At 52.1% G+C, this 140,026-nt stretch overlaps 23 protein-coding genes across 23 annotated transcripts; 12 read left to right on the top strand and 11 right to left on the bottom strand.

The window, feature by feature from the left end:
• Positions 1–14,692: 14,692 nt before the first annotated feature.
• On the top strand, positions 14,693–16,917 carry MIND_00906400 (MYND-type domain-containing protein; the record flags this gene model as incomplete). Its single annotated transcript, XM_037365705.1, has 4 exons — positions 14,693–14,761; positions 14,813–16,138; positions 16,195–16,339; positions 16,385–16,917. The coding sequence occupies exons 1-4, from the start codon at positions 14,702–14,704 to the stop codon at positions 16,915–16,917; spliced, it is 2,064 nt and encodes a 687-aa protein (XP_037217117.1). The 5' UTR covers positions 14,693–14,701.
• A 5,989-nt stretch (positions 16,918–22,906) lies between these two features.
• On the bottom strand, positions 22,907–23,407 carry MIND_00906300 (uncharacterized protein; the record flags this gene model as incomplete). The annotated part of the gene is made up of 2 exons (XM_037365704.1): positions 22,907–23,124; positions 23,173–23,407. 2 exons carry the CDS (start codon positions 23,405–23,407, stop codon positions 22,907–22,909), a joined length of 453 nt encoding a protein of 150 aa, XP_037217116.1.
• A 288-nt stretch (positions 23,408–23,695) lies between these two features.
• Positions 23,696–25,052, bottom strand: MIND_00906200 (uncharacterized protein; the record flags this gene model as incomplete). Its single annotated transcript, XM_037365703.1, has 2 exons — positions 23,696–24,630; positions 24,686–25,052. 2 exons carry the CDS (start codon positions 25,050–25,052, stop codon positions 23,696–23,698), a joined length of 1,302 nt encoding a protein of 433 aa, XP_037217115.1.
• Positions 25,053–25,613: 561 nt separating this feature from the next.
• Positions 25,614–26,047, top strand: MIND_00906100 (uncharacterized protein; the record flags this gene model as incomplete). The annotated part of the gene is made up of 2 exons (XM_037365702.1): positions 25,614–25,644; positions 25,698–26,047. 2 exons carry the CDS (start codon positions 25,614–25,616, stop codon positions 26,045–26,047), a joined length of 381 nt encoding a protein of 126 aa, XP_037217114.1.
• Positions 26,048–42,476: 16,429 nt separating this feature from the next.
• Positions 42,477–42,890, bottom strand: MIND_00906000 (uncharacterized protein; the record flags this gene model as incomplete). The annotated part of the gene is made up of 1 exon (XM_037365701.1): positions 42,477–42,890. One exon carries the CDS (start codon positions 42,888–42,890, stop codon positions 42,477–42,479), a length of 414 nt encoding a protein of 137 aa, XP_037217113.1.
• A 1,868-nt stretch (positions 42,891–44,758) lies between these two features.
• MIND_00905900 (Reverse transcriptase-RNase H-integrase) lies at positions 44,759–49,549 on the top strand (the record flags this gene model as incomplete). Its single annotated transcript, XM_037365700.1, has 16 exons — positions 44,759–45,150; positions 45,202–45,250; positions 45,297–45,365; positions 45,412–45,480; positions 45,531–45,796; positions 45,844–46,324; positions 46,372–46,588; positions 46,634–46,639; positions 46,739–46,772; positions 46,823–47,225; positions 47,274–47,447; positions 47,493–47,630; positions 47,681–47,900; positions 47,951–48,297; positions 48,348–48,423; positions 49,308–49,549. The coding sequence occupies 16 exons, from the start codon at positions 44,759–44,761 to the stop codon at positions 49,547–49,549; spliced, it is 3,183 nt and encodes a 1,060-aa protein (XP_037217112.1).
• Positions 49,550–61,909: 12,360 nt separating this feature from the next.
• Positions 61,910–64,431, bottom strand: MIND_00905800 (Glycoside hydrolase family 76 protein; the record flags this gene model as incomplete). The annotated part of the gene is made up of 11 exons (XM_037365699.1): positions 64,333–64,431; positions 64,174–64,282; positions 63,958–64,118; positions 63,833–63,846; positions 63,614–63,786; positions 63,537–63,562; positions 63,447–63,490; positions 63,391–63,402; positions 63,021–63,340; positions 62,859–62,968; positions 61,910–62,815 (listed from the first exon to the last, which is right to left on the bottom strand). Exons 1-11 carry the CDS (start codon positions 64,420–64,422, stop codon positions 61,910–61,912), a joined length of 1,965 nt encoding a protein of 654 aa, XP_037217111.1. The 5' UTR covers positions 64,423–64,431.
• Positions 64,432–65,893: 1,462 nt separating this feature from the next.
• On the top strand, positions 65,894–66,423 carry MIND_00905700 (uncharacterized protein; the record flags this gene model as incomplete). The annotated part of the gene is made up of 2 exons (XM_037365698.1): positions 65,894–66,139; positions 66,187–66,423. The coding sequence occupies 2 exons, from the start codon at positions 65,894–65,896 to the stop codon at positions 66,421–66,423; spliced, it is 483 nt and encodes a 160-aa protein (XP_037217110.1).
• A 5,444-nt stretch (positions 66,424–71,867) lies between these two features.
• MIND_00905600 (uncharacterized protein) lies at positions 71,868–72,746 on the bottom strand (the record flags this gene model as incomplete). Its single annotated transcript, XM_037365697.1, has 4 exons — positions 71,868–72,383; positions 72,435–72,479; positions 72,521–72,639; positions 72,689–72,746. 4 exons carry the CDS (start codon positions 72,744–72,746, stop codon positions 71,868–71,870), a joined length of 738 nt encoding a protein of 245 aa, XP_037217109.1.
• A 4,884-nt stretch (positions 72,747–77,630) lies between these two features.
• Positions 77,631–79,079, bottom strand: MIND_00905500 (uncharacterized protein; the record flags this gene model as incomplete). The annotated part of the gene is made up of 2 exons (XM_037365696.1): positions 77,631–78,175; positions 78,239–79,079. The coding sequence occupies 2 exons, from the start codon at positions 79,077–79,079 to the stop codon at positions 77,631–77,633; spliced, it is 1,386 nt and encodes a 461-aa protein (XP_037217108.1).
• A 1,214-nt stretch (positions 79,080–80,293) lies between these two features.
• MIND_00905400 (uncharacterized protein) lies at positions 80,294–80,698 on the top strand (the record flags this gene model as incomplete). The annotated part of the gene is made up of 4 exons (XM_037365695.1): positions 80,294–80,371; positions 80,422–80,459; positions 80,506–80,584; positions 80,639–80,698. 4 exons carry the CDS (start codon positions 80,294–80,296, stop codon positions 80,696–80,698), a joined length of 255 nt encoding a protein of 84 aa, XP_037217107.1.
• Positions 80,699–86,970: 6,272 nt separating this feature from the next.
• Positions 86,971–87,501, bottom strand: MIND_00905300 (uncharacterized protein; the record flags this gene model as incomplete). The annotated part of the gene is made up of 1 exon (XM_037365694.1): positions 86,971–87,501. The coding sequence occupies one exon, from the start codon at positions 87,499–87,501 to the stop codon at positions 86,971–86,973; it is 531 nt and encodes a 176-aa protein (XP_037217106.1).
• Positions 87,502–90,006: 2,505 nt separating this feature from the next.
• MIND_00905200 (F-box domain-containing protein) lies at positions 90,007–91,557 on the bottom strand (the record flags this gene model as incomplete). The annotated part of the gene is made up of 1 exon (XM_037365693.1): positions 90,007–91,557. The coding sequence occupies one exon, from the start codon at positions 91,555–91,557 to the stop codon at positions 90,007–90,009; it is 1,551 nt and encodes a 516-aa protein (XP_037217105.1).
• A 3,496-nt stretch (positions 91,558–95,053) lies between these two features.
• On the bottom strand, positions 95,054–96,990 carry MIND_00905100 (F-box domain-containing protein; the record flags this gene model as incomplete). Its single annotated transcript, XM_037365692.1, has 2 exons — positions 96,796–96,990; positions 95,054–96,743 (listed from the first exon to the last, which is right to left on the bottom strand). The coding sequence occupies exons 1-2, from the start codon at positions 96,843–96,845 to the stop codon at positions 95,054–95,056; spliced, it is 1,740 nt and encodes a 579-aa protein (XP_037217104.1). The 5' UTR covers positions 96,846–96,990.
• A 3,449-nt stretch (positions 96,991–100,439) lies between these two features.
• Positions 100,440–100,884, top strand: MIND_00905000 (uncharacterized protein; the record flags this gene model as incomplete). Its single annotated transcript, XM_037365691.1, has 3 exons — positions 100,440–100,522; positions 100,561–100,595; positions 100,652–100,884. The coding sequence occupies 3 exons, from the start codon at positions 100,440–100,442 to the stop codon at positions 100,882–100,884; spliced, it is 351 nt and encodes a 116-aa protein (XP_037217103.1).
• Positions 100,885–104,416: 3,532 nt separating this feature from the next.
• On the top strand, positions 104,417–105,003 carry MIND_00904900 (uncharacterized protein; the record flags this gene model as incomplete). Its single annotated transcript, XM_037365690.1, has 2 exons — positions 104,417–104,443; positions 104,494–105,003. 2 exons carry the CDS (start codon positions 104,417–104,419, stop codon positions 105,001–105,003), a joined length of 537 nt encoding a protein of 178 aa, XP_037217102.1.
• Positions 105,004–108,276: 3,273 nt separating this feature from the next.
• On the bottom strand, positions 108,277–110,134 carry MIND_00904800 (Pheromone receptor; the record flags this gene model as incomplete). The annotated part of the gene is made up of 4 exons (XM_037365689.1): positions 108,277–109,601; positions 109,649–109,715; positions 109,763–109,875; positions 109,924–110,134. The coding sequence occupies 4 exons, from the start codon at positions 110,132–110,134 to the stop codon at positions 108,277–108,279; spliced, it is 1,716 nt and encodes a 571-aa protein (XP_037217101.1).
• A 189-nt stretch (positions 110,135–110,323) lies between these two features.
• Positions 110,324–111,035, top strand: MIND_00904700 (uncharacterized protein; the record flags this gene model as incomplete). Its single annotated transcript, XM_037365688.1, has 4 exons — positions 110,324–110,397; positions 110,449–110,689; positions 110,735–110,785; positions 110,834–111,035. The coding sequence occupies exons 1-4, from the start codon at positions 110,385–110,387 to the stop codon at positions 111,033–111,035; spliced, it is 507 nt and encodes a 168-aa protein (XP_037217100.1). The 5' UTR covers positions 110,324–110,384.
• A 2,128-nt stretch (positions 111,036–113,163) lies between these two features.
• MIND_00904600 (uncharacterized protein) lies at positions 113,164–115,802 on the top strand (the record flags this gene model as incomplete). The annotated part of the gene is made up of 12 exons (XM_037365687.1): positions 113,164–113,185; positions 113,233–113,327; positions 113,378–113,515; positions 113,570–113,959; positions 114,008–114,134; positions 114,184–114,348; positions 114,392–114,775; positions 114,822–114,868; positions 114,919–115,210; positions 115,261–115,348; positions 115,395–115,547; positions 115,598–115,802. The coding sequence occupies 12 exons, from the start codon at positions 113,164–113,166 to the stop codon at positions 115,800–115,802; spliced, it is 2,106 nt and encodes a 701-aa protein (XP_037217099.1).
• Positions 115,803–119,332: 3,530 nt separating this feature from the next.
• Positions 119,333–120,766, top strand: MIND_00904500 (uncharacterized protein; the record flags this gene model as incomplete). The annotated part of the gene is made up of 2 exons (XM_037365686.1): positions 119,333–120,155; positions 120,207–120,766. 2 exons carry the CDS (start codon positions 119,333–119,335, stop codon positions 120,764–120,766), a joined length of 1,383 nt encoding a protein of 460 aa, XP_037217098.1.
• A 5,192-nt stretch (positions 120,767–125,958) lies between these two features.
• MIND_00904400 (uncharacterized protein) lies at positions 125,959–127,447 on the top strand (the record flags this gene model as incomplete). Its single annotated transcript, XM_037365685.1, has 2 exons — positions 125,959–126,820; positions 126,879–127,447. 2 exons carry the CDS (start codon positions 125,959–125,961, stop codon positions 127,445–127,447), a joined length of 1,431 nt encoding a protein of 476 aa, XP_037217097.1.
• A 3,860-nt stretch (positions 127,448–131,307) lies between these two features.
• MIND_00904300 (uncharacterized protein) lies at positions 131,308–131,951 on the top strand (the record flags this gene model as incomplete). The annotated part of the gene is made up of 3 exons (XM_037365684.1): positions 131,308–131,694; positions 131,738–131,856; positions 131,921–131,951. 3 exons carry the CDS (start codon positions 131,308–131,310, stop codon positions 131,949–131,951), a joined length of 537 nt encoding a protein of 178 aa, XP_037217096.1.
• Positions 131,952–133,561: 1,610 nt separating this feature from the next.
• MIND_00904200 (uncharacterized protein) lies at positions 133,562–134,141 on the bottom strand (the record flags this gene model as incomplete). Its single annotated transcript, XM_037365683.1, has 3 exons — positions 133,562–133,709; positions 133,763–133,903; positions 133,951–134,141. The coding sequence occupies 3 exons, from the start codon at positions 134,139–134,141 to the stop codon at positions 133,562–133,564; spliced, it is 480 nt and encodes a 159-aa protein (XP_037217095.1).
• Between the last annotated feature and the right edge of the window lie 5,885 nt (positions 134,142–140,026).

Here is a 140,026-nt window from a genome sequence, read left to right as displayed (position 1 = left end):
TGGAATTGAAGCAAGCAGAGGTGAACGGACAATATCAGAGCGTGCTTGAAATTGTGGTCAAGATAACCAGCTCTCCCTCCCAGGTATGCACTTGTCACTCACTTTTTGGCTATTAAACTCTTATTGGCTATCCCATAGCTCCAACAGGGCAAAATACTCCTACAGGACGCCTTAACTCGTATTCCGTTATCCAACTCCGCTTTATTCGACCAGTTGCTTGCATCTCCCCTTCTACAAACGGTTCTAGGGATATCAGCTCAAGATATGGTTGTCAGCCGAGAGCATGCAGAGAGTCTGGATGAACGTAACCGGCCGAATATGCCCTCTGGATCCGGGAGAAAGCAGACCTCGGCCAAACCTAGGAAGAAATCTCGCGCTAAGAGGGTAGCTGAGATAAAAAACCTGACACCCCGTCAGAAGGCGCATAGAAAGAGTTAGTAGTACTGCAACTAGCTTGAATCCACGGTCGTTTGCTGTCTCCACCCTCTTGTGTGACGTGCCCTAGTCACCTGATCTGATCAAGTAAGAACCTACCGTCCATAAACAACGCGTCGCGTCGCGTCTACGCGTGTTGTTTGTTGACGGTCACACTGGTATAAAAGGCTCACTTTGATTGTTTTGTCTCTTTCCTTACTACCACCAGGTGTGCCGTATCTAGTGCGAGAAAGCATGCTAGCTCTGAGAGCTGAACTGGGTCTTTCGGGGACGACAGTTTTGGATGGTCCTCAACACCCTTGGGCCCTCTGGCCTCGGCCTTGGCCCCAAGATATGTACCTGCGTTCCTTCGTAGTCCACCTATGAATGAAGCTCTGTTGGTTGTGACCACTTGTGATCGTGCTTTTTTGGTTTCCTCTCACCTTGTCTTCTCCAACCTCCCTGTTGTCTCCCCCCCACGCGGAATACTACCCCTTCAAAAAGATCAAACCCTTCCCACCCTGCCTCCAAGACCCACCTGTTTGCCTGCCGAAGCCCTAACCTTGGTTTAGTGACTGAAGGCTCGATAAGGTGCATCTTTATCTCTGTCAATACTGGATGGATTCCTTAGATATTTTCAGGGTGGCTCTGACCGCCTTCCCTCTTCCAAACGCTCCCGCTCGCACTTGATTCGACCGCGCCGTTGTGGAGAACGAAGCGGTCGAAGGTTGCCTGTTTTGGCAAGTCTGTCCACCCAGTCTATGTCGGTCAATCCTTGACCGAATCCTTAGCTTTTGGAGGATTAACAAGTATCCCACCCCACCTTCAAAACGCTCCCGCTCGCACCTGATTCGACCGCACCGTTGTGGAGAACGAAGCGGTCGAAGGTTGCCTGTTTTGGCAGGTCTGTCCACCCAGTCTATGTCGGTCAATCCTTGACCGAATCCTTAGCTTTTGGAGGATTAACAAGTATCCCACCCCACCTTCAAAACGCTCCTGCTCGCACCTGATTCGGCTGCGCCGTTGTGGAGAACTGAGTGGGCAAAGGGGGCTTGTTTTGAGTAAAGGTTTGATTTGCTCAATCTCCCTCCCGTGACGGTTGAGGTAGTGCCTGTAGGGCAGAATCTATGCTACTGCAGTATAAATTACCTTTGGCCTCTAGGTGCTAAGTAGAGATACCCTCCAAAGATGTTCCATTTGCGCCTTGAGGCACCATGTGACGACTGGTCACTGACACTTTCTCCGTACCCTCACTATGCCTGGTCGGTTCTTCTGCTGGGGTGGCCCACCTCAAGTAGACTCTCGTCAACACTTGGCTGAACATGTCTGGAGTCTAGATCAACGCTTGCTAGGATCCTTCTTTGGAGAGATATACTTTCAAGTGGTGCCTTTAAGGCGGCAACAAATCCCAGATTATGGAGCAGATGCTATCTCAACCCTTCTGGGTATGTTGAAATGTCCTCAGACCTGTATCTTATTGACAATTCTCAGATTGATTTTGTGTTGGAATACTTCACTCGTGTCTTTTCCATTGATTTGGAGGCTTTTCCCGCGGAACACCTGCCCACTCTCCTTGACCAATTCTTGCTTTACCAAGAATACCGGTTTAACCAAGCTGGGGATAGCATCCAGCAACGCACAGATGCTGAGAGCTTTCTTATGGGAGTTAAACGCAAGATTCAGTCCATCAAACCCGTCCTAAAGGCTTATTTTGTGAGTGATGCTTTCTCCAACATCTGAAATCCTGCTTACATGGTCCTAGGACGCACCTGCACGCCAATACTCACTGCTCGAAGCGATTTTGCTCCCTTATGGCCACAACTACCTATACGACTTCTCTGGAAACACGGCCGATGATTTGTCCGACTTGACCTCGTTGGATGAGTCGGATGTTGAGCCCGCATCAGCGCCACCCATGTCAGCACCACCCGAGATAGACCTCCCTCAGCTACAGGAAGAACTTCGCATATGGGAGGATACGCACAAGTTACGCAAACCCGTATTTGACCAGGAACTTAGCCTTGCCGAGGTCTGCGCTAATATTCAAGCTGTCTTCTTTCCAGTATTTCCTGTCTCAAGGGCTCAATCTGTTGAACTTATTCTTCTTAGATGTTGCCTTGGACTGTTGACCGTGCAGAGGACCTTAATCGCTCAATTGGCCAAGTAGTGGATGACCTTGTAGCTCTGCGGAAAATCAAGCCTAGCCAATATCGCACCTCAAGCTGGCGTAAGGAGCTAAAGGTATAGGATCCTCTTCATTAGGTCTTTTCTGACCGAATCTAGGAGTCAGGCCTTCAACACGAACTTGAACGATTGTGCGATCCAGGAAACCTGATTGAATTCAGCAACCATCATCTTCTGATTCCTTCTTTTCGGAAATATAACTGGAAATTAGCTTTTATGCTATTACTTGACCAATGGCTTCCCCCGGTCGCAGTCTCAGAGCCTGTTTTGTCTTCAGTACCGATTATCTCCTCTCCGAATAAGACTGATGCTGATTTGCTTCCCAGATTACGCCACCTTCAACTATTGACCCCATGTACCCTCACTTTCCTCAAGATTTTTTCCAATTTTGGAGGCGATACACCCGAGATGCATGTCTGGAGCTTCAATCCAATGGCTGCTTTTGCTTTTTATTCCCGCGCTGCATTTACAGTCAACTGGAGACAGTGGATTGCTCCTCATCTCCATACCCTCAAAGCTCAGCAACCGCTTTTCGCCGTAAATCTTCCCAATAGTCTAGTTAACTACTTACGGTTTTTAGAAACTTTCTCACTGGGATCCTTCCGCCGTTTACAATCATTTAATGGATTTTTTGGTTGTCGCTCGGCCAACCCGCAGTCCTGGGGCCTCAACAACCCTAGACAAAGCAATCAATGCTGATGCAGCCTCATTCGTCGACGCGCTAGATCCGCGACTTCAAACGATACTCAAGGAAACCCTCTGGCAGCGTGAAATTATTCAACGCACATGCAATGCGCTTCTTGATAAGGCGCACCAAGAGGATCAGTCTTCGATACCCCTTCCACCTCTACCTCCACCTCCACTTTTATCGAGTACCATCTCGGCCGACAGCGTTAGTGACGACTTGGCTATCTTATCGTCACGTAAGCGTGCCGCCGGCTCTGCAACAACAACTAGTCCTCCACGGAAAAAGCGAACACAGAATAAGAACAAAAACCGTCGCATGTCAAAGAAAATCCTTTCCAAAGAGGTACAAGACCAACAGAACCAGAGTGTCGAGATGGACGACAGTGATACTCCCACATACGAGCCCTCATGGTGGACAGACCGGTCCTGCGGCCAATGCGAAGCAATAGGTGATGAAGCTCAGCAGTGCGTTTTACTTGTCGAAGTCACTCGCAACCCCGACGTGGCCAAATACAAAGATTATGCTGTCACTCATGCAAAAGGGAAGGATAGACTGCAACCCCGGGCTTTAAAGGTGGGCCTTCACCAAGAGCTTGGTCTCGACTGACGGTTTTAAAAGGGAAAATCTAAAAGTAGTCGGGCCAAGAAGCCACTCAAGCAACGTTTTATATCGCCGGAGGAGCTAGGTCTGCGGTATTTTGACAAACGGCCAGGGGTTCGAGAAAGATGTGGACGTGATGTGGTGCGCTTCTTTGTCCGTGAACATGGCAAGCGAATATTAGTATGTAGTTTTTTCTTCTTGTTCTTACATACTAACTGCGGCCATTTCAGGTGGGAGGTGTAAGCTTCGACACCTTCTCCGACGATGTACTTCAAATACTTCAAGATAGCCACCGCCTTGTCCAGGTTAGATCTGTTCGCCGAAGAGATGCTCTAGCTCGTTGGTCTCATATTGGCACTATGACCGGATTTGGAACGCGACAAGGTAGTGGTGGAAGCAAAGGTGACATCTACAATCCTTATGCTTGCCACTCCGGGCAGACGGTAGAGGATCTACTTGCAGTCATGCGGCAGGGATTGGTATGACAAAGGGTTTTGACTTGTACGATTCAACTGAACTGCTGTTTCAGACTTTAGATCTACTGGTTGAGGGAAGTCGCCTAATATTCTCTGGGGCTGCCCGACAGTATCGCAACCTCTGCAATGATGCCGAACTGACACAAATGGGCCGCTATGGACTTACAGGATATCATTGCAGCAACTTTGTCAGTTGCGTCCACCGCGATCGTGACGTAGATTCTGATACCACTTGTCTTCATCCCTGCTTCCAACTGGCAAAGGAAAACTGTGGGCCACACGACTTTAATTTTGCTTATGTGGAGTTTGGTATAGCAATCAATACACGAACGAACACTCTATGGTTTGTGGAGTCCTTTATGTTCTATCGTTAGATTAACTTTCTCTCAGGCTCTTCGATGGACGTGATTGGCATGCTACTATCATGCCTAGTGTACAGGCTATGAATGCAGGTGCGCGTTCAGAAGGTGACCATGCATCCAACAACCGTCGCAACGTAAACCGTGCGCGCACCTGTAGAGCAGCCCGTGATAACTTTGGTGCCCGGCGTAATGCCGTGTAGTATAGATAAATTTCATTCAACTAGCTAATTTGATTGTGCCTTCTCAACCCACTGCTGCATTAAATCCATCTCAGACCGGATGAAGGGTAGTTTACCCTTCTTTTCCAACTCTTTGACAAGCCACTCATTGCGGATGAGGATCATTTCATCGAGAAAGAAGTTGTATCTGTGTTAAACTTAGATTAGAGTCTACAGTGAGTTGCAGACTTAACGAACCTGGAAACTGGCATCTCTCTTGTAATGGCCTGGAAGGCTCCAAACCATACATTTACCTGTTCTGCAACAGATGAGTTGAATGTCCATACTTCCTTCCCCTCTCTTATAGTGCGCAATTCCGAGAACAGAGACGGTATGTTGTTTGTGTTGCAAAAGGGTTCATCGTGATTCTTATTAGCATGAAAGACATCGACAACCAGCCGAGTATCTTGAAAGAAAGTGTCCCCTTGGGCCTGCAGATGCTTGAGTAGCTGACAAGCCTTGTCGTAAAAGATATGAGTCGGAAGTAGCCAAGGTTGTGGGAAGACACGTTTGAGAAAGTCCTAATGCGATATTTTAGCTATGCTCCAAGAATTCTAAAATCAAATACCTTGGCAGATGCAGGGCCTTCAGCTGAGAAGAAGGTTGCACGAGCGGTAATGATCCCACAGCACATGACGAACAGCTGTTCATTGTGGGTCCAACGACGTGCAACACGTAACTTAGGCCGCTGAGTGTGAGTGGTGGTTTCAACGAGAGAAGGATCGTTGGCAGAAATGAGAGATAACAAAGCTTCTCGGGTATGTTTTCTCTTGTTGCGTGGAATGTTATCTTTTCCCAGACGGCGACTAAGATCACGAAAGGCCGCGTCAGCCTTGTCACGCAATTCGACTTCGAGACTTCGATGGGTCGGAATTTCGCATGTAATGAAATCGGAGGAAGCTATATGGCCACACCCGGTGACATGGCAGAGAAGGGCATTGCTACGGTGGATGCTGCAGTGGTGGTCTTTCACTGAGGCTAAAGGGTTCTGGCAATTGGCTTCAGCACAACAAGGATGGCCAAGTGTGACGCCATCTGTTGTTCCCGCATGGATAAAGGCTAATATAAGGTTAATATATTCCCTAGATGAGAATGAAAAATCGTACAAAGTTGGTCATCTGGACCTATGGAAAACTTGAAACAATCAAGGCAAGCATGAAGATATTGAGGTTGTCCATTTCCCGCCATAAGTGCATTGTAGAAATCAAGGCCCTTGTCGAAGCGGTGTTCTTGAATTCCATGATGAGGCAGGATAAGTGAAGAAGAATACCGAGCACTGCGTTGCAGAAGTGCATGCATAAAAAACCCGTCAAGGATAGCACTTGGTTGGAGTTCGGGCTTTAGATGGGAATTGATATTCATAACATCCGTATGGCCAAGATTTGCGTTGTATAGCCGTGCTAGATTGGTCGTTGAAGTACTGGCTAAGGTGAGACGATGTTAATGGTAAGATGGATATAGCATACTGGGATAGGCAGATTTGTAACCGAAAATATTCACAGAGACGGTCTTCAATGAAAGACGTATCCTGTGCTTGAATAAATGGACGTAATTCCCGGTAATATACACGCTCTGCTGTACTGCTTGTGGCCTTTGAGACCGCATAAGCATAGTGATAACGTGTACAACATTCTAAATAAAATATTTTAGCCATGAAGGATGGTTTTCTGGTGAACCCACTTCGGCAATATAGAGATACTTCGTACGCAGGAAGAATTCCCCGTCGGAGAGTAAACAGGCGGCAAAAGCTCTTGACCGGATGAGTAAGCCGAGCTTGCTGGCATTCAGGGTCTGGGCAGAGCTCATAGGGAGCATAGAGCATCTCAGCACCTAGCAGAGGTATAAGATTGTAGGTCTCCTTATTTGGTTATTTATACCAAGGCCAAGTTGTTCGCCGTATAGTCTAAAGACCGCATCAACCTGTTCTTCAGGGAGTAGTGGTGTAGTCCAGGATGGAATATGTGCAGCCAGAACATGCCAGAGAGTTTGTATGTCTTCTGCTTGAATCTGAAGGACTACTGGCTGCAAGGCAAGCAGCAACAAAGAAGCTATATCGGTAGGCAAGTGAGCAGGGACAGAACCAGTGTTAGCTGAAAGCAGGTGCTCCCATAGCCGAGTAAGAACGGACACTACAAGCAAAATAGCCTGAAGCTCTGTCTGCTGTGTGGCCAAAGAGCTTGCAAGAGTTATGAGGTGGTTCATAAAAAACGCTGCTTATAGTCACGCTCCGTTCCAAGCCAGAATATCCCTGACGAGAAACCTTAAAAAAACCTGGAGTGTAAGATAAGATGATACTGAAGGATAATATTATTTGGAACCACAGGCATGTACCTTGAAGACACTGGGGGTCTTTTATCAAGAAACCTTGAGGAACCTTGAGAACATGCCTACAGGCATTTCCCTTCAGTTCCTGCAGTCTAAAATATTTATTCCTGAAGTCTCATCTACCTAGATACCCAAAGGGAAGTGAGGCTACTCCCCGGAGGCACAAAATATTAACAACTTGAGGGACAACCTTGCACAACCTCCAGTAACAAACTCCACAAACCCCCAGGGCATAAGTCATGTGCCTCCAGGTATCATATGGTGTCACTGTACCGTCTCGTCTTGAGACGAAACCTTGTACAGAAGCGGGATCATTCTGCGAATTTCCTCGTCTTTTCATCATCCACACATACGCCCGCCCAGTTAGCTTGCTGGCACTGCTGAATGTCGTCGTCCGCTCTTATAACATCAGGGCCTCGCCATGGTCCTTCTCTTCCATTCGAGATTTGGGGCGCTATCTTCGAATGTGTCTTCCTGGCTGCTCAGATTTCTGAGGATGACTGGCGCCGGGGGCTCATTCGCATGGACACAGTCTCCCGGGGCTCCTTATTTAAGGCGAGCATGACTGCGCACTATGCCCTGCGCATTGTCTGCCGTGCCTGGAATACTGTGGTCCTCTCAACCGGGGGGCTGTGGACAACAATTGCTGTCTACATGGAATCCACAGAAGATCAACCGGTTTACTTCCAGACGCCTGGAACTGCGCAAATAGCCGTACTGCGTCATCTGGAGCTGTCCAATGGCCATCCGCTGCGGGTCATGCTCTGGGGCAGCCATGACTGGCGCGGGATATTTCATCCTCGACACTCACGACACCTTAGTTCAAGTACGACACATACTATTTTCAGTAATTGATGGACAGAAAATAATGAAAATTTACCCAACTGCGACACTTGAAGGCGTTGATGGCCAAGTCCGACACTCCTGTTTGGGGGGATTTGCAAGGCAATGTGACACGCGGCAGATCATAAATTAGGACGGCAAGCTCCGCGCAGCGGGCCCCCGTGGCGAACGGCAGCCCGCGGCAGCTTCAACTGCCTCAAGTCGTCAAGCTTGACCGCCTGGACTTGGAGTGCCTCGAGCTGACTCTGGAGCTGCCTGAAAGCATCATGGATGTCATCTTGTGCAGTTAGTTCTTGCTCCTTTATTTTCCGGGTCAGCACTTCAACACAATGCTCGAGATTTTCCATTCGTTGGAGCATTCCCTCGGTCTGGCCATTGAGGATAGTCGTGGGCTCACTTCCTTGTCCGTCTGACGTCTTGAATATGCGCAGTTGCTTATGCAACTCATCGACTGTATCCTGAAGCCTCGAGTGGGAGTCTTCGAGATGTCCCAACACTGCTGTTGTCTCTGCATCTACAGTTATCGGTGTGTTCGTTCTACCACCTTCCCATTGTCTTATGGCATTCCAGAGCGACTTTAACTCGCCTCGGACGCTCCCAAGATCATCGCGCATGTCGTTGTTGTTCACCCTGCGCATCTCAAACTGCTTCTCACTATGCTTCCCCTTCATACAGCCTTTGATATTGTCCGCAAGCGGTGGCTTCCGTTTGTCTTCGGCAATGCCAACCGCGCGATTTCGCCGTTTTTCGTGTTCTTCTATCCAATTCAACCATTCCTGCAGATCTTCCATTGCATCTCGCATCCGTGCATGTGAATCTTCAAGAAATCCCAGTGCGGCATTGGTGCTGTCATCTAAGCCTCTCGGTATGCAGAATCCTTCATTTTGAAGCCGCTTAACCGTTATCCAGAGCGACTTCAGCTCATCGCGGACGCTTCCGAAGGACTCCTTCAATTCCTCAATCTCTCGGCCGGTCCGGTCTTGATGATCTTCGTCCCATGCAGTCGATTCTTCCATACCTCCAGCACTTATCGCTTCACGGGCCAGCGCAGTCTTCGGCAGCATAATTCGTCCTTCTCCCAGCTCATCTTGGGTCAAATCCGGCCCAATTCGATTTTCGTAAGCCCAGCATGATATCGTCTCATCTTCCTGGCCGTTTTCCGGTGAGTACACGTCGACAGGATCCTCGCCTTCCGCCTGGAACCATATGCGGACCTTCGCAAGACGCTGCGGCAACTGGCCGCCACCGTTCTCCCAGTCAAATCCAATGCTAGTTTGTGCGTGTGACTGTTGCTCCTTCGGAAGGCTCGTTTTACCAATGTGTCCGCTGGCAATGAAAGGTCTTGTTCTTGCTGGCACATTAACGGTGTGTCCCATTCTTTCGTGCTCACGAGCGCTAAGTCCTGGCTGCTGGCTCTTCTGTTTCTTAGTATGGTGCTCAACCTTCGCAGCTTCACTCCTCCGATCACCGGGTGACCTTGGATTAACATTGACTGGTTCTCGCTGTTGTTCTCGGTACACCGGTGGCTTCTCCTCTGTGTCATTGACATTGATATTCGTCATTGGCAGTGCTGGACCCACTCCCCAAACATCATGAAGCCTGGAACGTGATCTTGCTCGTCTGTGGTGCGTCGGTACCACCGGGGTGTAGTTGCGAGTCGTGCCCGGAGGTGGTCTGAACGCTGACTCACTGCTGCTTGCGTCTTTTCCGCTGACTTTAACATCCATTCGAAGCTGCCTGCGATCTTCATCCTTCGGCTTTGATTCGTAAAACTCCGCTGGGGAGATCTCTTTGTTAATGTTCGTGATATCCAGTAAGTCTCCCATTGCTGCCAGCCGCTCAGCAACCTGAATTACTTCCTCCAACGAATATGGATCTTCTCGTCGCCTGTCTGGTGGTGCGACATGGACACCGAGCTCTTCTTGGACAAATCGACTGACTTGTTGGTCTTGTAACCCCTGACGGACTTGGTTGGCAGATGCTGCAGGCAGCGTACACAGGTATTGCTGACACGCTTCACGATTCGTCAAAACTGACGGTGCCCTTTGTAGTTTCTTTGCCAAAACCTGGAACTGTCGGCTGAACCGTCGTAGACGCCCTTCCTCCTTGAGCGTCACTCCGGCATATTCAATACACAACTCTCTCAAGTCCTCCAGCTGGCCATTGCGTCGCCGTGTTAATTCGGGGTATAATTCTTGAACCTCCGCTTCAAAGGCATTGTATGGATAGGCCGGTGCGTAAGTCTGTAGTTCACGCCAAAACTCGCGTTTCCGTGTTGGCAAATAACTAGTCATCAAGACCTTCCGCTCTTGGTGTCCGGCAAGGCTGCCGAGTTCGAAAATTGTTCCCATATTCTCTAGGAAATCGGCAAGATCATCAATCGAATCCGATTTGAATGTTGGCCGATGAGACTCCCAGGGTCTCGGAATGCGGAATGGTGGCATTAGCATGGGAGTTCGCGTGTTGGAACCAGGCCCTGTGTGGACTGGCGCCTGTTTCGGACGGGGTATTCGGGAGTGGCCTGCCATAAATATGGAGATAGAATTGTCCTGCAACCCTTCAGAAAATAATAATTTATCAGAGGCAAAGAGTTTGGAATATTTTTCTGATATTTCATTCAAATATTTTTCTGGATGTTTTTGGGGTCTTTGTGGGTTTTCCAATTTTTGTGTATGTTTTTCAGAATATTTCAAGAGAAATTCAGAGAGGTTGAAAAGTGAGTAGGGAGGATGACTGCCAGAGTCTTGGGGTTGAAAAGTGTTGGAGAGGGTGTATGGAGGAGGTTTCAACTTGTGATCATCATTATTGTTCTTGTGGATGAGCCCCTCGCGGTGGGCTCCATATGAAACGCAGGAAATGCGAGCAATGCTGAATGCGGAAACAACTCCACAAACAAACAAAACACACAAATCATGGTTGATGTGTTCGGGGCTCCATGGAAAGTATATCCATGCTGCAACCCATAAGAGCAACATGAGGGTGATGACAAAGTTGGATAAGAAGTGTGGGTGTAGGTGTGGTTGTGGTAATGATGGGATCAATGATGGTGTTGATGGTGGATGGTATGAAGAAGGTGGTGGTGGTGGGGTTGTTGAGTTGGGTGGAGAGGAAGGGGGTGTGGATGTAGAGGAGAGCAGGTATGACACACAGAGTATGCCTCTTGTAGCCAAACATACTCCCAACAACAAACCACTCCAAAATGAACATAACCCAAAACCAACACTAAAACCCAAAACAGTAGTGGTCACAGTCACAGTCACATCTGATATGTTTTTGATATTTGATATGTTTTCTCTTGTTTTTGTTGCATTTTCTGTTATTGTGCACAGCCAAACCACCAGCATCAAGAGCATCAACTGCCACACCAAGAATGGCATAAACAGCTCCAACATGGGTCGCTCAATCCAAAGAGGGCGACGTTCCATGAAGGTAAGTGCATCTGTGCATAGTGGAGTCTTCATCTAATCACATAGACCACAGGTTTAGTATGTCCAAGTGTTGACGGAAAGTCTCTGTCTTCATATGTTGTCCCAATATATCGTTTGTTGCCAAGTCCAAGGTCCGAGATCACTTATCTAATCGTTATCTTATCGTTATCTTATCGCGTTGTTGCCATCAGAGAGGTGAGCCAAATCTAACCCAAAGGTGGGGCTACGATTCACTGTCTTCTAGGTACAAAAGCTGCTAATTATATACCTTTTCCCCTTGCTTACATCAGCAGGGTCCTCGGCCTCCGCAGCGCTCCCCGCACCCTCGAATCTGGGGTTGTCCGCACTGCCCAACAGTGCCTCCACTTTCTGAAACATGCCCTGCCGCAGCCACCTTGTTTCATCTTCGTGTTTGAGGGTTTGCACCCCAGAACCCCGTTTTTGAGGGCTCGTCCCTCTTTCCTTCGCATTTGAGGGCGCTCTGTACTTGCCAGTGTGTCTAGTCGCGCCCAGTCGCGTCTCGGATCACTCCTCCGTGATCGGCCATCATCGGCTGATCGGACTTCAGCGACCATCCAATGTCATCCATTGAGGTGTTTCCAGCACAATTCCACGCGTGAACGCGTGCCCCGCTTGTCAAGCCTGTGGAGCCCGATATGCAGGTGATTCTGGACAACATCAATTGGTGGAAGCTGGACTCCCTCGCATGTACCAGCAAGCCAATACTTTTCCGTTACTTGGCAGACCCCGGGAGGGTATTTAATTCCGTTGAGCTCTTTACACTTGTCAGTCTCCGCCTCCTCGGGCAAACAACCCACCAAGATCCAGTCATCCGCACAGGCCTCAGGCTGGAGGCGCTTAAGGTCGATGGCCGCGACGAATACTGGCATCTCCTGCTGGAGGCACTGGCGCCGCCCGCTCTCCAGTCACTCACCATATACAACAATTGTACCTTCCGGAGAGACCCCCAAGTTGTCGGCCACCACCTTGCACAGCACTATGCAAGCGTAACAAGGCTTGCGCTGCACTACATCACTGATGCATCCGAGTCGCCAAAGAGCCTCGCCTGTCTGCTCGGCAACCTCCCCGCCCTCGCCGTGCTGGACCTCAAAGAACGATCCCACCTAGTATACCCTCGGCATGACTACCAGCTGCTTGCCCAAGTAATGAACCTAGTCCCGCGTCTAAAGCACAGCACAGCGCCCAGCGAGTTGGTTTTTGCGCGTCTAAAGGAGATCACATACGGGCTGGACGATTTGCTGCTGTCGTCGGCTCAACATGGCAGCGGCCCGACATACGTACAGCGCCAACTGCTATTGGACACTATTACGTCCTTCGTCCAGTACTGGGGCAACGTGCCCCCTATCGAATCCGCCGGCGTTGCCCAGAGGACGTTTACCGTCCATGGTCTCCAACTGCGCAAACAGCTCGCGAAGCATTCTGTGTTCTTGCAACAGCGCCGCAAGGCGGAGCAGGGTCGGCTGGTGGTGGAAGTTGGGCTTACTTGATTGAACTTGTACAGGTCAATAAAATTGCGTACCATTACCGGTATAACTTGAAAAAATGTCGTGATTTGTTCTAAAGCATGTGGTGACGGTACTTAGTGGTCTCACTTTTGCCCCCTTCAACGAGAATCAGGAAATACGAGCGCAACTCCTTGACGACCAACACCACAGAACTGGGGATGTCATACTGCCACCCAACTCGCAACGTGTCGAAATGGACCCTCAAACTATTGTAACGGCTCTGATCAAGTAGATCAAGTCAAACGAATCCCTTCCACGACAATGTTCCCTCGTCCCCTTTAAGCTCTCTGGACTTCCATATTCCCCGCGTTGGATGGCCGTTTAGCATCGACACCTTGATGCAGGACCCCCGGTAATAGGTGGGTATGCCGTTACGAAGAAAAGAATAGTGCATGACTATACAAGAGCAATGCAAAGGTCAATGGAAGAGATGCAGTGGCAGCAGCGCACATTTTCGACACCACCGTGCGGAGTTTGTCGCACCGCCTGCGTGGCAGCGTGAAAGGAAAGGATGGAGGAGCCACTGTGTTATCCGGAAGAAGAGCTGGGTATGTGTCTGGATATGCCATTAAAAAAGGTAGAGTGAATTCACACACTAGTATGCTGGCGAATCGCGATTTCCGCGATGAAATGGTCTTGGGATTAGCCAGCAAGGCTTTGCTAGCAGCGCAAGAGCATTAGGATGTCTAAACGACAAAAATAGACAGCGACGATAAGTTAAGCGAAAGAAAAGGTGAGCGCCACGCACCAAAAACCCCGAATAGTCTCTTCATCCTGCATCAAATGCGCGTGTGGGGTGTGGGGCTCAATGTCGGGCCCTGACCGAAGCGCAATTCGTCTGTCCGCGCGAAAGCTCTTTCAGATGCAGATTTCTGCCATTTCCCGGTGACAACGTTGTGGTTTTGAGGTGGATAGGTCCATCTCCGGGATCTTGTAGTTGCTCAATGGTCCGAAGACTCGTCTTGCATTGGGTATTAGACAAAGCAAGGATGTTGGGAGGCTCCCCAAAGTAGACATGCGTTGTTGTGGTGGAAGAAGAATTCGGGAGGAAGGACTGGTAGAAGAATTGAGATAAGGCAAGCGCCTATGTCATTGAGAATCGACACACTCTGCGGTCTGCAAACTTCGAAATGAGATGATCTAAAAAATCTGCTTAGAAGCTGTTTAAGGCACTGCGTAGACGCACCATCTCTCCGTGCGAATCCGGCCCCAAATGTCAGCACATGTGCCAAGATCCAGTGGAGTGATAATAGCAGCGGTATGATGTCCGTCCTTTTGCTGCCCTCGCGTTGAGGAGGAGTGTGGCAGTTTATGGCGGCAAAGACAAGGGTTATGGGTATCTGGAGTAGAAGAAAGTCAGCCCAGACCTCCACGATAAAATGTGGTTTCGCGCACCAGTCACCATTATCCAGAGCTCTACACAAGGAACGCATTCACTCCCGAGAACAGTTTGACAGCGTTCAATCCACCCTATTCCTTCACCATTTCTCGTTCAGCAGTGCCACAGCTCTCGAGATGCAGGCGAGGGACAACGTCGTGTGCGTATTTGCGCCCGTTAAACGTTTGTAGTAGTGGGCCGTAAGAGAAAAGGAAGAAGTGGCTGTGCACACTTCTCAATTCGATCCACCACATGGATAATGCATCCACTCGTTCACCAGCAAATACAGCGCCTCCACAAGCTGCCAAGCACGCTCAGAGTACACTAGCTTTCATGCCTCTCAAAGCTGTGATGGCTCACAATCAAGTAGGAAATTGCACTCGCCGCCACCCGTCCTGACTGCTCCGACTTTGAATACCGGAAGTTCACCCATCGCTTTGTGACCGTGAACGACGACGGCATTCGGGCTGCTCTTTCCGCCGTTTTCTTTGCCGTTCTGGATCCTACACGTATACCACCTGCCGCCGAGCTCGAGACACTTTCGCAGACTACGAAGGCTTGCATCGGAAGGGCATTAATAGTTCTACACAGCCTGTTTGTGTCAACCACAGAGAAAGAGCTCCCTGGCGAAATAGTTGAACTTTGTCCCCTCGTCATCGAATGGGTGGAGTTCATCCACAAGTTCCACGACCATCTGGCGGCAGACGACATGCTCGGAAGGATAATCAACTTGAAGAGTGACCTCTCTCGTTCGCAGCTGCTCGTTTCCTTCCTGCGATTTGGTCGTCTGGTGGAAAGCAAATGGATGAAGGATAACCTAACCGATCACAGTGACGAGCAGACCAACGAGCTTTGGACGACACCTACCTTCCTCTCTCTCCTTGTCAGTGCCTGGTCGCAAGGTGTCCGAGCCACGCCCTATGCCGACATCGATTTCGTCCTTAGCTGCATACTCCTGTCTCCACAATCCATTGACTCGACGAAACTTGACATCCTCATCGGCGCTGCTGGTGGCACGGTGGACAGTCTTGTTTGCCTCATCAAGGCCCACATAGAGTTCACATGGGACAATTTCCCACTTATCCGCACCCACCCGCCCACTCTTGTGATTTTCCTGTCTCATCCTTTGCTGTTGCTCGTCCGTGCAAACAACGTGATGATGGAACGCGACCCGCTCCGCCGAGATATTGGAGACAATCTCTTCGCACATGGGTTTATGTCACACGTCCTGCGAATACTGAGCACCGTTATGGACTTACAACGGGAAAGCGACTCTCAATTGTCATCATTCAAGTCTGCTCCCGCATTTCAGACACTCTGCTCAGTGGTCGACGTAACGAATATCATCATATCTACCGGTCCTCGTGCGCTGCGTCTAGCACTCCGCCTCGACGCTCTTCCTCGTATGCTCGAAACCGCGCGTTTCCTCCCGGATGAGCTGCTGTTAGGAAGTTTGACGAGATTGCTCAGCAGTCAAGTACCCCTCGGGCTGCTGTACCGATCCACGCTCCCCCTCATCAGCGCATCACTGGATGCGATTGAAAAGTCCAGTCTGCTAAAGATCTTGAATAATCCAGCCTCGCCACTGGCTCCAATCTATGCTACTTTAAAAGAATGGGCTTCGCGTCAAGAGGAAATCCTCGTCAAAAGTCGCCAGCGACTGCTGGAGCAAGCTGCCGCTTGTGATCACCCCCCTGTGAGCTTGACTGAACCTTCTTTTTACCTCTTGGCTCACTAGTCCTCAACCAACAGTGCAACCGCATCGGTCGACGGGCAAACTTCAAACGATGCTCGGGCTGTTATTTACGCCGGTACTGCTCCAAGATATGCCAAAAGAGTGACTGGCGCGACGGCAACCACCGTTCAACATGTGCAGCCTCAAGAGTGGAATACACCAGTTAGTCTTTACCCTCTAGTTCACGTTCTCACCACCACATTGCAGATTTGCACAATATGTTCTCGCGCGCCCAACTTGCGTTTTTCCGCGTCACGTTGCACACCTTCTACCGCGACAACCTACCCGAGTTTCACTGCTTTGGGGGCTTTAGCCGTGTTGAAACCGTGAAGACACTCTCCCGTGCGGGTGCCGACCCGCGACCTGTTATGCTGACGATAGTAAACTACCGGGAGGGTTTGCCCAAGATCAACCAAATTATAATCAAACCCGCGACCGAGTTAAGCGATGCTCTGCGGGACGAGCTGCTCCGCGACATCCCCACGCTTGACGACTGGATCGACCGCGCGCGGCGGAGTAACGGGCGGATGGTGCTCCACATCATGATCGTCCCAGTCGGGATTTACAAGTACACCATCGTCGTCCCGTTGCGGATGACTATGTCTTTTTTGGAGGATGCGGCGCTCCGAGCAGCACGGGCTGTGGGCCCATTAACCAAGGAAGCAGATTCTCTGAAGCTAGTGAAAATATTTGGGGGGAGCTCGCCGCCTCGGGGGACACTGGCAGTCATTCACCAGTAGAGACGTCCCGACCGAATCTGACCGATTGATTGCTATACTAGTACTTAGTGCACAGAAATATTAATTTTGATCTTGGATCGTTGCCAGTGTTCTCACTTTTGCCCCCCTTCAACGACACTCAGGAAATACGAGCGGCGCCCCTCCTTCAAGTTGGCACCAAACACCACAGAACTGGGGATGTCGGACTGCGATATCCTCTCTTTTAAGTTTTTGCCAACTCGCGAGGTGTCAAAATGGACCCTCAATAATAATAATGGCTCTGATCGAATAGTGATGTAGTAGACTCGGATCTCATACCATGAACCCGTTAAGTCAACCAAATCCCTCCCAGGAGTCGGACGTCGACAATGTTCCCTCATCCCCTTCAAGCTCTCTGGCCTCCCATATTCCCCGCGTCGGATGGCCGTTTGGCATCGAGACCTTGAGGCCCAGCCTTCTCTCAAGATGCTTCAAGTCGCGGAGATCGCCGGGTGGAATCCCATACGGCGCAAACTCGACGATGAAGCGGGCGAGCTTCATCTCGCTCCGCGCGCCAGCGACAAGCGCGTTGGCAGCGCGCATGGCCAGCCCGTCCAAGAAGGGCCGGATGTTGACGGGGCCCGACGCGGAGCTGGGGATAGCGAGGGTGAAGGATTCAAGCGCGGTCAGAATGTGGAGTTGTCCGAGCTCCGCAGCGCATTTCCGCGCCTCGTCAGTGTTCATGTCGAATAATGTCACCGTTAAGGATCTGACCTGCTGCACCACGAGTGAGCTCAGCAGACTGCTGAACGCATCATAGCTTCTCGGTGTCCCCAGAGTGAGAGAAGTCACTTGCGCGGCAGAGCGCCGGATGCAGCGGTCAACTGCGAAGTCGATGCTGATATGCTCGAGCTCGGAAATATGGAGTGTTGTCAAGGCGGGTAAGAGGAGATGGTGGAGGAGGGACGTGCTAGAATCTCCGAACAACGACAAGGTCGACAGGCGGGGCATGTGTAGTATAGATGCTACTATCTCCATCTCTTGGTGGAGTGGCGGGAGTGACAGCTCCTCTAGGGCTGTCAGCCCAGCGAGGAGAGAAAATGTATCGCTGTGTGTTGCCGGACGCAGGAGCGTGAGTTTCCGCAAGTGATGTGCGGGGAATGAAAGCGGTAATGCCAAGCTGGGACTGCTGATAGAAAGCTCCTCAAGTAACGGGGCATTCAGGGTGCTCGTCTGCTTCTATGGGACTCCAAGCATCGAAAGCAAACTTTTTCAACCGAGGGAAGTCGATGGCGCCTGAGTCGGCGGGCCAGTCATAGGGCCATTTGGTGCTTGACAGAGATGCATGTTCCCATTGTGAAGCGGAATCAAATATGGACCGAGGGAGCGTATATCCGGTTTTCTCGCGTGCGACTGGAAGTCCTTGTGTGCGTTGTAGGAAGTGCTTGGAAAGCCGATCGCGGCGCTCGCCAATGAAGTAGGAGGGATGCGTCCACAAGTGTGGGTCCGCGATGGCAGTGCGCCGCCATCGTTGGCAGACCGCGGTAATTTGCAACAGTGTGTGGTGGATTTCGAGGGAAGGCGTAGACGACACCGCTGCCGCGAATATGTGGCAGAGGATTTCGGCAGGGAGTGTGTTGATAGGGTAAATCACGGTGTTTAGATCGTCCTGCAGCAGTTCGAGACGATCTTCGAGCAGTTGTAGCTGGGTTTTGAGCTCGTCAATTGCCTTCTCGACCCGTTCTGCCTCTTCTCTGAGCTCCAAGATGGCGGCGCTGTTGAGCGGAGGGTCGTGTAGGCGACGGCCACGAAGGAGAGAGAGAGCATGGGCAGCATTGTTGTAGTAGTCCTCGTACATGTAGGAGTGAAAAACTTGAAGATCGTCGCGCGTCACACATCACTCTCTCTTTCTTGACCATCTCGATCCTGCTCAGAATGCTATACATACACCCTGTGCATGCACCACCAGACCAACGCTCACGCAGGTGACCGAATCGCTTCGGCTGACACCAGGGCAGGGGAAAAGTCAATGTCAATGTGTGTATTTTTTCCCTCGTTCTCCTGCCTTCTGGCTTCTCTTGCTCAATTATGTCTCCCCCACAAGCCGCCACCGCCGTCCCTCCAAACTGCGCATCATTGACAACCACACTAGTTCCCAGCGATAGGGAAACAGAGGAACATCGGCTAAGAGTGTGTTTTCTCCAATGTTTTCGATCTTGGTGCTCATTTAGCCCTTCAAGTTGTGCCAAACAGCCTCTTCATGCAGCAATCCAATCCAATCCTCTATTGCCAAGCATGCACTGCTCGTAAACTGGCGTTTCGAAATAGGCGCTGCTGGCCGGACTGGGAGGGTGGTTGCTCTCCGGACTGTTATTCAGATGGATGCAGGCGCGTCAACTTATTATCGTTGTCCCTCTGTTCCATATTCACTTGTCTTGGTTTCTAGATAGCCAGACCAGCTCCGCATTTCAAGCCATCGTGAAATGACCGCTGCGTTGGGGCGGTACGAAGCTTTTGCGGGATGGCTAGTGGTGGTTTTGGAACATTCGGGGTGCTTCTTCGCTGGTTCGAATTCGCGCCACGCAACAACTGGAAGGTGCTTTTCGTAGCCACTCCGAATTGCCGCTGTTGCCATTCTTGTTCGTTTCGGGTTAGCAAACGAGTCTCCAGACATTCCTTTGTAATCCCTGAATCCTAGTGACTTCTGTGGAACGTCAGAGTCGGGAAGGCATCAGGTATCACATATGATATCGATCATGCACTATACACTCTTGTATTCGCACTTCCACCATCTATGCCTGACCTTCCCGTCGAGCTCGTTGAGCGCATAATCAGTGCTATTCCAGAGACCGAGTGGGGAACGCTCAAGCTATGCTCCCTCGCTGCACCCAGTTTCCTTCCAATCTGCCAAAAACGCCTCTTCGCTCGCCTCTTCGTTTCCTCTCGGCCGACTATCAACGGAAGAGACTCCAAGTGGCGCGTCTTCTCCGAACTTACAGCGCTCTGGGCCCACGCACCCCATCTGGCAGCGTATACGCGGACGATAACCGTGCTGCTCAACGACTTGCAGGCGGAGTCGGAGCTCACTGCGGCCCGCATGGCGTTTGAGAAGCTCGCGCGCTTACGGGAGGTCGCGTTCACCGATGACCCCTTCGATCCATTCCGCCCGATCGTGATGCCGGTCGGTGCTCAGGCTCTCGTCCGTGCAGACATGGTCCGCCTATTCTTGGATGCCCATCGTAGCTTGCGAAGGGGAAAGCTGGAGCGCTTTGGGGTCTCTGCCCGTCAAACACCAGGCCTGCATCACGTAACCCACTATGAGCTATCGCCAGACCTTGTCGGTCTGGCTTTCAGCGCTGCGAATACGTGCCTCTTCCGCGGCATTCGTCTCCATGATGAACAACAGCCGACAAATGCGGTTCCTCTCACCGGCCTCGCACTGCAAGGCCTATCGGTCTTGGCGAGTCCAGCTATTCTGCAGCTCATTTCGCGCCATCCGGAGCTCGAAGCGCCTTGCCGCTCTCTCCACAGCCTCACGATCAAGGCCATTGGCAAGCAGGAAGACATCGCTCTCTGCCAAACCGCTGCAGAGACTCTGGAGTATCTCGAGTTCTCCTTCACCAGTAGGCCTGCTAAATTCTAAATCATTAGTCATTAATCGCCTTTACCACCAGAACACTCGTTACAACGCGCGATAGTCCTTCCCGCCTCCCTTCCCCTCCTCACGGAGCTGTATTTGCACCTCGGCACGCTCCGCGCCCGGACGAAGCACCTCCCGCGGCCCTTCATCGATATCATTGCGCCGAGCACAGCACCCGCGTTGGCCCGAGTCACCTTTGCGTTCATCCTCCCTTCGAAGCATAGCACGGAGTGGCCCGCGGACCCTTTTGACCGGGCATCGCTCGCCGCGCTGGACGCCGCGCTCGGCGCGCACCCGCGCGTGCTCTGCTTTACGTGGCACTTCGATCACGAGGTGCAGGAAGGCGCCCACGGTCTGCCGGAGCATGCCCGCCATGTCGTAGAAAAGGCGATGCGTGCGTTGCCTCGCGCAACCGCTAGGGGCATCTTGCGTCTCAGGACTTGTTTGTTCAAAGGGCCTAGATGAAAAACCGTCGGTACTGTCACCTGGTATTGAATCATCGACCTCCGGCGTACTTGGGACCCAGATTGGATCCCGAAGACATCCTCCAGTCGTACCACCTTTGGCGTCGCTTTTCTTGCCGCTTGTATTCGCAACAATGTGAAAAGGAGTTGTCCGGCCTGCATGCATGAATTGGAACCCAACAGAAGTTCCAGCGTCTGTTCTTTCTGACGCGTCGGCGTCGCTCAGGTGGTTCTCGACACTCTCCAAGTTTCATCGATTACAGTGTCTATCCATGCGGGCAGCCTGCTCATCCACAACTGCTCCTTGACCAAACATCCTAGCGTAATATCAGCATTGCATACCTCATACTAGTACATAATCGCATAGGCACATACTTATACTAGCACTGTTTCGTACTACATAGCTGGCGGATACGTGTGGATATGAAAGAGTACAAGACGGTCAACGTAGACAATCGCAGCTTGTTCGCTAGGCAAAATAGCGTAACTCGACTAGTCGAACGCCAAAGCAGTCATACAAGCTGCGTTGGAGCTCTTCCAGGACCGTCTGGCTGCGGTCAGTTGAGAGAAGAAGGGAAAGAACAGAAACAGACTGGGAGTCGCAGGCGCAAGAGGGCTTGCGAGTAAAATGTCTTGGCATAGGATTTTGCTTCACTTTCTTTATGTAATCCACGTTGCTTGAGTCAAGTTTTGCTTCGGGCTCAATTTGAGCGTAGAGCAGAGACGCCAGTCTTCAAAAGAGGCGGTGCGAGGTTCCGGTTATAGTACATAGTCTCGCTCGTCTTGTAGACCAGTATTGAGGAGCGAAAAGTGCATTTGGTCGTTTGCGAGCTACCTGCAAGAACGAGCCCGCCGCCGACCTTTCCACGGATAACCCAGCTTGAGACTAATGTTTCGCCATAGGGCGGTGCCAGGGCAGATGTAGATCGGGTCGCGGGAATCATATCTGTCGAGAATGAAGACCGAAAACTCGACCTCCTTGACAGTGGGACGTTGGGATGATGAAAAGCGGAGTTCGCGTGAGGAGAAGCTCGGAAAGCTTTGTAGTTGTTGTTTTGTGATATGGGGAAGAAGAAGGGAAGGGAAGGGAGTACACCGACTCCGTTGATGGCCTGTGGCGGGGGTATTCCATGAGTTGATTATGGGCACGACGGGCGGAGGGGGAATCATCCTGGGCCAGACTTGTAAAATCTGTTTTCTTCGTATGCCACGGTAAGGCGAGAGTTACTGGTGGTCCGAATCTTCCCACTTGTACTGCAGCGGGAATCCAAGGGACGAAAATCAAGGCAGAAGAAAGGCGATTCTAGCCTTCTAGGAATTGGAATCAACCGATGCCAGGAGAAACAAGACAGGGTAGTTACCGGGAGGACCCAGCATAGTCAGAGCGCGACAATGCATGATAGCGACAACACAGGAGCTATGTAGATGGCGTCGTTTTCCCCTAACTAGAGCATTTCAAAATCTCGTAGACAGAGCAAAACATGGGCTGATAATCTGCGTAGCATGTATACGACCACCGAAAAGCAATTTCTGTGGCCATACGGTGACCAGGCCGGGTGAAAATTGAGCTTGAAGCCTCAAACGACATTCACAGCGATACCGCGGTCCCCCGGTGTCCAACGCAGCTGATATTCAAGGTGTGGACCGGACAATAGGCGGGTTAGCTGAGTGTGGCGGGCATTTTCTCGGGCCTGCGAGTCTGCGACTGTGTCAAAAAGAGTAAGAGATGCAGCGAGAGACACATACTGCGGCAGTATACATGAAAGCATAAGGTACAGCAACGTTCCCCGCCAGCGAGATGGGAGGCATGTGTTCCTTGCCAGCTACAAGCCGCCACATAAGTATGACTCCAGTATCCAGACGCTGGACGCTGGGCATGTGGATTGCCGAGTGGAAGTTGTTCGGTTGGGGAAAAGGAGATTCGGATTCAGAATGAGCCCAACCAATGCCACACCCTCAAGACACCAATTTCTCCCGGCACCAGCCAAAAACGCATTCGAAGACAACGGCTTGTGATGCAGTGGGACGGAGCAATGGAGCATGACTTGAGGAGGAGGAAGTTAAGAGTTCGCCCCGAGGTGTTGTGAGGGGCCAAAATCTCATTGTCCACTGCGCTGTGGGCCGGTACAGGTTTAGCGTGGCAGACTGGGCAGAGGTGAGCTAAACGAGGCAGAGGGGAGGAAGACGACGCACTGATGATAGTGCCCAATATTGGTGGTGCTTTGGCCTGGCTCTTTGCTCCTCTCTCCAATTCCGAGTCAATGGCGAAGTCACTCTCCCCGCGGCAGCTCTCCACCACTGGGTTCATCGGGGTCGGACTCGCCCCTCTAGTGCGTTGGGGTTGATTGTGGTCTGGAACGATTTGCATTGAAGTCCGACTTGTCATTTGTGGCGAAAAGAGGCAGAACCGAGGCGTCGTAGGACCCATCGAGATGAGCGATAGATCTCCCAAGTATTTCCAACGCTATTCGGCTGCATTGTTTTCGATAGGGTAAGAAGACAGTGGTGGTTGAAGACAACCAGTGTTGTGGCGTCACTCCGATCAAAACTTCGTCTTGACCAACGAAGCTTGGCCAGAAGATATTCAATGGCCACTGGTATACTGACTTACATCCTCTCACTGAACACACCTTAGTACGCACGGGCTCCAGATGAATGGATGGATGTGTTTTCTAATGGTCCTACTGATATTATATTCTTCAAGTTGATCTACATACTACAAGTGGGGAATGTAGGTACTCCAACTAATATCCACATAAAGCGATGGCTCAACAGTGCGCAACGTGATTAGTGGGATGAGTAACGTGATGAGACGACTGGGAACATAAAGCAGCAGCGACCACTTGATAAATGTCGGCAACCAGTAGTCTGGATAGTCTCTGGAGCTCCGCATGTCACAGTAGAGTAGCGCGACAGCCGCCAGAGGAATCACCGCGAGCAACAGCGCGGCGCCACGCCAGAGCCACATTTCAATAGTGGAAGCGAAGGCGGCGTTCCAGGCCGCGCAATGAATAGCACCGAATAGGCCCGCAATGAGCAACTCCTGGAAGAGACACCGCTCTTCCATTTGGAAGGACGCATCGTTCCATGCTGCATACCAAAAGGTGGGCACGCCATATCCCAGTGTCGGGTCGAATGGATCCCCGCCCTGGCGAAAGGGAATGCCGAGGATGCGGAGGAACTTGGTGCCGATGGTACTGGTCGGGCTGGACACTTGGGCCGTGTTGCCGCTAATGGACGCAGAGTCTACGGACTTGTATTGTGGTTCGATGACGATTGGCTCAGTGACGTCCAGCGGTTTGTCCCACCACAGCACCCAGGTGAAAACGTTGAGCACTGTGAATGCGAGCGTCGCGACCTCGAGCTGGGCCAATGGCAGGCGCTGCACCAGCCGCGTCAGGGACTGGAGGATAAACCAGAGGCCTTGGCAGAATGCAATGGTTTTGGTGTAAATGTCGCCCTTGCTTTTGTCGCGGATGGCATTCCGGGAGATCCGACGAAGGGCATCCAGGCTGTGACTCGTGCCACCAATCGCCCAAAACGGTATCTGCCGACCGATGAGCTGCTGCCAAGAGACGAGCGGGTGGCCGTCGTTGTCGACGAAGCCACCCATGCAGATGAAAAACCCATGTGTTATCGAAACATTGAGGACTTGACATTGACCAAACGTGAGTCGTTATAAATAGAGAAAATAGCTTGCACTCACCCGAAGCAAATCTCATTGCCATCGCCCGCTGTCTCAGCGCCAGCCCAACGATCAGCTCCGGTGCGAGCACGCCTGCCAGCATCAGTTTGAGACGGGCCCGGAAAGCATTTGTCCCATAGAAACATTGCCAGCGCAGCCGGACCCAAATGCAGCTGTTGTCGGGTGGTTCAGGGATAACGGGTCGTTTTGGGACATTTGGGTGGACCGAAACCCAGACACAGGCAAAGACGGTCACCAAGCAGCCCCAGATGATGTCGTATAAAGTCCTACAATTGTGGATGTCGTTGCAGCCAGCTTCTGCAGGCGAGGCGTTTGCCAGCGTGTCGTTTCTCGGCGCGAGCGATGTGAGTGCGAGGAGAAAAAGCATGTAGCTGTCCAGTGAGAGACCGATCTCGTACTAGTACCAGAACCTGGACATGCTGTACCAATTAGTAGCTCACAAGAATTCAAGATGTCAGGCGCGAGCTTAGGGGCTGGAATTAATTGCCAGAAAGGTCAGAGTCGGAGTAATAGCCTTGGCCCTTGGCATAGCTCAAGAGGAGAACGACACGCATAGTGGTTAGCGCCAAACGACGATGGATGTGACAGTCATGCGTGTCTTGTTTCTTCTTAACCACGAGCATCGATGATGACTGCAACACACGCTATGGCCCCGACTGTCATGGTCAGAAAGGATGGCTGCACCCGCGAGAGTGGTGGAAGTTGGCGGTAGAACGCAGAGCTGCCCGACTGGTGCGTCAAGCGACTGTTCTCTCTTGCCGCCCTTCGCTAACCGACCCTTCTTCCTCTAGATTGGCAATCAGCGTCAATTTTTCGAGAAACCCCTTCTATGATACACCCAGCCAGTCATTCTTCTCGTCTGGTCGTCGTCAGCGCGTGTCTATTTGGCGACATCTGAATCCAGTTTTTCAAGCGCCCTTGTGCATGCATGCAATGGTGGATAATAAAGAGTTCCCAGAGTGCGTCTGCCTTGTTCACTGCTTGAATGTGTGTCCTCACACCCATTTTTAAGATAGTGTTCGTTCTAACGTCATGCTTGGATCCTTCAAACTCTACTGGACAATCCACATTCCATTCTCGCTCATGTTTGGACCAGGAAGGTCGGAAAGGTGGTTGGGTAGAGTCGGGGAAGACGAATCGGGCTCCCGAAGCAAATCATTTGCAAGCCTCAAAACAAGCGCTTCCCCACCTTACGGCCAAACGAAACAGCCACGCCCCTCACCAATCACCGCATCTTTCCCCTCCGCCTTCGCAGTCTTCATCTCATATCCCGTGCCAGCGCCAGCATTCGCCATCTACACCGTCAAGGACGCCCATCCTTCCCAAAATGGCCAGATCACGTGCCACGCAAATCCACGATAAATCGCGACAAGCGGGACGTATATTGCCCTTTCGACCGTACCTGGGACCGAATCTCATTGGCCTCCCTCCGCTTAACTTTTCTTGACCGGGCTTTGGGGTGGAAGTGTTGGGCATGGTTTCGTCGAAGTTATGAGCGCGTGGATGTAGTTTATTGTCATGCTGGAGGCACGGCATTCGCGTCGACATTGTGATTGTAGTAAAGTGCACATTCCAGTTGATATTCAAGTCATGTTAACTTTTAACCACCTCGTTATCGCACTCTTGAGTTGACAGATTGCGTTAAGTTATGTCCGGTAACATCATAGATGGTGGTACAACGCTGGACTTACTTGAGCTGGGTGGGGTATCCACGTTTAACAAGTGGTGGGTCGCTGCAATTTGCTCCAGCGAAAACAAACAAGTTCCTTTCTCTAGGATAGAAATGGAAGTCAGTAAGATCATTCGAAAAACGACAAGTGGGATTCACCGTACTGGTCAAAAGGCAATGTGTAAGGAGCGAATACCGCGTCTTTGGAGAGGGCCTTGTGCTACGGCTTCACATGCAGCAGTGTAGTCGTGCGAGAAGGGATATAGTAGGAGCCAGAGTGTCCCTATTCATTGCGCCAAAGCTCAGCCAGCAAAAGAGATCTGTATCCAAGGATACACGATGCTTCTCATGGCCAAGGCAGCGGATGATGTACTGGTGCTCAATACGGATGCGCGTGGTTGCTAGCTGGTCGAATGTGGCGTAAACTTCGTGGATCGATATACTAGTACTTGAGTTGGTGAATGCAGCTCAGGCTTACGGCGAGGATAGGTGAGGTTGCTTTCATATGTACACGCTGGGGAGAATGGAGTAAGACAGAGACATATTGGAATTCATGCCACGCACCTTGGTACCATACCACCTCGCCTCCTGAACTTTTCCCTCCAGAGATGGTGGCATGGGCGTCGACGCGCAGGCTGATGCGAGTGTTTTCATGAGTGGAAAGTGTTCCAGGAGCCATATTATGAGTGGTAGAAACTGCAATCATCGAGAGTGGTGGTAGAGAATAAGGAGTGTTGATCGCTTGTCAACGCTACTTGCTCTTGACCACCATTCCATGTTGAAGAGAATGGGAGATCGCCGTCCGACCATGTGGTGGCGTGCTTCAGTACATATAGGCTGGATCAAAAGCTTCGTACCTCAGTCGTTCTTCCTTTATAGCGACTGAGGTACGGTGCACTCTCATCCTTACAATATATATATATTGACCAATGTACAGTATACTCTTCTACAGGTATAATAGAGTCGTTCTTCCTTTATAGCGACTGAGTATACTCTTCTACAGATTAAGAGTCTGAATGGCTTCGTCGACCCCGAGTGTCCCGAGCTTTGAAGAAAAAGACCGGCTTGCAGGAGCAGCCAATTGGACAGCATACCGTGGTCGCGTTTGGGTTGCCATTCGCGCCAAAGGATGGCTTGGTGTTATAACCGGCAAGACAATACCCGCAGGCGCAACAATCGACACAGACTTGGTTCCCGCGCAGGAGAGAGCATCTGTGAAAGAGGTCGATGACGAGGAGTACGAGAAAAGAGATGGTTGGATTGCGGCGCTCATCTATGGCAACATCGTGTCGCCGACATCGCATGGTATCAAGGAGACGATGACCGCAGTGGTGATGTGGAAGCACTTAACCACCAAGTTCCGAAGCACCCACGAGCTCACGAAATCGGCACGCGAGAACGAGTTACTTTCACTAAAGTTTACCATTGGCGGCGACTTCGAGCAACACGTTGCAAACCTCCAAACCCTTTCGGAAGCGGCGAACGACGCCGGATGCGACATCTCCTCAGAACGATTAGCAACCATTCTCGTTCGCTCAATTCCGACCGACGGAATCTGGAGTCCGGTGATCCTGCTCGCAAATGGCCAAACCAACTTCGAGGAAGTCCGCAATATGCTGCTCGTCTTCTGGACCAGCGTCGTCAAGCCTAAACAAGCCCCTTCTGTCACCAACGCTCTCGCAACATCCACCCCACTCCCAGATGCAGTAACCACGGCTATTACGGACGCGCTCACAAAAGCACTGGCCGCCACCAGTATATCCAAGGCCAAGAACATCCCTGTCTGCGGCAACTGCGGGCGCCGTGGTCATATCACAGACCGATGTTACAGCCCTGGAGGCAGGCTCGAGCATGAAGCCCCCGAGTGGTTTAAGCTGAAGAACAAAGCAAAGACAACCGCACTCGCAACGTTCGCCCTCTCCGAATACAGCACGTCTTCAGGTATGAAGCCTGGCATACCACCAACAACCCCTAATGACAAGCCCAGACGCATCGGGCGGAATCCTTCCATTCTGAGTGCGCTGGGAGGGGGGTTGGACAAGGGTATATACGGTCATGCTTCGTGTACGATTCTCGCAACAACAAGTACTGCTTCCTCCCAATCATACCCAACATACATCGACAGTGGTGCAACCGACAACTGCTTTGCCAACCGTGCAGACTTCGAAACATACTCGGAACTGTCTGAGAAAGGGTCAACGGCGGACAATGATTTCATCATTGCTGGGATTGGTACCGTACGATTACCTGTCCGGGTACAAGGGGGCGGCATTCATAATGTTCTGCTGCATGCCAAACACACACCGTCCTTCAGTATGAACCTCATCTCGCTACCCCAGTTGGACAAGCAGGGTTTTATTGGGAAATGGGGGAGTGGCTCCATTGACGTCGTGGATCGGAAGTCAGGCAAGACAGTACTGAGTGGCCGCCTAGCCCAAAAATCGGCAGATCGACAACTATATGAAGTCGATGTCATACCCCGAAACCCATCAACCACCATCCATGCTACGACAACACGCTCATCCTTAAATAAACCAACCGATGACTACACATGGCACCGACGATTTGGGCATGCTGACCAACGGGCTGTTCAAGCACTTGCGCGATCAGGCCTTGTCGACGGATTGGAACAGCGCGGGACTAGCAACCACTCAATATGCGAGCCATGCAAAATTGGGAAAGCAACCCGTCGGCCATTCGACGATGAGGTTGAGCATGAACGGCTACCCCTTGACCGTGTCCATATTGATTTGTTCGGACCAGCGCGAACGCGGAGTTGGGGTGGTGCGCTATATATGATGGTCATGGCAGACGGTGGCTCTGGGTGTAAATTCCCCGAGTTCCTGAGTAACAAGTCCAGTGAGACAGTGCTGGGAGTGTTTCGTGCATGGCATGTGGAGGCGGAGCGTCAGACAGGCCGCAAACTCAAAGTCATTCGTTGCGACCCCGGGAGCGAATTCATCAACCACAACTTCCGCACTTATTGCCAAAAACATGGGATTCGCATCGAGAAGACACCGAAGGCATCCTCTGCGGCCAACGGTCATGTTGAGCGGTCAAACCGGACAATCATTGAGGGAGCGCGAACTCAATTAATCGACGCCAACATGGCACAGGCATGGTGGGCAGAGGCTGCAGCTGCCCATGCATATGTGCGTATGTTCATTCCGACATCCTGTCACCCAGGGCAAATCCCGTTCCAAATCTGGTTCAACAAAGAGTCCAAACCCAACGTCTCACACCTGCGAGTATGGGGATCGAAATGCTATGTCACGGACCTGGACCATCGAGCGGGGAAACTAGGAGACCAGGCATGGATTGGTCGGATGGTGGGCTATATGGGGCGACGAGGGTATCGGGTCTATGACCCTGAACGCCGACTAGGGAATGGCACGGGTATACCCACGGGTATCCGAGGGCCTACCCGCACCCGTACCCGCACAGCCACAGTACTCATACCCGCGGGTACGGGTATGGGTTTACCCATGGGTTGGGCAGGCACGGAGGAAGCCATGTCAGAGACAGCTTAGTTATTTGTCCGGAAGGTGGGATAAAAATGCTGCGCAAGAGCAGAATCGAACACAGAGCATCTTAAACACCACAATGGAACAAACCCAGCTGAGTCATCAAGCCACGGGTATGGCCAGCGCTGACCCGCACCCGTACCCGCGCGGGTAAAACCCGCGTACCCGCGCGGGTATGGCCTACCCGTGCCATTGCCTAACGCCGACGGGTATTTGAAGTTCGTGATGTGGAATTCGACGAAGTACCGCTGGTGCCCCGCCCTACGGCGGATGACGAGAACACTATGGGACCCATATCAGAGAGCGACAAGAATGTATTCTCTGAAGCAACGGACGGTTCTGATACCGCTGACACCGCCAATACCCCTGACATTCCCGAGCCTCCATCATCTCCAGTCGAGCCGGTAGTCCAACACCGACTGACAATTAAAATCCCTGCTCGGCCTCCTCCTGAACCACCAGCAGATCAGGAACGACTTGTAATCCGAATCCCTGCCCGGCCTCCTCCACCTGCACCATGGCGATCTAGCCGCACTCATCATGCAACACAGAAGCAGGTTGAGAGCGCAGAAGCAGCCGACCGCGAGTTAGCAGCGCGACTTGCCGGTGAGGACTGGACACACGACCGCAAACGGCCCACCGTAAATAGTGTCGACATCCGGGACCCTCACTCGTTGGTCGCATGTCTGGCTGCCTGCCTACCTGTGGCTATATTGGCCAGTGCCGCAAAAGGGGCTTAACCGCCCCATTCCGGGGAACTATCGCGAGGCTATGCAAGATGCAGAATTCTGGATGCCAGCGATGATCAAGGAGATGGGCACGATGGAGCGCAAACAGGTATGGTATGGCGCTCGAAACGGGGAAAAAATACCCCCAGGAGAGAAACCTGTATCCGCGGACTTACCTGTCACAATCCGAGAACTTTTGTCATTTTATATGACAATGTCTTGGAAGACTGAGTCCCGAGAACTTGAACCTTCCGACAACTTGGCATTCCGAGACATGGGAGTGACTCCAGACAACTTGTCTTCCGACAACTCAGCAATGTTGAAGATGTGATGCCCAATATTAATTGCAATATATTATTAAAACAATCAGGGAGGAATCTACCTCAGGCTAGTCTTCATGTGCAGTGTACTAGTAGCACTCAGATTGGGCAACAAATAACTAGCATAATGCATAATTATCCACATTACCTTTAGTAATAAATTAGTATAAAATTTATCTGTACAATCTATTGACAGACTGATATTTATATCACAACTAGACAGGGGCCCTAGGGCTGGGGCTATGCCCCAGCTTTGAATATTACTGGAACAAAGTGAATTTTCAATGAAAAAAAATCCCACTAATTATAGAGCTAGTCTTCACTGTAGTACTGTAGTAATTAGACCACAAGTTCACATAATGTGTAATTGGGCCAAGAAAACATAGTGTTAAAATTCAGCTACAATGATAAGAAAATTTCTCAGCTCTCTCAGGCATGGAAGAACTTAAAATTGATGAACCTATGGTCTAATTACTACAGTAGTAGCACTTAGATTTGGCAACAAATCAATGGTAATGCATAATTATCCACATTACCTTTAGTAATCATAAATTAGTATAAGACATTTATGGACTGGTATTTCCATTGCAATTAATACATAATTTTCCATGCTACCAGTATAAAATGTTTACAACTTAAAACAATTTATACTAATATTTCTTTTTGTGTAGTCACCCACTTTAAGCACCTGTAACTCCCTGTATCCTTCATGAACACCCTCCCATTCATCTGGTAGATTTCCCCTCTATAGTATTGGACCTAGCAACTTTTTTCTTCTTCAAGTTCTGCTTCTTCTTCCCTTCAACTGCCAAATGCACTCTTCCAAAAAAGGCAAATCACCAATAAATGCCAGAAAATCTAAGAATGCAAAAGGTTTTTTAAGCTGGAAACATTGTATGCTGGTAGCAGGGATAATGATGTATTGTTCTGGGTCATTAGAGCCAAATCCACCAAGAAATGCTAAGTATGCTATTCATTTATTGTCAGATCCATCAGAATAGTAGCAGACTATACTTGCTATTCATGAATGTGTCTTTGATCGATGTATAAGTATACTTCCTTAATAAAACTTATATTTCTTGTACAAACTTATCTTATGATGTACTGTACTCCTAGTTTGCAGAGAATGACACAATGCCATTAATAGTGCTGAGTTGTCGGGAGCGATGAGTTGTCGGGATTGACAAGTTCTCGGGAGTGACAAGTTGTCGGTGAATGACATAGCAAGACTCCGGGGCAAAAATAGCCCACATTTCTCGCAAATGTCAAAGGGGTGCAGAGTTTCTCCTCGGAGACCAGTCTTTCTTCTCGGGGTATTTTTTCCCCGTTTCGAGCGCCATAGTATGGCGCCTCGAGAAGCCACCTCCCGGAGCCCAAATTATCGACGGCATGTGGGCGTTTGACCTGAAAGTCGATGGGAACGGGCGCCGTCATTGGGCCCAAGGCGAGATGGGTGCTGCGCGGGGACCGAATGGTGGCGGGTGTGGATTATGGTGAAACATTTGCAATGGTGGCGCGGATGGAGTCTGTACGGATGGTGATGGCCATTGCTGCAGTGCTGGGTATGTCAACACGTCAGTGGGACTTTAAGGGTGCATACCTTAATGGTGTGCAGGAGCGTCCGGTGTGGATGCGTCAGCCACCCGGATTCGAGAAGCCGGGGGAGCCGGGTCTGGCATGTCGTCTTCAAAAGGCCCTATACGGATCACCAGATGCAGGTCACATCTGGTACAAAACACTCAAGAAGACGTACGACGAGTTGGGCTTCCACGAATCAAAAGCTGACCCATGCATCCGAACTCGAAAACGTGGCGAGGAGCTGGTCATCACAACTACCCATACCGACGACGTGTTTGCGGCTGCATCGAGCGATGAGGTTGTGGAGGGAGTGCGTGAGGAATTTCGATCTAAGTGGGAGTTAGATGCCGTTGACGAACGCGAAGTCTTGCTGGGAATTACCGTCCAGAAACAAGCCAACGGCAGCCTCTGGATAACGCAAGAAGCGTACCTGGAGAAAGTCCTCCGCCTATTCAACCTCTGGGAAATCCACCCCGTTGGCACGCCCCTGCGCCCGGGCACCCAGATCCGTGTCCGCACAGAACCAATGAGCGATGACGAGATTGAAACGATGAAGGATAAGCCATATCGGCGCCTCTTAGGCGCCATCCTATGGGCGGCTTCGGGGACTCGGCCCGACTTGTCGTTTGCGTGCGGCGCTCTTGCGCGAGCCCAGGAAAACCCCGGCCCAGAGCACTGGGAGATGCTTGTCGGCCTATGTCGGTACATCAAGGGGACCCTCGACTACGGAATCTTGCTGAAACGGCCCTCCAAGGATGAGCAGGATATGCCGGGCATGGGGCTGCGGCCACTAGGGTATGTTGACTCTGACTGGGCAGGCTGCGTGGATACACGGAGGTCGACGGGTGGTTATGTGTTCATGATGGCTGGAGCACCAGTCTCGTGGGCTTCGAAACGTCAACCACTGGTTGCCTTGTCGTCAACAGAAGCTGAACTAATCGCCACTGGACGTGGGGGCACAACAGGCCGCGTGGATGGACAACTTCTTGAAGGAAGTGTTCCTGGAGCAGCCTGGACCAATTAGCATCAAGGTCGACAACCTCGGCGCCATTGCACTGACCAAGACTACCAAAGGGCACAATCTTTCCAAGCACATTGACATGCGCCACTTGTTCATTCGCGAGATGGTTGAAGAGCGTAGGATCGTGGTCAGCCCAGTCCGATCAAGAGACAATGTCGCCGACTTGATGACGAAGGCTCTCGACAAGCAGACACACTGGCGTTTCTGTTCGATGCTCAATCTTGACTGGAAGCGTCGCGCACGCCAGGGGGAGTGTTGAAGAGAACGGGAGATCGCCGTCCGACCATGTGGTGGCGTGCTTCAGTACATATAGGCTGGATCAAAAGCTAACGGGAGATCGCCGTCCGACCATGTGGTGGCGTGCTTCAGTACATATAGGCTGGATCAAAAGCTTCGTACCTCAGTCGTTCTTCCTTTATAGCGACTGAGGTACGGTGCACTCTCATCCTTACAATATATATATATTGACCAATGTACAGTATACTCTTCTACAGGTATAATAGAGTCGTTCTTCCTTTATAGCGACTGAGTATACTCTTCTACATTCCAAACCTCCACAATTACAACACCCATCTTCTTGCCATTCAATCCCATGGTGCCTTCGCTCGCCCCAGAGCTGATAGACGCTATCATCGCTCACGTAGACAACACGAGCACACTCAAGAGTTGCTGTCTCGTTGCGGATGTGTTTCGCCATCCCGCCCAGCGTAAACTGTGGCGCCACGTTACAATCAAGTACGCACAGGCGCCTGCAAATGGCTCATGTGAAGACGACGTTGCCACCCATCTCATTGAATTCCCCCATATTTCCCGCTATGTCATCTCCCTCGCTTTGATCACGACAACTGGCACAGACAGCAAGCAGTGGGAGCCCATATCCCGCCGACTGGCATTGCTGTTCCAGCGACTCTCAAATGTGGCCATCCTGAAGATTTCAGCTGGCTATCATTTTGCGTGGAACTCGCAGCGCAGCTCGTTGATAGTATTCACCACATCAATTGAGCGCTTTATCCATAATCAAGCAGCCACTAGAACTTTGTGCAGGCTTGAAGTCGGCAACTTCTCAGGAATTTCGGCTTCCTTCTTAGAGCGCATCGTCACGGCCTGCCCGACGGTTTCTATGCATGGCGTCCGACTTGCGCTGCAAGATCGTGATGAGAGGGGCTTGGGATACCAGGTAGTACAAAGATTAAACGGTACGCCATTGGCCTCCAGACTTTCCCGACTCAAAGCTGCGATATTCGAAATCAGCCATCCCGCAGCACACCAATTTATTATTCCCTACGTCAAATCCCTCCGCACCCTCGTCCTGACGAGTGGTGGTAGTCCCAGCTGGCAAAGCCACCTGCTCCGAGTCATATCATCCCAGTTACACGACCTTTGCTCTGCTGCAAGCGCAACATTGGTACATCTATCTATAGGGCTTCCTGGTAGGCATCGAGTACCTGTCCCGAGCCATTGGCTGACAAACTCCAAAGAGCAGAGATACGACAATGAAATCCCATTCTTTCACCTTCCGCATCTCTCACACCTGCGGTACTTTCAAATCGACTTCGACAACCTGTTGAGCAACGATGATCAAGAACCACAGATACCTACAATGTCGCTGACACCACCCCCACGACTGCTGGCGCTGCTCTCGACTTTGTCGGTCGATGGTGCATTCCCTTCGCTTGCTCGGTTATGTCTTCGGCCCGACATGTACTCAACTTATGGCTTGGACTCCTCCGAATGGCACGGTATGGAATTTTGCCAGCCTGAGCACGGGGCTTTCCGAGGTGCTGCGTTGGATGCCCTTGTTGCAGATTACCTCGCTGCAAACCCCTCGGGCGCCTCGACTCTCTGTGTTCCTCGTTTCTACTACTACAACTATCGTATGTGGATCTACCCGGAGCCTGAGGATTTGCGACATGGCGACGGTAAAACAACGCTGCCTGCGGATTCGCCAGTCCACTCGCGGATCTTTGCGGCGTATTGTGACGCTATGCGTGCTGTTTTACCCAAGGCGACCGCCAGGGGTCTCAAATTTGTCGACTATCATGCTGGTGCAGAGTGGAGGGAAGATGAGGTGGAGGTATTCGCATATTAGGAGGAGCGGAATAGTCGAAATAGTGTATGGTAAGATTATTAGGATCCAACACATGTGTGATAACGAACAACATGGTAGCTTAGGATAGAATTCTGGGATACGATTCAGCAAGAGGCTTGGAGTCGAAAGATGTCAGTGACGACAACGGAGTTGCAACACAGGACAAATCTGGCGGTGGTCTGGCAGCGAATGCCAGTACCAGTAGCGATAATGCTACGACCAGCCTCGTAAATGGGGACAAAGAAGGAGACAGACAGGGTGACGGCAATGACATATGACGCTAGGTGCGGAAATATGTCGAAATGCGCGGCAGCCACGGCGGGGGGAGCAGCGCCCATCGACGCCGCGCTGCCAGTGGTTGTCCACGAAGAATTTCGCCTGGAGTTGGCGCTGAGCGGGGTAGCGGAAAACATCGGCAGTAAGAGCACATGACTTGAGCGATGCTCTTTCATCGACGTAGGCTACGATCAGCTCGATGGGCTCGCGAGGGAGACATGGTAGCATGAAGACTGGAAGTGGTTAAGACGAAGAAAGTTTTGATCGTAATGACGTAACATGTTTTGCTTGTCTTCGACCTCCATCCCTTTCTCTCCTCCGAATGCAATACGGTGACCGACACCCGAAATTCAACTGAGAGCAGTGTCTCATGACGAAGAATGCTTGTCTGGCTAACGTTGGGTTAACAGGCTGCGGCTTGGGTTGAGCCGCTCGCCACGAAACACCTCAAATTCGTCATCTGAGTCCGGCTTTCGGGTGAGCATTAACAGCCGACATCATGACTGCATGTTAACTTCGACTTTGACTAGACGAGCCTACAAGTTGAAAGTAATCGAGTCGAGCTGGGGCGAAAAGGGCCGGCTGGCGACCGTGGCTGTCCGAATCAACGTGGAGGAAATTTCCCGGTGAGAAGGAAAAGCAGTCAACGATGACCACCCGCTCTTGTCAGTGTCTAGCCCGTTGTGCGGTGCGTTTTCTCAATCCCCTCCCGCTCTGTAATGTAATACTCATTCACCTGCCTGCAGCTCCCGCCAATGAAGATCTTCGTCAGCGATGAACCCACTTTTTCGTCGACCATCTCCTACATCGGCGCCACATAGAACACCAAATCTCCCATACCCTCATCCTCGACGTTCCGCTACACCAACGACCATGCTCCAACAACATTACGCCTTCATCCCCCCCGATCCTGTCCACCATCTATCCTACACTAATTCCGAAGCTCACTCGAAGCTGGCTTCTCGTCGTCCTCCCTACATGGTCATGCCACGTCGTCAGCTGTTTCGCACTTTCCATCTCATCCATGGCCTTTCGTATTGTCATTTGCGCCCATCATGCCGACCCGGACGGCATTGCCCGTTTGCCTCACCTCATGTCAAGTTTTCGAGCTTTGCTGGTAGCATGATTACCAGGTCATCCAAAGGAGCTGTTGCCTGAACACCCATATGTTTACACCAAAATATCACCATCTTAACCCACCAGCAACTTAGACTCGAGCTTTTCACGGCAGCTTTGTCGTTTGCAGCTTACAACTGTCGAGGAAACACAATCATCGCCTATGCGGCTGATGATGGTCGTTCGATGACCTTCTTACTCTCGTCCGTGGCCTCCACCGGCGTGGAATCATCCCTGCATCGACCCAATCGCATTCTGGAAAGTATTCGCGTAGTGTTACGCGTCCCGTGATCGTGACACTTTCCTTCGGCGATTCTGTCTTCCTCCTCATACACCGCCGAATCGACATCCGCTATGCCACTTTCCACTTACACAACGTACAATCCGTATGCACCTTTGATATCAACAACGTTGGACGCTCGAGGAGCACAGAAACGCTCCGGATGTCATTTTGAGCTTCGAGCTCGATTCTCGGGGGACCTTGCCACCATTTGATCACTGCAAGTGCTCCATGGTGGTTGTATACATGCGATGGAAATTCTCGGCAGCTTTCCCAGCTCTTCTGCGAGGCTTTGACCTGCTCGAGGGGAATCGCCGCCATGTAACTCCTCTGTTGCCACTGTCAGCTGTTCTAAGTGTCTTTTTCGCGTTGGGTCCTTTGGTAACTGCTTTTTCCCGTTTCTCTTGGCTCCCGTTGATATCAATTTGCAGAATATCACTACTTCTTGCTCAAGACATGGTCTCGACTCTCCAGCTTCAGTCCCACCTAATCCTTGGGGCCTACCGATACCTGTAGCGTCTTCGTGGTGCCTCAAAACAGCATATTCGATAATTCAAGTCTGGCCCAGGAATCCCCTCCCACCCGTTGTATCATGCAAATTAGTGTCTACCGCCAGCCGCGCCTGCCGCCATAGGACCTCGACACCCCCTTTTCCGAGTCATCCTTCCTCGCATTCGAAAACCATAACCGCAACTCTTTCATCCCTGAAACGCCACTTTTCATCGTCTTCCGCAGTCACGAATGTCACGTCACGCTGCCGAGGGGCGCGACTTCCGAGTCCCCATCGGCGATAGATACGACTCTATTGACCCGACCTACATATGCGATGGGACCATATCATTTCAAAACATTAGTTTCAAGCCGGGTTACCTGTGGAAAGCTCCTCGTTGGGCTAATTTTCGAGCCTGGCTCATAAACAACCAAATGTCCTTTCGCTTGTCAATGCGAGTCCAGAACGACGAGACTGCACTTCTAGCTGTCTACCGCTATTATGAAATGCCACATCACTCTTCTGGGAGCAATGGAAGGATGGAATCTCTGCTCAGCACCCGGAAGACAACCAAAGGCATTTCCTTGACTCCGCCTCACAGCGGCAATGTCCTCTACTACGAATGAAGCTTCCTCACTGAATTATACTCCGGGTTTAAGTTAGGATGCGTCCGTCCATGTATTCCCGCTTTGCACCCGAACCCGAAGATATTTACAAGTACATAAAAAGTAGCGTCGTTTTCAATCTTCTGTGCTAATTGACCCTATTCGATGATGATACTTATACGGCTATGTTAGCTCATTGCAGATGGTATGTACATTGTCCTTCCTGCCTGTAGCTGTAAGTACTGATTCTCTCCGTTACATGTGCTCTGAGTCGATCACTGGTGAATGGCCAAATACTTTCTCGGAAGTTTGCTGGCCTGGAATCTGTGTGAGACTTGATGCAAGTAATCGTCGGTCTGGCTCCAAGTCCCCCCACCGGCACCCAACTCTCGGGCAACTCTCCAAGCGGCGTCTCCCAGGAACGACATGTTCGTCCGAAGCGGAAATATCAACGTGTGGGTATCCATTCCCTGAGGAAACATCATTACATGGAGGACCATTCGCCCATTGCTTCGCCGCGCTCGATCAATCCAGTCATCCAACGTTGGGATGTCTTGCAGGAGTTGACTGCGGAGGACAGGCAGCAAAGTAGAATCGTGGAAGAGGACGAGATCGTTCGGGTGTGGATTTGGAACCCCGTTTTCATATCTGGCAATAAAAATTTCGACTGGGCGAGGGTCTAAGTTGTCGTCGGCCCGTTTTTGGGCCGCGTCCACACGGACGGAGATACCATCATGATAGCAGTAAAATTCGGTTATATTTTGCATATAGAGGGTGTGTAATGAGAGGCGGAGGAAAGCAAGCTGGAACTTGGTAAATGTGGAGCGTATTCCTGTACGGTAACAATGAGTTGAGTAAGGAAAATTGCAAAGCCTTTCCATACTTACTTGTGTATTGATCCTTCGCGGAGGCACATGTCAGTCGATGGTTTCCCTGGCGCCAATCGGTCCTTTGGCACATTCGAGAGCAATACAGGCGGGAAGAACAGCCGGCGCATTTCTGGAAATTGGCAGTTTTATCGATGCGACTACACTATGCGGCGGCATCATCATGACCGTCGGACACCGAATGTCACTGAACTCACGGGTGGGTTGTCGCATGCGCAAAGTTGGGCGCTAGCGCCGTCTTGTCTTAACTTGAGCAGGAGTAGGCCTTGATGATGTACGTCTTGTTTGAACCGAACCCAGCGCGGGGAGATTTGTGATTGTTTGTCATTCAAGACCTTGACACTTTCGCTGGCAGTAGGGGAGTTTTCAATCGTGTGGATTAAAGTAGCGAGAAGAGGAAGAATTGGTGGGTGTAGGACGCATGAGTGCAGAGACCAGAGTAATGTACTCAGGTTACTGAATAGCTCTTCGTCTGGTAGAAACTTGGCAGTTTCGAAAATCCTTAGAAGCAGATCCGGGTTATGACGCAAGATCTTGCGCACAGCACGGACACCACTGTCGAGGGTGAGCGTCGTTAGGGTGATAGCACCATGAACTAGTTGGCGCCAATCGGAATGAACCAGATGCTGAGGTTGCGAGGCCGCGTTCTGCGGGTCAACTGCCGTGGTTAATACTTGGCATATCTGCCGAAACATACCGTGTTTCAGGAGAGTATCTGCCACCGTAGTGTCCAGCGGTTCTTCACTTGTGATGAGCTGATTTGCGATCAAGATAACCACCGCTGGATACTTTAAAAGCGGTTCCACGTAGCGCCCATGACGGTTACGGTTTGGGAGAGGAACCGACTCCAGCTTTGTTAAATGCTTTTTCAGTAGAATGAGCAAACTATCAATAGTTCCGCCAGCAGCATCGATCATCTCGTCAAGCTGAAATCGAGAGAGAGAGCGCGGCATGAAGAATACGCATTGGCCGAGTAAATTGAAATCAACCTTATAGGGATCGAGGGAATCGGAGAGGGCTTGAGCCCATGCATGAACCAACAGCGTAAAGAATCCGGAGGTGGCCCAAAATACATCGGATGGTGTCTGTGCATTTGCAACGCCAGAATAGCCCCCCTACGGTCCACTTGTCCTCAAGCTTGCGGCAAAGCTGCATGAAGAAGACGAGGAATTTCGGCCGAGAAATTGCAATTCCCCCCCTGCTATCGACGGCCACCAATTTGAGGAGATGATGAAACCGATGGATAAACGCCACCCATTGTACGATGAAGGGAAGGATATCGATAGTCTCGTTTGGTAGCGGATCTTCACGTTCAGCTAGCGATTCCAGCAGATTGAGACTCCTCGTCACGCGGTAAACGTAGTTCTTCGTTGTCGGCAGAGAGGCGGCCTCGAGTTCGGAAGCTTGAGGTATGCGCGTAGGGTCTAGAGTGACGAAGAGTACGGGGAGCAAGCGAGAGCGCAGAGCTCTATCTCCAGTGGTCCATACTCGTATGAACTTTTCGTATTCGGCTATGGAACAGTCATGACGGCTTGCTGTGAGCGCGATTTCCTATCGGACTGTCATTCGGACACAAGAAAGCATGATATATGGTGTACCCGATATGGACGTGAAAGCCCATCAAGGCGTTGCAGGTGAAGAGTTGTGAGGGGATGCGGCATTCTGGTGAGAATCAACCCTGCTGGACGGCTGTCACATAGGCACCTGCTTACGGTCACACGGTCACGCTGGTTTCTTATCCTCAAGCAACTCACACTCCGTTCAGCAGTGAGCAATCACTCGTGTAGTCACTCTGTTTTACATCAACTCTGGCCCACTGCTCACTGTGTTCAATCGATGAGAAGGTGCTGTCTTGTTCCCGCTTGAGCGAAAACCCTACAAGATAGTAAATTTTCAGTCGTAGAAGCGACCAGTGCGACTCGCCATTTTATTAATAACCCTGAGATGGAGATAGAATATCTTCGGTTTCATGGCCGCAGCCAGGAGAATGCATTTCAGCGTAAAGGAGGAGCTGTCGGCGCTGAAGCCCAGTTTCTTCATCGACACCGCTGGAGCAACAGAGGAATTTGTGGAGTCGAGGAAAGGGTTAGTTTTCCACCCGTTTGAAACGCATCCATTGAGGCGGCGTCCAAATATAAGAATTCAGACCCAACGATACACTTCCGCTGGTCTGCTGGACGCATATCAACGAGCAAAAGGCGCATTTGCTCTTTGACGAGCCAACCGCAAGAACGAGCCCAACGACGACCTTTGTGCGAATAAGACGGATTGAAACTAATGTTGTGCGATGAGGAGGTGTAATTGTATACGGAGGTCAAGTCGAGGGAGCCATATGCGAGTGTGGAAGGACACATGAATATCGCCCGCCTTGACGGCGTCACGTGACGTAAAGACGGAGTGGAACCCAAGTAAGGCGGAGCTCCAGTAGCATGGCGGTGGTTGATTTGTAGTGGAGGAGGAAGCCAGGAACTACGCCTTGGAACAGGGGAGCATTGATGTCCTGTGGCGCGGCAGCAGATAGCACGATACGACGGGCGGAAGGGTCATCGTGCTGGGCTAGACTTGTCGGTCTTGTTTTCTCCTAGTGCCACGGAGACACAAGGAGACTTGGTGCGCCGAACCCCTTCGGCTCGGCGGTACTGAAGTGGGAAGCCGAGGGCCCACTGAACGAGATCCTTGGAATTGACATCAGCCTGGGCCAGGAGAGACTGCGAAAGTGACTTACAAAGAGGAATAGTGCAGTAAATGGGCCCACAATACATAGCTGGCAGCGACAAGACGGGAGCTTGCTGGCGCGGTCTCCCCCGAAGGTCGAGTAGGTCAAAGCCTCGCAGAGAGAGCAGAGCAACGGCGGAGAATTTTCCAGGAACGTATACGACCATAGAGGGGCACTTTCAGTGGCCATACAATCATTGCGCCTCGAGAAATTCGAGTTCGAAGCCCAAAATGACATCCACAACGAGAGCATGGTCCCCCATTTTCGAATGTGGTTGATATCTGAGTTGTGGACTGGCTGATGATTGGATAAACGAAAGGTCGCACAGCGGATGTGGATTCGGTGGTGCAGGAGGCAGAGGACGAAGTCGTCAGGCTGAGCGTGTCACGATCACGAGACGCGTGACAAAACGTGAAAGACATTTTCTCCGCTGGGACTGTGTCAACAGGAGACAGAGATGCAGGGGGAGATACACATACGAGTGAATTAGACTCAATACTCAAGGGAAAGCAGCGCCAGCCAGTAGGTGGGATGTGTCTTCCTTGACGAAAACGAGCCGCCGCAAACGATGACAGTGCCGGCCAGTTTCGCAAGCTGAGTTTGCTGATGGGTTGGATTGAGAATCGCTTGGTCGGAAGAATAATGAGCGCTACCAGCAGCGTCAGCCCGACCACGAGCAACCGGCCCATTGCGCATGCAGTAATCAAGTAGATGCGGAACGCATGCTGGCTCGCACCAACGCCCGAAACCCAATCTTGCGTTTGTACCGACGCCACCAAAAGCGAAGACATATTCTCCCCTTCGCAATAGGGTCTGGGGCGGGATACAGTCGGGGGTATAGCTGAGCGTTAAGACACAAGGTGGATGAGGCGGAAATGTTGGCGGTGGGATGATATGGGGAAGCATGGGTTATGGGACCAATGGTTGTTGGTCTCGAAGACGACGACGACTGCTTGATCATGAGCGGACTCCGGTTCTTCAAGTCGATATGGCTCCTGTTCTCCGGTTTGCGGCGCGGGGAGGTGGGGAGAATTATAAGCCCAAGGCCGGCAATGTACTCGATCCATTGACAGGGAGCTGCGCAGAAATGAGCCAGACATTGCAGACTGGTTGGTGCTGACGAGAGCGCTAGCTTACTCTGCCATCCCCTGCATACGACTGCCTTTCTCGACAGAACAGCGAACACCTATGGTGTTGAGTTCGGCTGTGGTCACCTTCCTCCTGACAATGCCCTTAACTGCAGAAGAATCGGTAAGAGTGTGCAAGGCAGAGGAGATTGAGACGCACTAATGGTCGACGGTGTCTGGGGGGCTGGCGGTCTTCTTTCGGCCACTTTTCCTTCCGAATCCCCCACTGGTTCGAACAGTCGCTGACCCCGTCCCACCGTCGCCCATCCGACGTGTCCACAGTCGCATTGCGTTCGGAGGCAGAAAGAGATGGGGGCGGGAGCCAAGCTGGGTTGATGCGCCACTCGGATCAAAAATTCGTCTCGACGAGATCGGACGAGAAAGAAATTCTTAAATCTTGTGCTCTGGATGCCATCCTAAGGTTCATTGGGTTGCATACAACTAAATTTACTGCAGAAATGATAATGATGATACTTAGACTTTCTGGGACCGTCCCGGCGTTCATAGTAGCCCTTAATCAAATCTCCACCTCATTTTCCCGCCACTCCGCGCCAGCATGATAGTCGAGAATCTTGAGGCCCCGGTCGGAATGCACCATCGACCAGCAAAGTGGAGAGCAGCGCCACGAGTCTGAGGGGCGGCGTCAACCAGATTGTAGGCATTCGGCGTTCGCGGTCAATGTCGCTAGAAAGATTTTCAAAGTTGACCTGAAGGTAATGCAGGTGTGGGAGGTGGGGAAGATGGTAGTCGTATTTCTGTTCTTTATCGTAACATCGTCAGCATATGGCCCAGACCAAGTGTTCGCTGCCTACCAGGAAGCACCATCGACAGACATGTCAATGTTGCGCTAGCAGCATAACAGAGGTCGTGTAGCTGGGAAGTTATGAGCGACTGATTTTGCCCGAGGCCGCTGGGACCAGTACCACCGGTGAGGACGAGGGTGCGCAGGTACTTGATGTGGGGAAGAATAAACTGATGTACTGCTGGATGGTTGATTTCGAACATCGAAGCTTTGAGTCGGCACAGTCGGGAGGCCAGTGGCGTCTATTCTGTCTACTATACCCAAGCTCATCTCGTCACTAAGCGCAAGTCGACGGAGACCATGGATGGACACCGTCGGGCAGGCAGTGAGGATGCGCTCCAGGAAAGAGGCCGGGATTTGGGAGAAGTCGCTGACTTCGAGCTGGCGCAGAGTTCGAGTGGCGGCTTGGCCGCGAATGAATCGGTCGATTGATGTGGTGAATAACGAGCTGCGCGGCGAGTCCCACGCAAGAAAGCCAGCCGATATCGTTAAGACCGCCACATTGGAGAGGATATTGACTAGCAAGGCTAGTCGGTGGGATATGGGCTCCCACTGCCCACTGTCGACGCTGGTTAGTGCTGTCCAAAGATACGATACACCGAAATATATTTTGGATATATCGTCGATACGGTCAATATGATATGGCTCCGGAGGCTGCCCGCGATATAGATAAATGGTGATATGAGTACGATATGATATCAATAGATTACGATACGCCGCCAGCGTATCGCGATATATCGTGATACTGTGGTCGGTAGATCCGTTGATTCACCGACCAAATTTGGAAATGTCATGATGACAGGTGTCACTTTTTTTCTTCCTCTCCCACCACTGCGGCAAGGACCATGGCTTCTCCGGCAGATCCAGTGGCAGACGACCTTCAAAAGCTGGCAGATGCGATCGAAGCACTGCCTGCCGCATTCCGAGCTGGTCGCCGCGATGGCCCAGTAGCCAAGTATCTCACACCGAAGCTGTCCGGGAACGAGGACGATCCGGAGCCCGAGTATCCCACAGGACCCGACGGAATCTACGCAACCTTCAACAAGCCATGGGAGCGTGTATTCCAGGTCAGAGCAGGTCAGGAGCCGTCGGAGCGGTTGCAGCTAGTGTCACGGGGGAAATATGGGTTGTCGCTGGCACATGCATGGGCGAAGCACTATGCTGGAATCGCTTCCGAAGACGAGAAGGTGCTGATTCAGCTTCGCATCCAACAGCTGGTTACCCTTGTCGAAAGCGCGTGAGTACCAGGACATCCCGAGATCTCTTGCTCACCTGTTCTGCCCCGCAGCTTGAAGGAAGACGGGGAAGGAAAGGCTAAGGGCGGAAAAAATGTTGCGGTGCGTGCTTGTCTCCCCACCTCTCCTTTTACTGATGTTCCGTTAGAAAGGATCGAAGCGAAAACGGGTCGCGACAGACTCGGATAATGGTTCAGACTTGATGGAGATTGACGAGGTGGGTGTTTTTGCGACTGTTGCTGTTGCTCTCATCGCTCGTATAGCCTGCGGAGATGTCAGACCCGAAGACGGCGAAAAAGAAGGCAAAGAGTCACGACAAAGTGCCTGCGACGGTGCGTGAAGTCTCTAACAGAATGTAGATCCCATTTAACTGTCCTGCCAGCCCACTGAACGTCAGCATCGTTTCAAGAAGGGGGAGAAGGAAGCGAGGGAAAAGGCAGCTCGCAAGAAGCAACGGGAGTCGTCTCAGAGCTCGGAAAGCTCTTCCGAGAGTGGTGGAGAGGACGACGAAGACGAAGGACCAGCGAGATTGAGTGCGAAGGCAAAATGGGCGCTGTCTCAATTCAAGAAGCCCCGCGCGACGGACAAAACGGTGAAGGGAACTACAGAGAAGGCTGCGATATGGAAGGCTAACTGTCGCCACTGCAAGTGAGTCGTTGTTCGTGCTACACTATACCCAAATAACCTCTGGACAGTAAATTCCGAACAACTACACGAACTCCCGGTCTCAACGACTTCGACAAAGAAACGCTCAAGCTTGGTGTCGCCAGCAACTTCATTTCCCATGCAGAAAACTGTCGCAACCGACCCGAAGATCAATCCTTCGAGCGATACAAGGCAGAGATGGAACGAGCAACGCAGGGGTTACCGCCGTTGCCTGCTAGCGAATCGCTGACACCGCTCGAAAGACAGCAAGCCGCGATGGGTCAATTTGTCCAGCGTGGCATCGAAAACCCAGCCAAAACAATAACCAACCGCTCCTATCGCCAACACCTCGTCGAAGCAATCGTCGAAGATGACTTGTCATTCTGTGTCGCTGAAGGAGGTGGCACCCTACGACTTCTCAACCATATTGTCCCTCGACATATTACTCCGTCCCTCTCTCACCAAACCGTGCGACGAGACATCGATATACTGCATCGTGAAGTAGACAAGAAGTTGACGCGGATACTACAGGTAGGCTCGTTCTCTCTTGTCATACAATGCGTGCTGATATCCAACAGACAAATGGATCGAAATTCAGTATTGCGAGCGACATTGTAACAACAAAAAACATGGTCCACTCCTTCTGCGGGACGGTCGTTTTCTTCATCGATGACGAGTGGAAACTTCGCGACTATCCCCTCGATCTAATTCCGCTCGATGCGGACCACACTGGCCATGGTGTTTCGAAGTTAATCTACAAGAAACTCAAAAGGCGGAGTATCGCTGGACGACTCAGTACGGATGATTCATTTTCTTCAATCTAAGCTGACACGGGGATAGTGGCAAGTGCGGCCGACAATGCGTCTAATAACGGGCCGCTGAATCGTTACCTCTCGCGAAAGTGCGCGAAAGCGATTGGGCAACAACCGCGGAACATCCAAATAGGGTGTGCAGCACATGTTACGAACCTCATTGCCCAGTACGTCGTCATCATGAGGTTGCGTGGGTTTCTTCATAATACGGTTCCAGAAAGATAACCAGCTCGCTTGGCCTCACTCCTGCGGCTGAGGAAGTCGATCTCTATGAGCAGAACCGCAAGTTTCCTTTGGTCTACACGCCAGAGACGGATCCACTCGTTGCTGAAGACACGGCCCTGATGAAGGCAGAAGCGAAATCGGAGGGCAAAAAGGGTGCGAACAAGACTGCAGCTGTGTCCAACGAGTCTGGTTCCGGCTCCGACATCGAGATCGATGCACCTGACCAATACTCGGACACGTCGAACAGTGGCGACAGCGATAGCGAGACAGATGACGAATGGGCCGATGTCGATGAAGCATCAGATGACGGCCTTACCACCAAGAAAACAACGAAAACAGCGACCAAGGGAGGAAAGCGCAAGTCGAAGAAGAAAGTCTGGACGCCGGTGACCAAGGTCCGTTCTCTCTCCATTCTCAGAGGCGCTATACTGACTCCTCAGCAGGTGCACGCTGTTTGCGTCCACATCTTACGCTCTCCGCAGCGACGCAAGATTGCTCGAAAACTCATTCGGCGCAAGGTTCCTAAGAAGGATCGACATCTGGTTTTCATGCGTGGGATGCCGATCCGATGGAACACTACACTGGCCGAGCTCAATCGGGCATTTACCTTGCAATTGGTATGTTCTATCTCATGGCACTGCCAAGTCTAACGGGGCGTTCAGGGCTTTGATGCATTCGTCGATAAATTGGCCGATGGGCTGCAGGGAAAGGCTCGCACGGCCGCGTTGGCCAAAAAACGAAATTGGGAGATGTCGGGAGATGATTGGACATTTGTCAAGAAGCTCATCGCAGCCTTGGGGGTACGTACTCACTGTTATCAGCGCTGTATGGAGGCTAAGACTCGGGGCAGGTCCTCGAGTTGGTGACTTTGGAGTTCTCGAAGAAGAATGTGCCGACGATTTCGAAAGTCCTTCCACTCTACAAGTTAATGGAGACGAAATTAACAGCAATGGCAACGGAATACGAGTCCGCGCCTCACGGTATGGCCAATGCATTAAGGGCTGGTGCACAAATCGCCACGAAGTACATCGAGAAGGCACTGATTGGCGACTACGCATTACTCGGAGCAGGTATGTGTTCTGAGCTCAGTCCGTGAGCAGCAAGTTCAAAATTCCTTCAGTCCTTCATCCTGCAATTCGACTTGCCCATTTTCAGAGCAACGTATGGGACGCAACAATCGCCGTTCGAGCAAAGCAGCTTCTAGTGAATATAGCAAAGGAATACGCAACTAGCAGCAGCTCTGGGCAGCCGGACGCTGCTACGAGTGATAGCACCTCGACGACAACTTCTTCAGCGAGCAAACCAGTCGGGGTCTTCGCCATGGCCATGGCCCTCAATCGAGGCTCTACGAACAGCAGCTCCACCAGCTCGACGAAACGCGTGGATGGCACCTACGAGATCGACTTGTACCTTGGCAACATCTCGCCGGTCGACGATGGCTTTGACGATCCTTTGACTTGGTGGAAGGTGTGTGATTTGAAGTGCGAAACTCAAATTTCAGCTGATTTCCTTGGCAGAATATTGCGGGAACACTCAAAATATTGTCCCAGGCCGCGCGTGACATCTTGGCCATTCCTGGCATGAGTGTTCCATGTGAGCAACTATTTTCAAGCGTCAAGAAGACACTCACAGACGAGCGCACGTCAATGACCCCGGAAACCGCATCCATCGACATAATCTGTAAGGAGTGGTTGAAGTCGGGTCTTGCTGATGGAGTTAACTACATCGAGAGTATCCACACCAAGAAAAACTAGTAAATATATTTTCGATATATCTGAAATATATTTTATCGTATGCGCTCACACCCGATATGATACAGTACAAATATGATATGCTTAAAGCCTTCGAGATATGATACCAATATGAGTACGATACGCAAAATCGCGTATCGTATCCGTATTTGGACAGCACTAACGCTGGTCGTGGTGGACAAAGCGAGGTGAGGCCATGTAATTAGATGGGCAGCGGCGTCATCTGGAAGTGGGCCGTCAGAGGCTGCATTTGTGCACTCGATTGTAACATGACGCCACAGTTTGCGCTGGGCGGGGCGCCGAAACACATCGGCAACAAGACTGCACTTCTTGAGCGCGCTCGTATCATCTACATAAGCGATGATAGCGTCTATTAGCTCTGGGGCGAGCGAAGGCGCTATTAAAACGACCGGCGAGAGCATGGATTATGTGGTTCTAGTGGTTTAGAAGTTTAGAAACGGTGGCCATGTGCAAGTGGTGTTGATCGGGGCGATCAACGCAGACAACGCTCTTTGGCTTCTACCACCCTTCATGATTCAAGCTTCTGCTATTCATATGGCCACGGAAACATCGTCTTGTCGTGGCACTCCGCTGGAAGACGCGCATATAATGATCTCGAGGGAGAAACTGAGGAGGCGGGCAAGCATTTGGGGTGGATTATGAGACCAACGTGCGTGGCTTTGGCTCGTTTCTTCTATAACCATAGCCTCATGGACATTGCTTCAGCGTCTAAAGCCACCTTTCTTCATGCCCTGCGCCGTTTCTTATCGTGCCACATCCTCACCAGCTCGTTCGGAATCATACTCGAGCTCATCCTTATGCGACGCTCCTGCTGTGCCGTCACCCATGAAGCTTCTGGACGGGATGAAATCCCCGCAACGAAACAGACGCAAAAGCGACAGCAGCAGAATTTTGAGCCTCGGCTCAATTCTCCCTCCACACCTAACGTGCCAACCTATCTCCTCTAATAAGAGGTGGGGCAGGGATGCTGTGCCCCCTCTAAGTAGAAGGCGTTGAGCTAGCCGGCCCTGCACGGCTTAATGTCAGCTTATTTGTTGAGATATCAGAGAAATATCATACTGTGATTGATGCAAATCTTGACGGATCGTCTGTGACCTCCACCATCATCGGACCTCGTCCACTGCCGTCGCCCATCAAGGCCATCAAGGCCATCATTCTCCCGCGAAAAACTTACAAGTCCGTTGTCAGTTAAGGATATCATGTCAGTTAAGGATAGTATTTCTTTTTTGAAGAACAAGTACAGGGATACAGGGCTATAAGTCGTCCGTGGCCCGCAAGAGTCCTTCCATCTGCTCTATAATAATGTCCTCGTCATCTTCATCACTAATATCCTCATCATCCTCATCCTCAGCAGCTCCCACTGGCGGTTCACGGATTGCGGTTGGGACATCACGGTCCCGGTTAATGCTCCTCCCTGGCAGCAAGGTCCCTGTAAAGCCTGGACGCCTGCTGAGCTTGTGGAGCCGCCACATATGGAGGTCGTTGAAACGTGCTTGCTCCTGCCTTGCAACTGCAACTTGGTGTGCTAGTGCAGTATTGCCCTCATCAATCAGTCGTTGCTCATGGTGCCGAAGGAAAGCATCTTCATCGACGATGTAGGTGACCAGCCGACGGATCTCGATATTCAACCGCCTTATTTCCTCCTCTGCCCGCAGCAGCTTGAAGTAGGCATCCATCGCTGCCCGTCCTTTTGGTTGAGCCCAAAGCTCATTACGGATATCCGCCCGGCCATCCCGAAGAAGGTCGAAGTCGGCGATGAACGCATAGTTCACCACTTCTTCCCAGGACAGCTGCTTTTTGGGAGGGGACCGGGCCCGGGCTGCGGCATTATACCGTTCAAGTGAGGCCCGAACAGCTTTTGACCGACGTTGAAGGGCCTTGGCAATGTGCATCCGAAGTTTATAACCTGAGTAAGACAGTCAGAACGGAACCGATCCATTTCTTTTACTCACCTGTGCCCGCCATATGACATTTATTCAGCTCAAACATTCTTGCAACAACCAGCCCCTCTAGCTCATCCAACGCTCGATGGAACTGCCGCATGGTCACGAGCTTTGCAGCCTCCTCCCACTCTGGATCACCACTATGCCATCGACGGTCGATATCGAGCTTCCGCTCGAGCGCGTGTACGTTGTCCAAATATTTCGCTAGCTTCTCCCCCGCCTGACGTCGCTGAGTCTCTATCTTGCGTGTTTCGGCAGCGTCATCTGTGTAACTGTGGCTGCTTGTTGAGGGCATTAACTGATTCAAGTCGTTGACCTTGTCTCTGTACTGTTTTTTAGATGGAAAAATCAATGAATCTGGCACTTACTGTTGGTTGTAGAAGGTGACAAGGGCCTGGTAATACTCCATTTTCAACGTTTCCTCTGGCGGCTCCCTCGACAGCCCCAGTAAGAACTTCGCCTTCTTGAACCAGCCAGTCATTGAGGACTTCTCGGTTCAGCACCCCCATCGCCTTGAGGCTCTCGTCAAGAGCGGACTCTGTCTGCTTGATTCTTAATGCTTCTTCGTATTTGTTGGTCAAAAGGTTAGCTATTGCATGGATGAGTTAAGAGCAGGTTATCCCAGACATCTTACTCACCTAGGCCGCCATACGCGTCTGCTACGTTGGCATGTTCTATATACCCCACAATGGCTTGATGCCGATGGAACCTTGAAGCGTATCTGGTAGTCGAAGCGAGCGCGTTCGATTTTGAGAACCATCCTTCGCAATTCTCCAGAGATTCCAATCCAAAACCCTTTCTGTATCGGGGGAGATGCTTGATTTGACACCGCCGGGAGTGGCCGGGACCATGGAATGCACCCAGCAAACATTGGAATCCTTTTTGGCGGGCTAATGGGCCCAGGGCGGGGTGTTTTGCGAACGGCAACGCCCGAATGTACAACCGATGTCGTAGGCCAGCCCAAATCGTCCCAAGACTCGCAGCAGTCGATGCACAATTGCGAATCCATACTTCTGCCTGGGGTGTGGGTGTCAGTTAAGGATTGTGTCAGTTAAGGAAATTTACAACGTACATTTCTCCGCTCTTGATCATGTCCACGATTGTGCCGCAGAATCCATGCCTGCATAGCGCAGGCATGATTCCAGTCTCGTCGTACATGGCGAGGGCGTGACTGGTGACCTCTTCCCGAAGATTCTTCCACCGCTCATCACAACCCGTGCCAACGTCCTCTTCAATGGACTCCATCCCGTCCTCCTCTGGAAACTCCCCTCGGACAAATGCAATACCATCCTTCGCCCAGATATCGACCTCATCCGGGGTAATGTAGAAGTCGCCCGGCGCAGGCCTGTCGTCAAACCGCTCTATCGAGTCTCCTGGGATACTCTTCCCATCCTCGTCGTAGGTTGTGGCGGCGCGTCGTTTGAACCGTTTGAGGGAGTTGTTGCCGTCGATTGTGAGCAGGATCGGTATCTCCAGCTCCTCTTCCCCCTCCAGTTTGTAGAGGCAGGCAGGACAAGCATTTTGAAGTTGCCAATCCTTGGAATCCCTCCCAAGTGCCACCTTAACTCGTTTCCTCACATTCTCCCGTATTGCGAGATAGACGTCTAGAGCCCAGCGGAATTGAGAGCCCAGATGAGATGGTGGGGCCACACCACGCAAGTCGGAGAGCGTTCGGACAAAAGCTTCGACTCCCAGTCGCGGGCAACGAAGTGACAGTCGACGAAAGACTTCTAGAGTTCGTATTGTGAAGACGATGTTGCATTGTTGAAGCGACGAAGTTATCAGGCCTTGCCGGGCGCATGACGCAGCGAGGGTGCCTTGGTTTGCGACGATCGGTATGTTCTTCCGCTCAGTAGCTGGAGAGTATGAGGGAAAAGGTCAAACGAATGGATAAAAAGACTCACAGAATAAATCCACCACCACAGTGTCCATCAATCCCTCTATTTCCACACCCTCTGGATACTCAAACAGAGTACCCAGACCATCTTCCGCATTATCGCGGGCCCACTCTGAATACTTGTCCGTTAGTCCCTCCAGTTCGCGTCGCAACGCGTCGATCATCAGCTGCGTGCGGTTGCGTCTGCTCCTATACGGGCGACGTCGAGGTCGGTTGAAGAGAGAGCTGGGTAGTTGTGAGGGGAAGTCGGCAATTAGACAGTGAATGCTTACCGATTGTGTTCTCGTATTCCTTCTAGCAATTCATCTTCTACATCCTCGATGTCTCCCAGACCCTCAGTCGTCCCTTCCCCCGCATGGCTGATGTCCAAGAGGACATGACCAGTGAGAATATTGTCGTCCAAATCCATGGGCATGTCCACCCATTGGCGTTGTTCTTCCAGTTGTTGCTGGGCAGACAGCGCTGTAGGGTAGTAAGAAACGGCGGCGGGAGAAGAAGGTGAGCGTAGAACTTACCAGCTCGCCGTTCTTTCTCTTTTTCCAGCTCGCGCTGGTCGCGAAGCATCAGCTGGGTTTGTGAGAGCGTTTCTGTTGTCGATTTGGCGGTGGAGCTACGCTTCCAGCGACTACCGCTGCTGGCAACCCGGACGTGGCTGGAGTTCTGGCCACCGAGGACGACCTGTTCACCGAGGACAACCTTCTTGGCCCGTTTGCCTGCCATCGCAAATGCAAGCAGGCGAGGAGTAACGTCCACGTGAACGTGACGGTGTCACGTCAACAAACGCTCTCAAGACCATTCAAGACCATCGACTCGTAAGTCATTTCATGCTCATGCGGAAGCGGCGTGCCACCAGCGTCCCTTGAAGACTCAAACCTGGGACTCTGGACCACGCTGGCGGCACCCGCTTCCGTCCTAACCGGCCAAACAACCCATGCTGAGCTTTTTTACAGCTTCTGCGATGCTCTGGGTCCCGGTCTCACGAACGGTGAGACATTGTCCTTCCCCTACAGGGAGAAACTAACTCCTTGCAGACGCGAAGCGGGGCAGTCTTCGCCTCCTTCTTACGTGCCTCCACCTTCTCGGTCACTCCTGCCCTCCTGGCTGCGGTGGCAAAGGAATCGGATATGCAACTGGACCAGGAGGAGGAGGAGGACGATTCACAGGCCAGCACCCCTCCCCCAGCACTGGACCACCCTAACGGCCTGCAGCATATCGCCACGGACTCAACGCAGTCCTCAGAGGGGCTCGATTTGTTGGACGATGTCGAGCCAGCCAAGAAGAGGATCAAGCACGACGTCACCCAGGGGCCCCGGCTGACGGGGTCTCACCGACGAAGATCCAGCAAACGTGCCAGCACAATTGCAAAGGACGGACACGCGATTCGACCAAGCATGTCGCACAAATATGTCAAGCCCTCCCCCCACCCATTGCAACTGCCCTGAAAAGCGAGACCCTACCGGCAGCTCATGGCGGCTACGCGGCAACCGTCGAGCACGCCACTGAGTCCTACGGCAGCAAGAAGCGGAGGACGTTGGAGGAACTCCTGGGCCGAGGCTTTGAGTTGGTTCGTTGGAACGGGGAGTAAGTTTTCTCCAACTCTCCTCTTTGACTCTGCAGCCAACTCTTACACAGAGACCCGCGGCCTTTGGTGGATGCAGATGGCCGCGTTTTTGCGGTCCTGGCCGGCCAGCCTGCCGACGAAAGCTACCGCGCTGCTGCCGCTCAAGCTTATGAGTCGATGGCTGCTGCTCGGCATGCAGCAAAGCTGCCTGCATTCATGCGCAAACACCGGCGGGGTCTTTTTGCGGCCATTAATGTTGGCATATCCTACGGGCAAGGACAAACCGGGCCCGCCTGGCTTCAAAACGACTATGAAGATGTGACGGACCCCCTGCTGGCAAATGAGCATATATCGCGGCTAGCCGCTTTTGCCAGCGGTAAGTCCCCATGCTGCAGCCTTCGCCACCGAGCTAAACATCTCTAGCATCGTTGGCACTATGGGCTCCTCGCCTACATCGATATTATGTGGAATGCAATCAAAAACTGGACGCACGGCTTCATCTTCGACGGCCGTTTGCTAAGAGCGTCTTTTCCGGAGCTGCGTTTAACTTCGGACCGAACGTTTGGACATTCCGACATCGGGATGTCTTGAATCTTCCCTTCGGTTGGTGTGCCATCCAAGCCCTTGGCCGGTTCGACCCGACCAAGGGAGGTCATCTCGTGCTGTGGGATCTCAGGCTGGTCGTCGAGTTCCCCGCTGGCTCGCTGATACTCATTCCCTCAGCAACGTTGTCTCATTCCAACATCCCCGTACAGGAAGGAGAATCTCGGGCGTCCTTCACCCAATTCACAGCGGGAGGCATCTTTAGATACGTTGACAACGGCTTCAGAACGGAGAAACAGCTAGAAGAGGAGGATTCTATTGGTTTTCAGTCAATGCTAGCAGCAAAAGATGAACGGTGGCAGTTGGGCCTTGACTTGTGGAGCACAATGGAGGAGCTTTGTAGCCATACTGTATGACATATCTGAATAGTAAATCAACTTGGGACGGTAAAAAGTGTTAGGTCGCCTAAATATCCTTAACTGACATCAAATATATCCTTAACTGACATGTTTTCTGGGTCGTTGTACTGGCACAGGAAATTGTAGATCGGGTCTATAATTGCATGGACGTGTAGCATAGGCTTTGAATATTCTCTACTCAGTAAAATCTTGGCTCTCATAAGCTTGGTGAATGGCATAAACCATAGAAAAGTGATCACAGTACATTAATCAAGCAATGCTTGAGAATCTGCCACAACCAGTGCCATTGGAGGCTTGGTACATTGCATAGACATTGATAGTAGCTATATGAACCACATAAAACAACCTTCAACACCCCATGAACATCCCAATTTTTAAGATACATACGTGAGGAGTATAGACTACCATGATTGAGTGTAACACTGGACATGGTATATCGGTAGACAGTGACAACGCCACTCTTCAAAAATCTCCACAATTGCTGTGATATACTCCAAGAGCATATGTGCAGCTGGATCGGAGACAATATTGAGCACTTCGTGTTGGGGGTAGATCTTTTATTGTATCGGAGTTGCTTGAGGCCACACATACCATTTGTTCATCAAATGGCCCGAAACTTGACACAGTGCTGCAGCAGCGCCATACAGCCTAGGAGCCGGCTCGGCTGGCGGCCTCTTCAGCTGGATGCTGCGATTAAGTCAACATATATATTTGGTGATCTTGCGAGTTTCGTGCGCAGCTCTACATCGCACCGGCCGATAACGCTAGAAACCTGTCGGCAAGCAAATAGCAGTGGTCAATCGCGCTTAAGAGTCTGAACAGAAAAATGAAAGGCATTTTGTCATTCCGACCCGTTAATATTGAGCTTTAAGCAAATTTTATTGCACTTGGCGCTCCAGATATATCCTAAGTACCTTCAGAAATATTTTCAGATTTTTCCTGCCTCTGTGGGCGACAAAGTAGCGCCTCCCCAGAACGACGTGACCTTGCTGTGACCGACCGTTTTCTGCTTGATCTCGACCTCCATGCCGCCGAATGGCCAGCCAGAGGCGTCCTCGTCCAGAGGTCGTCCTCGACTTGATCCTGACGAGGCTCTGGAAAGGCAGAACGCCGCCAAACGTCGCTGGAGGGAGGAACACGCGGACTTGCAGGGTCTGTTGGCGAAGGAAGGTATGCGAATGTGAGTGACCCTCCGCGCTACAATTTGGCGCTGACCTTGGTATCCGTAGGCAGCGAGCGTTCCCCAAGGCCATTGGAGGAGAAATTTTGGCGGCTGCTAGGGGCGAAAGAGGCCGAATACCGACGCGACTACCGTGCAAGAAAGAAAGCGGGGGAGGAGATGACGAGGGGTCGTAGGCCGAGAGCACGAGCCGCTCCCCAGGAAGAAGACTCACCTGCACCATTACCTCCCCCTTCCACCCCCATTCCCCCCGCCCAAGCCGCGCGTAACGCGTTCCTCAGCAGCCGCAGCCAAAACATCGAAGACACTCTTGACGCCTCACTCCTCCACCCCCATTCCGCCCAGCCTCCCTCCCCCGGTAACGCGTTCCTCAGCAGCCGCAGCCAAAACATCGAAGACACTCCCGACGCCTCACTCCTCCACCCCCATTCCGCCCAGCCTCCCTCCCCCGCCGAAGCCTCAAGCAACGCGTTCCGGCAAATCGAAATCTTTCTGGTCCGGCGTCTCTCTCTTCCTCCCGGCTGGACACCAAAACCACACGCGCGATATAGAGGGTATTGAGCTGGAGCCGCAGGATGGGGAGGCTTCCGAATTGGCGCCACGGGAGAGGACTCCGTTGTTCCTACCGGAGGAAGATGACGAAGATGCAGAAATAGATCAGCTTGCGGACAGCGACGATGACCAGCCACGTACGCTGATGGATATACATCACGACGAAGAACTGCCGCCCATCGAATTCTTCTGGGCTGACGACCCACCGGGAGGCGACCGCGAAATTCAGGGCCCAAAACCAAGCGACAAGGCAGTGGAAGATGCCTGCAATCAGACTCAGAACCGGTAGGTCGTTTCTCTCTTATCCAGCGAACGAATATCTTACGACCGACAGCCCTGTGGAAGTCTTACGTGGCAATACCCCAGACGACGACGACAACTACATCATTCCCCCCCGGACACCGATATCGCTGCTTCCGTTGCAGTGCCGGGAGGAGGTCTGCTTAGAATGTTGGGACAAGGAGGGCTATTGCACTGCATGCAAGAAAGGACCGCAGATGGGGCAAAAGGCTACTGGGTTTGTCAACGGCATCAAGGTTCATGGGGACTCCGCCAATCCACCAGGAATACCTGTGGATTCACCGGACTACCTGACGGCGGAGGGTCAATTGGCTCAAGACAAGGAGCTGAGGAGTTCAATGTGGTATGCGATGGACAGGGCTCAATGGGTGGCTATGCGGAAGGTGCGAAGAGATCTCGAGCCTTGCTGGGACGAATATAGAGGGATTCTTGGGCTCACAGAAGAGGCCCCTGACCCGGTCGAATACGACGACTTGCCGTTCCGCTGGGAGTATCCCTATTGGCAGTACAACCCGAAGTCTGGAAGATATGAAGTAACTGCCATTCATCTAATCGACCCAGAAGTAGGCAGTATTAAAAAGCCTGTAGACCCAAATCTCCTAGACTCTGACTAGTAGTATCTTAGACTCGTAGCATCTTAGACTCGTAGCATCATTAATGTACATATCTAAACGACTTAGTCAAATTTGTTATATTATCCTTAACTGACATGTCAGCACTATCCTTAACTGACATGTCGGCACTATCCTTAACGGACATCTCTGCACGTGTGAGTGACATGGGTGTGGGTGACATGAGTGTGACGGCATCTCTCAACTCCCATGGCCTTCCACCTTAACGCCCTCGCTGGCGCCTTGCCGGCGGCGGATTCTATTTTCGAAACCCTGCCACCGGCACAAAAGGCCCAGTACATCCGTCTTCGCCGCTCCGCCGCCGCGACATACGAGCCTTCCAGCGCTGGCACCGACAACCCCAACGGTATATTCTATGTTGTTTTCGAGGGCCGAAAGCGAGGCATCTTCGCAGTCTGGTGAGTGATGACTGGCTCCATACTGGCTTGACTGACCAGCCATAACAGGGAAGACGCTCACAAGGTCACCAGCGGCTGGTCAGCCAACAACCACCACAAGGTTCGCGGCTTGGAGGCCGCCATTACCGCCCTCACCGACTATGTGTGGAAGATCGGGGCGCGGGACTCCGTCCCTCAGCCGGCCCAGAGTGAAGAGCCAGCTTTGCCTACGCTTGTGCCCAACGATGACGATGTAGCGCCATCGACTCCCGCAAAAAAGCAAGGCCCCACCCGCTTTCAAGAGCAGTCAACCCGCTGCATCAGGCAGTGGGGTCAGATCTGCCCGTCCAGCTGCTGCTCGCCCGCCCTCACCCACGTCAATCGATCATCACTATTATCTTGTAACCAGCAAGACCTCCGCCGCGTTCTTCATCAACCGGTAAGTAAATCCGGATGGGTACGGCAGTAACTCATGTACTCCTTAGAGACGACGCGGCTCGCTACGCGTCTCAGTTGAGAGAAGAGAACGACTTGACGGGCTTCAACAAGTCTACGTCCTTGACTTCGGCCTTGGAAAAGCTGGCAAGAAAAGCAAGGATGTTGGGAGATCAGGCAATGAATTAAATATTGTTGTTTTTGTCTACGTATATGAAGAAGGCAGTCGGCATTGGCTCTTGTCTTGGTGTGTGTCAGTTAAGGACTTAATTAAAACAAGCAAAAAGAAAGTGGCCACTGTGAGGTTCGAACAAAAGACCTTCTGCACCAGCGCTTGGCACGTGACCTTCATCACCCGTCACCACATCAACCTTCTCTCTCCCATGTCCCATCCTTCGCACTTCTCCATACGAAACCCGGGCCGAAAGCCTCAGGATATTCGTGCACGTGGGAAGGGCTCTGTCTCGCGGACCAACACCTCTCAAAACTCCACTCTCACTCACGACGAGAAAGCCAAGAAGAAGAAGGCCTTCAACGAAGAAATCGAAGCACACTTGGACTACCGGGCGGAGGAGGCTGAAAGGATCGCGACCAAGTACGGGAAGTCGCGGGAGGACGTCTTGGGCTTGCTCATGGCCAAGTCGACCTTCAAAGCTGAGAGAAAGCCCCAGCTGTGGAATGCTCTTTTGCATGACCGGTCACGGCAAGCTGCTGCTGAAGGTACGGTGCCTTCATATTCAATTTCTTTATTGCTCAACTCTCTCTAGGGCTGAAGAAGGACCTCGGCGTCCTCCGACGAGAACTCCGGGAGGACATCGACAACCATGTCATTCAATATGAGGACATGTCCGACACAGAGAAGGAACGCCTGCTCGACCAGCTGGAAGAAAAGCGCGAGAACGAGCGGACCGGGATTCGTGGGACAAACAGGTCTTTGCAAGGAGATGGGAGAGAGACATTGCAAGGTTTTGTAACCAACGTAAGTATACTTATTCTCCGCGTTTCCTAAGCTAATGTCTTTGCAGGGTAAAAGCCTCTACCGCCGTACAGGTATTCGAATGGTCATCATAGCGTCTGGCGGCAGTCCCAACGACAAAGCGAAGCCCTTGATCTTTGGCTCGGGGGATGCCCTCGACTTCATCGTGCAGTATCTGAACATGGTACCGGGCACACTCATCAATGGGTTCGAGAGGTGGTGCATTGAGCAGGAGGAAAGGGGGACGAAGAAGACCGGTATCGAGTTCATTCGTCAAGAAATTTCGCGACTTATGGCGGAAAAACTTAGTTGAGTCTCATTCTTTTCCTAATTACGAGCTAATTTCCGACAGAGGAGCTGACGAACAAGACCATGGACATGTCGTGGGTCAATTACGACGTCGACATTCGCGAAAAACGAAGGGATAGAGCTGGTCGGCGTCCCTGACGGCATGGATTTCCGACAAAGGCCTGCTCTTTGGCCTGCCGAAACTGCTCGGCGCTTCCATCGACTGCTCACTGAGGGGACAATACGGCTTGCTCGCATGGATGAAGAAGAGCATGACGATCTGGTCCATGAACACGACGTCAGGCGGGGAAAGAGTGCCACTGGCACCTTGAAGACGAGGAAGCCTCGGGCCGACAAGGGTGTCAAAAGGGGGAAGAAGCAACCCACTGAGTTGGAGGAAACGATCACTCCGGACCCGTTGGAGACGAGCTCAGAGGAGAGGGTGGGTGGGGTGGCAACAGCGCAGACGGAGCACGAAGCTACACCGTCCAACAGGGAACATATTCCAACAGAACGGACCCCGCTGTTTACCGCCCAACAGACCGAAGGCTACAACAACCCCGCCAGCGCTCCAAATCTGGTGGCTCACTACAACAATACGGAGGAGCCCTTTGTTGCTCATTACGACGACAACAATGGTCTCAACATGCCCCCTCTTCCTCCACCAGGCTTACTAACAGGCCAAAACCTCTGGCCAAATGAGGAGCCTCTAGACCTCCAATTCCAGTGGCAATATCAGTTCCAACCGGCACAGCTCGCATCTCCCCCTGGTCTCACCCCCTCGTCCTCTTCCCTTCATCAACCAGACGAACACGGTACCGATGATTGGCAGCAAGCGGCCATTGGAAGGGGAAGAGGGTGGACCAGCAGCCAAAAAGCCAAGGAAGAGAAGGAGTGACGCTGGTAAAAAGAGAAATCCTGTTGAAGAGAACAATGGACAGAGCTCAATGGGCAATCCAAATCCAACACAGTATTAGTCGTATGCATATATGTACCTACTTGTTCTTCAAAAAAGAAATACTATCCTTAACTGACATGATATCCTTAACTGACAACGGACTTGTAAGTTTTTCGCGGGAGAATGATGGCCTTGATGGCCTTGATGGGCGACGGCAGTGGACGAGGTCCGATGATGGTGGAGGTCACAGACGATCCGTCAAGATTTGCATCAATCACAGTATGATATTTCTCTGATATCTCAACAAATAAGCTGACATTAAGCCGTGCAGGGCCGGCTAGCTCAACGCCTTCTACTTAGAGGGGGCACAGCATCCCTGCCCCACCTCTTATTAGAGGAGATAGGTTGGCACGTTAGGTGTCCCTCCACCACCTGTCCGCCGCCCTTGACCCGAACAATCCACGCAGCAATCAGTCGACACTGGAATCATTGACTACATACTTCTTTTGCCCAGTCAGAGCCAAGTGTACAACCGGCTGCTACCAAATCCTCATTTCTGCATCTTATCCACGACTTTTGGTTCTCCGTTTCGTGCTGGCAAGAATGCCCGACCCACCTCGGTTCTCTCTACACTATTTTTCTATGTCGCCCCCCTCCTTCAACTATCGACTCACCCTGCATATTTATATTTTCGCCTTGACCAAATCCACATAAACATAATGTTTCACCTCCTGCATTTGGAACGGGCAGGTGTTGCCAGACTCGTTTCGGGGGCCGACACCATAAATTCCAGCATCTCGCACTCGCCACCCATGTACAACTCCGTAATGTCGACAAACACGTATAGTTGACCGTCGCCAAAACGTATCGTGTGCCTAGTGGTGGCCTTGTGAATGGGTGATGACTACGGCTGTCTTGCGCCAATCTCCCCGCTCTATACGTACGCTTCAGTCTAGATGATGCACAAAGTGTTATTTCGTCTAGATCGCACGTTTCATGCAGGAATAGAGTAGAAAAAATTACTCATACTCCATCTCGTCTTCCCTCCACTCTCCGTCGGCGAGAAAATTATCAGACCCGATGCAATCGATTTGGGAAGTACCCCTCGAATAGCCGTCTTTGGGCTGGCCACTCGGCTCAAACCTCCGTCTTGACCACATCCCACACCCACCATCGCCATTGACATCCTGGCTCTGCAAATTCTGCCCCACAGCTAGAGTGCAACACTGGTAAATCTGTCGATTGAGCTTCCTGAGTAGGGAATCACGGCGTGTCAGTCATGGTGCTACAACGTCTCCCTCTTGAACTATGGCACAACAGCTGTCCGATATTCCGGCAACGCCTCTTCATAGCCCCCCACATTCGTGCCTGGCCGACTGTTCATCCGGTCATACAACATGCGCACCAGCTCCTCCGTTGTCGGTTGCTCCGTGACGGCTTGAATTGCCGGGTCCGAGGCTTGTCGTCGTTTGGGGGACAAGGGCGATAAGGACCGGCCGGTGTCTGCGCTCAACACAGATGGCGAGTCGGAGCTCGAGTGCGTCTCTGCACCAATGAGCGTTGGCGGTGGCAACGCCCAAGACTCGCTGCTCGGGGATGGTGAAGGCGCTCTTCGGACCGGGTTCAAACTGCCGCCAACTTGAACGGGTAGAACTGGGTCGTGGACCTGATATGGCGAGATATGAGGGCTACCGCCGAATTGTTGGTGAGGCGACGACGCCACCGTGACGTTGGTGGACTGCGGCTGCTCATCGGGAAGCTGGCCAGTATACCCCGCCAGGAAGTCAAAATGACGGTCCCTCATGTCGAGCGCAGAGTTGGGTGATTGCGGCGATGGCGTCTTCAGCCGGCTATGGCCCCGCTTCCGTCCCCAGCAGAACGCCAAACCCGCCAGCAAGGCAAGCGCAACAAGACCACCGACAACGCCCCCAACAACCCCGCCGATAGATGTCTTGGTCTTGTGCGTCGGGCCAGGCGACGACGGGAGTGTTGGCGATGAACCGGGGGCATTGGACGAGAAGGAAAAGCCGCTCGAGCTCAGGGACAGCGGCGTTGGCGGCAGAATGGGGTCGTCGAGTGCGATGGAGCTGATCAGTGCTTGGATAGCGTTGACTTGTGCCCCCGCGTTGAACGTCGTGCCGGCCGGACCCAGCCACGACTGACCATAGATGTCGCCTCCGCTTTTCTTCGCCAAATCAACTGCAGCGTTGTACTGTGTGGACGTCAGTGACGAATATGAAACGGGAGCTTCTCACTTGAACAGCAAGATATGACGCAATGTATGGTCTCAGAGACGGGCTCGTCGCGTTTCGTCTGTAGGCAGCCACCAACCCGCGTGGAAGAGTACCGTCGCCTGTCTTGTTGACTAAGAAACAGAGATTGAGTCGAGTTTCATTCAAAGAAGAGGAAAGACTCACCTCCCGTTTGGATGATTCCCGTCGCATCTTGCCATCCGGTCGTCGCAAGAGAGGCCGACACAATGTCGTCGATCATCTTGCTGTAAGTTGCATTCTTGGAGAGAGTGTAAAGGACGGCCAAGCCCTCAATCATGAAGCCGGAGTTGTAGGGCTGGAGTCCCGCGGAGCCCAACGCGCAGCTGTCGTTGGCGCGGGCCGATATCAGGTCTTGCACGACATTTTGGACGTTGTAAAGGTGCGAATGGATGAACGTCATCGACTGGAGGGCCGCCGACAGGTACAGAGGGTCCGCGGTCGCTTCTGCGAGCAACGCAGAAAGGCTGGATGGGACATGAGTGAGACAGTCGACGACCGAAGCGGGGGAACAGACACAAGGAAACTCCTGCGTGATTTTAGCATGAAAACCACATTTTCACAATGACGCACCCAGTTGCTAGACCAACGATGTCCGGATTCTGCTGATCCTTGCTCTAAACCTTCTCAGACCGAATGCTTGTAGACTTGTTGAACGCGTACCCAGAAAGTCCCGCCAGCCATAGTAACTGTCCTCGTCCGTCAATCGCTGCGAATCGCTCCAAAAGAAAGACACGCACTGCCTTGACATGATGCGGTCAAATTGAAGCTCTTGGACGGAATTTTTCCCGCATCGAGCGCTGTTTGCGTGAGGGTGTACGGGACTGCTGCCCACCATGTTTGGATCGCATATTGGAGGAACGTTGAGACATTGTAGGTCTTGTACGCGATGATAGCTCCATGCCCGAAGTTCCTGGCGAGAGGTCAGTACTGTGAGAAATCTGAATAGCATTACTTACAAGCCATCATTAATCTAGGGTTCAGTCCTGCCGTCAGCAGCGATTAGCGGGCTAGCGTGGAACTCTGGAAGACAGAGATTGCGTATCAGTTGAGGGCCGAGAGCAGCTCGGTGTCTACGCACCACATAAAACCCAGTGAAATTCGCCGCCCCAAACTGCTGCTGGAGCAGCGTCTTTGCCGAGCCGTAGTATCCTCCGAGATTGGCCGCGTACTGTGACTGGTTGGTGAGCTGATCGAACTCCGCAAGCTGGGAGTAGAATGCGCCGGAGATGGAGTAGGTGTTGCCTGGATGGAAGATATCAAGGAGATGAAGGGTGTTGCGATGGAGACAACGCCTTACTCGGGTCAGGGAACATGGAGTTGGTGGTGTCCAGTTGCCCGATGGCTTGCGAGATAGCGGCCTGAGCGAGGCTGACTCGATCCTTCAGCGAGGTATTGATATTGGGCTTCTATGGAGGTGGTCAATGGCGACAGGGAAGAAGAATTGTCGAGCACGAACCCGCCATGATGAGGGTGCTTGTGCCAGTGGTTGCGGGTCGGAGAGCACCTGTGCGACTGCAGCAGCGAGAATGAGAGGAAGGGACAACATGGGTGCTGCCGAGGTCTGCTTCCGTATTGTTTTTTCGTTTTAATAAGAGTAACAGGTGGCCGTAATCGTGCGATGGGAATGGGCAAAGTGGATAATTTTGAATGATGGTCGTCTGCCTAATAGGCGCCAGAGCCCGGTTAAGGCTGGTGGAAAGCCACCCCGACTATTAGTTCATAGATGAACTTCATACGAGCCTAGGTGCATTCGAGAGCAACGCAGTTCTTGTTGTTGCAGAAGTGGGGCTCGTCAGGCTTCAGCCGCCAAGAAATCCATCGACAGTGGCGCCAATCTCGGAAGGCCGCAGACAAGGTGCACGTCGGCAAATGTGCCACTGTCATTGGCTTCGTGCTATCGAGTTATCAAGGGCTGTAATATGGGCAACGCGAAGTCGCGCATAATCACCTGTTGTTTGGTCTTGTTTGTTTTCCACGCTTCCGCCGGTCCACTCCTTGGATCTTCACTCTTCAGCACAGGCACGGCAAGATTTCCCTCGCAAACGACGCATGCCCCGATGACTGTAAAGCCTTCATCGTGCGCGACCTAACTGCTCCGCGACAGGTGCGTGTCTGCCCGTCTTTCTCCCCCAAAGTAACAGGAAAATCCCTTCAGCTCCACCGCCTTCAAGTCTTGCGGTTCCCCTACCACCCTCCGACCCGCACTTGCCGAAAGAACATATACAAAACCATGCGGCGTTTGCTGTCGAAGACCGTCTAGAGAGGCTCTCCAAGGAAACAGGTATGGATGGCTGAATGGTGTGTCGGTTCTTCACGAGCCTGCCTCCCCATAACATGCCCTCCTCAGCTCTCTTTTTTTCTTTTTGTTACACCGCTCCCGCTGAAACACGCCATCCATCCACTTCCGACGCTCAGCTTCCGACGGCCAGCCCACCTGTCGGACCGCCAACTTCCATACCTTCCACAGCTCTTCGAAAACATCCGTCAATCGTCAGATAGTCCTCCATCTACCTGTCTTCTAGAATGTCCTCCGCCACACCACGATCTAGTCCAAGCTTTTGAATTTTGTGCTGTAGACGTCATCATCACCGGCGAAGATACGGCAGCTCGCTGGACAAGTCGTTTGTGGTTCTACCAAGGCTGCTTCGGCATCATTGTGGGCGGATTCTTGCATAGCGTTGCCGCTACAGGACAGTATTCTGGCACGCAATGAATCATCGACATTTGTCGGGCTTGGGGGCCAAACTCCTGCGACGGAATCGGTTTTGGAGCTTGGAGATCTAGAGCAGGATGAAGCGAATGCACATCTGTTGCGCCATGGGTCCTAACACCTCCGGCACACTCTGCCACAACTTCCACTGACCATACCCAGCTGTGTCTTTCCCCCGAGTCAGAACTCTCTACCGTCCCAGACGCAATCACCAACGGGTTTTTTCGAGTGTGTTTTCAGATGGCGCTGAGCGAAATGGGCGTCTTTCTCGGCCATCTACACCCATAATTCAAGCCATGCTACTTCAATGTCTCATTCGCTATATCAAGCTGTAGGAGAGGGGCGACTGGCTTTGGTTGGGCTCCTTATGGGTCTGAATTTCCCCTCGACCATTGTTTCCCAACCCAACGACTACCACTCGAAGCTATCGGCAATCCACATACTCCCTGCACATGTTGTCGTCATGATAATGTGGCGGCCTGAAGCTGGCCCATGCCGACTGTCTGGCTGGCGAAGAGCGCTGCTGGACCTTATGCTTATGTATATTGCACTGGTATGTGTCTCTTGCTGCATTCCCTACTGTTTTTGACACAATCGCAGTCTCGAGAAAATGTCCTCACGTCGTGTCACACGTCCCGTGACCGTTACACGCCGCATTCCGACTGCTCTTGTCTTGCGCTGTGGGCGCCGCAGAATACAAATCCTTTGCACCACCCTCTGCTTACCCACCCATTGTCATGTCCACACCTTCAATATCAGCCGCGTTGGCCGCCGATGGACCGCGCTATGGCTGTGAATGTCGTTTACGGCTTCGAGCTCGATTTTCTCTCGCCATGATCATTATATGACCACCGTAATTGCCCCTCGGTGGTTCCATAGGTGCCACGAAAATTATCAGCCCCTACTTTGCTTCCTCCGCCAGACTTCAACGTTCAACCTGGTCGATTTCGGGGCCATAGCCACCATGCAACAATAGTGTCGCCACTGTCAGGTGTCGTGGAGCTCTCTATTGCCATTGATTATCCTAGTAGGTATACTTGCTAGGTGACAAGCTCTTAACCTCCTGCCTCAGCCCCGCCTGCGGCCCACCAGCAATATTCGCGCCTCCGTGGGCACGTCAAGAAAGGCTTAGACAGCATATTCGACAAATCTGGCCCAGAATTCTCCCTTCTGCCCATCGTATCATGCAATATCTCGGCTCGACACTAGCCCTTGGTCTTCGGAGCCGTAGTCTATTATTGCCCATTGGCTATAAACGGCGAGTTCCACAAGTCGCTTATATGGTTCAATCTTGCTAATGGCCATCTTGTAGGAGCCCGAACAAGACGCTGTCCTCGAGAATTGACTTCCGCTTCTACGACGCCCAGTCTACATATCTTCTTGATTTATCGGCTTGTACTCTTCATCTACATGTATTTTTGACAATGTCCGTTTACCTGCTGCTAGCTATAATGTGGAAGGTTAAGAGAGAGGAAGAAGTTCTGCTGAATATGACTGACACCTAGCTCCGTGTTGACGAACTTGAAGAGAAGCGCCCCGTAGACAACCTTAAGACCTCGAGGGAGAGTAAGAAGCATATCATGGAAAGCCGGGATCGTTGAAGGTATTGATGAAAAGCACGTGCTTTCAAGTCTTGATTCTAACTTTCGTCTTCCGCTGATTTGGTGGTTCTTTCGAGTCCTATGTGGGCTCCTAGGTGAGCAGGAACTGTCCCCCCCAGGACGATTTAGAATAATCTCTCTATAGTGCACTCCCTCCACCCCCCAGCGGTGACTCGGAACTTGAAGCCGACGAATATGTTCGGCACTGGGATCGCAAGCTTAAAGTTGCCGGTGCTCGTCTCGACCTCACTGTCGTTGACGCCATCAGGTGGCAGCACGAATGTATTCCAGCCCAAATCAAAAGAACACAGGCGTCTCTCGAGGCAGAACTGAAGCAAGCCAAGCAGCGCGCCAAGGACAAAATATTCCTACTCGAAAAACGCCGAAGAGAGCTGGGCGAGCTCATTCGCAAGCATCCAAGCGCTTTCTCTGCTGTTCGTCGATTACCTCCCTCCCGTCATCGTCCGCATCTTCTCCTACACACTAGACACGTTGCGCAAGAATTCGACGGAATACCGTCACGGTGATGACAATTTTCGCATCTCGAGGACCAAATACGTCTGGGGTCGTACCGCTACTCTTCGGATGCTCACCCACATTTGTTCCAAGTGGCGTCAAGTCGCTGTCGAGAATGCCCAATTCTGGACGATGGTGTCGCTGGATTGCGACGATTACCTGTCCGATCCAGAAAACTTTGCTCGAAAATATCCGCTTGCACAGATAAAGACGCAACTTGCTCGTTCCAAACAGGCCTCCCTCGATATATCGCTCAAATTTGGCCACATTTCCGAGGCAAGCAGCTCGACGCATTGGAAATCCCTTCTGGAGTTGGTCGCGCCAACCAGCAGTCGCTGGCGATCGTTATCTCTCTCCTGGGGTAGAATTGGAAGCGATGAAGATCTACAAAACCTTTTGCAGCCTTTTTACTTGCGGGAACCTTCAAGTGTCGAGAAACTTGAGTCGCTCGATATCGCAGGCTACATCGCCGCAGCCAATGAGACCCTGAACCGGCTTTCACGTGCACCGCGTTTGAGAAGGGTCTGTCTGCACTCGTGGAATGCATCAATACTCCCTGTATCGTGGCAACAACTCTCAGATCTTCGTTTGAAGTCTCCACTCGACGACCTTTTGGGGATTATACGATTGGCTAAAAACCTACAGCACTGTTGGTTGACTGTGGTGGACTCGCGAACGGCTTCCGCTACCAAAGACGACGATGCAATCGGCTCACACAAAGCCTTGAGATATGTTACTTATCTTTTCAAAATGCGACGATTTTATATTCAATCGAGCAAGACCGTTGACAGGCTGTTGACGACCATTGACATGCCCTTCCTCGAGTATCTTGTCGTCGATGCGCCGTTTCATGGCGTGTTAGGCTTCCTCTCGCGCTCGAGATGCAACTGTCTCCTTGGCTTACGTGTACTAGTATCGCCAGCTCCTGATCAACTACACCTTGTCCTCACTGTTATCCGTTTCCAAGCGCAACTGGCCCATCTGGACGTGACGAGCACCGATGCCTGCCACCACTCCGGCGAATGTCTCTCTTTCATCCGGCAACTTGAGCTCTCGTCCCCGCCCAAGTCTGATGACGCGTGCCCGCGCCTGGAAACTCTCCGCCTACGGCTAGGTGTCCCTACCAAAACGCAGAGCACCGCGATTGCCGAACTCCTGGGCAGTAGAACACAAACGGCGCTGAAAAAGTATTGGCAAACCGCACATCCACTCCGTGCAGCGGACATCGGTGAGGTGGGTCGTGTTAGTCTGCCCGATGAGTTGTCTGCCATGAAGAAGGAGATGATGTTGAATTATACTGTTACTGCCCCGAAGAAATCCCCGAGCTCCCACCTCAAAACCATATCCGAGTTGTGCTGGTCTCGCATTCCTGAAATGGATGGGCCGCATTGTATCGCAGAGAGCTTGTAAGCAGTGTAAGGTAGAATTCATCGAAGGCCATAAGTAGATAAGCCATACGAGAATTCATTTACGAAACCTTAGCACAGAGAGATTTCAATGAGCCACAGCGCCAACCTTTTGAATTCTGAGAATCGAGCTCCTGGAAATCAAGCTCAGCGCCAGTTGGGCTATGCAAAATCGAGGGAGACATCGTCAAGAGACGGATTTTTGACGCTGCAAGATGGAGCGATGAAGAGGAAACAGGGCAGCAAGGGCGAATGAAGTCAAGGGGGGGGAGATATAGTTTATTTGTTGATTACATGGAAGATACCGACTGGAGCAGGACATCTCGTTCGGAGTTAGTGTGGACGACCAGAAGTAGTGTTGAAACTCTCACCTGCGCAATGATCCTACTAGTATCTCTTCTGCAGCAGAAGTTCTGCTCAATGCTCATCCCCTTCCCACTGGACCTCAAAGACACGAACGCTTCACACACCCGTGCATAATCGAGGAGTCGGAGGCCTGGTCGACTCGGATGTCCCAGATTGACTCGGAGTCGAGAATGCGGCCCGGACTATTGCTTTCGGATTGCTGGAGTGCGCAACAAACGCGCCTTCGTTTATATTCGTCTCAAATAACGACAGTGGCTTCAAAGAGGTTGATGGTTGTGGTTGAGTGTGTGAGGTGTTAAATCTACGACTTGAAGACGGAGGCTGGTGCTCTGGGCTTCAAACGAGGTCGGTGTCCACACAAGCGGTTGCTGGATAAACACACCTTTTTGGAGCTTTTTGGGCTTTCCCCCTTTCCCAATCTTCCATTTTCATCCTCTACCGGCTCTTTCGTTACATGCGCCGGCGTCCGAGGCTCGTGCAGAGCGGACAGGAAGTTGTGGGTATTGTATGATTATCCCAGTGAATTCAGAATAAACTTTGAAACGGAGTAACTGTCTCGACTGGTCGTCCGTTTGGTGCACGTTTCGGCAAGCAGCTGCGAGAGCAGTCTGGAGAGCACAAGGATGGACTACTAAATCAGGTCAGAAGAGAGCAAGGAGAACAAGGAACTACGCACATCGACAGTGACACGACACCCAAACCTCCCCTTCGAGCTGGTTGCAGACGGTCTTTGCGCCTTTCTTGATGATGCCGGGCCAGTGTTACGGATGACTGCATCGAGGGGGTGGTGTGCTGGCGAGCATGCTTTTCTGAGTCGGAGATTGGAGATCGAGATGGTCAAAGGATGTGACACCGATGTGACGCTTGATGATCTTTGTTGACAGAAGCCATTATCATGTCCAGCTTCAAAGGGGACGCGGAGCAAGCTCACAGTGAAATCCCCAACCCTGACAACTTGAACAACTGTGGACTATTGACTACTTATAGGCTCGCAAATCCTACTTCGCCGTCGCTAGAGTGGACGCCGCTCTCAGAAAGTATGGTCCCCACAGTCCAGAGCGAGAAGTACTACGGCGGCTCGGACTCCCCAGACGGTGGGGCGACCATTCTTTCGGTTGGCGGGGGGCCGCCTGGGAGGTTGGGGGGGACTACAACCGTCGTCATCCGGTACACGCGCAATAAAATGGTGGAAGACTGCGCTGAGAACAATGCACTCGACGACGAACTTGGCGATCCTCTTGATACGAGCATCACTGACTATGTGCGACTAGGACTTGCTGCTTCTGCTCTGGGCTCTGAGTTACACACAGATCCTCACGACCAGCGTCAGCGACCTCCGATCCGAACGGCGAATCATCTTCGTCTTCGAGACGCGGCCCGACGGGCAGTTTCGCGTTGACCTGTCAGCTGATGAGCCGATGGGCTCAGAGCACACTTGCCCCGAGTTTCCTACCGTCTCTCTCTCTTCCCTGCGATGGACGCATAAACGACTTGGCCTCCACACTCTGTATCTCGTCACGCGCGACAGCAGTGACGACGACAAGCAGGTATTCAAAGAGATCGGAGAGGACGGCCCTCCCGTCGATTTCCAATTCTTCGCTTCTTTGTCTCATCACGATTCCCTGCTCTCTCCAACACATATTGTTCTCGACAATGACGGGCGTGTCCGTGGACACCTCTCGGAATACCACCCCGCCTCGTCACTCAAGACGGTTCTGGCATCTAGCGCCTCGCGAGGGCTGTCGTGGACCACCAAGTTGGCCTGGTGCTGCGACATCGCTGCCGGGCTTGCAGCCCTCCATTTGCACAAGGTCGTGTGGGGCGACATGAAGACAGGCAACGTTATCCTATGCAAGGACGGGCGCTGCCGCCTGATTGACTACTTCCCGGAGGGCTCGACGGCAGCTTGGTACCGTCAGGACGAGAGCCAGTGCTGCCCATCAGTCGCGGACGACGTTGCTGCGCTTGGCCTCGTGCTGTGGTGTGTCGCGATGGATATGGGCGCGGTTCCGTGGGAGGGCGAAGACCTTCCTGAGGAGTTGCAGTTGCAGTGGGACAACGCTGTTCCTCTTGACTTCCAGCAGCTTGTCGCTTCCGCCCTCGCGAGGAAGCCGGAGGGCGGCCCGCTCGCGGACACCATGCATGTGTCACTCAGCGCGATGCTTCAAGTTTCAGTCTGTTGAGACCAGTAGTTTAATAAGTTGTGGGTAAGGTGTCCACTTATTGTAGAATAGTTATAGCCGTTCCACTTTCCGCAATAGTTCAGTGCTAAATATGTATGCCTCAGAGATTGTGGAGGCTCGTTCCTCATCAATTGGGACTTAATTTATACAACTGTTAGTATCTTCGTAATTTCCTCGTTGATCGAAATGCCATCACATCTTGCCTTCTACTACAAGAAACAGAGAGCCGTACGTCGTGTAAAAGTTCGCGCGATAATAAACTGCCTCAGCGCAAAGCCAAATATCAGCTCCGGCGCGAATAGCGCAACCAGCATGACCTTGAAACGGCGGCGCAGGGGCACATTGACGTCTACTACCCTCCACTTCAGAGACGCCCAAAAGCCAGCATCCTTTGGCGGTGGTGGTGGCCGTGGCGGCGGGACATTGGGGTGAACAGATACCCAGATGCATGCGAAGATGGTTGAAAGGCAGCCCCAGACGATGGAGAACAGGGTACGAGTGTCGCAGTTGCAGTTTGGGGAAGCAGTCATGGCACGAGGAGTGCGCGTTACGGCGGTGAGGGTAAGAAGCAAGAGTATGCTGAAGTCAGACAGACGGCATGCAAGGAGGCGACGGTATGATGATGATTTAACGAATTCATTGTCTAGTGTGGCAAGCGGCTTGCGGCAATACAAGAGAGGTGGGGAGAAACAAAATAGGAGATAGACAAGAACGCGTCGTAAACACTGAGGATGAAACGTCAGGTAATTGAAGACAGGGAAAAGTTGAAAACACACTTGTCTTCTTCCTCCCAGTCCCATGGAGAATGCCCTCTCACTCCTCTGACATCGCCCTAAATTCCCTGTCCACTTAAGTAGCGCACTGCACTAATCCCAAAGACAAAACGGACGGTGGCCAGTCTCATCGGCAAGATGAACGCGCCAAAACCCAAGTAGCCGTATCGAGCCACGGGCGCAGGGGTGTAGTAAGGGAGATGAATATCTGCGGAAGACAATTAGAAAAGGCCAGAAAGCAAGTGTAAACGGCGCACCTCGATACCAGCTCCGCTTAGCCTTCGCTTCACCCGCTCTGTCGCATGGTCTTTGCATCGTCCACCAGCTCGAGCATTCGTTTGCCGTGAAACATCGATGGAGCTGGAGGTTGTAACCAGCGGGGTAGTTGCTTGGAATTGGGGTGGATGGCGGAAAGAGGCAAGAGTGGCGACGCGTGACAAGATAATCCTCTCTTAGCGTTGACCCAACAAGTTCGACGGCGACAAGACGAACCACTGATTCACCATCGCTCCAAGTACTAAAGTGCGCTATATTCGCACTTACTACCTACATAGCGCCTCACGCCCAGAGCTGCAAATCAAATGCTTAATGCGCGCTACCAGGGTGCCGACGAAGCCACCGCGTTTTTACGTCGATTGTGCCGACTGACACCCGACTTTCTTGACAGTCCTACCAAGTCTCAGCTCAGAGCAGAGGCAGAACAACTCAAACAACTCATTGACGAGCTGAAGACAAAGCTACAAACCCTTGAAGACCGCCTCGCCGAGGTCCAGCACGACTTATCCGGTCTCGTTTACCCAATCAACACACTCCCCGCCGAGACTCTATGCCAAATTTTTGCAGCAGCTACCCTATCCTCCGCGCGTTGGGGTCCTTCTCGTGTTGAAACTACTGGCATACGCTTGACAATTACCGCTGTTTGTCGGTATTGGCGCAACATCGCGATCGCAGACCCACACTTGTGGACGCAGACATACTACTGGGTCCGCGGCAACAAACGCGACTTACTATTCGAGCACTTCCTGCCGCGGGCACACGGCTTACCAATGAATGTCGCCCTGCTCACGGACCTCAACTTGGCTCCCCGTTTCGTATTTGATTCTGTTGAGCACTGGAAGGAAGCTGACCTGTTGAGCGAGGATTGGCCAATTAACTGGGAGCGTGGTGTTGCTGCAACTAATACCAGAATCAATTGTCCTCACCTGACCAAACTTAGCTTCCACGGAGAGGAACGTGCGATTGAGCACAACGATTTGTTGCTGAATGTTCCCTCTCTCCGTGAGCTGTCTCTCGGAACCTCAACCGGTTTAGTCCATCGACTCTCGTTTCCTACACATCAATTGCAGAAATTGACTCTTCATGAACCCACCGATTATCTTGAGCTTCTCCTCCTGCTCAAACAACTGGCCGGCTTGGAAGAGCTCTCTATCACTGTTTCATCCGACGAGGAAATCATGGAAGATGAGGACTGGGGCTCGGACCCGCCCGTGCGATTGCCCCGCCTGTCTACATTGTCGCTGGGCGAGGGCTACATCCTGAAATTCCTCGACCTGCCTGCCGTGAGAACGCTGAATCTCTCCCTCTGGAATAGTGAAGAGGATGTAGAAGCTTTGGAACTCTTCATAACCCGATCTTCACCAACCATAACCTCCCTGTCCTTGGAGCCAACGAGCTACGATGCTTACCGCACTGGCCTGTCTCCTATGCTCAGCTCGGTCAAACATCTGGCCGTAACCCTGTTTGATATGCACCCCGATGAGGCAAAGCAATGTTCGGCGGACCTTGCGCGCCTCGATTACCTCCCCAACCTCGAGTCGATATCATTTACTGACAATATACTTCGGTATAGCAGCATCCGGCCGTTCCTCGAGGGAATTGCTATGAGATCTGCAAACACGCTGTTTAACAGTGTCCCGCTAAAACTCACTAGTCTGGTTCACAAGTCGTGGGTACTAAACGAGGTTCCGGCCAAGGACATACGTGACGTGGCCTACCTGCAGAGAACCTTACGGTCGATACTCGCGAAGCAGGACAAGCCAGGATGCGAAGATTAGATCGAATAGAATGTCTACAAAGCCAAATGGTATCGTTAATTAACGGCTAAATCCCAAGTAAACATACAGTCAACAGAGCGAACCGTTTGGATTGGGCGGATAGATGAAACTCTCGTAGGGAATTGAGAATGTAGGATTGAGTTTAGCAGCAAACCTGCTATCGGTATTTGTCCATGGGTGATTTCACCCCTCTTTGGGCTGCAGAAAGAGTGGTATTCCTAGGGGTAGATGAGCAAGACGGACAACGACTGATTCCAGTCTCAAATTCGCTCCTCCTTTTGGCCCTGTCGCCTTCCGGTATGATGTCCTGGCTGTGGGCGAAAAACGAGGGCAAAGAGCCAGCTCAGAGGTGCTCCGCTCTCGGGGAGCCACCCACACCTCTGCTTGATCAACAGAGTTGGGTCCCACCGCTGTCGACAAACGACGCCCATGTTGTCCAAATAGACTCCGTCGTAAACACGCAAAACGACGGCCATCCGTATCCAATGGCGGGGCAGAAATAATTGGGTAGTCGCAGGATAGTATGGGGGAGGTAGAGATACGGTCGATACGGTCGATATGGCCGTATGCCGCGAGTACCCCGCGATACTCCGTTGTCGTCTTTCGTGATGCCTCTCACGTGACTTCCATTTTGGGACGGCGACATGTGGATGGCAGAACGGGAGGTCTGGATGTGGGAGGAAGTATCCCGGCTTTGACATTGTTCGAACGTTTGAGAGTTCATTTAAGCCGTTGGAAGAGCATTGGCAGTCGGCATCGCGGGTCTTGTAAGTACAACGGGAAACGCCGCAGGAAGCGAAGATGGGGGAAAGTGTGTTTTGAGCCCGGGGACAATGTCGTGAAGGGACTCGAGGGAGACGAGGTCGTGGAGTGGGTAGAAACGGAGCTGAAGACTGGAGAGTATCAGGACGATAAGTTGCCAGTGTGGGTGGGCTAGAACACGGCATGTGGCTCAGAGAAGTGGATAAAGCCGTCTCCTAGTACACCATGTGGTTGTGGTCGTCAGAGTGCTTGTCCTCGATATTCGCGGCAATTATATTGCCTACAGGTCCGTCAAGAAGATTTGAGAAGCGTGCGGCGGGGACCCCGGTTTTCAGACCTGCGGCAAATGTACTTAGAATTTGAAACGTTACAAAGCAGAGCTCGGAATTGACGCACTTGAACGTTCCTTGAACCCAGATGCTCCATCCTCCGCACCACCACTGTTGACCCCCATTCTCCCTCGTTTTCTCTGCCATGATCATCGTCGTCGAGGATGTTTCTGGAGGAGAAGAGTGGCGGTTCAACGGGCAAGCCTGAGCCAACGCGCACAGAACAAGGCAAGTACCTGAGTGCCGTTAGCTCTGAAAAAAGGTGGCAGCGACGCTTGCGCACGGCGTTGAGGTCGGAGTCGTCCTGCTGGTGATGGAGGAAAAGGAAAGAAGATCGGCAGACTCACGTGAGTCGGCCCGATCGTCGTTGCTTCTCCGCGACGACGATAGCGCTGTAGCCTGTCTGTCCTACATCCCTGCCTGCAGGTACTCTCCTCCTCGACAGGCACCACCGCTGCTGCTTCTGGACCCAAGAGCAGAACGCGTGATGGTAATTTGCTCCAGAACCTTGGCCTGTTCAGGGCCAGGCCGGCCCTGGCCGGGCAGTCTTCAAAGGTATTTCAGGACTAATCTCGTGCCCAGATCTTCTAGGCCGGCACTACGTGCCGGACGTGATGCGGGGACATTCCATCACGCATCAGCGGTGGAAATCACTCCTAGGAGCTTTGCCCATCATGATTTCCATCTTTTGTGCCCCGGCAACGTCAAACTTTTTGTTCCGGCTCCACAGGAGCCGCCGCGAGCGAAGCTTGCCCGCCGCTCTGTGAACGGCTGGGAACGAGACTACTTGAATGACAGCTTACAGAACCTCCAGAAATCACCACCCTCCACCACCTTAGCTCTGAAAAAAGGTGGCAGCGACGCTTGCGCACGGCGTTGAGGTCGGAGTCGTCCTGCTGGTGATGGAGGAAAAGGAAAGAAGATCGGCAGACTCACGTGAGTCGGCCCGATCGTCGTTGCTTCTCCGCGACGACGATAGCGCTGTAGCCTGTCTGTCCTACATCCCTGCCTGCAGGTACTCTCCTCCTCGACAGGCACCACCGCTGCTGCTTCTGGACCCAAGAGCAGAACGCGTGATGGTAATTTGCTCCAGAACCTTGGCCTGTTCAGGGCCAGGCCGGCCCTGGCCGGGCAGTCTTCAAAGGTATTTCAGGACTAATCTCGTGCCCAGATCTTCTAGGCCGGCACTACGTGCCGGACGTGATGCGGGGACATTCCATCACGCATCAGCGGTGGAAATCACTCCTAGGAGCTTTGCCCATCATGATTTCCATCTTTTGTGCCCCGGCAACGTCAAACTTTTTGTTCCGGCTCCACAGGAGCCGCCGCGAGCGAAGCTTGCCCGCCGCTCTGTGAACGGCTGGGAACGAGACTACTTGAATGACAGCTTACAGAACCTCCAGAAATCACCACCCTCCACCACCTCAGGGTGCAAAGGGCCGAAGTCTGCGGCCAAGACAAAATATACGGAAGCGGCGCGCAGACGACGACTTGGAAGTGCTGCAGCCAAGATTCCAAAGCAAGATCCACTAGAAGGATGGGAATCATGGGATATCGAGGAAGACAGCCGGGTCTTCACCCCGCGGGCCCGGGAATTTGCAGAGCATAACTTCGAAGCACTGGCATTTAAACAGAGGTATCCAAAGTTTGTAAAATTTCTAAATCCGTAAACCATGGATGTAGTTCCATATCTGTATCTACTAGGCTACTTGCTATATTGCTCTGCAGTCCTTGTGACACAGGGGTCAAGACCGCCGGCGGCTGCGCGGCCATCTAATTTCACATCAGTTCACCATAAGTACCCCATTGATAGGTGGGACTCGCCTACTATGCCACCGGCGAGCTGTAGTCCCACTGATGCAGGTCACCATCAGTGGGACTCAGATGGATTAGTAAGACTGGGCCAGTCCCAGTCCCAGTGGGACTGTCCCACTGGTTTCGTATACACTCGTTCGTTGCAATTTTCGACAAGTAGCGTCTCTATCGTTACATGATCATGACTTTTCTTTACCTAATTCTACGACACAAGTATAGCTTGCGATTTCGGACTGCTTTTATTCACAGAACTCGACCTCTTCTTCCCTCCACTCTGCCCCTGCATGGTAGTTGATAATCTTGAGACCCTGGGCCGTCGCCTTGGGAAGAGCTGCAGGCAACGCTTGAGCATACATTCCGAAGCGCTGATGGTGGAGTGGCGAATCCATGGGAAATGTTTCTTTGACATATCCTAAGAACCAGTGGCAGAAGCGAGGCACGCAGCGAGTCGATACACCGACCGGAAGACCAACAATAATGTTGTCCAACTCATGACATGGCGGCATACTGATACTGCGAAAGTCCAAGCGGTCCCAGTGCGACGATGAGTCATAGCCCGGGCCGGTGAACATGTCGGGACGAAGGCATAGCTCTGAGAGCACAGGGAAAGCATCACTGATTAAGAAAAGAGACAGCAGTGCAAGTAGTCCCGCCGGGTGTGTCAACGATGGTGCATCTGGTTTGTCGTCTTGCTGACTGGACATGTGAAATTTGATTTGGAGGTACTGCAAGTGCGGGAGGCGTGGAAGGCGAAATGGTGGCGGCGGGTCACGTTGTCCTTGCGCTGTAGAAGGCGGATATCGTCACTAACCCGCCGGACGATCACAAAGAAGTAGCCCAAACTTACCGGGAAGCTCTATCGATAGATGCACTAGTGTCGCGCTGGCGGCGGAGCAGAGGTCGTGCAAATAGGATGCTATAAGACGGGGGTCCCAGCTCATCGGACTACAACCAGTCGCGACAAGGGTACGCAAGAATTTAACGTGAGGAATCATAAGCTGATGCACCGGTGGCTCTGGGTGGCTGATATCGAAGATTTCGGCTTTGAGTCGGCACAGGCGGGTGTTACCGGTGCTCTCCATCGGCAGAGGGAAGCCATTGTTGTCAGGATATTCAAGTTGGAGCGAGGGTCGGAGATGACGAATGGCCACAGTCGGGCAGGCCATGAGGATGTGTGTAATGAAAGCAACCGGGACTTTTGAAAAGCTGCTCACTCCAAGCTGACGCAAGGTGCGGGTTGCTGCTTGGTCGCGAATAAATCTCTCGATGGCCATGGTGAATGTGATCAACGGGGTGCCAGTGAGTGGGGAGTTCCGAGTCCAGGCGAGAGAGTCAACGGAGATATTCAGAGCTGCCACATTCGAAAGGTGTTTGAATAACGTGGCCAGTCGACGGGTTATGGGCTCCAACTCCCAGCTGCCGCCGCGGATGATAGCGGACAATGTGAACGAAACAACATAGCGTGCGAGGTGAGGGGATGCAAGGAGATGGGCTACGAGCTCCTCGTCTAAGGAGCAGTCAAAGGCTCCCTTGATATACTCGATCCTGACCGTGAAGTGGCGATACAGTTTGCGCTGAGCGGGTTGGCGAAACACATCCGCAACGAGGCTGCAACTTTTAAGCGTCCTGACGGTGTGGAGGTTGTCGATGATCAAGGCTATGAGTTCGGGGGGCAGAGGAGGTACCATGGAGTGGGACGGCGAGAAGAAAGATTGGTTGTGGCAGTTTGGATTAGTGGTGGTCTCCGTCAAGCAGTAGCAGTGCCGATCAGTGAAAGCCATCATCACTCTCTGGCTTTTACCCCTACCACGACCGCCATGGCCTTGATTTCGCCTGCCCATATGGCCACAGCAACATCAGTACTTCCGGGAACAATGTGGCGAAGACCATTCGAAGACGCGTATGCAACGATTTGGAGGAGGTTTTGGACACTTCAAGCTGGGAGCAGAGTCGGGTCCGGATGAGGAGCCAAACCTTGTCGCGTGCGTGTCTTTGGCTTGTCTCCTTCCTCATCGCCGCCTTACACTCATTCTTCTAGTGTGTATGATCCACCCTGCCCCACGCATAGTCTTCACCTTTGCTCGTTTCGACGAGATCCTCAAACTTATGGCAAGCGACGAAAGCCTCTCCTTCGTCAACCGGCTCATAACCCCCCCGGCCTCATGCCATACACTTACGACTACGTCTCGCTCTCCTTTCCCGCAGCACGTAGCCCACTGGACACGACACCTTCCATCGCAAGGAGGAAAGACGAGTTTGGGGCATAGTGCAAGACTGCGATCATGCTCAGCGTATCGCTACGCGCTGACAGCATCGTCTGGCGTCATGGACCCCATCGAACGAGCTCCCACTTCCTTATTATACTATTTCCGAGCGAGACCTGACTCGTTATCGACAACCCTACTTTTTCAACGACTACAGCAAAACATCCCTGACCATTGAGTCCTTACCCTCCTCTTCAACTCCTTTCCATACTTCTTCCGCCACCTCCGTGCTTGACGAGCTTGCTCGAGCAATAAAATGCCTTTTCGTCGCGTTCCTTCCATGCTGTCACCTGAAGTCACGTCACATCGAGACAAGGCAATTTTTGCATCTCGCCCTCCTCTTCCGATATCCCTCTATCCACTGGATCATCCTGTATACACAACTCGACTCTTCACGAAACATCAGTTCCGGCCCGCGTTGCAGACGAAACGGTGGTCCGTGGGCCAATTTTGTGACTTGTGCCACAATCGACAGACACACCTCGAGCTCGTTCTCGCAACTCTACTGCGCTTACTGGACTCTATCCGGTGGTGCATTCGGTCACCCTCCTGCATTGTATAGCATTTCCGATGGTTTCTTCATGGTTCATGGGTGACCAACCGTCATTTGAAGTCGAGGACGTCATTATCGTGCTCCAATGTTCCTCGATGGCGCCGTTGCTCGAGAAACATTATCTTCCTTTCCGGAAATATCTTCTCTGACACCCCCAAATCCCGTTCGTGTCCTATTCGGCCTCTGCCGGTCTTGGCTTCATCTTCTTTCAAGCAGACCGCCCTTCCTCAAATATCTCTTACCATTGTAATGTGCGGACTGTTCGTCCCGTTCCTTTCACTTTCTAATAACTGTTAGGCTGCTGGAATCCAATGTTCTTGATGAGGAATATTTGGGACGCTTGTGGGCATTAGCAGTTGAGGGAAATGTTATCGAAGTACGTAGTTCAAGCGCCGGCTCGCATATATTACTCTCACTCTTGCCGCCCCAGTGTTCTATCTCCGAATCTAGCAGATTTGGCCTTTCCGCTGAAGTCGCTGCACTGTGCTAGGATTTCGCTACATCGCAAGGGTTTCAATTCGCCATTGCTCACATTGGACCGTGTCCTTTCGAGCTATATAATGGACAGCGCCGACGCAGTAGTAGAAAGACGATTTCTTTGTAGTACTAGTACTTGAATCAATATGTGTTATACTTCGAGGTGTTATCACTTTGAGAGGTCAAACTTGTTGTCCACTCTTATAGTTGTGGCATGAAATGCGGACTGGAAGAGCGACAGTGACAATAGACCAACAACAGAGAGGGGTACAGTGTCTATTCAGTGCAAAGATGTAACATAGTATTAACCATTATGCGGGCAACATCCCAGGCACGTAGGTCCAAACGATGGCCTTGTTCACGAACGACATATATTGAAACAAAATAGCCATGCGTGCTTGAGTCTCAGAGGTATCATGATGTAGATACTAGATAGTAGAGCGGTATCGCAATCATGATGAGTTATATACTAGGGCAGTTCGGTATCATCAACATTGGTGATAGTAGAAGAAGCATGGTGTCGATGCTTGGTGATGAAGGAGTCAAGGTAGTGACAATGCGAATTCATCGACCAAACACACAAGAGCTACACGGCTCGTCGCATTGCTGAAGACTAGTTTGACCTGGGTGGGGGAAGCGCAAGTCGCATTGGCCAGCAGAGGTCGTTGTTTGGACACGAAAACGTGGTATGGAGGCGCGGAGAATCGATATCAAGAGCCTGAATTGCAAATGAAAGCGCCACAGCTGCGCAGGATAATGTTAATTTCGCCCACAAAAGTATTCAAGGTGCATGGGCGTCGTCAACGATAGTGAGTGCTGTATTGGAATTGCGAGACGGTTCATGGAAGCGAAGGGAGAGATCGTGAACAAGGTGTTGGGCAGAGCGGTGAATTTTGGTAACGATGAGGCAGAGTAAATGAATGGTGTACCTGCTGGGCAGAGATAAGCAAAATGAGAAGCAAGCAATGGCATAATGCGCACCTTGAAGTAGCCCATTGCCTCGATTTCACTGAAACTGCTCTGCTTCTTCATCTCAAGCCATAAGACTCCATTCGGATTGATTCAACTGCGCTGACGACCTTAGGCTACTAATAATAATACTGCGCTGACGAGAAGAAAAAGACATGCACCTAGGGTATTACATATCCCTCTCCAGATGCCTTTCGGGGTCATTCCCAAGTAGCCATAACGCTATGGTCTGTTTGGGGGTCAGAAGCTTAACACGCAATGAAAGTGTCCATTAGCGTACCGGTTTCAAGTTAGCGAAAGGTGAAAGAGCGATGCTCCGGTGTCGATGGCGATGGGTGGGAGTAGCGCATAATCATGCCAAGCGGTTGGTATCTCATGCTAGAGCAGACAGCACCCCTCCAGCTAATGATGATTAGCGGAATGCGCTGGTGGTGGTTCAGGGAGAGGATCGCTCAGTGTGACAGGCGGCGAGCAGGTTGATCCTTCCAGTGATGCATCCCCTCGCCAGTCTTCACACGATACGCCTTTACGAGATTCCGAATCCCAATAGGGCACGCGATGGGCCATATATTCCTCGTCTTCACGACTTACGATCTTCCAGGACATAGCGCTCACGGCAATCCGACCCGACTGTTCCGAAGCCGACTTCACGCAGTTCGCCTTCATCTGGACTACAGCGGATGAATCACTCCGCACCCGCTTGTTCTCTGTATTCTTCGCCGTCTTCGACCCCACACGGATTCCGGAAGCGTCTCAGCTCGAAACACTCCCCCCTATCGGGCAGGCCTGTGTGCTTCGTGCCGCTGGGCTGCTGACACCATTCCTCTCGAGCAAGCACTTCCATCCGCCGTCAGAACACGTTGTCGAGCTCCTTCCCTTCATTGTGCGATGGGTAGAGTTTCTCTACAACTTTCAGGACCTTGTCGTGGAACGCTCTCGGCTCACCGGCAACTTGAATGCAAAGACAGCAACCACCGCAGTGGCACTTACCTCAGAAATGCTCATCGCTTTCATGCGTTTCAGCAGCGCAACTGATCACCGGTGGATCAAAGAGCACCCTGCTCCAATATGTACATTAAAGGCCGACAAACGACCCACCACTGTGCTCCATGCCACACCAGGATTTCTTGCTTTGGTGGTCCAAGCCTGGGCTTTGGCGCTTCGCCAATCCCCAATTAACAATATTCTGCTCTGCGACTGTCTCGTTTCTGTCACGGTCATCCAACTCGGCCGCCCTCAGCTTGATGAAATGATAGATGCTGCCGGCGGAACTCTTGACGGTCTCATTCTACTACTGAAGGACCACTGGACGAAAGTCGAGTCCATTCCTCTCCACCAGCGCAACGACCTTCAACTAGGGCTTCTCTCGGGCTACCCTTTCACGGTTCTTCTACGCATATACCTTTTGCTCTCAGAGGGGGATTCTTCAGACACCTCCATTGCCGACGCCCTCCTGAGGCACCGCATGGTTGGGCTTATGGGTCGAGTTTTGGCCTCGGCACTTGACCCCCACAACCGGACCTCACAACCGCAGCATGAGTTGCATCATGTATGGCGTCAAATTCTCAGCGAAGCCACCTACTTGACGACTTTCATTGTACAAACTGGCCCGCGTGCTCTGCGGACGGTGCTTCGCCATAACATGCTTCCGCTCATTCTGGAAATTACCCGTTTATCGGACAAAGAATTCCTTTCCAACCTGTCTACGCTGCTCGGAAAAGTCGTTGGTGGCTTGCTGTACCCATGTACCCTGCCTCTGATCGTCGATTCAATCGAGGCCGTCGAAAAATCAGCCTTGGCGAGTGTTTTGAACGACTCCGAATCCCCGCTCTGGGTACCGTGGACGCGGCTCAAGAATGGCGCTCGTCACCAGCACCGCATCCTCCTGGCATTACGGAGGGACGGGGTTCATCCCCGGCATTGTGCATGCGACAACCCATCCGTAAGCCTTTATTTTGACAGCCTTTTTTTGTTTGTTTGCTCTCTCTATAGTGCAGTCGAATATTGGAAAGAGCGAAATTCCGCAAATGTTCCGGCTGTCTTTCCCGGCTTTACTGCTCTAAACTCTGTCAAAAGACGGATTGGCGCGAAGGGAACCACCGCGAAACATGTTTTGCTTCAATGCAGGACTACATAAGTCCGTCTTGAATCACCGGGTTTTAGCTATCGTCTGATCTGCGAACTTAGAAACTCGCCGATCGTTTTCAAGGTTCCAGCTGGCATTTTTCCGTCTTTCCTTGCATGCTGTTTACCAGCAAAACACCGCCGAGTTCCACTGCTTTGGGGTTCGGCCCCGGCTGGTTGGCACCAAGAAACTGGCCAAGGCAAATCTCGATCCACGCGCAGTCACTGTCGTGGCTGCACGATTCGTCGAAGGGCTTCCCGCGCCCAGTGATCTCAGATTTTCCTCTGCATTGGAGCCGGAATCCACTGGGGACCTTGTCACTACCGACGACCTTCAAGCTCCAATCATGGTGGCCGTGGATGACTGGATCGACCGTGCCCGGCGGAGCAACGGGCGGATGGTCCTCCATGTCATTGTCGTGCCCCGGGGCATGGATGAGTTTAACTTGGTTTTCCCGCTGCGGATGAACATGTCCTTCTTGGAGGATAGGGTTTGGAGAGTTAGGCGAGAGTTGAAGGGACTGAAGATCAACAAGGTGGACCTTTACTTACGGCTGTTACACGTGGTCCGGACGAGTAAGACTCCCGCAAAACACTTAGCTATCCACCAGTAGTCCTTGTAAGTTATCAAGTTTGAATGTACTTGTATTACCGTACCTGTAAGCTCATGCTGTCGTACTTGAAGTTTACAGACGTTTTTACATACAAGTTTGTAGCTTATGGGAACAAAATATTAGTGGTACGATGATGACTGTAGTCTGTCTGAGATAAACTGTGGACGCGCAATTTCAGGAGAACGAGCATGTCGTGGCCCAGGGCAGTCTGCTTGGTGATCGCGATGCTCGCATCAATCCCGCTTGTCTTCGACTACCACCACCACCGATTTCGAACCACCACAACGTAGGCGGAGACCATAGATGCAGGGGCATTGTCGACCAGGAGCAACAGACAAGAAACAGGGAGAGGATTTGGAGGTTGCGCTGGGGCTGCGCAGTAGCAGCATGTGCGTGAATTTAGATCTGAAGCTCTTTTTCCCCCTCATGACATCTCATAGCACCGTCCTCTACTGACTGGTGATCTCTACTGACTGGTGATCACGATGGCTGCACCCAGAGCGCCGATGTAAACGTCACCCATATAACTTCTCGCTCTTCCCAGTGGTCGTGTCATTCCGCGCCAGCGACAACAGCAGCTTACTGGCGGAGCCTTCAGAGCATTGAATAATTATCCGCGGCGGAGCATATTGAGGCCATCGTCGCTGGAGGGGCCAACTTGAAGCCCAAACTCGGGGTAGATATATTCTCTGAGATCTTGCGCGTCGATTCTGAACCCTCACAGTCAACCGACTTATAAGCGGGGTCTCGACTGTGTTGCCTTGCGACTCTGCGACAACCTTGTCGCAGAAACCATGTGTTTACCTTGCGCTGGTTGCGGGGGTGAGTCGGGTATGAATAATGACTCTGGTCGTTCCGAATTGGTGCGTTCATGCTACTGTAAAGTACCAGAATTTTCCGCTCAACTTGCTGCTCTAGCGCTTCCATTGCTCATACTACGATCGATTTCCTCAGAAAAGCCGTCATTTGCACGACTCGCAACGAGATATTTCCCTCTCGCGACCTTCGACAAAATTCCATCTCTACACCCCCATGATACCGGCTGCGTCTCGTCGTTAACCAACTTCCTATTTTCCCGGGTAAAGCATGCCATATCCGACCGCCACCCAACCAAAATACCCGTCGCAGCTATCGTTTCTCTCTCTCCCCAATTTGGAAGTCACGTGCACAATCCTTCTGTGGACGAAATTGACCTCAAGCTACAGCAACGACCGCCTCTTCGCGCCTTTTCATTCTGGTCGAAACGACTCATTTAAACACTACTGTGCATTATCTACTGCCCAGTTCTTATCATCGGCTCCATCGAAACGCTTTTTCTTGCATCCATCCATCGATATTGGATATGGCGTGGACCAGCAGCGGATTTACTCGTCATGGGGGGCGATGCTTGAAAACAAAATCTGTCTCGTTGATCTTTTTGTACCCAAGACCGACATTGCCTGCGCAAATCGTTCATGGGTTAACGTTTTCTCTCCTCGACAAATTCGGCTAGAACCCTGTCCCGGAAATCAAGCTCGATATATGGCCGACAAGGATCCTCAGCGTCATATTGGGCTGTGATAAAGCTGCCTTGATTGTTTTGCTTGAACTACGGGGAGAAATGCAGAACGAGCGGAAATGTATCGTTACTCGAGAAAGAGAGAAAGAGTATGTTTTCTCCTTCCCAAGCTATCTTGTGTACTGACTCCGGACGCAGACTATGCGAATTCGATGCAAAAACCGCGGGTGTTGGCATCTAATTTCTGGCTCGTCATTTTGACACTGCCGCGGGTCAAAGGGCCTTGGCAGCTTGTCCCACTTACAGGACAATTTGGGTCGTTCTTAATTCCCCTTTCCAACTATCCCAACACTATTCCTTTCATGCCGTTCACCACTTGAAGGACATGCATATCTCTGTCAGTCAAGCAATTGAAGATGACCGAAGGATTCGGGTTGGGCTATCGTAGATGGCTTTCTCCTGTGAGTTGGCTGTTTTTAACCGGCTCGCATTCTCACTTACCAGCTATAGCCGGCTATAGAAATCGGCTGGGATGCTATACGACATATTCAAGTCTTTGTTCCCGGTATTCGTGCGTTCACGTCGCTGCGGGTTTCGCTTTTGATTTTTAATGCCGATTATACAGCTGTGGTACTCTCAGTGAATTGAAATTTGAATGCTGCCCTTCCGACTCCGACCCTTAACACGTTCTTTGTTGTTGTTCCTCGTTCTTGACGCGAACTCTCATCACAAAAGCCACGTACTTCATGCATCGACCTGAGACCTCTTCTCTCGACAATTGCACCCATTTTTTGGACAGACGTTGTACATGCAAGCTGAGTTTGTGCGTCCAGCAGCGATAAGCGGGGCTTGAACGGGTGTCTTGTGTTGATGATAGGGTACAGGGTGTTTTTCGGAGGGTGCTGCCCGTTTATCTGAGCGAGACTTATTGTAATCGTTTGTCAGTCTCTTTTCCTTTACGACCATATTCGATACTTACAATATACACTCGTCATTACTTCTACATTTATATCATTTTGTAACGATGGGTACCAAGAATCGTAATTGCTCAACTGCTCAAGCTCATTTCGTCAGCTTATACTATTCGGTCGATTGATCTGATTCCTCGGCCGACCGTTCTTCCCACATGTCCTCCATTAGCTGTGCGACCTCATCCCAACGGCCCGCAAAGAACTGTGCGTTAAGCGCAGCTGCTATATCATCCGGCGCCACGTTGTACTCCTCGATTTCATCCAGCCACTGATGCTCGATATTGTCCAGGGCCGGGAACAGCGTGTGGAGAAAGTTGGCCATCGGCGCTGGGTCCCTGATGCGCGTGTGCCCAACATATAGCTCTCTCAGTACGCTCGGAAAGCTAGGGGAGGATTCAGCCAACGCGGGGAGCGGCCCGGTTCCGCCGTCCATCGTGAGCTCTAGATACCGCAGGGCAGAGTGTTGCGCTGCAATGACCAGCGCATAGAGGGTGAATTTGCTGCCTACGTTTGGTTGGACGAGGCAGAGACGCGCCAGCTGTGGTACCTGGGCGAGAAACCCCGATAGCGCATTGTCGTCCGCGTCGAATCCACCAGGAGTGCTCAAGATCATCGCGGTCAGGTTAGGGAAACGGCCCATGTTGGCCAGCACGGAGGCGTGGATCCGCTAGTCACCTTCCCACTGTCCATCTTCTTCGAACATCGCGCTGCCGAACATGAAACTGCGAAGCGACAAGACATGTCCCTCCGATCTGCTGAGCTGAGATATCACCGATGATACAAGCTCAGTTGTGGTAGACTCGAACCGGCCAGGGTCGAGGCAGATGCTGTGGAGAGGGGAGCCACGGATCGCTGGCAGGAATTGGGAAACGTCGTTCAGATTGGCGTTGACCCAGCTGCAGTCGGTCAATGCAGGAAATGATGTCACAGTGTCGCATGGACCAGCCTCAACGGAGCCTCTGATTGAGAGCACTGCCAGATGTTGAAGGGACGCAATGTGATTGAATGCTTCCCGATCCACGAACGGTGAAATTTCGAGATGCTCGAGGCGGTTCAAGGAGCGGAACAATGTGGCAATCGGGCTCGTTGTCGGAGACGGGTCCATGAGTTCCCCCATGAGCATGAGTTCGCGGATAGGTAGCTTTCTGGCGGCGATGAGTGGGAAGAGCGAGAGGGAGACCGGATCAAGGTCACAAAAACCTAGTTTGCTTAGCTGTGAGGGGAGTAGAAAACGGAGGAGGTTGGCGATTGCAGGGGCATCTCCTTGTTCTCCCGGGTGCATGGCTACTACTCCCCACGTGAGCGACCTGAGGGACGGGAATATACAGTCCCACGGTATCCATGTCGAGAACAGCATCAATATCTTCGTATCAAGTGGTCTGCTCCAGCCCGCCACATGGGTGAATTTCTTGACCATTCGAAAATAGCGCTCTGGACGCGCCAAGTCCGAGATAGCAAAGGCACGTAGCTGATTCTGCATATAGGCGTGAGCACAAGGCAGGACCGCTGACAAGGAACAGCACCGACCACCTCCATTCCGTCGTCTGTCTCAGAGATGTCCACCAAATCGCACGGAAAGCAACGCAAGAGGTTGAGAAGAAGTCTCCGGTTGATTATGGTGTCCCGCCACAGCTCCTCGAGGGCAAAGCCTGAGAAGAGCCGACATGTGCGTGCTAGATGGGCAAGATCACGAGCACTCCAGGCCCCAGGCTCGTCGGCGACTTGCTTGACTATCTCGAGAGCAATTTCGGGTATACCTAGGCAGCGGTGCATCGTGCAACGGCAGATGAACGTCCAGCAAGAGTGTTTGCTGTCTGACGAAGAGCGACACGAGCGCACAAGGCAAGTTTTTCGACGGCGTGACCGTGATCAATCACCTTCTTTTCTACGAACGACCACCACTAGTACTCTTCTTGCTTTTCCGTTGCGCGCATCGTTTGCTCGTCATTAGCAATGACAGCATATACTCCAGAGTGGTGTGTCCTTCTCGCCGTCCATGCTTCCGTTTTTCTGCTGACTCGTTTTGCTCAGCCTTCTGAGGGAGACAACGAGCTCCAGCTTGTCGACCTGAAGTGTCTCGTCTTCAGTGGCTGGCAGGGGTAGCATGAGACACGTCTGGATGCAGGTGCGTAGCGCTGGTACCACTTACACTTATGACACTCCTAACTTCGCTGTCGCTAGACTTCTTTCCCAATCTGCATCGTTGCTTGTTGCATCCCTTTCCCGACTAGCATCCAACGCGATGTCTAGAGTGCGTTGAACTGTGCTGCTCGTGGCTACTCACTTACCGCTAAGGCTTCAGGATAACTAACAAGATCATGTTCTCGAGCCACATCGAGCGTAAGCTCGTGTCTACAGCAGCAGCCATGACTGTCTCCCCCGTCCACGCCCATAAACAGAAGACTGTGCTATAGCATCTCCTCACTCCATCCCCACCGACGTCGAGCTTCACGGACAGTCGTATACTGGTCGGCTTCTTCTGGACTTTCAGCCTTGTACCCCACCATACCACGCGCCGGCTCTCTGTCTCCGCTCAACTTCTCCTTCATTTTCCGCGCCCGCGTTGTCCACCAACTCCACGTCGCTCGAGGGCGCTCGTCCTCAAAGGGCAGGTCACGTGCCGGCACTTGTCAAAGACATCCACGTATCTTGACCAACCCGACACGTATCGCTCTGGTGGTCATACTCCGCGCTCCAAAGGGCTATAAACATCCGACTCAATTCTTTTGACCAACTTATCCGCGGCGCAAGCTAATCCTTATGCGCCGTTTGTCGAGAGTTGTTTTTGCGTCCATACGTGCGGGACTGGACGACAGCGCGAATGCATGGGCGACTTTGGGACAATTATAAAGAGGCCGAGCATCCTTAAACCTCCAGCCATAGCCAACTTCGCCAACGTCAGTCGCATTTTAACTCCTTTTATCGGCACAACAACTTACTGCGGCCAACCTCTTTCTTCTTGTGTCATTTGCTTTGTTACTGCGTCTTTTTGGATACAATTTTTCTCTAGTAAAGCAGCTACGTTAGAAGCACACGAAATTATTTATCATCGCGAAATGTGGCCTTTGTTGACTTGCTCACAATCAGACACGCCGTAGCCCCTAGGGCCGTGGCACAGGTGACAGAGATAATATACCACATACCCTCAGCAGAATTCTACCTGCATACCAAATGCCTCATAACGGGCCAGCGGCGCGAGCGCTTCCTCTAAAAGCGGCACATCATCTGGCGGAACAGAGACAAACTTGACCCCCAAATATGCCGTCCCCGCCCCCACCGCGCGCTTCCAGTTCTCTTCAATTGCCGTGGCAACCGCAGCCACCTGCTCCACCCGCGGGGTAAGCATGAGACAGAGCAGCTCCGGGAGGAGCTCGCGGCGGGCGATGCGGGCCCATATGTCCGGCGGGAAGTGCTCCGTCGCGGCAACACAAAATCCCAGCGAATTGAGCGTGGGGAAGTATTCCAGGAGGGGGTACACGTCGAGGGTGGCGATGTGCAGCACGGTCACGAGGACACGGAGCGCAAAGCCCGAGCGCGTCTGGAACGCGAAGAGCGCGCGCGTGGAGATCTGGCCCTGCAAGCCGCAGCGCTGCAGGTTGGGGGCCACCAGAGAAGCCAATAGCGTGTCCCCGCCGCTGCCGGCGGACACGAGGTAGATGTAGTCCAGGTTTTCCAGCCTTATCTGGACAGGCAGGGATTCGGTGGCACGGGCTGGCGGTTCCGGGCCGGGCCGGACGCCAATATGGCATATTTCGAGCAGCGGGCACTGCGGGAAGATGTTCAGCCAGACGTCGGTGCTACACATCGTGCAAACAAACTCGAGACTGCGCAAATTTCGCCAGGGTAGCTCGACGCCCGCTGCATGAAACGCGACATACGCCACGGAGAATTCCGACTCGGAGTTGCCGTCCGAGTTATAGATCTGATCAATTACCTGTGGGAGGTTGGTAATCGTTGGCCACACCGGCGAGAACACCGCGCGCGACAGGCGCTCGGCGCTTGTGAACCCAGGGGTAGCTCGCCGCCATTGCCAATTTGGCGCCTCCGAAAATTCCAGATCGCTGTCGAAGATGTGCGGTCCGATTTCAAAGCTTTGTAGCTCTGGAAAGCCGCCTGCAGGCACGTCGAAAAGTGCAGAGAGACACGATGGAGGGAATACGAGCCGGAGAAATTTTATACGGGATGTGTTTTGGAGCACGATAGAGGCGATTAGTGCGGAGAGTGATGAGGTGAGAATGGGGTTCACATCTGCCACAGCCGCGAGCTCTCTCGAGCAGTCTATTGCCAACGATAGCGTAGTATTCATCGCCCTCGCCAACCAGTCACCTACACGAACGGCGACATTGTCCACTTGGATGTCGCTTCCTTGCGTGAGGCTGACCGCTACGGCGGACCAGAGCTCTGAAATAGACACAACGATGGAGCGCCAAGTAGAGCAGACGTTGGTCAGCACGAGGAGAACGTCATCTGGCTTGGGCGGCAGCGCTGTTGCGTTCGGAAAGTCAGCACACAGCTTGAAGATTTCCACGAGCAGCTCCGGAGGAAGCATCTTCTGCGGTGGAATGCGCAGCTGCAGCGACTCCATCTTGGCTGCGAGCTGACCATACGGGTCGGGCGTGTTGTCGGCGACGATTTTAAGCGCGTGAAGCTCTTGCCGACGACTGGCGCTGGATGTAGACGGGCGCGTCATGGCCATGAGCCACAGAAGCTACGATAGAGCGGGAAGAGTCAAGCCTTGAGGCGCGTGTGAGTTGAGCTAAGTAAAGACGATGGATGTGGTCCCGATCAAGAAGTCATGTGCACGTGATGACCCGCCAATCGTCTCTGCCTCCGACCTCCATGTCGAAGCCTCCTTCGCTCTCCTCCCTCCCAAGCGCTGTGCCACACTAGCACCGCGGACGATTTCGTGGCGCCTCCGTTCTCCTATCCGCTTCGCTCAGCCTGGCCTCCAACAAACACGCATTCAAACGCCAGCTTTCTCGACCACGTTGGTCTCTCGTCATGTCATAGCTACAGACGCGCTGGGGACTGAGCTCATTTGCGCTCATATCCAGACCATCAAGGTTTCTAAGTGCGTAACTTGACTGATTTCTCGTTTCTCCGACTGACTGTCTGCAGCTCTTGCAATTCAAAGGTCCTGGCCCTGTTTGCTTGGCCCGCTGGAGCGCCTCCCTTACATCTGCGCCGGCCATTCAATGCGGATTGAAGGCAAGATGGCAGAGGAGAAGACTTTTGAGCAGAATCGGATGGAAAAAAGGTCAAGGCGAGCTCTCTTCCTCTCGCAGTCTCGCTCTAATACTCCCTCGTGGTTAAGATGTAGCATGTCCCCGTGCATGACACAGCCTCCTTCTTTTACTTACACTCCTGCCAACCACCAGAATCTCGAGTCCACGCTATCGATATTCCCCCCCCCTTCCATTCCCAACGATTCAATACATCCGTCGGCCTTGTCTCTCAGGCTTGGCCATAAACACTCCACGTCCATGCTCTCGGCAACCTTTCCTCGCGCACTCGTTCGAAGACGAAGAAGACGTTGTTGTGCGGAAATGGTTTCAATTGCCACCTCTTCAAGGTCACCAAAGAGTGTGCCCACCCTCATCTCCCACACTGCCAGCCCCATGCTTTCACGCTAATACACCACATTCTGGTCTCCGCATCGCGAGTTTGAGCAACGGTCGTGCCCACCATGAGGCTTGCGCGCTGTCAGAAGGCAGGTCGTTGACCATATGGGCTTGCCATCTTGCGCATGTGGATTTGCGGCATCGATCCTTGGGACTTGTCCGACAGTGGCAACTGCGAGTCTCTATTTGCCGAATGTGGGAACATCTTGAGTCGTTGCTCGCCTTATCCGGAACGTTTGTCGGTTGCGGAGAGTTTGGCGTCAAGGGTCGTAAACGGGATGCAAATGACAATCCGTTACCGTCTGCCAGTGGTCCAGCAATGGTTTAGATATTTCATGTGCTGCTCATTACTTAGCGCAATACTCGTCTTCGCATTCGATCCCGTTCTTATTTATCCAGTACCCACACCTTCGTTGGCTATCCTTTTTTTGTATCTCAGCTATTTTGACCACTACTTTCCGTTTGACCGCGATTATCACTATACATGTCCTCTTTCTCTGTCGTCAAAGCCGTTGCTCCATTCACTCTCTATTGCTTTCGCGTTGGTATAACTTCAACCTGATGACGCGTTCTTTTTGCCCATCGACTATAGCTATTGTGCCGTCAACGCAGTCATTACACCCTGTTAGACGAACGACGAAATACATCGGTATCAATAAGTAGTCATAAATGCCCGGAGGCAAGGTACAGTACAATAGCAAAAGAACAATTTTCTCCTTGTCGGGAGGCTGTCGGGCCGCACCCATTTTGACACGACCCCAAACGGACTACAAAGACCAAGCACAGAGGCCTGCAGCTGGTCCCTCCAAAAACACACCCGCACATAGCTTTCCATGCAAATGTGTAGCGAGACAGGTTTTATTAAGCGCGTGTGATTTGCGCCTGAACGCCAAGTCGATACTAACATCCTCGTCCAGGACAGCGTCGACGACAGTCTTCCCATAGGTTTTAGCGTCCGGAAATAATTGAGTGTCGACAGTATGTACCACTGCACCACGAGATAAGGTTGATAGTGGCTCCTGTTGCACATAGGCAGAGTCGCAAACTTTTTGTGGGTAGCGTGACTGTGGACGAGGGCAGTGACGGGGGAGAGAAGTGCGCTACTGGTGCGGGCGCTGGCAACGAAAACAAAAACAAAAACAAAAACGTTTTGGCGGCAGGTGCAGATGCTGACGAAGACATCGAGATACTAGAGAGTATTTCTGAATGGCCATCGGGTCTTGAAATCTCGGTCTTGGGGTAAAATTGGCGCAAATGGTGTTTTCGGCGAGAGTCTGGGGGAAAAGGGACTTCAAGTGGGCGAAAACCAATATGGTAATGAAGGAGGTTGTCAACGGGCTTGAGTTCGGAGTTGGAGAATGGAGAAATAGGATGAGCTTGCTGTCTTGTCCACGGCTGCCCGGATAACGAGCTGTTCTGCCAGCGCATGCGTCATAGACTAGTCTACATCACAAGTTAGCCCATTGACCAGGGCTTTCAAGACAAGAGAACGCACAAGCACCGTGTCGTTTCCTCCTCGTGTTGTTGGCTTGCAAGATGGCAATGCGCTAGGGAGGAAGCGTGAATGGATATGGAGACAAAGTATGGTGCGGACATACTGTACAAGGGTCAATTTGCACACTGCGAGCGCAGCTTCCATGACGGCGACGATATTGTCGTCATAGAGGTGAGCATTGTCGTTATCCCAGTCATAGCAGGGAAGCAGAAGGCCGCCTGCTTGGAAATCGCTGAATGGACTAGCTCTGATTACTAGTGCTTCAGTCGGCGAGGGTTGCCGTTCGCAAATATCTGCGAAGAGAAACGCGTCAGAAACGGACTCCGTAAAAGAGGACGGCATGGGTGGATATGACGCACAGAAATGCGACCGACGGGCTCGACATTGCCACCATCATGAGTCCCTTCTCCAAAAACCAGAATATGTCGGCTGTTAAGGCACCAGCCCTGCATAATATTGACGGGAAACAGCTTTCAGCCTCAGCGAGAGGTTGGTCAAACGTCGTGCCTGGGTAGAAGAACTCACCAAACTTCCCCCCACCTTCACGAGCATCGAGTACGGGTATTTGGGCAATGCAGTGGCAAGGAGCTAAGGCAGGAAGGTGATATCGTCATCCGTGGTCGAGGAGCAGAAGAAGAATGAGATGATATTGTCACGCTGCGACATCTTCATGATCTTGACGCAGAACCACCATCTATCTACCCTGTCTTGCGCTGACGCCGCTTGCTATTGGCGCCAACATAAATATAACTCGCCGGCTTTGCGTCACCTTACGTGCAGCCTCAAACTTACCATAAGCCTCAAACTTATTCCAACTAAGTACTGTGGTGCTCCCCACTTTGATTCTAGAGTCGCACCTACAGGAGCCAGTCTTCTCAGCGGCATATTTCCCGCACAGCAATACCTCCTTGAAGAAGGGCTGAACACTGGGACTTCGGCGCAAAAAACAATCATTTGCCAATCTTGGACCGTTGGACGAATCTCCTCTCAGCTTGTGATCACAGAATGATTTTAAAACTGAGTTCAAGTTGCTGATTGGTATTGGTAATTCGCGTTCGAGGACATTCATGTTTGCGCTATACTACTTCCGTGGTCACTCTGAGACAGTATGGTTCATCCAGTTCAGGAATCCTGGACCAGCGCCTTTTCTCTATATCGTCCGCTAGCAAGGGTTCGGGAGAGATGAGAACATAATTCAGCTTTATCTGCCTCTGCATCCAGAACCGGTCATCGCAGGAAAGACTCGCCCACCCCACTTCACCTATGTCAAGCGCACGTAGCGGACATGTCGTTCGTGAATGCTCTGCTGAGGTCGTTTTCGTTCGATTTAGCAAGAGCCTCATAATCGCCGCGATCTGCATCTTTGTTGGGACACGTAGGTGCAACAGCAGTGTTTCCAGGCGTGGGCAGGCGTCATCAAACTTCGGAGGGGATGAGAGCTTCAGCTTACGAATGAAATCGAGACAATCGGGATCGCGGGGAGCGCCGGTGATCTGCACCTCGAGATGGGCCAGCAGCGGTTGTGTTCGGGCGATCGTGAGGACAAGGCCAAGTTCATCAGCAGTCGGTAATATTCGCAAGCCACGAAGGGAACTGCATTTCGAACGCGACAGGAACCCGGACACACCATAGAACGGCGCGTCGATGACAAGATACTCCAGGTTAGGCATAGAAACTGTTACCAACAGGTCGTCCACCGTCTTCCCGGATTGAATATAGAATTGTTTCATGTTGCCAAGATGTGCAATGCTCGTGGGCTGTGGACTCGGCACCGTGCCGGGGTATACGTAGGGAGCAGCGTTCACCACAGTCAACCGACAACGCTCTAGGTTGGCCGCTAACGGTAGGATCCCCCAAAGATCTGAGAGCAGAGAGCACAAAGAAAGCTCGGAGAGGTTGTGCCACGACACCGGGAGTATGAATGCATTCCATTTGTAGAGGCAAACTCTGCGCAGACGCGGCCCGCGTGCTAACCAAACCAGGGTATCATTCTCCAAGGTAATGTAACCCATGATATCCAGCAATTCGAGCTTTTCAAGACGAGATTCTGGCTGAAGAAAAGGCTGCAAAAGGTTTTGCAGGCTCTTGTTCTGTAGACTATCTAGCGTCATCGATCGCCAGCGATTGCTCGTTGGTGCAAGGAGACCGATAAGGGCTTTCCAATGCATAAATGTCGATTCAGTTATCTCGTGGCTCTCGTCGAAGTCGAGAAAAATGTCGAGGGGGGCCTGCTTGGCACGATGAAGTTGCGTCTCCAATCTCGTAAGCGGATATTTTCGAAGGAGATTTTCCAGCTTGCTGGAGCGATAGTCATACTTCAGCGACACCCTTGTCCAAAGGTGTGCATTATCAACAGCGGTTCGACGCCACCGCGAACAAACGTGGGTCAGGTTTCGCAGAGCCACGTCAGAAGAGACCCCGAGAAATGGCGTGTCGGAGAGGTAATCGTCCAAACTGAAAGAGAAAATACGAGCAAGAACAGACGGGGGCAGTTTATGAACGGCAGAGAAGATGTTTTGATGTTTTCGAATGACCTCGCCCAACTCTTCCTTCCGTTTCTCAAGTTGGGCGATTTTGTCGTTCGCACGCTGCTGGGCTTGCCTGAGTTCCTGGTCGAAAGCCACCTTCACTTGCTCAATTTGAGCCGGAATACGATCATGCTCTTCCTTGGCATCGTTGACAGAATCCTGGCTAAGACCAGCGGTGGCCTCGAGTTCATCATCGTCCAAGAGAAATGTGTAAGCTTCGATAGGTGGCAGAGGCGGACTAGAGATCCGGAGGTAAGTTTCTGTACCCAATATAGACGACGCCTACTCACGAAGCCTGGCTGAGACCAGCGGTGGCCTCGAGTTCGTGACTGTTCGTCATGGTCCAAGAGAAATGCGTAAGCTTCGATAGGTGGCAGAGGCGGACTAGAGATCTGGAGGTAAGTCTCTGTACTCAATATAGACGACGCGTACTCACGAAGCCCTGGAAAGAGCCATCGATAGTAGAGGAAGACGAGGTGGTCAGCGGAAAGAGCACGTGAGGAATCAATTCTTTCCTCCTACTTTCCATCCTGGTCGGCGACTGTAGGCCTCACCCAGCACACATATTGGAGCATGAAATTGTCTACCAGGACGCAATTCAGTAACGGTGCTCTCCCCTTGGCTCCGCTCTGATTGTCGTATTGCTGATTCGCTGTCGCTGTTTCAGCATTGCCTGTCCCCGTCACCACTATGCTGCTAGTACTACCGACCTGCCCCAGGGGTCACGAATCCACAAGATAGGCGGCTTGACTGAGAGGAAGCTTTGCTTACCGGTGCGTGAAACTACCAAGCTGTGCTGTAGCTCATCTTTCTGACACTCTCTCCAGGTTGGTCGTCTCGCATTCGGAAAATAAACGAAGAAGTCCCTGCTGCAAAACTTCCAGACCAGATGTTTTAACCGCCGCGACTAGACATAGTTGAAATAATACCGTGCGTGTATCATTCGCGGCTGACACTGGTCCTAACATTCATTCCCATAGACTTGTCTCTTATCTTCAATTGGCCTGAGCTGCCCAACTTGAACATCCTCTCGGACGATGCAGAGCTAAGAGACGAGAAGCATTCAATGGCGGGGGGTGATCATGAAAAACTGTGCATTGCAGGTATGTCCTCGCTTCTGCCCCGAATCCGCAGCACATGCTCAGACACATAGATACTCTCCGGCTCTCACGCAGAAAAACGGCCATGTTATCCTCGTTCAGAAAGGCGAATGTTTTGACCACCGAGAAGCGATTCAATGGCCCAGTGCCGTCGTTTACACTTGGCTCCTCCTCATCTACCAAACGCCACTCAGTGTTTCACATTTCCCCCCATTCGCGCTCGCTATACCACCATTTTCTCTCCCCTTTCCCGAAAACGATTCAAACATCTTCGGAATCACGAAATCGGGCACTTTGTCGACCCACCTACATGTACGCTGTCGAAGGCTTCAACGGGTTGAAGCATTTATTTGGAAAATAGACTGGGCTCGAGCTCAATGTTGCGACTGGGGAATTGCAACGAACCAATGCGGGGTTACTTGATTCAGAGTTTCGACAACTCCACGTTCATTCCATTCGCAATCCTGGGTCCTGCAACCTCATTCCAATGCGACCCGGTCATTACCTCGATCGATATCTCCTCCGTGGTCCATCTCCTCCGTGGTCCTCCGTGAACCTGCTGCAGCCCGGGGAATCTTCCTCATCGCGATTCGCTTTCCTTTTCGCGTCAGTCACACGCTATCACATCCTGCTACCACAAGCTTTTTTTCGCATCGCCGTGCCTTTGCGATATCGCTCGGCCGACCCGATCTACATGTTCCCCCTACTCAAGGGCTCGTCCCGAAGCTCTTTCTGCCCATATTACCGTCGTACTTGGGTCGTTGGATGGACTCGACGCCATATTCGCCATATACTTGTCGTGGTCGTTCATACAAGTCAATCACGCTTGCTCCACCGACTCTCGTAGTCTTCGACACTTTTGGTATTCTTATGGGCAATGTCTGGGACGCGTTTCACATCACTGTGTGTGGCCTCCAAGTTGCCCCCGGGAAAAACTCAGCCATAAGGTTTCAAATGCCGTCTTTCCTCAGTGGCCGATATAACCCACACTCGTATCATTGGCTTCGACATCTAAAACCCTTCCAACATCCTATTCCGACTGAAATCACTTGGTCGTTTTCATGTACTCTTCGAGGCGATGATATCAGGCATACTGTTACTTTTTCAGCTACTTCTACTCGTACTTTGGTTCTACTTTTCTGCTCAGCTCCATATCTCTTGACTCTGTTGTTTCTATGCATTTATTGACTCTATTGGACGATTACATGACTTGTTCTTTACCTGATTGTACGAGCCGAGTACAGACATTTCTTTCAACTACTTTTGCTCACAAAACTCGACCTCTTCTTCCCTCCATTCCGCCCCCGCATGGTAGTTGATGATCTTGAGACCCTGGGCGGTCGCCTTGGGAAGAAGCGCATACATGGCCTGCGCATACGTCTCGAAGAGCTGCTGGTGGAGCGGCGAGTCCGTGGGAAATGCTTCTTGATCACTGTGTTTGCGCCAGTGGCAGAAGCGAGGGACGCAGCGAGTCGATGCGCCGCCGGGATGGCCCGCAATGATCTCATCCAGCAGATGACATGGCGGCATACTGGTGTTGCGAAGCCCCAAGCTGCCCCGGCGCGAGGTTGGGTAACCAGTGTATATATCGGGACGCAAGCACAGCTGGGAGAGCAGAGGGAATGCACTCTCCGGATCCGTCAGCAGGGGAGACAGTAGTGCGAGTAGCTCCGGCGGTGGTGTTAGCGATGGCGACTGCCAGTGTGGGTCATCGTCCTCGTCGCTGGATAGAATTTGAAAGTTTATTTGGAGGTACCGCAAGCGCGGGAGGTGAGGGAGGAGGAATGGTGGAGTTTGATCGTGGTGTACGTGTGCTGTACAATTGTGAATAAAGTGGGAGGGCGGTCACGAATGAGTTAAAACCTACTGGGCAGCTCTATCGACAGGTGCACTAATCTTGCGCTGGCGGCGGAGCAGAGATCATGCAAACGTGATGCGAAAAGAGTGTGGCCCCACCGGATAGGTTTGCCAGTCAGGACAAGGGTACGCAAGCATTCGACATGAGCAATAATGAGCTGATTTAGAGTCGGCGGCATGAGACAGCTAATATCGAGAATTGTGGCTTTCAGTCGGCACAGGCGGGAGGGGAATAGAATGCCCGTTTTCTTTTCAGTGTTCTCCGCCGAGAGAGGGAAGTCATTTTCGTCACGATCTTGAAGTGCAGGTCGGAGATCACGAATGGACACGGTCGGACACGCCGTGAGGATGTATGCCATGAAAGAAGCCGGAACATTTGAGACGTTGCTTACTTCAAGCTGGCGCAAAGTTCTGGTCGCTGCTTGGTCACGAATAAACCTTTCGATAGCCATAGTGAATTTGATCACTGAGGTGGACGGCAAGTTCCACGCAAGATTGGCGGTAGAGAGCTTTAGGACTGCTACATTGGTCAGCTGTTTGAACAATTAAGCCAACCGATGGGATGCGGGCTCCCACTGCCAGCTGTCGCTGCAGATGGTGGTGGACAAGGTAAACGAGACAACATAGCGCGTGAGGTGAGGGTATGCAAGTAGATGGGTTACGAGGTCCTCTTCGTAGGAGCAGTCAAAGGCTCCATTTATGTACTCGATCTGAACGTGGCGATACAGTTTGCGCTGAGCGGGTTGGCGAAACACATTCGCGACGAGGCTGCAGCTGTTGAGCGTCCTAACGGTGTGGAGGTTGTCGATGATCAAGGCTATGAGTTCGGGGGGCAGAGGAGGTACCATAGAGTGGGACGGCGAGAAGAAAGATGGGTTGTGGCAGTTTGGATTGGTGGTGGTCTCCGTCAAGCAGTAGCAGCGCCGATCAGTGAAAGTCATCATCACTCTCTGACTTTTACCACCACCACGACCGCCATGGCCTTGATTTCGCCTGCCCATATGGCCACAGCAACATCAGTACTTCCGGGAACAATGTGGCGAAGACCATTCGAAGACGCGTATGCAACGATTTGGAGGAGGTTTTAGACACTTCAAGCTGGGAGGTCCGGATGAGGAGCCAAACCTTGTCGCGTGCGTGTCTTTGGCTTGTCTCCTTCTTCATCGGCGTCTTACGCTCGCTCTTCTAGTGTGTATGATCCACCCTGCCCTACATACGCATAGTCTTCACCTTTGCTCGTTTCGACGAGATCCTCAAACTTATGGCAAGCGACGAAAGCCTCTCCTTCGTTATCCGGCTCATAACCCCCCCGGCCTCATGCCATACACTTACGACTACGTCTCGCTCTTCTTTCCCGCAGCACGTAGCCCACTGGACACGACACCTTCCGTCGCAAGGAGCGAAGACAAGTTTTGGCCATGACATCATCTTCTGGTATCATAGACCCCATCGACCGAGCTCCTTCCTTATTATCACTATTTCCGAGCGAGACTTGACTCGTTGTCGGCAACCCTCCCTTTTTTCAACGACTACAGCACAATATCTATAGTCATGCTACCATGACTAAGTCCTCGCCCTTCTGTCCAGCACCCTTTGTACTTCTTCTTCTACCGCCCTCGTGCTTGACGAGTTTGCTCTAGCAATATATGCCTTTCGCCGCATTCCCTTCAATGAAGTCATGTCATATCCAGACAAGGCAATTTTTGCATCTCGCTGTCGTCTTCCGCTCGCCAACCTGTCCATGGAGTATATGCTGCTCCTGGTGTGACCCGTGGCAACCGCTGCAGCACTGAAGTCGTTACACCGTGGTTGGCTTGCCTTACACCATGTTTCGATTTGCCCTCGTCATCGTCGCCCACTCTTTGGGTCACTCGGAGCAGAAATTATACCGTGCCACCTCTATCCCTCCCCCTCTCTGTTAACCGGCCTTCAAGCCCGCGCGCAACTGAGTCTGATCCTCCTCTAGTCTTCGAGCGGAGTGTTCGTTATGAGCATTCGTCAGCTTAGCCTCTCATAACACTCCGCTTCAGCCAAGGCTGCAAGCTCGAAATTCTTCATTGTACCATGTCCACGACTCCCTCGCAATAATATGGTTTCTGCTGAACCGACTACCCACTTGGTGTAGTCACGTGGAAGTCACGCCTCCCCCCAGGCGATTTTCCATCTCGCAACCCCGTTGGAATGTTGCACTATCGACTCTATTTTCAAGTGCAACCGACTTCTAGTTATATAAAATATCTATTTCAACCGGCGCTGTGAACGGAACGGTGGACCTTTGGGATATTTTGGACCCGAGGCAATAATTGACAAATAGACCTCATACCCGTCGCTGCCACTCTACCGCGCCGGCTCGGGTGTATCTGTTGGTGTACAACGACTTTGACCTGCTCTGGCGAATGTTTTGGAAGGCATTGCGATGGACTAGGGCTGGTTGACTAGAACTGTTCGTTGGGAGAGGACGATGCGCTACCCGGTTGTTAAAAGTTGCTCGCCAGGTCTCCGATTGCGCTGCGACTAGACGAACTCGAACCTCGCTACCAGCTTCTGAGCGGAAAGATGGTCTTGTTCTGCTTTAGGAATGATCATTGTTTTCTTTATACCTGCGGCGTCATATATTCTAATGCCTTCTACCATTTAACACCTGCAAGGTGTTGACATTTCCATCTTCGATTTACCGCGTTCTCCTAGTATATTGTTTTACAGTATTCTGTCTAATCCGGCTCATACTAATACCTTACTAGTATAACAGTGCAACCGTGTAACCCTTTTGACTTGAGAAAACGCAGGCTCAAGGAGACAATCTATGTAACCAAAAAGACAGATAATGACAGTGGACTCAAAAGAACTCCACCTCGTCCTCCCTCCACTCCGTACCGGTCAAATCAAAGTAATCAACGACGGTGAACCCCAGGGTGGTTGCGGCGGGCAGGACGGCATACATGGCCCGCGCATACACCGCGAGGAGCCGCCTCCGGAGGTCCATGTCCCGCGGGGACGTGTCGAACTCCCGGTGAGGGGGCCTGTGGTTTCCGGTCCAGAAACGAATCTCATGGTAGAAGCGCGGAACGCAATAGCAGGCGGCAGGGCTGCGAGCGAGGTAGGCAGCGAGGAATTGGTCCAGGGGCTCGCACAGGTGGGGCAGCCGCGGGTTCGGGCGGAAGACCCTGTCCTCTCTGTACGCGGTGGTGTAGTTGGCATATAGCTCGGGTTGGAGACAGAGTTTGGAAAGAGAGGGGAGTGCGTCGTCTAGGGTGAAGATAGACAGCAGGTCCATCAGACGCGGCGGGGGCATACAAGGAGGGATCCATCGGCCGTCTGAATATGCTTCGTATAGGTTTTCGAAGTTGATCTGGAGGTAGCGCAAGTGTGGGAGGCGGGGTAGTTGGAGAGCGGTCAGTGCACCGTCTTGTATGCTGTCTTTAGAACGTTGTCAGATTCGAAAGCAGCGCTATAGTCGTGCGACGTACATGCCCGGGGCAATTGTATGGCCAGACATTCCAGGGTTGCGCTGACAGCCGAGCAGAGATCGAAAAAGTTAGATGGGATGATTTGTTGGCCCCTCCCGAAGCCCGAGGTGGTAAGGACAAGAATACGCAGTGTTTTTGTATACGGGAGGATGCAGTTGTACACTTCTGGATCGGTGATGTTGAATAACCCAGCTCGAAGTAGACTCAAACTACCAACAGGTGAAGCGACTCGGATTTCACCACCAGCCAGTTGCTCCTTTGCGAGTCGGATGTCAAAGAGGGAGAGGGTAGGGCAAGCCGTCAGGATCGTATGCATGGACGCGCGTGGAAGTTCAAGGAAGCTATTCAAGGTGAGCTGGCGCAGTCTTTGGCTTGCTACTTGGCGGAGAATAAACGCTTCGACTGCCGTTAGGAATAACTTGCGATCCGCGGCCCATTTGCCAGCGAGGTGGATTGACCCGGAAGCCCAAATAACCGCAACGTTGGGAAGGAGCTGAAACAGTGATTTCAACGAACAAGTCCTTGAGATGTCCTCCCAGATATCGTTCTGCCAGAGGAAGGGCATCCTCAACGCGAACGATTGAACGTAGTGCCCGAGGTGAGGAAACGCGGCAAGGTGAGCTAGAGTTGCAAGCGGACGAGCACGATCCGCATCGTCAAATTGGAGCGCAACGTGCCGCCAGAGTTTGCGTTGGGTTGGGCGGCGGAACGCATCTGCAACGAGACAGCACGTCTTGAGTGTGTCGGTCTTGTCGAGGTGGGCGACAATTGCGTCTATGAGTTCTTGCGCAAGAAATGTGGCCATGGAGTCAAGAGGCGTAAGCTGTAGCGTGGAGTTCAGAGCTGGAAGTTGTGATCAAGGGCGCTGGCAAGCTCGTTGATTGCACATGACACATCATTGACAATCGCGCTTGTCTTCGACCACCACCATTGATTTCGCACCACCTCAAACGTCGTCTTCAGCACTGGCCCTGCTGCCGCGGACTGTTGGCGTGTGGTCTAGGAGAGCAAGAAAACGATGGGGGCATGGTTTGTGGGACACAAACCTTGAGCTGGTGCGTGGATTCAATTCGGATTTGAAGCTCTCTTCCTCCTCATACCGTCCCACAGCACCACTCTCTGCTCATCTACTATCATTATTGCCTTGCCTCTAAGCGGGCAACACCTCTCCTCTACGGTATTCCCCCTTGGTCCTGCCGTTGCATCGCCAACGACAGCACCTGCGAAGCGCCCCAGAAAACTCTGCAAATGGAGCTTCCAGACAATTCACTGGATATCTGTGTCAAGAAAGTCGAGGTTTTTGCTCCAGGAGCCAACTTGAAAACGAGCCATGGGTATGATATTCTCCACAACCAACCTTGCACGTCCGGTCTCTAATCCCTCGCAGTTAACCTGTTGATCAACGAGTCTGCACATTCTGGCCTTTCAACTTCGTAATGACCTCGTCGCGGAAACCATATTCTTGACTTGGTTGTTGTTGGTGGGGTATGACTGTGGTGGAAAGTCAATGGCGCGTTCGTGTCTCTGTGAAGTCTCGACCTTACCGCTGATCTTATGACTCTAGAGCTTTCTGCAACTTTACTACCATCAACTTCGCCGACCAACCTCGTCCTTGAACAAGAGACCCAATTCTTCTCCCTTCGGCAAATTCAATCTCCATGCTGCCATTATACCGGCTATATCACCTCTTAAGCAATTCCTCTCACTTCTCACGGTCTACCATGTCATACTCGGCCCCCCTCACCACTACCAAAATGCGCGTCCCACCCATCGATTCTCTCCATCTCCCAATTTGGAGGTCACGTGCACCATCCTCTTGCTCGAATCGACTTCGAGCCCTGCGTCTTCGCGGCTTTCCATTGCAAGCGAGCGACTCAAATACGGCTGCTGCATAATATGCCACCCCCAATTCCCATCGTCGGCGCATCCGAAACGATTTTTACAATCGCCTCCATCCTATGGTCTTTTCAGTCAGTTCGAGGGATATCGGATCTGGCGTGGACGAGCAGTACCGCTGGCCTTCATGGCCCTAAATCGACAACGACACATGGCCCGCTCAGTCTTTTATATCTAACGACCCCATTCGCCTGGCCCCATCAACTTGTGTTTCGTCGGCCAAAAAACTTTATCGAGGAATAAACGCTCAACACATGGCCAGCGAGACACTTCTCCTCCATACCTCCCCCGCATGCCGCGTGAATCGCTCTTTGTGGTGGACAAGTCCGCTCGAGCACCCGCGACATCTCTCTCTCCCTATCGATCTGGTCAACCCGCTTGTCTTTGACCACCACCAGTGATTTCGAACGTAGGCGGAGAGCATTGGTGCAGGGGCACTGTTCACCGCTGGGAGCAACAAGAAGGAGACAGGGAGATAGATTGGAGGTCGCTCCGGCGCAATGTGCGTGGATTTGGATTCGAGGCTTTTCTCCTCCTCATGACACCGCTCTCTGCTAGTACTCACCTATAACCACGATGGCTGCACCTCTGCCGTCAACGTCAACATCGCTCTTATAACTTCTCGGTCTTCTCAAGGTGGTCATGTCGTTCAGCGCCAGCGACAGCGGCTGTAAATCGTTCCAGGGCGCTTACGGATGGACCATCGAGTCGCTGTCCGTGACGGAGAATCTCGTGGCTGTCGTTGTTGGAGGGCCAACTCGAAAACCGAACTTGGGGGTACTCAGATCTTGCGCGTCGATTCTGAATCCTCACAGTCAAAAAAGTTACAAGCGGGGTCTCAACTGTCTTGCCTTGCGACTCTGCGACAAGCTTGCCGCGGACACCATATCTTTACCTTGCGCTGGTGGCAGGGGTGAGTCGGGTAACGATGACTCTGGTCGCTCATTGGTGCGTTCATGCTGCTGTAAAGTAACGGAATTCACCGCTCAACCCATTGCTCTAGCGCTGCCCTTGCCGTCGCTACCATCGATTTCCTCAGAACAGCCGTCCTTTGCAAGACTCGCAACGGAATCTTTCCCTCTCGCGATCTTCGACAAAATTCCATCTCTACACCCTAATTATACCGGCTGCGTCTCGTCTTTAACCTCCTTCCCACTTCCCTTGGTAAACTCCGCCATATCCGACCGCCACCCAATCGAAATCCGCGTCGCAGCTATCGCTTCTCTCCCCATCGCCCAATTTGGAGGTCACGTGCACTATCCTTCTGTGGACGAAATTGACCTCGAGCTACGGCAACCACTGCGTCTTCGCGTCTGCCCACTCTGGTGGGCACGAGCTACTCCAACCCTACCGCACTTTATCTCCTCCCCATTCCTATCATCAGCTCCCTCGAAACGCTTTTTCTTGCATCCATCCAATGATCTTGGATATGGCGATATTGGATATGGCATGGAGCATGTTATCGACGGCGATGATTGACAACGAGATATATCTCGCCCTTTTTTTGTATCCAAGATCGCCATTTCCCGCGCCAATCGTTCGTGGATTGTCTCTCTTGGACACTTGCGCGGAAAGCTCCCTCTCTTGGCGAGGATCACGCTCGTTATATGGCCGACGAGATTTTGCACACTCTCGGCTTCATTGGGCTGTGCAAAAGCTGCCCTGGTTGCAATTGTTGTGCTTGGAATACGGGAAGAAGCGCAGAGCGGGCGGAGGTGTATCCTTACTCGAGAGAGAGAGAGAGGGGGTATGTATGTTCTCTTGTTCCCAAGATATATCATTATGTACTCACTCCGGAGGCAGACGATACGAAACCAAAGCGACGAAGAACTAGTGCATACTTTATGCCTTGTCATGAATTCGATGCTGCAGCGGGTCGAAAGGCATCATCGCGCTTGTTCCACTGAGAAACGACTATTCAGGGATCCCAACACTATCACTTTTCCGCGCAAGGAGATTCATGTCTTTTGGTCCTCGTCGTTGCCTGCCCAGTCAAGCAATTGAAGATGGCCGAAGGATGCAGGTTGTGTTATCGTGAATGGTTTTCTCCTGTGAGTTGACTGTTTTTTAAACTGCTCGAATTCTCGCTTACCGGTGATAGAAATTGGGAGATATGCGATACGAGATATATTTGGTCTCTGCTCCGCTGTGGTGTTGTGCGTTTATATATTATGTCGCTGTCGTGTTCCGGTTTTGACTATTGATGTTCGTTATACAGTGCTTTCGCTGGGTTTATATAACATCGGATATCGGCCTTGAGATTCCTGACCGACCACGATCTTTCGGAAAACTTGTTCCCCGTACTCGACACACTCTTACCACAAGTCGCTTTCAAAGACACCTACTTACCTGCATCATCCTCTTTCCTCGACAATTACACCCATCCGCTTGGTCGTGCTGTATCACCCGATCGACCACGTTTCTGCATTTGGCGAGCGGGCCAACAATCGTGGTCCTCACGGATGCGTGCAGCCAACAGGCGTCAATATTGCTCGCTGCTTATGAAGCACACACGATACATATTCCCTTCGTTTCTTATCCCGTTTCCCCCAAAGCCCCTTCGCCCTTTACTTGCTCTTCTTGCGATAGACAATGGACATTGCCTTCCTTGCCTTTATGCTTCTCGCTTCCTAACACCTTGTATAACTTGTTTCTCGTTCTCCTGGACATACATACCCACATCCTCCTCTTTCCCTTGACCACGCCACTCCCACTATCACACAATCGACCAAGCTTCCACATCTGGCGAGCGGGCCGACAACCGTCAAACGCGTTCCGCACCTCTCTTTGGCCAACATGTGTCAATGTGTTTCGATGCTTATGATTCGGACTCGATACATATTCCTCCTCGTTTCTTGTCCATGTTCCTTTCTCAGAAACCCCATTCGTTTTTCATCTTAGACTTTCAAGACTGCTTGCTACGGAACACCTTGCATATACAGTATATATATCGAGTCCAATCCCAATCACACCAATCCATTGCTTCATTGATTTGCTCCACATACACGCTCGCAAAAAACAAGCACGTTGGTATTGGGTCGTAATGTGTGCGTGAACAGAGGAGTACTACAGCGAAAGCTAGTTGATACAGTGGATGAGGTCGTAAGTAAGCCCAGGGCGGGAGCGAAAAGGAACAAAAAACAGTAGAGCAAGAGTATCATATCGTAAAGGTAGGGTGTCCGTCAAGTCATCGCAGAAGGGACAGGTGCGGAAAGTGAAGGTGCAAGGGGGACGGCGCGGCGCACGCTCGGCGCGGGTCGTGGGTAGCCGTGAAGGAGGGCATGTGTAAGCAGAATCGCTAGTGGAGTTTCGTCGTCGAGCCCGAAGGCGGCTCGGAAGCGGTGTGTTGGTGCGCGGAATACGGGATATGCTCGTTGCGTCGCGTTATTTTTCGAGTTGGTCGTCGTCTTCATCATCTTCAGTCTGCTCCTTGCTCGCGAAAGCCATTACATCAGCGTTCTCCCCCGGGTCGGACTCCCTGCCGAGGCAGGTCGGACGGGCTCCATTCGAATCGATTGCCCGTCTCCGGACTCAGAAGAAGGTGACCACGAATCCCTGTCCCGCTCCGACTCCGGGATTGGCTCGACCATCGATGAAGCAGCTGTCGGTTGGTAAACTGCGGGATACGGTCTCGAGGCCCAAGCAAGATGAAGAGGCAAGGCGGAGAGGGGTCGAAAGCCGTCGAAGTCGGAGAAGGGGAGGAAGTCGGGAACGATGTGATGGAGGATGGGGTGTCGATCTCAAGCTCGACTTCGGGGTGTTCGTGTGCTTGGTGCAGGTAGTCGGGGTGCTCGTCCCGACGGTTCTCATCTCGCTCCTCCTCCGGAACACCCTTCTCGAGGTCATAGACTTGGCCAAGATGTTCCACGAATCGCGATTGAGACTGACGACCACTCTCTTGTCCCTCTTCGCCTTCATAAATGTACCCTGCCGTTGCTCGAGTTGAAGCGAATGAAGGAGCGCGCTTGAGGTCCGTCAAATCGGTAAAGACTGACGCAGATGGTGACGCGGATGTAACTTCGGTGAGGGATCCGCTGGTGCTGTATAATGGAAGGGGAAGAGAGATCGCAAGAGCAGAGTGACGAATTGGAGGAAGTTTGGTGGGGGGTTGGCTCGTAACGAAGGAAGGACGAAGTTGGGGCTTGAAGGCGGCGTTGACGATAGGCTTGGTATTGCGGACAGCAAATAACCCTGTTCTGGGGCGCTGAATACCACAGCACGCAAGCAAGCGCCAAAACCATCGTACGATCGCGCCAAATGCGACACCGTAGTTCTTCCTTGCTTCCGCAGCGAAACCGAAGAAGACGAAGAATACGAGGGCAGTGGCAGGGGCCACCCAGCGAGTGAATTCAATGGCCCGCGCAAGAAGAGGATCGTTCCTCCAAAAGATCGCGGGCACTTGAAGAACGCGGCTGAACATAAAATGAGTATCGGCAAGGGATACCCAAGGCACAACGGGGGTCGCGGTAAGGTTCAGATAGATGGCCACGATTCCGAGGGGGGTCGTCAATAGAATATCCATGCCTGACAAGGCCATGAGACGCAAGTAACGGGATGTCGTGAGACCGGAAGCTCCGGACGGCGAAAGGAATTGTGCGAAAGATGCCCTTTGGCGGATGAAGGCGCGAAGAGAGAGGATGCCATAGCATGCGGAGACGCATCCAACCAAGGGGGGCCATATAAGGTTGATGAAATACATGGGAATGGTGTTGACAAGTGCGGGGGAGCAGCCGATTTGTTCGTAGAGGTTGAAACGGTGACCCTGGACGATGTATTCTGGCATACATGAGCAATGTTGTTTTCAGTATGTGTCGGTGACTCACGAAGGGCAAGATAAACGAGGGGGAATAGAACACAAATGAGTGTGTCGACGAGAATTGCACGGCGTTTCTAACAAGATTAGTCCGACATTCACCACATTTTCGGAAAGAACGCACCTCTGCAGGTGTAATCGACACGGCTTTCACACTTGCGATTTGGTAGAGGCGACGATTTATGCAGAGGGAGGCGGCAGGAATGCCGACGGAAGAGGCCATGGTGATACGAATGGCTGTTAAAGGTCAAGCTGAGTTCTTTGGGCAGGAACACAAAGACATACAAATATCGCACCATACTGGTGCCTTATTGAGGACGTCGTCCGCCCACAACAGTGAGTTGACGAGTTGGTTGAGGCATGCGAGGGATGACCACATTATGTAGAAACACGTTCCAGAATTCCAAGCATGAAGATGCCAAGGAAGCGGGACGAGTACGAAGACGAGGCCCAAGCAGGCACAGACGGGGAAAAGTGGATAGGTAGGATCAATCATGGCGGTCGTTCGGAGGTGGAGAATGAAGCGCAAGGGGGGAGATGGAAGAAGGTGGGAGGGAATCCGCAAAGGGACGGCATTATGAGTGGCGAGCACAAAGGCATTTTGCGCATTGTGACACAATCGTCACCAGTCACGCTGACAATGTGTCACATATGTCACACGAAAGCGGCATCACGGCAGCCATTGCTCGATCAACTCCATTTAGCCTCCAATGCCTTGACCTTATCCCCTCGACCATTGTTGCGCTATGTCAAAGCCATGTATTTAAAGCCGCCAACCTATCGCTCTCTCTCACCTACTTCGCCTCCCAGATCTCTGTTGCTCCCCTTTGCGCTCGCTCCGCCCACCGCTCCCTCATCCTCACAGCCCACTCGCAACCACGCACTCCCCATGGACTCTTTTGAAAACATCTACTTCTGCTCTATCCCCACGACGTCGACCGACCTCAGCGACTGCAATCCTGACTCGCCTCGCACGGACCAACCCTCACCCATCGACAGCGAGCAGCTGGGTGCAGGTACTGCAAGCGTCTTTTGTGTCATCGCTTAACTCGTGAGCCTCTTTTGCGTTCTCCACTCCTCGCTCACACCCTTTCAGCTCGTTATCCTACGAACGTAGTGATCTGTACTGCCAACGCCATCGGCGGTCGTGCGTGCCACATATGCTTTCCTTCACTACCTCCTTAGACGTCTTCAGACCGCTCTACCTGGTCACTTTGATAGTGACTAGGCTGTTTTTTGTATATCTCGTGTATTCGATCTTTCTTCTCGATGTATCCGTGTACTGTCGCATACCCCATAATTCGATTTCTCTGCTCATTATTCCCGGTGATGGCGTGTACTCAATCCCGAATCTCCTGGTCGCATTCGGCGCGTGTCCTCGTCAATCAATAACTTGAATGATACTTAAATCATAAGTACGTATGGTACTTACTGCCACTGCCAGTGGTTCCTTTAATTAGCTCCCCGACGCGCCATTGTTAGCCATTTTGGGGTCAGGTCCGGAGGATGTATATTCAAGTTGAGAACAATGCGCTTGGAAGACAATGGTCATATTATAGCTATAAAGAGACGACGAATGTGTGGCTATCTCACTCCCCCCCTCCGGTATATCCCGCAACCTATATCGCTTTTACGCTGCGAGCAGCTCTACAACGGGCTAGCCCTCATTCCCAATCTCGATGGACACTTTCACAAACCTCACCCAACTCACATCCTACTCTGCACCGGCGGAAACGAGCGTCGACGTCGACGATATTCCCCTTGACTTCGAGAGGGCCGGTACCAGCGATCTCGGCGCGTATTGTGTGGTCGCCTGAGCGTGTCTGCGCCAGAAGTGAGCGTTAATTGTTCGCGACTCTCTATCAACGACGAAGTTCTAATAGGCCCACCGCCGACCGAGCTACTGTCTCTCACCCGAACACCTGGAACGTTAATCTTGTGTTAATCCCATACCTCTGTAAGCATCGCCGGCCGAAACGGTCCCGTTTCCTAACAGCGATCTCACAGGCACTAATATCGTCGAAATAGCTCTGCGAGCATCGCGATACAAATACCCAAGTTATTGTTGTAGCCCGTGGCTCTGTACCTCGTTTGTAGATAGACCCAGTTGAATGTATCACCGCCCCTACCACCAGGGGCAAAGCTAGCGGCAGATAGCATATGGCAGTTTGTTGGCAGTTTGCAAGGCAATTTTTTTGCTTTGTTAAAAACAAAGAAACCTTTGTCTTTGCCCAACTGCCGCTAGGTCTGCCATTAGCCAACTGACGCTAGCATTGCCCCTGGTGTACTGGGCTAGCGTCTCTCTTGAAAACCTTGGAAAGCATCTTCCCGAAACTTGGTGATACAAGCTTAAGTTCCTATACCATCCAAAGAGTAAGTATCCGACGACGAGCGCCAACAGATTAACGGTCTTGTTAGCTATACAGCTTAAGACTTGACTTGATGGGTGCGATTGCGCAAGTGGCAAGAAGAATGGTGACCTCGAGAGCTGTTCGCGAAACACAAGGAAGGTGACTATCGGATCTGTTGTGCTGCGATTAGAATGAATTTCTACGCACTTGCAGTGAAACGCATATCGTTAGGACCACAACTTTGAGACAATGGTCGACCAAGTTGTGATCGGCTTCGATGTATAGTGGCAAACACCTGAACAATGTGTTGTCGGTTCCGCATTGTCCACATCACAATGGCACTACCAGTCTGATTGGCATTGTTCTCTTGATATATAAAATGCTCACTGCGGTGGACCCGTAAGCTCACCATTCCAACCCACTCATATCTCTGGCACCGCCAAATCACTCTCCTTCCACCTCATGGACGCCTTCAACGAGATCGGCCTTATCTCTAGCGATTTTCTCTCTACCTCTTTTGACTCCACCGAAATCTCCTTCGGCGAAGAGTCCCCAGCACATCCTGTCGATACAGAGCAGATCGGCAGCGGTATTCCTAACGACGTTCGTGCACTGTGTGTCGTGGCTTGAGAGCGGTTCGCTGAGTTGTTGCTATCCACGGAAATGTCTCATTGGCCAACAGCACTGACCAATATGCTATTCAACTTCTCCGGCAGCCTCAACCTGAATTATCCGGTATGTTGCTTGTTGTTGGAACCGTACTAGGTGCTGACCTGATATCGGCGCGCTCTCTAGATCATGGCTCTACTCCCGCCGGCGCGTTTAGTAGTCCCAATATATACCCGGGCCACTGGCCTATCGGTGGCACTGTGTGCTCATATACCCTTGCGAGAATGTAGCGATAGCCATGAAATATCATTATCGACGACTCACTGCCCACGAAAATCCGCTTATAGACGTCGTTTGATGAGTTGAGCGCAGGTGAGCGCGCAAGGCCAATTTGCATAAGACAGCTGGAGATGCGGCGATTCAAATTGAGAAACGATTGATTCGCCGCTGAAGGACGTCGTTCAGGATGCGGAACTTTGGAGAAGGAATGTGTGTGTGACATATGTGACACGTGACACTACACCTTTCCCGCGTCGTCCGCCCAACGCCCGACTCGTCGCGCACCATGGCGGCCAGAAAGCTACAAAGTACGACCAGAGCCCACCTTCGCCTCCCTCTCTCAGCTTCTTTGCAGCCGAAATCGACCAGGCCCTGAAGAAAGTCGCCGAAGGTGTCGAGGTCTTTGAGACCACATACGACAAGATGCAAGCATCCAATAACGCTGCTCAGGTGCGCTACCGTGTTGTGCCTGGGGTCCTTTGGCTGACGAGGATGGGCAGAAAGAGAAGCTGGAGGCAGCGCTGAAGATCCAAATCAAGAAACTGCAGCGACTACGGGACCAGATTCGCGCGTGGGTAGCGAGCAGCGACATCAAGGACAAGACGCAGCTGCTCGACAACCGGCGGCTGATAGAAACGGTGCGCGACATAGGCTCTTCCCTGGGGGCGTTTTGCTTATTTTGTCGTGGCCAGCAAATGGAGAAATTCAAGGCCTGCGAGAAGGAGGTGAAGAAGAAGGCCTTCTCGAATGTCGCGCTCGGGGAGGCGGTCAAGCTCGACCCGAAGGAGCAGGAGATGATCGAGGCAGTTTCGTGGCTGGACACGCAATTGGAGAAGCTCCAGATGCAGGTCGAGGCAGCTGAGGCGGAGGTCGAAAACCTGTTAGGCGCGCAGAAGAAGAAAGCGAAGTCGGGCTCGGCTACTGCGACACGACTAGACGACCTTGATCACCTCAATGGACGACGAAAGTGGCACATTAGTCGACTTGAAATCGTCCTGCGTATGCTGAATAACGGCACTCTGGACCCAGAACAGGTTATGGCGCTGAAGGAGGACGTGCATTACTTTGTTGAGACGAACATGGTGTGTTTGCTGTGTTTCTTAGTCCTCTTCTTTAATGACTCGCTGCAGGAGGAAGACTTTACCGAATACGAGGGCATTTATGACGAACTCAATCTTGACGAGGAGGAAGAGAAGTTCCGAGGCGCTCTAGAGGACACAACGCATGATAGCGATGACGAGTCCGAGTTTGTCGATGGTAAGGCCCCAGTCTTTTGGTAATGGACAGGTGTTGACACCTTTTCAAGAACCAGCGCCGTCGACTCGACCTGTAGCGAAGAAGGCGTCAGAGGATAACAGCAAACGAGCCGAAAGCCCAATCCTCAAGAAGTCTGCCGTTACACCAAGAAGTGCGTCGCCGTCTGGCTTTATATACCATGCTGACATTCACCCACAGAACAATCTGACGGCACGTTTGTTGTGTGGCTACACTGCCTCGCACTGACTCCCCTCCAGCCAAACCACCAGCAGCTTTCAACGTGCAACCCATGTCGAGTTTACTCAAATCTGCACCAAAACCGGCAGCGGCACCGTTACCGATACGGGGTTACTCTGCTGCAGTACAGCATCAACCTCCAGCGCCACCAGCGCCACCAAAGCCGGTACCCGCTCCTGTACAAGCGAAAGCGACGACATCAACAACGGTGCCGCCACCATTACCGACAGCTTCGACCTTGGATACGCCTTCTTCGCCAAGCATGACACATCCATCTGCCGCAAGCCCAATGTCGTCTTATGCTTCGGTATCGGTCTCGCAAGGGGAACGCGAAAGCTCGTTCTATGAGTCACCAGCGTTGTCGGAGGCAGTTGCGGCACCAGTCGCGATTTCTTCGCCCAAAGGTCATTCTATTTGATATCCACATTCGTTTTTCTAATGATTTACAAGGCTCTATTGCTTCGTTACCTCGAATACCGTCTCCTCCGAGTGCTTCGGTTTGTTCGGCTCCCAAGTATCCGCCCCATTACCTGACAAACGACTGCAGGAACCGCTTGTGGAGCCAATATCCCGACAACCAAGCGAAGATTCAGAAGTTGATGTTCCGCGGTTCCCGCCGGGCGTGGCTGTTGCGAGCGACCCTCCCGCAATCGCTCCATCAACATCGACATCTTCTGCAATTGGCTCGCATCGACAACCACAAGCGCAGGCGAATGGTCATACGGCAGCGGCACCTCCAGTTGCGACAACGCCGATAACGACGTCGACCGTGCAGCCCAGCTCGTTCCCGCCAGGTTTGGCCGATTTGGTATTACCGTTTGAGAGGGCCAAGCAACGAGGTTCGGCATATATTGTCCATCCATCTTTCATACTAACAGTGACATTGTAGCGAGTCAGCGGATGCAAGATGTCGAGACGCTGAACAAGTACCTCACAAACGGTCTTTCGAGTATCCCACAACCGCAAGATACCCTCAAGTAAGTGAGCTTTTCTGGTATTTATCGTGACTAAATATGTTTCGAGACCGAAGTACTATATGCCGCGCAATCCGTTTCCGACCGCATCGTATTACCCGCAAGCCCCACTTGCCCTGCTCAACAACAAGGCGCTGTATTCGCAAATCGATGTCGAAACACTCTTTTATATCTTCTACTTCGTGCCCGTGTCTTACCCCAAGTTCGTTCTCTTCTTCATTCCCCATCTTGCATGCTGACCGCGATTGGCAGATACCTCGCCGCCGAAGAGCTCAAGCGGCAGTCGTGGCGCTTCCACGTCAAGTACCTGACGTGGTTCCAGCGGCACTCGGAGCCGCAGGCGATCACGGAGGAGTACGAGCAGGGCGTGTATGTCTACTTCGACTGGGAGGGCTCGTGGTGCCAGCGCAAAAAGAGCGACTTCCGGTTCGAGTACCGCTATTTGGCGGAGGACTAAGCATGGACATTGCAGCTTGTTTTGCTTTGTGTCTCTCTCTTTTGTACTGTGTTGTTAAGCACCCGAACTGTATGTATTCACTATCCCTGACGTTAGTCTGTTGTGTACTCCGTTTGTACCTCCCGTTGGAACCTGAAAAGATGTGCAGCTATTTTGTCCGTATAAAGAGGTGGTGACCATGAAGCGGAGAGAAGGGCCGTATATGGGAAGATACAGTAGCAAAAAAGGTATCTGAGAGGCCATACATAGGTAGCAACCGAGAGCAGGTACATCGTATGTAGTGAGAATACGAAAGAGAAAAGAAATGAGTACATAGAACGGATGCGAATGAGAACAGGGCGAAGGACGAGAGGAAGAAAATGTCCAGGTATGCAAACGAGCAGTAAAAGAGTAGCGGTATGTCGGAAGGGAGAGCGACTGCTCAGTGGGTTTCTGAGAGGATAATGTCGACATGCCTTGGAAAGACAATGAAATACGCTTCCCTATTAATGTGTCTTCTTCAAGCTTTGAGATCGTGTTTTCTGGTTCTTCCTTTCAGCTCTCCGTTAAGACCATGGTCTTAAGCTTTACCAGATCCAGCTCCTCCAGAGAACGACGACGGGTGGCTGAAAAAGCGGAGGGAATTGCCGCAAGTCCGATGGCCTTCCTTTCCCTCGACGAAAAGCAGATGTCGAGTCGCATTTGTCGGAGAAGGTAGATGAAGAACTGCAACCGTATAATGTCATTCTCGGAAAGCAGGTGTGGGTCGGAGATGAAGAGATATATCTCGTGGTTGTGGAGAAGGTGTCTGAGGACCCCAGGCGCTGGAGGACGCAAACCGACATGACGGATTCTGGTGTCAGAACGGCCAAATGACGAGCAATCCTTGGGGGGCTGAAAATCGTTAGGGAGCAGTCTTGTCGAGTCAGGAAATAAGCACCTCATTGATTAGTTTTAGCGCATGGATTCGAGAAAGTTTGGTTTTGTGGAAAATAGAGCCATGTATAATGTGATCCATCGGAGGCTCGTGCCGGTTGTGGGTGGCATGGAAAGTTTGGAAAAGCCGTTCGAACAGTTTCGACAGGGGACTGCTAACGCTGAAATATGCTTCCGTGTCGAGAGCGTTCGTCAAGTCAAGAACGACGACAGACGGGTGGAAAACGCAAGCTTTGGCGCAAGCCAGTAACACCAGAATTGCATGATGTCGACGGCGGTGAGTATGTATCAAGCTCCCACTTCCCCAACGAAGACAAACGAAGAATGGCAACTCGACACCATTCTCGGAAAGACGGTGATTGCGGGGGAGGAAGAGATGAATGGACGAGATTTCTCGTGGTGGCGGGGAAAATGTCTGGAGATTCCAGGTGTTTGGCGGACGCAAACCGACGAAAAGATCATCGGGTGGAGCTCGTCTGCAAAGACCTTGGCGAGAGGAGTAGAGGGAGCGATCGAGTACAATCAAAAGATGTTGCCGCCACCACGAAAGAGGATTTTCAAGGGGGGCGGTTTTGAAGGAGGAAATGTCGGGGAAAATAACCGCACATGAATGTGGGACGAGGAGGAGGCGGAGCACAAGCGATGTCGGATATTCGAAGTGCGGAAATTGGATTCTTCGAGGACAATAACGCCAGAAATCATGTGCTGTCCGAGGAACGAAGTTTACATTGGGAGAACTAAGCTATACGGTATCAGTGTTAGAAGCGGGACCTGACAGCACAGACGCACCGCCAATCGAGCTCAGAGCCTTTATTCGAGCGACGACAGAACAGCTTCTGGTAAGCTGAGTATAATGTCATCACGAAAGACAAATCGAGACCGGTCTTGACACCCACATACAGCCTCAGTACTTGTGAATCGCTCTCTCCATTCGACAGGAGGGACTCTGGTGTGAGAACGGCCAAATGACGAGCAATCCTTGACGGGGGCTGAAGATCGCGTTAAAGACTACTCATGTAAAGTTAAGGGAAAAGCACCTGCTTCGTGAGATCCGATCTGTTGCTTCGCGAAAAGCTCAGGTTGAGGGGACAGGCATAGAGAATTGAAAAGTTGCGCTTGGAGACTCGTGCCGATTGTGGGTGGCAATGAAAGTCGGTAACAGCGGTTGGGATAGTTTTGACATGGGACGGCTTGGATGGAGATCGAAGAAGATGACTGTGAGAGATTAGAATGAAGAAATGAAACAACATTTAAGCATCGTACACGGGTGTGCAAGTTCCAGCTCGAGCTTTTTGCCCGTAAAACACCTCTGGTCGGACTCGTTCGTGAAAAGCCGGCCATGTTGGACAACAGCACGTTATAAACATGTGTCTGGTCCTAGTGGAGAGGGATCCGCGACGACTGACCACACTAGCCAATGGAATATATCCCAAATTGACGCACAGGCTGCGGGATGGACGTCGGTTCCCAAATCGCTACGATGAGTCGAGAGCACAGAATGGGGAGAAAACATGATATAAGGTTATGGATATAGAGCGTCTTCATCGCAATGGCGGGTCGAAATGGCGGTAGATTTGCTGTGGCGCGAGGTAGAGTGAGTGAGTGAGTTTCGCTGACGCCGAATGGCACGTGACTCCCAAATCGAGCGAGAAACAGCCAAGGCGCGTAATTGTGGGATGCAGAGGATGCAAATCGACGATGCCACTCCAAGCGGCATGTGTGTATGTTGGAAATATAGAGTAAGACGGCACGATGGCGGCGCAGGGATTCGTTATGTGGGCGACAGCCGGGGATTCAGGATGGCGTTGTCGTTCTTGGTAAAAACGACGACCATGTTAAGGAAATGCGATGGTGTTGGAAGCGGGTAAGAGCACTATGGGTGAAAGGCGTTAACAACAGAGTCTGGAAGTTGTATGGCATGAGCATACCGTTACCCCAGGACAGCTATCATCCACTCGAGACCAGCACGAGTTGAGTATGTGATTTTCGAAGCGACTGCATTGAAGAGTCGGATGACCAGACAGTCGAGACAACTGCTGTTTGCTGCTGGACGGTCAGAATCGAGGCGCAAAGTCACGGAGGATCCTTGCCTGGTATGTCGCTCTAGCGCCACATTTCACAATAACCTGGAGATGTCCAGACACGAAGAGCGTTCCCAAGCGCCTGAGGCTCCCTCCGTAGACAAGTGATTCGCGACTGCTGGGGCCGGCGCTGGATGGTGCAGGGACAGTCGTGAGAACAGGTGCAGCTTGTTTCGAGGTCGAGGTGTTGCGAGGACAGGTTAGCGGGGGATACTATAGGAGATTATGAATGAGAAAATCAAGCCGCAGATAAGAATACACGCACATAGGCAGCTTTCGCTCGAGTTTTTATGGCCCACAAACCCTCTCCTACTCGCGTTCTGGTGCCTCCTAATCGACAATGGCCCTTCTCCAGCGGCCTATGGCGCCCTGCCTATCTCGGGAGACGGCGTTTGTAGCCATTCGTGATGCACGAGAATCGGCGGTGGTGGTAAGAGACAAGAGGGACTGATGGGCATCGCGATCAACAGGCTTGCACTTGACCACGATTTACCAGTCCCCAATCCAACGCTGCTGCTTGCGCGGATCGACCACATGATCCCCTCGTTCCCTCAAGAAATGATAGACACAATTGTCACTCATATCGACGGCACTGACACGCTGAAGACATGCAGTCTGGTCGCGGAGGCCTTTCGCCAGCCCTCTCAACGCGGGCTCTGGCGGCGTGTCGTGCTCAAGTTCGAAAACGGAGAGTGCGACAGCGCGCATGCTATACTTGCTCACCTGGCCGAATTTCGCCACCTGGCGCGCTATGTTGCTTCGTTAACCATAAGCATGACCTTCCAGAACATGAGCTGGGCAGCTGTCTCCGCCGGGACCCATGCGCTGAAGTCATTGTTTCCGCTGCTCCCCAATGTCGCGCTCCTTCGAGTTTCGACCGATGTTCCTCGCGGTTTCGATTCTTACTCGTGGGGCGCAGAGCGCGAGTTGTTCTTGGCCGTGGTCGAAGGCTTCATTCGCAAACAAGTAGCGAGCCGCAAACTGCGCGGGCTCGGATTGAGCAAGTTTCCGAACCTTTCTCGGGCGTTCTTGCGGGGAGCCCTGACTGCTTGCCCGAGTATAAGCTTTGTCGATATCGGACGCGCAATGGAAGAAGTCAACTCTCAGGAACCAGCTGAAACCCCTCCAGATTCGACGGCAGTCAACATAACCCGACTTAAAATCGGAATATTCGACATTAACGATCCACCACTCTACAATTTGATTCTCACCCATACCAAAGCGTTGCATACCCTCGTCCTTACTACCTCTGGTGGCCGCTGGTACCAGCAACAAACAATACCATCGAAGGTTCCCGATATCTGCTTGGCCGCTAAAGAAACACTGAAATATTTGGCGATACAATTTCCCCGCGTCTGTGAGCATCGAGAAGCTCTGAGGGGTTTCTTAAACTGACCTTGTTTTGAAGACAGCAAAGAGGACCGTGTCATGACCGGATTCCTGCTACCCGACCTCCCCCATCTGCACTACCTCCAAATCGACTTTGAACCTCTGCCCGATACCGATCGCTTATGGATGCCGTCGTACTCGCCCCCGCCCCGGCTGTTGGACTTCCTCTTCACACTAGGGGCAGACACCATGGTGCCTTCCCTCTCCAAACTGTGTCTCCGTCCCGACATGCGCGCAGACCACCCTTACGAGGACGGGACCGTTTTTCACCCAAGTCCGGAGCCTGAGCATCGTTGGGTGTGCGCGGGCTTGGACGGAATCCTCATGAAATACCTTTCTCGTAGTATTCCCAGCGTCACATGCTACTTCCTCCCTCGCTTCTTTCACGACCGTCGCCAGCTGCCCGACCTCAACAAGCCCGAAGCCGGGGACCTCCGTCTCCACAAGCAGCTTCTGGCGGCATATTCGCTGACCATGTCCGCTGCTCTCCCGGAGGCAACCTCCCTGGGGTTTCAAGTTGTTGATTGCTTCGCGTCTGGTGGCATAGAGTGGAGAGAGCACGAGGTGGAGTTTTTTTGAGTCACCAACGACTACCTTCGATAAACAAAACTTTTCCCAGTAATTATACTGTACTACAGTCATGTTGGCGGCTTCAATCTAGTGTCCAATTGATAAATTATTATCTGCTGATTCTCCTGCGGATGTGGAATAACGAGCGAGCCTGAGTAGCACAAGATAATATATCGAATGTTTATAAGGCCTAGGATAACCGTGCACCGACACTACGAGACAAGCCGTAATTTGAAGTACTTTTGTGTCCAGAATGGTACGTGAAAGGGACCTGGGAACGAGAAAGATAACGAAAAGGATGCACGAATTCAAGTTAATCATGATAGGTAGAGCGAGCAACTGATTTCGGGTAATTCGAGATGAGGTTGGTATGAGGAGGAAAGGTAGAACGGAAGAGAAGGTCGAGGATCCAAGAGAAAGATCGTTAAGCCGGCCTTAGAGTAGCGCCCAGATTTCAGTGGCCTTATCGACGTTGTCGTTCATTACACGATGAACGGGACCAGCATCGCGTCGCAAATGTAAAGTATGGCCGCAAACGCGAGATATAGAGGACGGGTACCAGAGTATGCGACGCAGCAGGCCCATCAGCTTTGTCGACTTGACCGCGAAACGTCTGGGGTCAATCTGAGGTCGAATCCAAATTAGCCCAACGACGTTCGCAACGCGGGCTAGAGCAAATGTTTTGTGAAGAGTTGAGTCGAATGAACATGCTGATGAAGCCGACAGAACGATATCACAAGGGGGCGGTAAATGGAAAAATCGTCTGGGGGCCACCAAGGCAGCGAGGAGAGAGATAAAGGTTTGTCGCGGGTGCTCGAGCGGATGAAGCTGGACGAGGCATGTTTCGTTTTAGGTTTGAGGCCATGAAGACCAGCCGTGCGATATCCCCCGAACCGCCTGAAATGACCATAAGATGGAGGCGATTGTAAAAATCGTTTCGGATGCGCCGATGATGGGAATTGGGGGTGGAGTGTCATGCACTAGTTGTATTTGAGTCGTTCCCTTGCAATGGAAAGGCGCGAAGACGTAGTCGTTGCCGTGGCTCGAAGGCGATTCGGTCAGCGAGAGGATGGTGCACGTGACTTCCAAATTGGGAGATGAAGAGAATGGTGCGACGCGCATTGGGGTAGGGGTGGGGGTCTGGCATGGCATGGTGGACTGAGAGAAGTGGGAGGAATGGTTTAAGAGGTGACATAGCGGTATAATGGCAGCATGGATATTGAATTTGTCCAAGATCTCCAGGGAGTAGAATTGGGTCGCGAATCTCGGTCAAGAACGACGTTGTCCGGCGAAATTCATGGTAGCGAAGTTGCAGAAAGCTCTAGAGTCATAAGATCAGCGGTAAGGTCGAGACTTCGCAGTGACACGAACGCACCATTGACTTTCCACCACCAATCATGCCCACCACCGAGTCGAGCATATGGTTTCCGCGACGGTTTCCTCGCGGAGCCGAAAGGCTACAAGGTTTAGACTCGTTGAGAAACGGGTTGACTGCGAGGGTTCAGAGACCGGACGCAAGGTTGGTCGGGGGAGAATATACATACCCATGTCTGGTTTCCAAGTTGGCCCCTTCAACAAAAACCTCGAGTTTCTTCGACACAGATAGCCATGGAATTGTCTGGAAGCTCCATTTTCAAAGTTCTCTGGGGCGATTCACAGGTGGTATCGTTGGGTCGTTGGCGTTGCAGGGGCAGGACCAAGGGAGAAGGCATATAGTGGAAGAGCGACGCTGACCACTGAGAGACGATGCCATCGTGATAGTAGATGAGGAGAGAGTGGCACTATGAGACGGTATAAGGAGGAAGAAAGCTTCAAATCCGCATTCACGCACCAGCTCAAGTTTTGTGTCCCACAAACCATGTCTCCATCGTTTTCTTGTTGCTCCTGGACCACGCGCCAACAGTCCGCGGTAGCAGGGCCATTGCTGAAGACGACGTTTGAGGTGGTCTGAAATCAATGGTGGTGGTCGAAGACAAGCGCGATTGATGCACCATGTACGATCAACCAGCTTGCCCTTGACCACAACTTCTAGCTCTGAACTTCACGCTACAGCTTACGCCTCTTGACTCCATGGCCACCTTTCTTGCGCAAGAACTGATAGACACTATTGTCGCCCACATCGATAAGATCGACACACTCAAAACGTGCAGTCTCGTTGCAGATGCGTTCCGCCGCCCAGCCCAACGCAAACTCTGGCAGCACGTTGCACTCGAATTTATCACTGCGGACAGACCTTTTTCGCGTGAAACTGTAGCTCACCTTGCCGCGTTTCCTCACCTGGGCTGCTATGTTACCTCGTTCGAGTTCCACGTTACCTATGCGAAGGGAATCTGGGAGGATATTGGGATTCGCTCGTTGGAGCGATTATTTGCGCTCCTTCCCAACGTTGCGGTCCTTTGCATGAAAGACGTCCCCAAAATTATCCCCGACGACTGGGACGCAGAGCGCCAGTCATTCCTGGTCGCACTCGAAGCGTTTATTCTCCGCCAAGCAGCAAGCCAAAGACTGCGCCAGCTCACATTGAGCGGGTTCCTGGAACTTCCACGCGCCTCCATGCATACGATTCTGACGGCTTGCCCTACCCTCTCCGTCTTTGACATCCGACTCGCAAAGCAAGGCGAGCAACTGGCTGGTGGTGAAATCGCTTCGCCGCTCGTTGGTACTTTGACACGACTTCGAATTGGGTTATTCGACATCAGCGATCTAGAAGTGTACAATTTCATCCTCCCATATACCACAACACTACGTACTCTTGTCCTTACTACCTCGGGCTTCGGCTTGGGCCAACCAATTATCATATCCAAGGTCTTCGATCTCTGCTCGGCCGTCAGCGATACCCTGGAATCTCTGGCCATACAATTGCCCGAGGCAGGTATGTCGCACCACAATCGCGCTAACTTTGAATCTAACATTGTTCCGAAGACAGCCAACAAGACATTGCGCTGACCGCATTCCGGTTACCCCGCCTCCCACACCTGCGCTGCCTTCAAATCAACTTCGAAAACGTACCCAAAACCGTTTACCGATGGGATCATTCTTGTATTCCCCCGCCGCGCCTGATGGACCTGCTGTCCATCTTTACACTAGACGACGCACTCCCCCCGCCTTTCCAGACTCTGTCTCCGGCCCGAGCTATATCTCGAGGACTGGGCTTTCCACCCGAACCCACGGCTGCCCCACCTGTGCAAACCCCTGGACCAATTCCTCGCCACCTACCTCACTCGCAGCCTTGCCACATGCTACTGCGTTCCGCGCTTTTGCCATCCGGGCCGTTTCCGCAGCAGGCCCCCTCACGGGGAATTCGACACGTCCCGGCGGGACATCATGATGAACCTTCAGAGGCGGCTCCTCGCGGGGTATGCGCAGGCCATGCATGCGGTCCTTCCCGCTGCAACTACCCTGGGTTTCACCGTCGTTGATTACTTGGATTTGACCAGTACTACGGAGTGGAGGGATGACGAGGTGGAGTTCTTTTGAGTTCACTGTCCTTATCTGTCTCCGATACACAATACGAAACCTCTCCAGTCACATAGATCGTCTCATTCAGCCTGCGTTTGCTCAAGTCAAAAGTGCTACTAGTAATGTATGAATACGAGTCGTATTAGACAGAATACTATACTACGATGACTACAGACACAAATAGATGGAGAATCTGTGAATAAACAGGGTTGCCTGACAACACGGTGAGAACAAGGCAAATCGAAGATGGACGTGTCAACAACTTAGAGTCGAAGGTGTAGTGGAATATATGACGCCGTAGGTATAAAGGAAACGAGGAATACTGGTACGGTATCATTCGTAAGACAAAACAAGGCCATCTTTAAGCGCAGAAGCAGGTCGAGAGAGAACTACACGAAGTAGCACGGATCGATGATTGATATAAGCAGCAAGGAAACACAAGTCTCTCGTTGCAGACAACGATGAGGGGGCCAGCATGGGCACGAAAGAAGTGAACGTAGTCCACTTCCGCAGAGATGATGGATAGCATCTGCTGAAGAGTGTTCTCTCGTTCAAGCAGTCTTGCCACTTGTCCTTCGATTAACGATGACGACAAGATACTTGGGTCGGAAACGGAGGGATAAGATGGCGTAGGAGTTGGGGAGGACAGTATAGTACTGGATGGTAATGCTGTTCGGAGTGCAGCACCATCGGAGAATGCGAGCGAGACTTTGAAGACCCAGTCGCCTTTTGTCGTTTGCGAAGAACAATCGGCCACCCCAAGTCCATCGCAATGCCTTCAAGAACACCCTATAGAGCCCGAGAAACGTCGTGTGAAGAGCTGGATACAACCCAACTGGCCGTGTAGAGTTGTAGCGACGAGCACGAGTTCCATCTGACAGTTAAGTCATCGGCACAAAAATAGGCCCAATGTCCTTTCATCCTTCCAAAACGCAGGTTGCAATGCAAGTTTTGAGGGAAGGGGAGTCAATTCCACATGTAGATCAAGTCGACAGAGCGGCATTCTAATGGGATGGCGAGATGGAAAATCTTGGGTGGGTCGCCGGTGTGACGTGACTCCGCGCTCGAGGAAGGATGAATGCATGCTGGTCATCAGAGACCTTGGCGGCCAATAAGAGCAACCTCGGGGGAGGAATAAAGGACGAAGAGGCGCTGGTATGGGTGGCACGCAGGCCCCAAGCGAGAAGAAAGTGGGCGATGACGATTGGGATGGCGAATCTTCAATCGAAACACCGAGTAGTGCGAAGTAATCCGGGAAGCCAGACACAGTATAGCGGCTTCAGAGGATAATATGGGTCCAAACACAGCAGCGTATGTCGGTGGCGCGAGAGTGGACAGGTTGACGATGGAAAGAGTGGTTATATGGGAAAGCTTGACGCTTGAGCATTGTGACGCGGAAAGGCGCGAGATCGGGAGGAGGAGACAGTGTGTGAAGTTTGAAGACTGGGGCGGCAAGGGTGAGACGATATGAGAGGAACCGCGTGGACCACATACCTTCATTGCATTTCATTCGACTGCCAATACCCATAAATCTCTCCTACGTTCTCCGTCAAGATCATTGGACGACAACGGTTGAAGAACACGCAGAGATGGGCGGTGTTTCCGGGGCCATAAGTAGCGAGAGGGCGGAGTCAATGGTGGCGGTAAAAGGCAAGAGTATTAGAGTAATGATGTCGATCAACCGTCTTGAGCGCTTGAGCCTTGACCACCACCATTGCAATAACCAATCCGTTTCCAGCTCCATGGTATCTTCCCTCGCCCCCGAGCTCATAGAAATCGTCGTCAACAATATCGAGCATGCAGACACTCTCAAATCCTGTAGTCTTGTCGCCAATGTGTTTCGATATCCCTCCCAGCGCCAACTTTGGCGCCACGTTACCATCGAATACACAGAAGTCATCGACTACAACACCCCAGCAGCAGCCGATTTCTCTCGCCAAGGTGACGTTGCAACACATCTGCAAGCATTCCCGCACCTTGCCCGCTATGTTGTCTCGTTTGTCCTGACCACCGGCGCGATCGGCATCTGGCAATGGGAGCCAATATCTCGCCGTTTGGCTGCGCTGTTCGAGCTGCTTTCTAATGTCGGGTCCCTGACAATCACCTCGACCGACATGTTTGCGTGGGACCTGGAACAAAGCTCGTTAATCCGATACACTACCGCAGTCGAGAGGCTCATTCGCAACCAAGCAGCAAATCGCACTTTGCGCTACCTTGAACTCGGCGGCTTCTCTTATATTCCGCCTGCTTTCATGGTGCGCATCCTCACGGCCTGCCCGACTGTGTCCATTGTTGGTCTTGAACTTGTTCCCGAAGATCTTGAGAGGGCGTCAGTTACTAGTAGCCACTCCGCAGCCCTGGAAGTCAGCAAAAACGATAGGCCGTGTCAAATGACTGCCCTCAGAGTTGGGATCTTCGATATAAGCCATCAGCGAATGCACAAGTCCCTTATTCCCCACGTCAAATCTTTGTGCGCCCTCGTTCTGACTGCTGATTTCCCGAACGACGTATGGTATGAGCTGCCGATGACTCGGACATCTCGGGTCTATGAACTCTGCGCCGCTGCTAGGGGAACGTTGGTGAATCTCTCGATTGAGCTTCCTCGTAAGGGTTTTATATATTCCTTGACTGCATATAGACTAACGATTATGGCTTTATCCAGCGCAAGATAACGACGACGTGATCACATCATTCTCCATACCAAACCTCCCGCGCCTGCAATGCCTTGAAATCAACTTCTCCAACGTGCTACTGGACATTGGGGACCACACCGACAATTCAATTTCGCTCACACCACCACCGAGACTACTGGATCTGCTGTCCACCTCGTTGGTAAACGGTGCTTTCCCCTCGCTCCGCCAACTGTGTTTTCTTCCCGGAATATATCCTCCTCGTATCATTCGCTGGGACAGCGCAGAGTTCCCTCCGGGCTTCAAATGCGCTGCCTGGGACGCCATACTTGCAGACTACCTCTCCGCCAATCCCAACGTGGCAAGCTTCTGTGTTCCTCGGTTCTACCGCCCCTGCGACGATCCGGATCACCCATACTTTGACCGAGAGACAATACCTATGCGTTCGCGCGACTACGTGCGGCTCTTCCAGGAGTATAGCCAGGCAATGGACACAGCCCTCCCCAATGCGACGGCTCGAGGGCTCAAGGTTGTGGAATATCCTGCTGGGACATGCTACGACGACGACGAGGTGGATTTTTTCCAAAGGAAACAGAAATGATCAAAGGAATCACGTCAGGACGCAGCTGTGGTAGGGGTACGAGTAAATACTTGTGGTGTGTAGCAACAAATAACTGTGTATCAGAACCAACTAGAATAAAAATACAGAGGTGATACTACGAGAACAAGAAGCGGAAAGAGCAAGAGAAATGAGATCAAGTGTGAAATAGCGAGATAAGTGTGTTCAGGCAATATCAATAATGAGCGAGGATCACATAGAGAGAGAGCTAACCAAACTACAGTGTGGGTTGCGCAAATTGCCTCGCTATCCTCGTTTGATTCAAAGGACAAGGATTCAAGACACTGAGTGACTTTGCGATGTCGGAAACCGCTGAGAGGAAAGGAAGGCCAAGTTACTGGTGGAGATATTAGTAAGAAGATTGCAGAGTGAAACGAAGAGTCCGCACATCATAATGGTAAGTGGGCAATGCGGGGCGTCTGCTTCGCCGAAATCGACAACGAGACGAGGAGGTGACAAATGGGACACGGAGAGTATTCGTGGTGTCGGAGAAGATGCTTTCGCAAAGGAAGATAATGGTCTTCGAGCAACAGCACGTTGGAACAAGATATGCAGGGCTAAGGTTCCGTTCGATGTCGAGTACCCGTCGGCCACCTATATACCACGACAATAGCATCTCTAAAACGCTATCCTCTGGAGGAAAAAGGCAATATGCAGCACTGCATATAGTGCAGCAGCCGCAGTAGAGCTGCGAGAACGAGCTCGAGGTGTGTCTGTCGATTGTGGCACGAGTCCAAAAAAGGGCCCGCCGACCACCGTTGCGTCTGTAACGCGGGCTGAAACTAATGTTTCGTGAAGGGTTGAGTCGGTTACACAGGATGATCGAGTGGATAGAGGGATATCGGAAGAGGACGACGAGATGGAAAAATCGCTTTGACGATGTGACGTGACTCCATGTGACCGCATGGAGGGAAGTCGATATATTGCTCGAGCAAGCTCGGCGAGCACGAAGGCGATAGAAGAAGGATGGAGGAATGTTGGAGAGGAGGGAGAGGACTCCATGGCCATAGATATTCTGCTGTAGTCGTTGCAAAAAAAGTAGGGTTGTCGACACGAGCCGATTCTCGCCCGGGAAATAGTGACGATAAGGAAGAGAGGGCTGTTTCGAGACAGTGGATGACGCCAGGAGAGGATGTCAACGTGAAGCGATACGCTAAGCACGAATGCAGGTCTTGCTCTATGGTCCAAAACTTTATCCTCCTTTTGCGAGGGCAAACATTGTGTCTAGTGGGCTACGCGCCACGGAGAATAAGCTGGAGATGAAGGGTGTCGCATGACTGGTCGACGAAGGAGAAGATTTCGTAGATTGCGTTTGTAGATTGTGTCACGACCAGCAAAAACGCGCACTATGCATTGGGGAGTTTTACACACTAGAGGAATGATAATAAGAGAGTGCTAAGGAAGAGAAGAGTCGAAGTCACGCACGCGACAAGGTCTGGCTCCAGACCCGATGCTCCTCAGCTTCCGAGACTTTCCCCTAAATTGTTGCAGACACGTCTTCGAAAGGCTCTGGCCGGCTTGTGCCTTGAGATACTGATATTTCCGTGGCCATTTGGGCAGGTGAAGTCGACGTCGTGAAGGTCGTAGTGGTGGTAGAAGCCAAAGAGTGATGATGGCTTTCATTGATCGACCCTATTCCTGCTTGACGGCGACCACCACCGTTCCAAACGACCACAGACAACAATCCAGCTTCTCCCCGTCCCACTCTATGGTACCTCCTCTGCCCCCCGAACTCATAGCTTTGATCATCGACAACCTTCACACTGCGAGGACGCTCAGAAGGTGCAGCCTCGTTGCGAATGTGTTTCGCCAGCCTGCTCAGCGCAAGCTATATCGCAATGTCAAGATAGAGTATAAGAACAGGGCCTCTGACTACTCTTACGAGAAGGACTCGGACCTTGCAACCCATCTACTTGAATATCCTCACTTCACACGCTATATTGTCTCGTTTACCTTGTCCACCACTATCGATTACAACGACTGGCAGTGGGAGCAAGTGTCCCGTCGCTTGGCCAAATTGTTCAAGCAGCTTACGAATGTGGCAGTCCTGAAGATCTCCACTCGCTTTCTTAAGTGGGACTGGCGGTCCACCTCGTTGATCATATTCACTATGGCTATCGAGAGGTTCATTCGCAACCAAGCAGCAACCGGAACTTTGCGCCAGCTTGAAGTAAACAACGCCCTGAACGTTCCGGCCGCTCTTATTACACGCATCCTCACGGCATGTCCGACTGTGTCCATTCGTAATCTCCGACCCGCGCCTCAAGTTCGTGGCGGAAATGGCTTTCCTCTCTCCCGCAGGGAGCACCAAAAAGATAACCGAAATTCCATTTCCCTCCCGCCTGTGCCGACTCAAAGCCGAAATTTTCGATATCTGCTATCTCGAGCTACCGATAAATCAGCTTATTGTTCCTCATGTTGAATGCCTGCGTACCCTTGTCCTGACCGGTAGTCCTGTCAGATGGGACCACATTCTTGTCGCATCCAGTTTGCATGATATCTGCTCTGCCGCCAGCGCAACATTGGTGCACCTGTCGATAGAGCTTCCCGGTAAGTATTGACTACTTCTTCGTGACCACCCGCCGCGTTGTTCACAATGCTGATCTTGTGCAGTGCAGGGGCACCACGATCCAACTCCACCATTCCGCCTCCCTCACCTCTCGCGCTTGCGGTACCTCCAAATAAACTATCGAAATCTGTCAAGCGACGAGGACGACGACCCACAATCACCATCGCTGACACCCCCGCCGGGACTACTCGCACTACTCTCTCTCCTGATGACAAAGAGTGCATTCCCCGTGCTCTCCCAGCTGTGTTTACGTCCCGATATATACAACGACTATGACTCGAAGTCGCGCTGGAGCGGTTTGGAGTTTCGCAACACCAGTAGGCCGCCATGTCATCTGCTGGACGAGATCATTGCGGGCCACCCCGGCGGCGCATCAACTCGCTGCGTCCCTCGCTTCTGTCACTGGCGCGTGCCCTGTGAGAAAGAAACATTTCCCGTGGACTCGCCGCTCCACCAGCAGCTCTTCGAGACGTATGCAAAGGCGATGTATGCGGTTCTTCCCAAGGCGACTGCCCAGGGTCTCAAGATCATCAACTATCATGCTGGGGCAGAATGGAGGGAAGAAGAGGTCGAGTTTGGTGAGTAAAAGTAGTAAAAATAGTCGCAAGAAATGTCTGCCAGTGTACTCGGGTCGTACAATCAGGTAAAGAATAAGTCATGTAATAGTCCAATAAGACGGTAGAGTCGATGACAATAGAAACGACAGAGTTATGTACGAGGTATGGAATTATGCGGAATAGTAGAACCAAAGTACCGACTACCTAGCCGCAAAAGTAACAGTATGCTTGATAGTATGCTTGATATAAGAGCAGGCATGCCGACAGTAAACATGTAGATGGGTTGAGAAAGTGCCCGATTTCGTGTTTCCGAAGATGTTTGAATCGTTTTCGTCCGCCACGAGATGTTCGTGAAAGTCAGATGCGAACCGCATCCAGGGTATTACGAATGCGGAAAGCTTGAAAATATCTTTTGGAAGATCGGACTCGGCAGCGGACGAGAGGATTGCAAGAGGATTGACTGATATTTCAGAATCGCCAAGACCCGACTGATACAGATTTTTGTACTCGGCGACAGCATTTCGAGTTCAGTGGTTGAGGGTATGCGGGTAGGACCGAGGATGGCAAAGAACACCAGGAAAAGCAGAGCGCGGGTGTTATTATTGGCAGTAAGCCAACCACGGGTGAATTGCCTGAATTCGAGGTCAGAACAGTCAGGACGACATGCTGCTTGTGCGATTTCCTGTGAGAGTACAGTAAGTAGAGACCGGGAGGTTATGCTAGACGACGAAATTTATGAGGGCTTGAAAGTTGCTCTAGACGCTGGGTTTGTTGACGAGCGAGAGGATGCATGTGGTGGGCCAAATCAACGGGCCGACAGCCCTCACAGCCACCACCATTTCTCTTTCGCGACTTCCACCACAAGCACTGCGTCTTTCGCTCTCATGACAGCGAAATCGGCCGCATGGGCAAGATACGGCCTGGGGGTGGCGGACGTGGTTGAGGCTGGTGGTAAGCATAGATGGGCGAAGATGGCCAGCGTGACAATCGCCATTTTCTTCTGGTCCTCCACCACGGACACCTTCCTTGCCCCAGCTCCTCTCAACCACATCGACTCAACACCCGTTTCAGTTTCAAGGCTCGAGAAGCTGGCTAGCAGCTTGGTGAGCTCTTATAACCGTGGCACTTGACTAACCTCTCGCTCAGCCTCGAGTCGTTCCTGGCCAATACCACACAGTGCTGGTGCCTCAAAAGCCGACATCGTCTAGTTTTTGGGAGGAGGGACTCAGGATGGCGGCAATGACGAGCCTGCTGGTCGCGTTTCCGTGCGTCATCTCCAACTACGCTGTCCTTTTTTACGGAACCTGTTTCTGACGTTTCTCTCCGCAGATGTTTGCGAACGGCAGCCATCTCCCACTGAAACCTTAGAAGCTAGTCCATCCAGCGATTTACGAGCAGGCGGTCTTCCTACTTCCCGGCCATGGCTGGGATAACGACAACGCACCTCTACGACGACAACAGCGCCGCCGTCAAGGAAGCTGGGCTCCCAGCGTGCAAATTGACCGTTGTATGTACGCGCCACACTGTATCTTCATATCCATTCACGCTTCCTCGCTAGCGCATTGTCTTGCTTATCCCAAAGTCAACAAAACGAGCAGAGAACGATCAAGTACTTGTGCGTTATCTTGCCTGCAAAGCCACGGCCAGTGAACTAACTTGCGATGTAGACTAGTCTATGACGCCTGCGCCGACAGAAGAGCTCATTGTCCGGGCAGACGTGGACAAGACACCAAGCTCGTCCTATTTGTTTCCATTCCCCGACTCCGAAATCAAGCCCGTTTAAAACCTCCTTCATTACCGTGTTGGTTTTCGCCCACTCCAATTCCCCTTTCCCCACTCTCCCCGAAAACAACATTTGCGCCAATGTTACCCAAGACCGAGACTTCGAGACCCGATGGCCATTCAGAAATACTCTCTAGTATCTCTATGTCCTCGTCAGCATTGGTACCTGCCGCCAAAACGTTTTCATTGCCAGCGCCCGCACCAGGAGCGCTTTTGATCGACTTCTCTCCCCCGTCACTACCTCGTCACAGTCACGCTGCCCACGAAAAAGTTTGCGACTTTGCCTCTGTGCAACGGGAGACACCATCCACCTTATCTCGTGGCGCAGTGGTACCTACTATCGACACTCAATTCTTTCCGGACGCTAAAACCCATGGGAAGACTCTCGTCGACGCCGTTTTGGAGGAGGATCACACTTGCGCAATAATCGATTTTCCATTCGTGCTGCAAAAGACACGGGCTTCATAACCTGTATCTCGCCATCCCTTTGCATGCAAGGGTATGTTCTAGCGCATTTTGGAGGCGATGGGACCTCTGCACTTGTCTCTGGGGTTTGTTCCTCGTGAAAACGGGTCGCGCTCGGGCGCGTTATCTGCGAAACTTCCCCAACAACAAAAAAAGTTGTTCTTTTGCTTCCCTCTTTTCAAGGACAATAGCTACTATACCTTGCTCCCAGGCATTTACGACCTATTGATACATACACTACTTGTCCGTACTCAGATGTATTTCGTTTCTCGTTGGTGTAACAATGACTGGTTGACGGCACAATAGTAGATAGGTACAGAGAACGCGTAATCAGTTTAATGCATCCGAGGTGGCCAGTTGCTCCAGACATTCCCATCTTTGGCAAAAAGAAGCTCGCAGTCGCCACCGTTGGACGGATCGATGCTGCAAATCCACATGCGCAAGATGGCAAAGCCATATGGTCAATGGCCCGCCTTCTGACAGCGCGCAAGCCTCACGGCGGGCACGATTTTTGCTCAAACTCGCGATCGGAGACCAGAATGTGGTGGATTAGCGTAAAAGCGTGATGCCGATGGGCTGGTAGTGTGGAAGATGGGGGTGGCAACGCTGATTTTGCGACCTTGAAGATGTGGCAATTGAAACCATTTCCGCATAACAAGGTCTTCTTCGTCTTCGAACGAGTGCCGCGAGGCAAGGTTGGCGAGAGTATGAACGTGGGGGTGTTTATGGCCAAGAGACAAGGCCGACGGATGCATTGAATCGTTGGGAATGGAAAGGGGGGAATATCGATAGCGTGGACTCGAGATGCTGGTAAGGAGTGGGCAGGAGTGGAAAAGAGGGATGCTGGGGCATGCGCAGAAACATGCTACATCTTAACCACGAGGGAGTGTTAGAGCGAGAGGAAGATAGCTCGCTTTGCCACACCTTTTTTCCATCCAATTCTGCACTAAGCTCTTCTGCTCGGCCGTCTTGTCTTCTAACCGCAATAAATTGTCGACGCAGATGTGAGGGAGGCGCTCCGGCGGGCAGTGAAAACAGAGGCGAAACTTTTGAGTTGCAACTGAGCTGCAGACAGTCAGTCGGAGAAACGAGAGACAAGTTAAGTTACGCACTTAGAAACCTTCATGGTCTGAATATGGGCGAAATTGAGCTCAGTACCCAGCGCGTCTGCAGCTATGACATGACGAGAGACCAACGTGGTCGAGAGAGGCGAGCGTTGGAGCGAGAGGATGGTAGCGGCACCAGTATTCCATCCGATTCCCTTTGAAGCTTTCCCGCTCGGCCTCTTGTACTCAGAATGCATTTGAGGATCCGCGCAGATGAGATTAAGGCGTTTTAGCGGACGGAGCCATTGTAATTGCTACTCTGCAGATGGTCAGTTGGAGCAAGGAAAAACGAGTCAGGTCTACGCACTTGAAAACCTTCATGCTCTGAAAATAAGGGTAGTGAAGCTCCGACGCTGTCGCATCTGCTGCATGATAAGAGACTAATGCGGCCAAAGGGGGCAGCACAAAAGCTGGCGTTTGAAGGCGCGTTTGTCGGAGACCGGAATGATATGGATACGGAGGAGCTAGGGTACCGCCGGTAGTGCTAGTGTGGCACAGTGTTTGGGAGAGAGGAGACCGAGGGAGGCTTCGACGTGGTGGTCAGAGGCAGAGACGATTGGCGTGGCGGGTCATCACGTGCACGCGTCTTCCTTGATCGCGACCACATCGTCTCATACTTAGCTTTGCTCACACACGCGCTATTCCTCAAGCCTTGCGTCTTCCCGTTTCAACAGTAACTCTTGCGGCTCATGGCCACGACACATTCGTCTTCTGCCAGCCGCCGGCAAGAGCTTCACGCGCTTGAAATCGTCGCCGACAACACCCCGGACCCGTATGGTCAGCTCGCAGCCAAGATGGAGTCGCTGCAGCTGCGCATTCCACCGCAGAAGATGCTCCCATCGGAACTGCTCGTGGAAATCTTCAAGCTGTGTGCTGACTTCCCCAACGCAACAACGCTCCCGCCCAAGCCAGATTCGTGTTGACCAGCGTTTGCCCTGCTTGGCGCCCGCATTGTTTTGCGTGTTAAAGAGCTTTGGTCTGCTGTAGCGGTCAAGCTCACGCAAGGAAGCGACATCCAAGTGGACAATGTGGCTGTTCGTGTAGGTGACTGGTTGGCGAGGGCGATGAATACTACGCTATCGTTGGCAATAGAATGCTCGAGAGAGCTCGCGGCTGTGGCAGACGTGAACCCCATTCTCACCTCATCACTCTCCGCACTAATCGCCTCTATCTTGCTCCAAAACACATCCCGTATAAAATTTCTCCGGCTCGTATTCCCTCCATCGTGTCTCGCTGCAATTTTCGACGTGCCCGCAGGCGGCTTTCCCGAGCTGCAAGGTCTTGAACTCAGACCACACATCTTTGACAGCGACCTGGAAGATCTGGAAGCGCCAAACTGGCAATGGCGGCGCGCTAGCCCGGGGCTCACAAGGCGCCGAGCGCCTGTCGCACGCAGTCTTCTCGCCAGTGTGGCCAAAGATAACCGCCACCTCGCAGTTAGCCGACGAAATCTACATCTCTGAACCTGAGGGCAATTTCTCGGTGACGTATGTTGCGTTGCATGCGGCGGGGGTGGAGCTGCCGTGGCGAAATTTGCGCCATCTCGAGTTCGCTTTCACGATGTGTACCACGGACATTTGGCTAGGTATCCTCTCGCAGTGCCCGTTGCTCGAAATATGCCACATTGGCGTCCGGCCTGGCCCAGAAGCACCCGCCAGGCGTCGCCGAGTCGGAATTCTCGCCTGTCCAGATAAGGCTGGAGAACCTCGACTACACATTTACCTCGTGTCGGCTGGCACCGGCGGCGACACGCTATTGGCTTGTCTGGTTGCCCCCAACCTGCAGCGCTGCGGCTTTGATGGCTATCTCTCAACTCGCGCGCTCATCGCGTTCCAGACGCGCTCAGGCTTCGGGCTCCGTGTCCTCGTGACCGTGCTACACATCGCCATCTCCGACGTGTACCCTCTCCCTGGAACACTTCTCTACGCTCGAGTCCCTGGGATTCTTGGTGGCTGCGACGGTGTGGAAGGGTGGAATGTCCCACTCATAGTTACTTACAAATACATGATTACTCATTTACTCCCCTATTCTTCTCAGTATTTAGCTGGCCTGTCAATCAGGAATACATTACACTTTCTTACCCCGAGCCCTCTCAGTGTCCACACCAGTGCCTTCGAGTGTCCCACCGAGGACAAGTGTTCAGTGTTCACATTCCATTCATACTCGACATTTCTACCACATTTCTACTCTACACCTACCTTCTTCTCCACCACCACATCATCTCACATATCCTCTGCGGCTAGACGACCGACCTACCCTTTCCTGTCGAACTCACGGTCCCCGCTTGGACCGACTGCTACTTCTTCAGTGGAGCCCACCGCGAGGGAGGGTTCTTCTACTGAATCCTCTCTAGGTCTCAGTGCCGTCTCAGCCTTCTCCCGTGCCGCTCGTGTCGAGACTTCATCAGACGAGCTCGGATCATCGTCTTCGCGGCTTCCACAGCATTCCCAAGCACTCCCGCATCCTTCCCACCATCGAGTTCCCTCCTCTATTGCCCTGCACGACGCTCCCGAGTCCTTGAGCACGCTGTCTAGCTCCTATTTGCTCCATAGCGACTACCGCACAGCCAAGGATTGCTCCTTTCCGTCTTGTCACCTGTCAATCACCCCGATCCCCCGATAAAGCCGAGCTTCTCGCGCCAAGCTTTTCCCATGTCAACCGCCACTCCTACTGAACTTCCATCGAGCAAACCCCGTTCACGCCGCTGCTTCGTCTCTGTGCCCGTACCAATGCACACACACTTGGATTTCAACACTGTCCACGCACACACACTCTCCTACGTCGAGGCCTTGTCTGTTTCAACTCCCGCGGACGCCTCGTTCTTCCAGATGGCTCTCCAATTCCGATGACACGTCATGCTGGCGGTGTTGCCGGCCATTTAATTTCTCAATACAACCGCGCATCGCGTCCATCCGAGCCTTCGCCTCAGATTCCTCCTACACCGACACGCATCTCAATCGATTTCTTTCCTGTTCCTGAGTCACCACCGGAGCACATCCAAAGTTCTCCCCATGCTGCTCCACCGTTGCGCTCACGTCATCGAACTCATGAACGCATACATTCCCCATGTTCACCCTGTCTTTTTACCAAATTCTTCCAAACTCTGATTGGCGCGCTCATTTCACGGCATTTCCGCGCCTTGTTCATCGAGATTGCACACAAATTTAATGAGCTGGATTCCAGTGATGAGTCAGCGCTGCGTTCACGGCTTCCTCTCCCACTCTCACGTCCACACCCTCCGCCGTGCTTCCTCCATGCTCCAATACCGTCATCAAGTTGTCCTTTTGATTGAATCTATTTTACTTACCTTCCAAGTTGTGGTTATTCCACCCAAATACACGTGATCTCGAGGGCGAGATTCAAAGTTCTCCCCACTGTGGAAGGGTGGAATGTCCCACTCATAGTTACTTACAAATACATGATTACTCATTTACTCCCCTATTCTTCTCAGTATTTAGCTGGCCTGTCAATCAGGAATACATTACACTTTCTTACCCCGAGCCCTCTCAGTGTCCACACCAGTGCCTTCGAGTGTCCCACCGAGGACAAGTGTTCAGTGTTCACATTCCATTCATACTCGACATTTCTACCACATTTCTACTCTACACCTACCTTCTTCTCCACCACCACATCATCTCACATATCCTCTGCGGCTAGACGACCGACCTACCCTTTCCTGTCGAACTCACGGTCCCCGCTTGGACCGACTGCTACTTCTTCAACGGAACACTTTCCGCCGGACGTGTGGGGCCGCATCGCCCGCCGCGAGGTCCTCCCAATGCTGCGCTGTCTCATGCTTACCCCGCGTAGGGAGCAGGTGACCGCGGTTGCCGCTGCGATTGAAGAGAACTGGCAGCGCGCGCGGTGGAGGCGGGGACGGCACATTTGAAGGTTAAGTTTGTCTCTGTCCCGCCTGATGACGTGCCGCTGTTGGAGGAAGCGCTCGCGCCGCTGGCGCGTTATGCGGCGTTCGGCATGCAGGTGCAGTTCACTTGAGGGTATGTGGCACTGATATTATCCGTGCCGCGAGCTGAGTGATTAAAGTGACGGCGTGTCTCATCGTGAGCCAGTCGACAAAGGTCACATTGACATCATCCCAAACGATACATACCAATATTGTTGGTATTACTCTCTTGACAATGACCATCTCTTGAACAAGCGACCGCGAGCTCTCATGTCACCGACGGCGTTGCCATTGCGATATGCTCATGTTCATACCAACTTGAAGCAGCCGAGTTGGCTCAGACAGTAGCTTATGCATATTGTTTCTTGTACTATTCTACTGTATGTGGCTGCTTTACTAGGTAGAAAATTGTATCTAAATAACGTAGCAACAGAGCAAATGACATAAGTATAAGGAGGCAGGAGTTGTGCCGTTAGAAAGGAGCTGCAAAGGTAGTATCGAGCGAACGACGTGGGCGAAGTTGGCTGTGGCGTGAGGTTTAATGATGCTGGCCTCATTATATTTGTCCCAGAGTCGCCCATGTATCCACGCTGTTATCCAGGCCGGCACGTATGGCCGCAAAAACGATTCTCGACAAAAGGCGCGCAAGGATCAGCTTGCGCCCCAGATAAGTTGGTCAAAAGGATTGAGCCGAATATTCCTTGCCCTCCAAAACGCGGGATATGCCCAGCGGAGCGATGCGTGTCGGGTTGGTCAAGATGCATGAGGGTCGTGTGGCGAGTCCCGGCACGTGACCTTCCCTACCAGGACGAACGTCAGGCAGACGATTGCGACATGGGGTTGGTGCGTAATGTGGTCGTGGAAAGTGGGGGGAAGAGCGAGACGAAGAGAGAATAGTGAGCTCGTGCGTCGTATCGCGTTGTTTGGAGAGGTGCTGGCAAGCTTGAGGAAGGATGTGCCGGAGAACAAGTCGACCAGTATACGATTGTCGGGGTAGCGCGATGTCAATGAGGATTAAATGGGGGGAGATAAGGTGGCGCGTGCTGCTGGTAAATAGCTTGGACGGGGAGAAAGTCATGGCTGCCGTTGACGTTGACACCAGCTTAAGCTCGATGCGGCTCGAGGACATGATCTGGTTATTTATCCTGCAGCTCTAGCGGTAAGTGAGAAGCTATGGGCAGTACAGTTGAACGCACTTTGGATTTCGTCGTGCCCCGAGAAATGTAACAACCATCCATGCGGATTGGGAGTCTAGCGACAGCGAAGTTATGAGTGTCCTCAGTGCAGTGCTACCACACACTACGCACCTGCATCCAGACATGCTTCTTTCTACGCTTGCCAAACATTGACGACATGACACTTGAGGTCAATGAGTTGGAGCTCGCCGTCTTGCTCAGAAGGCTTAGCAAAACGAGTCAGCAAAATGAATGCACGGAGGGCGAAGTGGACACACTAGTGTGGACCATATACTGCAGTGGAGACTGTTCCTAGGGACGGGCGAGCGTTGTGTTGCGCAACGGCGAAGCAGAAATGGTGGTGGTCGCTCGAAAAAGAGAAGGAGGATGACGGTCACGCCGCCCAAAAACTTGCTTCACGCGCTCGTGTAGCTCGACATCCAACAGTAGACACTCTTGCTAGACGTTTATCTCTTCCTGTGGGATGCACCGCTGCCTGAGTATACCCGAAATTGCTCTCGAGATAGTCAAGCAAGTCGCCAACGATCCTGAGCCCTGCAGTACTCGGACTCGGAGTCGTCATCTTGCCCAACTGGCACGTACATGCCAACTTTTCTCAGGTTTTGCCCTCGAAGAGCTGTGGCGGGACAACGGTGTCGACGGAAAGCTGCTGCTCAACCTTTTGCGCTGCTTTCCGCGCGACCTGGTGGACATCTCTGAAGACGGGATAGAGGTGGTCAGTGCTGTTCCCTGTCAGCGGTCCTGCATTGTGCTCACGCTTGTCTGCAGAATCAGCTACGTGCCTTTGATATCTCGGATTTGGCGCGTCCAGAGCGCTATTTTCGAATGGTCAAGGATTTCATCTATGTGGCGGGCCGCAGACCACTCGAAACGAAGATATTGACGCTGTTCTCGACCTGGATACCATGGGACTGCATATTCCCGTCCCTCAAGTCGCTCAAGTGGGCAGTGATATCCATGCACCCGGGAGAACAGGGAGATT

Source organism: Mycena indigotica, assembly GCF_014461135.1.
Source record: "Mycena indigotica strain 171206Taipei chromosome Unknown Mind.scaff0008, whole genome shotgun sequence".
In the NCBI taxonomy this organism is placed as follows: Eukaryota; Fungi; Basidiomycota; class Agaricomycetes; order Agaricales; family Mycenaceae; genus Mycena; species Mycena indigotica.
The sequence above is the reverse complement of the archived record's forward strand: the minus strand, read 5'-3'. Positions and strand labels throughout refer to the sequence as shown.